The following is a 135,858-nucleotide window of genomic DNA, read 5'->3' as shown; positions in this document are numbered from 1 at the left end:
CCAGACCCCTGGGGCTGGGTGGGACGGAGAGATGCTCCCCACCCCCTTGCACACCATAGAGGGGGCTCACGCTGGCTCTGATGCAGTGAGGAAAGCAGAGAGCTCGCTGCCTACCCCCACTGTGTGCTGGGACCAGGGGAATGATCCCGAGCTGGGTGTCTGGGAAAGGAGAAAGTGTGTCCGGCTCTTCTTTGTCTATGGAGCAGACAGAAGGGGCCTTTCAGCCTGGGATGGTGGAGGATAGTGCAGTTGTCTCAGAGTTGGTTCTGGATTCAGCTAAATCCCAGCAAGGGAATGGTCCTAAATTTGTGTCTGCTCGGGAGACTGGCCCTGTAACTAGGTCGCATCCAGTTAGTGTCTATGTAAAATCCCAGAGACCAGACAATTCTGGTGCTTGTATTTTGCCTGTTGCTAGTGTGTGGCTGGGAAAGGGTGTAGCAGCTCTGATTAATCAGGGTGTCTAGCCAGGGCACAAAGAGAGCATGAAGGTGATTTGATTTTGTTATCGACTGAGGGTGTGGAAACCTGTAGTAAGAAGGAAAAGATTCCTGAACTTGTGTGTGGCAAAGGGAAGGAGAAGGCTTCTAGCCTTTTCTCTAGGAAGTCTTCAGAGTAGCAGCCGTGGTTAGTCTGTATTCGCAAAAAGAAAAGGAGGACTTGTGGCACCTTAGAGACTAACAAATTTATTAGAGCATAAACTTTCGTGAGCTACAGCTCACTTCATCGGATGCAGTGAGCTGTAGCTCACGAAAGTTTATGCTCTAATAAATTTGTTAGTCTCTAAGGTGCCACAAGTACTCCTTTTCTCAGGAAAGTGTTTCTCTAGAGCAAGCCCTAGGTGAAGAGGGAAAGGGCAGAATTTCTGTGAAGGGTGAATTGTTGCATAGAAAAGCCCCTAGGGAAAGGAATCCTCCTGGAGTCTTTGCAAGCAGTTTACTGCCACTGCAGGGTGTGAAAGTGATTTAATTAAGAAAGTTTCAGTTCCTAACAGCCAGAAATTTTCGGTTGTGAATGAAGCCACTGACTTTCCTGTTGAAGGATCCAGTGTGGATAGCTTTGAGAAGGTCTCAGATGGAGTGAAAACTGTTACAGTTAAACAGTCCTAAACCAAGTGGCTGTGTTTGGCCAGCTTGTTGGGGAGACAAGGTTGTTGAGAAAGGGATGTCTCCATGCTAGTTCTGTAAGTGAACAGTATGTGGCCCAGGCCAAGATGGGGGCTCTTAACCAAGAGAGCCCGAATTGCAGGCCTCCAGACTGGAGCGCTGGGGGAAGACCCAATCCCAGTTTGACCCCCGGGGGTTTTGGGGGCGGCAAAAGGGCACAGGCCGCATAAACCTTCCCACATGCGGCATGCGAGTGCTATCGACCACCTCCGACCTAAGGGAGGGCATGAAACTGGAAGGGCCTGGTGTAAGTCCCACCAAGGAACAGGAGAGATGCTGGTGCATCCATGGGAACGTTGGTGGCTTCGAACTTCCCCAGGTCACCGGCTAAAGTGACCCCGCTCAGTTCAGTCTCGAAGCGGGGAGAGATGTGACGAAGCGGGACTGTTCTTAATGTTTCCTCTCAGTAGTGTGGGGATGCCTCAGTTTCCCTGATGCAGTTCTTAAGTATCTAGGGGGTGGGATAAGGGTTTACGATCGTTGCAGAGCCCTAGAGGGCAGGTGGGTGCTGGGGTCTGGACACAGAGAATGGCCGACACCCTGTTTCCTGGGGACTGATGGCCTGGGACCTTCCCCCCCCTGCAAGGTGAGAGCTAAAGGGTTGGAGAACAAAGGAATCTGGTGACCTCCTGGCCCGGGAAAGAGACAAAGTGGGGGGGGCTGGAGAGAGTTTCAGTTTGGGGCTGGCTGGGGACAAGGAGTGAAGTGCAGATGGGGTTGTCTGGCTCACTGCCCCCCAAAATGGACCCGGCTGAGGGGTCCTGTTCTCTGCACCTACGGGCTCTGTTTCAGACCATGTTCCTGTCGTCTAATAAACCTTCTGTGTTACTGGCTGGCTGAGAGTCACGTCTGACTGTGGACTTGGGGGGCAGGACCCTCTGGCTTCCCCAGGACCCTGCCTAGGCGGACTTGCTGTGGGAAGCTGTGATGCAGCAGGGAGGGGGGAGTGTTGGCCTGGGGATGTGGCAGGGGAGTTTCACCCCCTGCGGATGGGGTACCCGAGAGCCTGTCACCTGAGCCGGGAGCGGGAGGGGGAGGTGACACCTCTGCCCTGGGAAGGTGGACAAAGGCTGCAGGAGGGAGCCTGCTAGGGGGGGTTTTAGTTTCAGTTTGGGGCTGGGTGGTGGAACGCAGGGAACCCAGGGCTGGGGTCTAAGCTCCCTGCTCCCCCAGAAGGACTTGACTGAGGGGTCCTGGTTGTACCCCCAAGCTCTGTTTTGGACTGTGTTCCTATTGTCCAATAAACCTTCCCTTTTACTGGCTGGCTGAGAGTCACGGTGAATCCCAGGAAGAGGGGTGCAGGCCCCAGACTCCCCCACCCTCCGTGACAGAAGCGCAGGGAGGGGCAGAGGATGCTGGATGCTCCGAGGTCAGACCCAGGAAGGGGGGAGCTGGGGGAGCTGTGTGTCCTGCAGACAGGCTGCACCCAGAGAGGAGACTCCCCCAGAGTCCTGCCTGCCTTCGTAGGGAGCAGTTCCAGAGCATCGCCCGGGGACTCCGTGACAGGGGGGCACTGAGGGGTTGTACCACATCACAGGGTGCTGGGGGGGCACTGGGGGTCATACCATATCATTGGACTCTGTGGGGGCGCCGGGGGGGTTGTACCACGTGACGGGGCTCCAGGGGGGGCTGTCTCCCGGCCGCAGGCCACGTGGGCGGGCAGCTCTGGGCGCCAGGTGCCCAGACAATGGGCAAGCGGCTGGGGTGAAAAACTGCAGCTGTTCCCCCCCAACCCCCCTCCCCGGGTAAACAGGTCGGAGCTCGGAGCCGCAAGTCAACACGGTCCTGCCTGGCAAGCGCGATGCCCGTGCCGCCCGCCCGCCCGCTCGGATAAGCAGGGCAAACACAGGATGCCTACGGAGCCAGGCGCTGCCGGGAGACAGCATCCACTCCCCGGGCCCCTCACCCACCGTGGGGCAGCTCCAGCCTGGCCCTGCCCCCGACGCAGCACCCCAGGCCCACCCACCACAACGCGACACCCCACAGCACCAGCCATCTGGATGCCTGGGTCCTGCTCCTGGACCCCTCTCCAGTCTCTGACCCCAGACCCCCGTTCAGCCTGTGGGTGTGTCTGGGCCCAGCCCTGGGCTGGGGGATCTGGCTACACAACCCCCAGGGACCCTGGGGGTCTGGGCCTGGATCCGCCGCAAGCTGATGCCGGCTGCCAGCCAGGGGGCGTTGGATGGACCTGGGGTTCCAGCAGCTTTTCCTGGGGGCTGGACCCCCAAGCCCCACTCCCCCCCATCCTGGGGGCTGGACCCCTGGGCCCCGCTTCCCCCGCCCTGTCCTGGGAGCCGGACGCCCCGCCACACTCCCCCCCATCGCATTAAAGAGTGTAAAATGTTCATAAATATGAATAAAAAGGGGGGTCGATGGTCCAAGATTAGGCCGTGCAGCATCGTGGTTTTAATGTATTTTGGCTGGGGCTTCAAACGCTGGAAGTGGCCCAGGCCTCTCTGGGCCCCTGCAAGGATCTGGCCAGGCCCAGCACCCATGTGGGCTCCCCCCGAACCCCTCACTTCCTGCTGGGCTCCGTGCTTACAGCCAGGCTCTGGGGTCCGGGGGAGATGCAGGGACCCCCGACAGTGCCTGGAACTGAAATTCACTAACCCTTCACCAGCCCTGGGCTCCCCCCATTCCCGCCGGTGCCCCTCACTCCCGACCCGCAGCCCCCCCTTCCCGTTGGGCCGGGCCCAGCAGGGGGCGCTGTTCGCTCGCGGATCCGCGGCCGGTGGCGGCTCGAGCTCAGTCGGTCCCGGCGCCGGAGCCGAGCGGAGGCTGCGGCGGGTCCGGACCGGGGCCCTGGGCACCGCCCGGGCGAGCCGCCGCGAGGCGCCGGGGATGGGCGCGGCCGGAGCCCTGGACCCGCGGCGCATGAACGAGACGCTGCAGCGGCTGCTGTGCGCGGGGGGGCCCGGCAACGCCTCGGGCTGGAACCGGAGCCTCTGCGACCCGCTGCGGAGCCCCGCAGGTGAGACCGGCGCCCTCCCGGCACGAGCCCCCCCCCCCGGGAGACCGCCCCGTGTGTCATACTCCCCGCACTGCCCCCAGCCCCGGGGCTCGGCCTTCGCTCAGATGCGGCCAGGGTCCCTGCTGCCGCGGTGGCGGTGAGTCCCAGGGGCTCCATCCTGCGTCCCCCACGTCTGGGGCAGGGACCCTCCGACTCTGGGAGCTGCGGGGCTGGGAATCCGGGGGGGGGAGGGGTTGTTCTGCAAGTGAGAGGCTGTTCCAGCCCCCCCCCAGCCCTGCCGGTGCCCTCACTCCCGACCCACAGCCCCCGCCCCCCAGCCCTGCCAGTGCCCCCACTCCCGACCCACAGCCCCCGCCCCCCAGCCCTGCCGGTGCCCCCCACTCCCGACCCACAGCCCCCGCCCCCCAGCCCTGCCGGTGCCCCCCACTCCCGACCCACAGTTCCCCCCAGCCCAGCTGTGATTCTCTCTTAGGCAGAGAAAAGGTGAGTTGTGCTGTCCTCCCAGTATAGGAGCAGTGTGTGCCGGGGGGGGAGTGTGGGGGACGTGGGGGTAACGCCCCCCCACGGGGGTGTGGAAGGTGCCGAGTGCTGGAATCTGGGGCCTTCCCCTCTAGGGGGCACCAGTCCGGCCCTGGCTTGGGGGTGCTGGACTAGGGCTGCTGGGTCCCCACGACCCCCCCAGGCTGGCTCTGTGGGGAGGTGTCACTGGGTGCCCGAGCTGCCCGTTACCGCAGTGCCGGGGAGGGCATTGGCTCCCCGTCTCTGTCCGGGCGAGTGTCCAGCCTGGGGCCACGAGCTGCGTCCAGGGGTCAGGGTTTGTCCCTTCTTTCCGTGTCGGGCTTCTCGCCCTGTTGGTGCCCCTCACCCCTGGCTCCCCTCCCCGCAGCCGCTGGACTGGAGCCACCCTTGCCCGGGGCTGGGCCCTGTGCTGGTACCAGAGCCGCTGCTTTCCTGCCCCCCCGGGTGTTTGGCCCAGAGGGGGTCGCTTGTCCGCTGTGACCCCAGATCCTTTGGTGTCCCACTGAGCCGGCATGTGGCACCGGCTCCTAGAGCCAGGTGCAGGGGAATCTCCAGGCCTTGCCAGTGTGACCCTGAGGAAACCAGCCATTTGCCCAGGACTCGTAGCCGGCCCGAGCATCTCGGAGCCGCGTGGCTCTGCTGGGATCCATGGCCACGTGCTGCACCCCCACTTATCAGTCCCTGTGGGGGGGCCCCCAGGTCTCTCAGACGGAGCCTCTGGGCTCCAGCTGCCTGCGGCCCCTGCCTGGGTGCCCCCGACGTCCAGCAGCCTGTTCCGGCCGTTTGCTCGGCAGCTGGCGCCAGCCACGGGCGGACACGGGACGCTGGGCTGCCGGGGTCCTTGGGTGACCTTGGTCTGCTCGGCGGGGCCGGGGCAGCTGGACGCCCCGGGTGTTGGCGCTGGGCTGGGGAGGGAGGGGCCCGGCCAGAGCGTGCAGCCCGGGGGATCCCTCCCCCACCTGGGCTCTCAAGGGTTTATTGTCTCCAGGACCCAGCTGGGGCAACTCAAGGCTCAGGGCCAGGGAGGTTAATGGAGCAGCGTCCACCAGCCCTCTACAGCAACCACCAGCCCCCTGGGACCAAGTCCTGCTCGGGCTCCCCCCCATGTCTCTGTCGCCCCAGGCGTGATGTCAGCCTGTTCCCAGAGCCCCCCCGGTCCCCTGCCCAGAGCCCCCCGAGCATCCCCTGCCGAACAAGGGACACAGCTCCCCTGATCCCCCCGCTGGACCTGGTCCCATGCCCAGAGCCCCCCCGAGCCCTCCCGCTGGACACGGGACAGAGCCCCCTCCTAAGCCCCCCCAGTCCCCTGCCCAGAGCACCCCCGCTGGACACGGGACAGAGCTCTCCCTGGAGCTCCCTGCCCACTCTGTGCTGGCTGGTCCCGCTGTGGGGGTTCAGCAGGGGGAGCGGCGTGCGAGCCATTGGGGGTGGCGGCGCTGTTAGCCCGGGGACTGGGGCAACGCCGCTTAGGCTGGAGGAGCTGCAACTGGCCTGGCGGTGCCCAGTCCCTCCAGCCCACCCCACGGCGGTGCACCCTGGTTCCAGCCTGCCATCTCTGCACCTGCCAGCAAGTGCCCCCCAAGTGAGACAGCAGAGACTCATGGCCATCTCTGGGAAGGAGCACGGCGAGCCCACGTGCTGCACCATGCACCTTTCTGGGCTGTCAGCTGTCCAGGGCAGGTCTCTGCCCAGGGCCACTCCGGTGGGGCTCCCAGCTCCCCCAGACCAGGGCCAGCCCCTCAGAGCCTGGAGCCCCTAGTGGATCAACTGTCCCCGGGATTCCTCCTTCAGGGCGAGGTGGCCGGGGCCCCACGCAGCTGGTCGGACTTTGCTGATTGCCTCTCTCTGGCCTCACTCTGGCAGCTCGATAGCCACAGCGATGCCAGGGCCCGGCCAGGGGACCTTGTGGTGGTGAGTTCCACAGGCCAACGGGGCTCGGGGCTTAGAGGAGTTTCCTCTGCCCCTGTCAGTGTCAGCAACTCCCCCTCAGTCTGGGGGATGCAGGAGGTAATGGGTCAGATTCCCGATTCTCTCCCATCACCCCTGGGCCAGCCCGGCCTGGTCGTTCTCCCCAGGCAGGAATCTCTCTGGCCACTGAGAGTTCCCAGAGCCCATCTCTGCCCCCACCTCTCTTCCAGACTGGGGGGCGGACCCAGTGCAGTGCCCGAGGTGGGGGAGTCAGGGGGAGCAGACCCAGCGCGGCGCCCGGGGGGAGCGGACCCAGTGTGGTGCCTGGGGGGAGGGGGCAGACCCAGTGCAGTGCCGTGGGCTCTCAGTGCCCGGGGTGTTGGTTGTGCCACACTGGTCCCCACCGGGATGTTGTGCCTGGCTGTCAGCCCTGCGGCTGCCCCGGTGCCATGTTGTACTTAAAGTTCTGCACAGGATCTTTTCAGGGGAGACAAGGTGACGTGCCACCTTTATTGGTAATCCATGTATCAATCACCACCACAGCATATGATGGATATTACACTCCTACACACACACACACAAGCACACTCTGTCTCGTCGTTACCAACTAGTTGCTCCCCTTAACTTCACTGGCCAGGTGAGTTAGACGGGGGAGAGGTGGAGCCGGGCATCTGCCGATCCGATCGATGCTCCCATGTTGACAAGACGAGACCCGGGGTCCTCTGCAAGACACCTCACATTTATAGCCACTTCCCTCTCGTGCAAATCTAGCCCAGCGTCAAAATCTGTGTCTGTGTCTGTTGGTCACCGGCGTCGCTTCCTTCTGGGCGTTGTCTTAATGCTGCTACATGTACTTTCAAAGAGGGTTTCAGAGTAGCAGCCGTGTTAGTCTGTATTCGCAAAAAGAAAAGGAGTACTTGTGGCACCTTAGAGACTAACAAATTTATTAGAGCATAAGCTTTCGTGAGCTACAGCTCACTTCATCGGATGCATTTGGTGGAAAAAATCTCTCCTCTGTTTTTTCCACCAAATGCATCCGATGAAGTGAGCTGTAGCTCACGAAAGCTTATGCTCTAATAAATTTGTTAGTCTCTAAGGTGCCACAAGTACTCCTTTTCTTTTTTCAAAGAGGGTGTTTTCAAAAGAAGGTGTCGCTTCTAACCCCCAAGACCATCAATACGTCTGATCTTCTTTAGTGAGCCCACTTGACCCGTTTTATTGTTCTTGGGTCTGGCCAAGGGTTGCAGCTGTCTGGAGGTGCCGGCCTACCGCCCGTCCTCATTCACACCTCGTCCTCATTCACACCTCGTTCATCCAACAGGGCAATTGATTAAAAGGGGGGAGCCCTTGTTCTACACCTCGCAAAAAGACATTTTTTAACATTATACCAAGGCTCAATACAACGTTTTCTATATAAGTATCGGATACAAAGTTGTATGAAAATAGAGGCATAACATAAAGTCATATGAAAGTTTTGTGAAGATGCTTGATGCAGAGATTTGTCTACAGCCAGGAGAGGCTGTGCCCAGATGGGAGGGGGAGCAGTGGGCACAGGGTGGGAGCTGGCAGACAGAGGCCAGCATGGCCCAGTCACAGAGCCAGGGGGGAGCCATCCTGAGGCAGAGTCAGTGGGGGCCCCCCCAGGCACCATCATGGGCATCCTGGCTCCCAGCCCCCCTGCTCTAACCCACCATACCCCTCTCCCCTCCCCAAGCCAGGCAGGACCCAGGCGTCCTGGCCACCAGACCCCTCCCCCCCCCCCCAAGCCAGGCGTCCTGGCCTCATGCTGCCTCTCCATCTCCGCAGACCTGGACTTCACGGTGCGAGTCCTGCTCTACTCGCTGATCTTCCTGCTCAGCGTCTTCGGGAACTCGCTCATTGTCGTGGTGCTGGCCCTGAACCGGCGGCTCCGCACTGTCACCAACTGCTTCCTGCTCTCGCTGGCGCTGAGCGACCTGCTGCTGGCCGTGTGCTGTATGCCCTTCACCCTGCTGCCCAACCTCATGGGCACCTTCGTCTTCGGCACCGCTGTCTGCAAGCTCATGGCCTATCTCATGAGTGAGTGCGGCCGGGCTGGGCGGGGATCTGGGGGGCCAGGAGCTGGGCAGGGCCAGGCATCTGTGTGTGCCAGGACCAGGGACCTGGAGGTGCCGGGGGCTGGGCAGAGCTGGGGATCTCTGGGCACCAGAGTCCAGCTCGGGGTGGGGAGTGGGTAGCCAGGGAGCTCCTGGGCAGAGCTGCCAGCCCTGGCTGGTGCTGGGGGTCAGGCCTGGGTCTGTCTCCCTGCCTCTGGGAGCGGCGCTGGGTACCTGGTTCACCTGCTGACCCAGGAGGTGTGCAGGCAGTGCCAGGTGCAGGCCTGGGGGGCAGTTCTCACGCAGCGCTCACCCCCCCCAGGCATGTCCGTCAGCGTCTCCACCTTCAGCCTGGTGGCGATCGCCATTGAGCGGTACAGCGCCATCTGCAACCCGCTGCAGTCCCGCGTGTGGCAGACCCGCTCCCATGCCTACCGGGTCATCGCCAGCACCTGGCTGCTCTCCCTGCTGCTCATGCTGCCCTACGCCATCTATAGCACCACAGTGCCCGTGCCCGCCCGGCCCGGCCTTGCCCAGTGCCAGCACCGCTGGCCCAACCAGCACTTCACACAGGCCTGGTAAGTCACCCGCACCGAGCCATGGGCCCCCTGTGCCTCCCTGCGCGCTGCCCCCTGTCACGGGGTCCCCGGGCCATGCTCTGGAGCTGCTCCCTACGGAGCCGGGCAGGACTCTGGGGGAGTCTCCTCTCTGGGAGCAGCCTGTCTGCAGGACACGCAGCTCCCCCGGCTCCCCCCTTCCTGGGTCTGACCTCGGAGCATCCAGCATCCTCTGCCCCTCCGTGCGCTTCCCACAGCAAGTCCGCCCAGACAGGGTCCTGGGGCAGCCAGAGGGTCCTGCCCCCCAACTCCGCAGTCAGACGTGACTCTCAGCCAGCCAGTAACACAGAAGGTTTATTAGACGAAAGGAACATGGTCTAAACCAGAGCTTGTAGGTGCAGAGAACATGACCCCTCAGTCGGGTCCAGCTTGGGGGCAGGGAGCCCAGATCCCCATGTGGGCCCCCCTCCATTTCCCCAGCCAGCTCCAAACTGAAACTCTCCTGCCCCTCTTCTGCCTTTGTCTCTTTCCCGGGCCAGGAGGCCACCTGATCTCTTTGTTCTCCAACCCCTTCAGTTGCCACCTCTGCAGAGGAGGGGCCCAGGCCATCAGTGGCCAGGAGACGGCATCAGCCTTTCTCTGTGCAGACACCATCCCACTGGCCCTCTAGGGCTCTGCCACAACCACCCCCCTGATCCCACCACCTAGAGACTTAAGAACTGCCTAGGGGAAACTGAGGCACCCACCCAGTATTCAGGGAGAACATTAAGAATAGTCCCACTTCGTCACATCCCCCCTGTGCCCCCTGCCCCACTGTGCCCTCAGCACCCTCCCCCCCACTACAGTGGTCCTGGCCTGGGCAAGCAGCAGGTGCTGGGCTCTGGCCCAGAGGACACGCTGCCCAGGGCGGTGCCGGGAGCCAGGCCCCTGTTGGGATGGGGTAGCCAGAGTGGGAGGCACGGCACGGCATGGCTGACTGCGGGGGTGTCCAGGCCACGGGGGTCCTGCCAGCACCCCGGGGAGCCCCAGGTCCAGCCTGGTGGTGGGCTTGGACGGAGCAGGGCCCGGGAGGGGGGTGGCACACGGGCAGCCAGGCTGAGGGGCAAGTGACAGGCTGTGCCCGCCCCAGGTACATCCTGCTGCTCCTCATCCTCTTCTTCATCCCTGGCGTGGTGATGGCCGTGGCCTATGGACTCATCTCCCGCGAGCTGTACCGCGGCATCCGCTTCGAGATGGACGTCAAGAGAGGAGCCACGGGTGAGTGACAGGCTGAGAGCCCCCGTCCACACCCAACGGCATGTGCACGCCCCCGGCCCCCCCATCCCCACACACCTCCCTTGGGGCCCCCATTCACACGCCCGACCCCCCCGTCCACACACACCTCCCTTGGGGCCCCCATTCACACGCCCGGTCCCCCCGTCCACGCGCACGCCCCCGGCCCCCCCATCCCCACACACCTCCCTTGGGGCCCCCATTCATACGCCCGGTCCCCCCGTCCACGCACACGCCTCAGCCCCCCCATCCCCGCATGCCCCCGGCCCCCCCCATCCCCACACACCTGCCTTGGGGCCCCCATTCACACGCCCGGTCCCCCCGTCCACGCGCACGCCCCCGGCCCCCCCATCCCCACACACCTCCCTTGGGGCCCCCATTCACACGCCCGACCCCCCCGTCCACACACACCTCCCTTGGGGCCCCCATTCACACGCCCGGTCCCCCCGTCCACGCACACGCCCCCGGCCCCCCCATCCCCACACACCTCCCTTGGGGCCCCCATTCACACGCCTGACCCCCCCGTCCACACACACCTCCCTCGGGGCCCCCATTCACATGCCCAGTCCCCCCGTCCACACATGCCCCCGTCTACGCCCCCCCATCCAAGCACATGCCCCAGACCCATCCCGTCCACACGCATGCCCCCGGCCCCCCCATCCACACACCTCCCTTGGGGCCCCCCTTCGCACACCCCGGGGCCCCCTCCATCCACGCACACCCCCAGACCCGCCATGCGCACACACCCCCGTCCACTCATGCCCCGAGCCCCCCCATCCACACACCTGTCCCCAGCCCCCCCATCCACACACACCACCGTTGGGGCCCCCCTTCACATCCCCAGGCCCCCCATCCACACACTCCCGTCCACGCATCTGCTCCTGGCCCCCCCCATCCTCACACCCCCCCATCCACGCACACCCCCTGCCCCTCCCATCCACACACCCCCGTCCACGCTCCCCCCCATTCACACCCGCCCCTGGCCCCCCCATCCACGCGCATGCCCCCATCCCACACCATCCATGCTCCCGGCCCCGCTGTCTACCCACACCACACTTGAGGGCCCCCCATTCACACCCCTGGCCCCCCCATCCACACACCCCCATCCACGCATCTGCCCCCGGCCCCCCCATCCCCACACACCCCCCATCCATGCATGCCCCCAGCCCCTCCATCCACACGCACCACTCTTGGGGCCCCCATTCACACCCCTGGCCCCCCCATCCCTGTCCACACACGCCCCCAGCCCCCCCATCCATACACACCACACCATCCACACAACTGCCCCCGGCCCAGGTTACACAGGTGCAAACAGCTGGGCAGCCTCACCTGCCCTGAGGGCCTCAGCAACATCACACCCCCAGTTCCCACCCCTGAAGTATTGGTGTAGCACACAGGGAAACTGAGGCACACCCAGTATTGGTATAGGACAGTAAGACTCACATGCAACATAACAAGATGAATAAAACCCCACTTTGTCACACCGTCCATCCCTGGGATCCCTCAGTCACACCCGCGGACCCCCCCATCCACCCCATCCGCTTCCCAGAGCCCCACCCCTTGGACTCCTTGGGCCTGTTGGCTGACGGGCGGGAGCAGGCCGACCCCTGGCTCTGATGCGGGGCGGCCGGTGGCTCTGCTCCCTCCCCAGGTCTCCAGCATGGTGCCACGGAGCCCCTGGCACCGGGGCTAGAGGACGACGGGTGCTACGTGCAGCTGGCCAGGCCGGGGGGGGTGCTGGAGCTGAGCTCGCTGGGCCGGGTCGGCGCGGGGGGGGTGCAGCAGGACGGCGCCCGCGTCAATAGCTCGCAGGCCAAGCTGCTGGCCAAGAAGCGGGTGATCCGCATGCTGATCGTCATCGTGGTCATGTTCTTCCTCTGCTGGCTGCCCATCTTCTCCGCCAATGCCTGGCGCGGCTTCGCCCCGGCCTCGGCCCAGCGGGCGCTCTCGGGCGCCCCCATCTCCTTCATCCACCTGCTGTCCTACACCTCGGCCTGCACCAACCCCCTCATCTACTGCTTCATGAACCGGCGCTTCCGCACCGCCTTCACCGCCACCTTCGCCCGCTGCCGGCCCCGGCGCCCGCCCCGCCCCGCGCCCGACGACGACGTGCCTGCCACTGGCACCTCCCTCTCCAAGATCAGCTACACCACCGTCAGCAGCCTGGGGCCCCCCTAGCCCCCCCCCAGCAACCTGGGGCCCCCCCGGCAGCCGGGGACCCCTGCCAGCAGCCTGGGCCCCCCCTCAGCAGCCTGGGAGCCCCCCTCAGCCCCCCTCAGCAGCCTGGGCCCTCCCTAGCATCCCCTCAGAAGCCTGGGCCCCCCCTCAGCATCCTCCTGTCAGCAGCCTGGGGCCACCTTGAGTCCCCTCTGCCCAACCCTCAGCCCTTGTCTCTTACCCACCCCCACCCCAGGGCTGTGCTGCCCCATGGACTCCTAAAGGCCGGGGCCTGGGCTCCCTGGTGCTGGCAGTGGGGCCCAGGAAGGCCGTGCCCCATTGGGGGGCTGGGCTCTGGATGGGGGGTTGGTGTCCCAAGGGCTGGGCTAGGGGCCACGCTGGGCTTAGGGTCACCAACATGAATCGGGCTCGATCTCCTGGAGGCTGCTGCAGCCGCCCCAGGGGATTTTAGTCAGGCGGCACAGTGGGGCTAAGGCAGGCTCTCTGCTGCCCTGGCCCTGCGCTGCCCCTAGAACTGGCTGGCATGTCCAGCCCCCAGGCCTAGGGGGGCCAAGGGGTCTCCATTTGCTGCCCCCACATCCAGCACCGGCTCTGCAGCTCCCATTCGCCAGGAACTGCGGCCAATGGGAGCTGCGGGGGCGGTGCCTGCAGGCAGGGGCAGGGACATGCCAACTGCTTTCGGGACTGGCGCAGGACGAGGGCAGGCAGGGAACCTGCCTTAGCCCCACTGTGCCGCTGACCGGGAGCCACCCGCACCACCTGCCGGAGCCTGCACCCCTCACCTCCTCCCACACCACTGCCCCAGCCCTGAGCCCCCTTCCAGAGCCTGCACCCCAAACCCCCTCCTGCACCCCAAACCCCCTCTCACACTCTGCACCTCCTCCCGCACCCCAACCCCCTGCCCGAGCCTTGAGTCCCCTTCCACAGCCTGCACCCCAAAGCCCCTCCCACACCCTGCACCTCCCGCACCCCAGCCCTGAGCCCCCTCCCAGAGCCTGCACCCCAAACCCCCTCCCACACTCTGCACCTCCTGTACCCCTGCCCCAGCTGTGAGCCCTGTCCCAGAGCCTGCACCCCAAGCCCCCTCCTACATCCTGCACCTCTTCCCGCACCCCACCTCCCTGCCCCAGGCACAGTGAGGGTTGGCGATACTGTCAGGTGTGCTGGTTGCCCCGGCTGGGAGGCTCTGCACATCCGTCCCTGCGGGCATCGGGGCAGGGAAAGGTGTCTGTGGCGCGTCTCCCCGGTGACCCCCAGCCCTGCTAGCAGGGGCCTGGGTCTCTGGCCCAATGCAGGGTGATCTCAGCATGTCCCCCCCCATGGCTGGCTGGGCCTGGGGCCTCCAGCGAGCATCCCCCATGTGCCCAGGCCCCAGCACAGCCTGTCCCCTTGTGCCCAGTTGCTCCTGTCCTGGGGTGCGGGCTGGGTGGGGCCCTGGGTGAGCGAACCCCCCCCCGCCAGCTGTTAACCTGGCCCCCATGGGGCTGGCCTGGGCTCCAGTGGGGAAAGGCCTTGGATGTGCGGAGAGCTGCCCGCTGGCACAAGACACCCTGGGGCAGACACAGAGCCCAGCGTGGGTGGCACCGTGCCCCCAGCCAGGCCAGCCCCTGGCTCAGGGAGAGGGCAGGAGCATTTCCAGGGGTCCTGAGCTGGGAGCCTGGTCGGGGGGGCAGGAGTATGGGGAGCAGGTGCAGAAAGGGGGCTGCTGTAGGCTGGTCAGGGTGCGCAGGGAGCCCCGAGGGACAGTGGGTGAGCAGCGCGAGGGGCTGCTGGGAGTATGGGGTCCCCTGGGGAGGGGGAGCCAGCCCCACAGGGGAGTGGGAAGCCAGCAGGGCCCTGGCCAGTCTCTGAGCCCTGTTCTGGGGGCCCCGTGAGAGCTGTGCCCTGGCAGGGTCTCTGGGGGTAACGGGGGAGCAGGTGGCTGACCCGGGGGGCGAGGACCGCAGACCAGCAAGGCTGGATATTGCTTGGGGTGGTGTGTGTGAGCCCGCGTAGGCTGGGCTCTGGACCTCCAGCCCCCCAGTGGCCCTGCCCCCCATGCCTCGCAGCAGGCACCACCTTGCATTGGTCACCCAGGAGATGCCCCATGGAGCCGGGCACAGGGCCTGGACCGATGGCTGGACACAGCCCCCCTGCGGACAGAGGTGGGGGACTGGATCGGGGCTGGCACCTCTTGAGGGGAAAGGCCCCTTCCCCCTCCCCCAGTCTGTGCCCCCATCGCTGCATCTGTGACCTGCCCCCATGCTGAGTCCAGCCCGAGCCCCCGCGTGCGCCAGGCTCACGGCGGCAGAGCCCAGCCTGTGCCCTCCTGTCTTTGTGCTGCTGCTTGGCCCCACACGGGGCCCGCGGATAATAAACATCTTGGAACGGCCCCGCTCCGGCTCTGCTTCCGCCGCAGGATCCGATCTCTAGCCCGGAGCGACTCTGGGCTGGCCTGACACAGGAGGATCAGTGAGCCTCGAACCCAGCCCAGGAAACTCCCCGGCCTCAGGCCTGGCCTCCCCCAGCCCAGCCCAGCCCATCTAGGGCTGTCCCGTATCCGGGGGGGCTCTGCCTGCTCCCTCCCCAGCCGAGCCCCCAGATCACCTCCCCCAAGCCCCGCCTCTGTCCTTTGTCCTCCCTCCCAGGTAAACAGGTGGCTGGGGCCTCTCTCCTCCGTCCTTTGTTCCCCGCCGGCCGGGACCGGCTGGTCCGGTCACCGGGGTCCTCTCCCCACAGCCCATTGTCCCCCCACCCCTCCCGCCAGACCCAGCTGGGGCTCCCGGTCCCCAGGTCCCGGCCGCTGGGGTCTCCGTTCTCCAGGCCATTGGCGGGGTCCCACATTCCCTCACCGGCCCTGTGTCCCCCCAACCCCCTCTCCCCTCCCCTCTTTGTGATGCAGCAGGGTGTGGGGTGCATTGACCTGGGGATGTTGGTGGGAGTTTGCCGGGGACTGGCTGCGTTGGTGCAGGATGGTGGGGGGGCATCGGGGGTGACATCACTGGAGGGACGATACCTGAGCAGGTGCCCTGAGCCCAGGAGGGGGTTGGGGCCGGGTGACACCTGCCTGGGAACCTGGACAAAGGCTGGAGGAGGGGCGGGGGGGGCTGGGTGCGAGGGCTGCAGGGGGCTTCAGTTTGGAACTGGCTGGGGAAATGGAGGGACACCCAGGGCCAGGCTCCAAGCTCCCTGTCCCCCTGACTGAGGGGTCCTGGTCTCTGTACCTACAAGCTCTGGTTTGGACCGTGTTCCTGTCGGCTAATAAACCTTCTGTGTTACTGGCTGGCTGAGAGTCCTGGGGAATCGCAGGAAAGGGGGGGTGCAGGGCCCGACTCCCCCGCACTCTGTGACACTTGTTAAACAAGCAACACCCAGGGAAACTGAGTCCCACCCCCTTTGCATGCAACCCATTGGAAAAAAAAAAGAAAAAAAACAAGAAACAGCCCCACTTAGTCACTTCTCCCTTTCCAGCCTGAGTGGAGCAGGGCCACTGAGCCAGCGACTTGGGGAAGCTCAGGCCCCCGCCCCCATCGGCTCTAACCTCAGCACTCCCGCCCCATGGCCCACCTCCATGTCATACCCCTGGGGGCAGGCCCTGGCAGCCTTGCCAGGGCGGGGCCTCGGGCCAATGTGCTAGTCCTCATGTGGCCCTCGAGGTGCTTTCAGGGTGAGATCCCTGGTGCACACCGTGAAACGCCGCCCCAGTAGATCCAGCTGCAGCTTCTCAAGGGCCTGCCCCATGGCCAGGCATTTCTTCTCGATGGTTGCATAGTTCTGCTCCCGGGGAAGCAGCTTCTTGCTCAGGTATCCGATGGGGTATCTCCCCCACTTAGCATAGGCTTGTATCAGCACCGTGCCCAGCCCTGCGTCTGAAGCGTCAGTGACGCTGTAAAGGGCTTCGCAAAAAGAAAAGGAGTACTTGTGGCACCTTAGAGACTAACAAATTTATTAGAGCATAAGCTTTCGTGAGCTACAGCTCACTTCATCGGGGCTTGGCAACATCCAGATTTACCGGGTCCTGGATTAGAGCCTCCCTCAGTGCACAGAGAGCCCTCTGGCACTGCTCGGTCCCCACCACCTCGTCTGGTTTACCCTTCTTACATAGCTCAGTGATGGGGGCAGCTGGGGAGCTCAAGTGGGGTAAAAACCCCCGGTATTACTCCACCATCCCAATAAAGGCCTGGACCTGTTTCTTAGTCTGGGGAGGGGGCCAGTCCTTGATTGCCTCCACTTTGGCTGGCTCCGGCTTCAGGTGGCTGGTCCCACCTAAAGACCCGTGCCAGGGGGGCGGGGTGCTTGGGGCAGGGCTGGATTGGGGTGCAGGGGCAGGGCTATTACTGGGGCTCCCTGGCCCAAGCCAGCTCCTGGCCCGGACCCTTCGGCTGGTCAGTTCCTGGCTCCCCCAACTTGAAGGTGCTGCCGGTGTCCTGGCTGTGCAGCCCAAACCCTGGGCACCCACCCCTCCTCCATCCCTGTCAGTGCCCCTCACTCCCAACCCACAGCCCCCGTAAGCCCGGCCCAGGTTCCCTCCAGCCCCACCAGTGCCCCTCACTCCTGAACCGCAGTCTCTCGCCAGCCCAGCCCTGCTAGGAGCCTGTTGCACACACATTCTTGCACAACCATAGATTTGCACAAGGATTCACGAGAGGTGATTTCCACAAACGGGTCCCCTGCCCCCAGCGGAGGCCAGGCCCAGCCCTGTGATTGGGATTGTCCCAAAGCCATGGGGAAGCCCCCTCAACCCCAGCTCTGCCCCCCAGTGCAGGGGCAGCATTGTATGGTCCAGGCTGGCTCTGCTCTGCGACAGTGTCTGGCTGCGTCCGGCCGTTTGGGACAGGAAGTGCCTGCAGGCTCTGCAGATAAGTGCGGGGGAGGGCAGATCCAATTAGCCGGCCCAGGCACCGGGCTCTGAGCCAGGAACCGTCCAGCTCGGTCACAGCCTGCGAGTCACAGACACATCTAGAGATGCAGGCGCGGGTGGCTCCGACCCCAGCCCCTCACTCCACCCCCACCCGGGGAGCGGGGAACAGCCAGTTCCAGGCAGGGCTGAGAATAGAACCCAGGCATCCTGGAGCCCCTGGCCTGCGGTGACGGGCGAGTGCTGGGGTGGGAGGAGTATCCATGGCACCATCCGTCTCTGGCTGGGGTGGGCTCAGGACGAGACCAGATTCCAGCCCAGCTGGGAGACCCCCTGGCCAGCACTGCCTCGGGCTGGGGGCCCCTCCGGGAGTGGGCAGCGGGTGCTGTGGGCCCCGACTGGAGCCACCTGGGCTCTGCACCTGGGCACCAGGGGATGGGAGACCGGGGGCAGGCTGGAGCCCAGAGGCTCTGTCTTGGAGGCCCTGAGGTCGCGTGACCGGCCCTGGAGCGGAGCGGGACACCCGGGGAGCTGGCTGGCCAAGGGGCCCCTCACTGGGGCCCGGTGCTGGTCCCAGCCTGGCCAGGGCTTCCCTGCCCCAAGCAGGGTCAGATTATGCTGTAGGGTGCAAGCCGCCCTCTGTTCTGGCCAGGCCCCGCCACCTGCCCCTCGCCGGCTGGCACCGCGCTGGTGCCTCTGGTGCCCCGTCTCCCCCAGAGCCTGGCCATTAGCACAGAGCCCCCAGCCAGGCGCCCCGTGTCCCGTGGGGGTTTGGCCTCGCCCGTCGGCGCCAGCCGTGAGCTAGAGCTGCCCAGAGCCACCAAGCGCCTGGTCTCTGGAGTCCCCCCCCAGCGCTCAATTTCCTGCCTGTGGCTCTGGCTGATTGAATTAATGGGGCAGCGCCAGGGGGGCTGGAGTTGCTCAGCAGCCAGCCCCCAAATGAAGAGCCTGGTGCACAGCCAGGGAGCAGGCATTGGAGGGACAGAGACACCGAGATGGGGAGGGTGGAGGTGGGAGTGTCCTGGAGTCCCTGGGCGATGCTCTGGAGCTGCTCCCTACGAAGCCAGGCAGGACTCTGGGGGAGTCTCCTCTGGGAGCAGCCTGTCTGCAGGACACACAGCTCACCCGGCTCCCCCCTTCCTGGGTCTGACCTCGGAGCATCCAGCATCCTCCGCCCCTCCGTGCGCTTCCCACAGCCAGTCCGCCCAGGCGGGGTCCTGGGGAATCCAGAGGATCCTGCCCCCCAACTCCGCAGTCAGACGTGACTCTCAGCCAGCCAGTAAAACAGAAGGTTTATTAGACGACAGGAACACAGCGTAGGGCAGAACTTGTTAGCACAGAAATCAGTGACTTTCAGCCAAGTCCATCTTGGGAGTCCTGAGCCAGACCGTCTGGATTCCCCACTCCAGTCCCCCCATGCAGACCCCCAGCCTCCAGCCACCCAGTCTCCAACACCCCCACATGCCTCTCCTCCATCTCTTTGTCGAAATGGGAATGTTCTTAATGTTTTCTCTGAATACTGGGTGGGTGCCTCAGTTTCCCCTAGGCATTTCTTAAGTCTCTAGGTGGTGGGATCAGGGGGGTGATTGTGGCAGAGCCCTAGAGGGCCAGTGGGATGGTGTCTGCACAGAGAATGGCCGGCGCCCTGTCTCCTGGCCACCGAAGGCCTGGGCCCCTCCTCTGCAGAGGTGGCAACTGAAGGGGTTGGAGAACAAAGAGATCAGGTGGCCTCCTGGCCTGGGAAAGAGAGAGAGGCCAGAGGAGGGGCTGGAGAGTTTCAGTTTGGAGCTGGCTGGGGAAATGGACGGAGGCCCAGAACTGGGGTCTGGCCTCCCTGCCCCCCAAGACGGACCTGAGGGGTCCTGTTCTCTGCACCTACAAGCTCTGTTTTAGACCATGTTCCTGTCGTCTAATAAACCTTCTGTGTTACTGGCTGACTGAGAGTCGCATCTGACTGAAGTTGGGGTGCAGGACCCTCTGGCTTCCCCAGGACCCCGCCTGGGCGGACTGTCTGTGGGAAGCGCACGGAGGGGCAGAGGATGCTGGATGCTCCGAGGTCAGACCCAGGAAGGGGGGAGCCGGGTGAGCTGTGTGTCCTGCAGACAGGCTGCTCCCAGAGAAGAGACTCCCCCAGAGTCCTGCCTGGCTTCGTAGGGAGCAGTTCCACAGCATCGCCCGGAGACCCCATGACAGTCTCACTTCCCCGGTCAAAGGTGTCACCTGGTCACACCCCCCTACTGGTTGGGCAGCCTCACCTGCCCTGAGGGCCTCAGCAAAATCACACCCCCAATTCCCACCCCCGCAAGGTTGGTGCAGCACACAGGGAAACTGAGGCACGGCCAGTATTGGTATAGGAGAGTAAGACTCACATGCAACATAACAAGATGAATAAAATCTCACTTCATCACAGTGGGTGTCTGGGTTTGTGGGGGATAGATGGGTGGTGGGTGGGATTGCTGGGGGGGGGCTGGGAGGAGGGGGGTCTGCCAGACACATCGCCTGCCCCTGTGCAGCCAGCCCCAGATTCTGGCTATGATGGGTTTGCAGAGGGTGACCCCCCTCCCCCGGCTGATGATCCCATGCTCCTCCCAGCCGCTGGTGGGTCTGGCTGCCCTCAGCCAGCAGGGCCGGTCTGGGGGTGGGGCTGGGTGTCTGGGGCAGAGGGGCTGGCAGAAACCATGCTGGCCTTATTAAGCTCTGGGGTGATAGCCTGAGGGGTGCAGAATGGCCTGGGTCCGCCATAGGGGATGGGGCATTTCACAGCTGTGTCCAGCAGGGGCTGTAGCAGGGCTGTACTGATGCGAGCTCCTGCAGCAGCAAGTTCCACAGGGCCTGGCTGTTACAAAGTGCGGGGGAGTCAGGGTCCTGTACCCTTGTTTTCTGCAATTCACATTCACCGTGACTCTCAGCCAGCCAGTAGAACAGCAGGTTTATTAGAGACGACAGGAACACAGTCCAGACCAGAGCTTGTAGGCATGAACAGGACCCTTAGTCAGGTTCTTCTGGGGCGTAGAGAGCTTAGACTCCCGCTCTGGGGCTCTCCCCTCTTCCCCAGCCAACCCCAAACTGAAACAAAGACCCTCCAGCATCCCAACCAGCCTCCTCCCAGCTCCTCCTCCAGGCTTTGTCCAGTTTCCCTGGCAAAGGAGTCACCTGGCCCCAGACCCCTCCTGGCTCAGGTTACAGGCTCTCAGGTCTCCCATCCCCAATGAAACTCCCCTGCCACATTCCCAGGTCAACACTCCCCCTTCCTTGCTGCGTCACATCTCTCCCCCCTCCGAGACTGAACTGAGCGGGGTCACTCTGACCTGTGACCTGGGGAAATTCAGGGCCCCCTCTCCAGGACAACGCGTCCGCTATCATGTTGGCACTTCCCTTCACGTGGACCATGTCCATTCATAGTCCTGCAGGAGCAGGCTCCACCTCAGGAGTTTAGCGTTGGCTCTTGGTGCAGCCAGGTCAGGGGAGAGTGGTCGGTGTACACGGTAAAGTGTCGCCCGAAGAGATCTGGCTCTAGTTTCTTGAGGGCCCACACCATGGCCAAGCACTCCTTCTCGATGGCCACGTAGTGTTGCTCCCGGGGTAGCAACTTCTTGCTCAGATACACGATGGGGTGTCTCTCCCCCTTTTCATCCTCCTGCATTAACACCGTCCCCAGTCCTGTGTCTGAGGCGTCGGTGAACACCATAAAGGGCTTGTCAAAGTCTGGGTTTGCCAGAACTGGGCCACTGGCCAGTGCCTCCTTCAGCGCCCAGAAAGCCTCCTGACCCAGAAAGCCTCCTCGGTCCAGACCACCTTGTCTGGCTTCCCCTTCTTGCATAGCTTGGTGATGGGGGTGGCGATGGCGCTAAAGTGGGGCACAAACCTTCGGTAGTATCCTGCCAACCTAATAAAGGCTTGGACCTGCTTTTTGGTGTGGGGAGCGGGCCAGTCTCTGTTCACCTCCACCTTCGCTGGTTCTGGCTTTAGGCAGCCGCTCCCCACCCAATGGCCCAGGTAAGATACTTCCGCCATCCCCACCTTGCACTTCTCCGCTTTTATGGACAGCCCAGCCTCCTGGAGTCGGTCCAGCACTTGTCTAACCTGGGACACATGGTCCTCCCAGGTCTGGCTAAAGACACAGATGTCATCAATATACGCCACGGCAAAACTCTCCATCCCCCTCAGTAGCTGATCCACCAGGCGCTGGAAGGTGGCCGGCGCTCCCTTGAGGCCGAAAGGCAGGATGAGGAACTCATAGCGCCCCAGAGGGGTGATAAAGGCCGATTTCAGCCAGGCATCTGCATCCAGCGGCACTTGCCAGTAGCCCTTTGTAAGGTCCATGGTGGTAAGTTATCGAGCTCCTCCCAATTTGTCTAGGAGCTCGTCAGGCCTGGGCATGGGGTAGGCGTCAGATACAGTGATGGCCTTGAGCTTCCGATAGTCCACACAGAACCGCATCAACCCGTCCTTTTTGGGGCCCAGCACCACCAGCGAGGCCCAAGGGCTGGCCGATGGCTGGATCACCCCCAAAGCCAGCATATCACTGACCTATCTTTCCAGGTCCCGAGCCATTTTCTCTATGACTCGGAAGGGGAAGCATCTTATCGGCGGGTGCGATCCTGTCTGCACCCGGCAGACAGTCAGATTAGCGCGTCCAGGCTGGTTGGAAAACAGCTGTCGGTACGGTTGCAGCATCCCCCTGATCTCAGCTTGCTGGGCAGGGGTTAGCTGATCTGAGAGGGGAATTGTTTCCAGGGGGGAACCAGCTCTGGTTCCAGGGAATAGATCTACTAAAGGGTCATTCCCTGCTCCTCCCAATGTCCACACACGGCCAACACCACATTCCCCCGGCATAATATGGCTTCATCATATTCACATGGTACACCCGGCGGTGGTGTGCCCGGTTCGACAGCTCCCCCACATAGTTTACCTCATTTAGCTGCTTGACAACCTTGAAAGGGCCCTCCCAGGCGGCCTGTAGTTTGTTCTTTCTCACGGGATGAGAACCATCACCGGATCCCCGGTGGCGTAGGCGCGGGCCCGCACCGTGTGGTCATACCAGACCTTCTGCTTCTTCTGGGCTCTGGCCAGATTCTCCTTGGCCAGGCCCAGGAGTTCAGCAAGTCTCTCTCGGAAGATCAGGACATACTCCACCACTGACTCTCCATTGGGAGTGGCCTTCCTCTCCCATTTGTCTCTCATCAGGTCCAGGGGGCCCCTCACCCTCCTTCCATATAACAGTTCAAAAGGCGAAAATCCAGTAGACTCCTGGGGTACCTCCCTGTACACGAATAGCAGGTGAGGTAGGTACTTGTCACAATCCTGCGGGTGCTGGTTCATAAAGGTTTTCAGCATCATCTTTAGCGTCCCATTGAACCTCTCCACCAGCCCATTGGACTGGGGGTGATACGCTGAGGCCCAGTTGGGCCGGACCCCACATTTCTCCCACAAGCTCCGGAGCAGGGCCGACATGAAGTTGGACCCTTGGTCTGTCAAGACTTCCTTGGGGAACCCCACTCGGCTGAAAATGGTCAGCAGCGCATCTGCCACGGTGTCTGCTTCAATGGAAGCTCAGGGCATTGCCTCAGGGTAGCAGATGGCAAAATCTACCACCACCAGAATGTATTTCTTCCCTGACCGGGTCGTCTTGCTGAGAGGCCCCACTATGTCCATGGCCGCCTTCTGGAAAGGTTCCTCTATGATGGGCAAAGGTCTCAAAGCCGCTTCCTCCTTGTCCCGGGCCTTCCCCACCCTCTGACAGGGGTCACAGGATCGGCAATACTGCCGGACAGTGGTAAAGACCCCAGGCCAGTAAAAGTTCTGCAGCAGCCTCTGCCGGGTGCGCCGGATTCCCTGGTGCCCTGAGAGGGGGATGTCATGGGCCAGGTACAGGAGCTTGCGGCGATACTTCTGGGGTACCACCAGCTGCCTCCTGACCCCACAGGACTCCACTTCCCCTGGGGGAGCCCATTCTGGGTACAGGAACCCCTCGTCCCACAGGAACCTCTCCTGGCAACCTCTCCTCATGGTCCGTACCACACTGAGGTCGGCCAGGTCCCTGAGCTTCTGCAAGGAGGGATCTTTCTGCAACTCGGCCTGGAACTCAGCGGCTGGGGAGGGGACGGGGCCCGGTTCCCTCTCACTGGCCAGGTCTGAGGCCACAGCCTCTCTGAGCCGTGCCCCTCGGCGCTCCCTCCCCACCAGGGTAGGGCCCTGCGCCTCCGGTGTGGTACCCTCCCCAAGGTCGGGGCGCAGTGCCCCTCGCTGGCTCTGGCTACGGGTCACCACCAGGGCGTTCTGGGGGTTGCTTGGCCAGTCCTCTAGGTCCCCCCGCAATCAAAACCTCAGTGGGCAAATGGTGGTGCATCCCCACATCCTTGGGCCCCTTCTTGGGCCCCCATTTCAGGTGTACCCTTGCCTTGGGCACCTTGAATGGGGTCCCACCCCCGTCAGGGTCAGGTAGGTGTTGGGCACCACCCAATCTAGGGCCATCACCTCAGGCTGGGCCAGCGTCACCTCCGCGCCCGTTTCCCAGTATCCATTGACCTTTCTCCCATCCACCTCCAGGGGAACAAGGCACTCTCTCCGGAGGGTCAGCCCCGCGCCCACCCTGTAAACCGAGAACCCTGAGTCCAGAGCCTCCAGCCCTCTGGCATTGCTGGCCTGCGGTACTCTTCCCTCCTGAGCAGGTGTTAAGCTGGCAGCCCCCCTTGCCTGGGTCATCTGCCCCTCGTCCAGCTGGGTCCCTACCCAGTTAACCCTGCATAGGTTGGGTCTGCTCAGTATGTCCCTAAGACTGGGGCACTGGGTGCGTACATGGCCTCTCTGGCCACACTGATAGCAGCTCAGGTCACGTTGGTCCCCTCTAGCGGGTCGAAGGGTCCCGACGCCAGGCGTTTCCCTTGGGAGGGGGTTCTCCATATTTCCCCACCGTAAGGTCCCATGGTGACTCTCTCTCTGCATCGTGGGGGGCCTGTTCTTTTGGGACTCCTCCCTGCTACCCCCGGACCGACTGTTCACTTGTCGGCCAGCTACCCTGCATGCTGTGGGTTCTCCAGCTTTTTGTCCACCAACCATAGCCTCAGGTCGGATGGGCACTGTTCATACAGTACGATTAGGTCAAGCAGGTCCTCTTTAGCTTGGGCCCCAGCTGTCCACTTGCGGGCATATCCCTGCATTCGGTTGACCAGTTGTAGGTATATGACCTCAGGTGTTTTATGCTGACTCCAGAACCTTCTCTGGTACATCTCGGGAGTCAGCCCAAACTCACAGAGCAGGGCCTTTTTGAATAGTTCATAATCCCCCGTCTCCACCGCTGTCATTCGGCTGTACACCTCCACGGTTTTGGGGTCCAGTAAGGGGGTGAGAAACTGGAGCCTGTCTGCAGGGTCAACCCTGTGCATCTCGCAGGCATTCTCAAAGGCTGTCAGGAAGCTATCTATGTCCTCCCCCTCCTTACGCCGGGCCAGGACGCACTTATCAAAGCTCCTAGCAGTCTTGGGTCCCCCCTCACACACTGCAGCAGGGGCCCCACTGCTCCTCAGCCTGGCCAGCTCCAGCTCATGCTGACGCTGCTTTTCCTCATGCTGACGCTGCCTTTCATGGTCCTGTCGCTCCTTCTCTCGATCTTTCAATTCTCTCAGTTTCATCTCCCTCTCCCATTCCAGCCACCTCTGCTCCAGGGATGGGGAGCTCTGCCAGCAGGATCCTCTGCTGGCTGCCGGGATCAGGGTGCCCTCGGTATTTGCTGCGCTCCTCCCATCTCCTCCCCTAGGCATAGGTAGGAGGAGTCCCGGGATGCCCTCAGCAGCCATCCGACCACTCCCAGCTGGGACAGACACTGTGGCCCACACTGCCTCTCCTGGGCTGCTTCCCTTGGAGACTGGGATCGGTGCATGCAAGCGATCCTCCTCCTCCAGCTGGGCAATCGGCTGTTCTTTGGTGAGCCTCCCAGTGCGCAGCCCCCTCTGCTTGCACAGCTCCACCAGGTCGCTCTTAAGGCGCTTCGCATACATCTTCCTGCTGGCCACTCGCAGGCCTGTGTGCTCTCAGCTCCCCACGGCTTCCAGGAGGACCCCCTAGTGTGCCAGCCCTTCTCCAGGTCACCACCTCTCTCCCGGGGTCAAGCCACACACTCCTCCGCCCCGAGACTGCTCACCACAGTCCTTGGGGGACCCCGTTATTGCAACAGTCCTTCTCACTGGTCACACACTCCCAGGGGTTAAGCGTAGCTCCTCCACCCCCCGAAACTGCTTCTCTCTCACTCTTCAGCACGCCTGGTCCTCGTTAACCCCCCTTCGTTTTACTGCTCCCCAGTCACTTACGGCAGGAAGCACCATCCATGGGTTGCAGCAGATCCCACCTCTGCCACCAGTTGTTACGAAGCATCGGGGAGTCAGGGTCCTGTACCCTTGTTTCCTGTGATTCACCATGACTCTCAGCCAGCCAGTAGAACAGAAGGTTTATTAAAGACAACAGGAACACAGTCCCGACCAGAGCTTGCAGGCATAAACAGGACCCCTTAGTCAGGCTCTTCTGGGGGGCAGGGAGATTAGTCCTCCACTCCGGGCTCTCCCATCTTCCCTAGCCCACTCCAAACAGAAAGAAAAACCCTCCAGCCAACTCACCCAGCCTCCCCCCGGCTCCTCATCCAGCCTTTGTCCAGTTTCCCAGGCAAAGGTGTCACCTGGCCCCAACCCCCCTCCTGGCTCAGGTGACAGGCTCCCATCTCCAGTGAAACTCCCCTGCCACATTCCCAGGTCAACACTCCCCCATCCCTGGTCACTCTGGCATAGCCCAGTGCTGCTTATGGGACGTGCCCACCCCCGCACGTGCCCACCCCCTCTGCTGGGGGCAGAGGAAGTGACCGGACAGGGATTGTGAGGGATGAGGTGCTGGGTGGGGGCACAGGGAAAGCTAATGGAAGGAGGCTCATGGCAGGATTGGGACTACACCCCCAGCTTTGAAGCCCCGCCAGCAAGCCACACCCCCAAGATCACGCAGCTTCACTGTCTCTGGGCTCCAGCCGCCCATGTCCCGTCCTGAGCTCTGCCCAGCACGTCCAGCTGTGATGGGCCCTGGGGAGCCGTGTCCACATTGCAGGGCCCCTCCCCACTGGGAGCCATAGCCCCTGTCACGGGGTCCCCAGGCAATGCTCTGGAACGGTTCCCTACGAAGCCAGGAAGGACTCTGGGGGAGTCTCCTCTCTGGGAGCAGCCTGTCTCCAGGACACAGCTCACCCGGCTCCCCCCTTCCTGGGTCTGACCTCGGAGCATCCAGCATCCTCTGCCCCTCCCTGCGCTTCCCACAGCGAGTCCGCCCAGGCGGGGTCCTGGGGAAACCAGAGGGTCCTGCCCCCCAACTCCACAGTCAGACGTGACTCTCAGCCAGCCAGTAAAACAGAAGGTTTATTAGATGAAAGGAACATGGCCTAAAACAGAGCTTGTAGGTACAGAGAACAGGACCCCTCAGTCGGGTCCAGCTTGGGGTGGGTAGGGAGGCCAGAGCCCCATCTGGGCCTCCCTCCATTTCCCCAGCCAGCTCCAAACTGAAACGCTCCAGCCCCTCCTCTGCCTTTGACTCTTTCCTGGGCCAGGAGGTCACCTGATCCCTTTGTTCTCCAACCCCTTCAGTTGCCACCTTTGCAGGGGAGGGCCCAGGCCATCAGTGGCCAGGAGACAGGGTGTCGGCCATCCTCTGTGCAGACACCATCCCACTGGCCCTCCAGGACTCTGCAACAATCACACCCCCTGATCCCACCACCTAGAGACTTAAGAACTGCCTAGGGGAAACTGAGGCACCCACCCAGTATTCAGATAAAACATTAAGAACAGTCTCACTTCCTCACAGCCCCTCCCTTTCCCCCTGCTGGGAGCCATAGGCCCCCATCCAGCCATGAGCCACAGGGCCCCCCCAAGGCAGGAGCTGCCAAGCCCCTTCTGTGCCCAGCCAGTGTTTCCAGGCCACGTGCAGTGTTGTCGAAGCAGATGCGGGGGTTAGTGGCCTGGCCCTAGCATTGATCGGTCTCAGCCTAGCCCAGGCACCTGATGCTATCGCAGAGCCCAGAGCCGTTCCCCAGCCAGGCTGCAGTGACTCCGGTCCCAGGCTCTGGCTCTGCCTTCTTCCCTTCCCCCATGTAACGAGGCTGGTTCTGGCAGGACCCAACTGAGAGTATCAGCCCAGGACAAACTGCTTCAAGCAGGGCAGTTACAGCCCAAGGCTGGGGTTTTTCCATCTCTAAGGCAAACCAAACCAGCCAGACAGAGAAGACTTTGATCTCACCCCCACTGGCTAAACACAAATCACACAAGCAATTGCCTTAGACACTCCAGTTTCCCAGTATCACCACCAGTGCCACTCGTTATGGGTACGAATGGTTATGAAAACCAGTACCCCAGTAAAAGAAAAAAGGTTTTCTCAATCCCAAAGGACCAAGCCCCAGACCCCGGTCAATATACAAATCAGATCTTTCCCACAAATCACACTGTTGCCAATCCTTTCGAATCTAAAATCTAAAGGTTTATTCATAAAAGGGAAAAAATATAGATGAGCTAGAATTGCTTCAATGGAATCAATGACATCCAGTCATGGCAAAGTTCTTGGTTCAGGCTTGTAGCAGTGATAGAATAAACTGCAGGTTCAAATCAAGTCTCTGGAGAACATCCCCAGCTGGGATGGGTCACTCAGTCCTTTGTGTAGAGCTTCCATTTGTAGCAAAGTCCCTCCAGAGTATGAAGCAGGATTGAAGACAAGATGGAGGAGCTGCAGCTGCCTTTTATAGTCTCTTGCCATGTGGTCTCTGCTGTCTTTGTCCCAAGGAGAAGCTGTCCATCACCTGGCCTGGAAAACCCTCAGAGTACTGTCCATATGTAAGCGGGGAATAGTCCCGCTCTTGTGGGGAGCTTTCCTGGCTTCTGCACGACCCTGGTGAAGTGGGCTAGTGAAAGGATCTGAGTCCTCGCTCCCACTTCCTTTACCCAGTGGCCTCCCTGCCCTTGAGGGCTCCCCTTCCACTCTCCTGTCTGGCAGAGTCCTCGTAACCCTGACAAGGCTGGGCCCAGCATTCCTGGGGGGCTCGACCCCCAACCCTGCTGGGGTCACCTAGGACAGGGGCTAGGGTGTCCCCACTCCAGGGTACTCTCTCTGCACTGGGCACTTCTCTGACCCACTAACCATTACATACAATTTAAAGCAAATGCAAGTTATTTAATCAACAATTAATTTTTAAAAGAATAAGGGGAAAATGGGAAAGGTTAAAGGAAACACATCACCCCGCTCTGTGGCAGGGAACATCACAAACGGTGTCTCTGGAATGTCAGGGCAGTTCACAGTCTGTTCCTTGTATGTCCCCGGCCTCCTTCTCCGGCCCTGGCTGTGCTGCAGGGATGCTGTGGGTTGGACACTCGCTCTGGTGGTGGCCACACGCTCTCAGGCTCTCAGTGGCAGGACCCTTCTTCCCAGTGTCGCCCCCACCCTGTCGGGGTTACGATCCAAGCCTGGCCTGCAGAGCCCCTTGGCTGAGGCATCTCCCTGTGCTGGGCCCACTGCCCAGGGTCCCCCTTGGTCCCCCCAGCTGCTCACTGCACCCAGCTCCGGACTGCTCCAGCCCCAGCTGCACCACTCGGTCTCAGCGCTGCTGCTGCTGCTGCCTCCAGCTCCCTGGGCTGCTTCTCTGGCCCCTCTGGCTCTGGTTGCTGCAGCTCTGCTCCCAGGACAGGTCTGCTCTGCAGGCTGCTTCTGTGACTCTGCTCCCAGCACTGACCTGCTCCCTGGGCTGCTTTTCTGGCCGCTCTGAATCTGGCCCAGCTCTGCTCCACAGCTCAGCTCGGGCCCCTGCTTTCCCCTTAGCTCGGCCACCTCTGTCTGACCCAGGCAAATCCAGCTCACATGGAGGACGAGACCCCCCTGGCCTCCCGACTCCCTGATCAGCCTGCCCGCCCTGTCAATCAGGCTGACCTGGAGCATTGGCCTCTCCCCATTGTTCCTGGGGGCTGTCAGTCTCAGGGTGCTGGTTTCCCATCGACCTTTCCCCTTTGAGTACTGGGAGCTAGCAACCAAAACACCCCCCTGAATGTTAGTAAGGGGGCAACAGTCCCCTTACACATAGGCATGTCCCTGCACACCTTGCTGAGTCCCCAGGCGAGTCTGCCTTGTCTCAGTGGGTCAGTTGTGTAGCTGATTGTCCTTAATGGGCTATCCAGTAGGTTTGGCAGAGCTGACATCAACTTGTCTGGGGTGTCACCCAGAAGCATAGCACAAGTTTGAAATACAGACAGTATAGAGCCAAAACTTATATCTTTAAATACAAAAATGATACATGCAAACAGATAGCACAATCCTAACCAGCAAACCATCACCTTGTCTTAGACACCTCATATGACCCCCTTTATACAAGATTTGATGCCACTACAGGACCTCGGTGTCCCAGAGTCCCTGGGCGATGCTCTGGAACTGCTCCCTACGAAGCCAGGAAGGACTCTGGGGAAGTCTCCTCTCTGGGAGCAGCCTGTCTCCAGGACACACAGATCCCCCGGCTTCCCCCTTCCTGGGTCTGACCTCGGAGCATCCAGCATCCTCTGCCCCTCCGTGCGCTTCCCACAGCCAGTCCGCCCAGGAGGGGTCCTGGGGAAGCCAGAGGGTCCTGCCCCCCAACTCCGCAGTCCGACGTGACTCTCAGCCAGCCAGGAAAACAGAAGGTTTATTAGACGACAGGAACATGGTCTAACACAGACCTTGTATGTACAGAGAACAGGACCCCTCATCCGGGTCCATTATGGGGGGCAGTGAGCCAGACAACCACATTTGCACTTCACTCCAGGTCCTCAGCCAGCCCCAAACTGCCTCCCACTCCAGCCCCTCCTCCTCTGGGCTTTGTCCCTTTCCCGGGCCAGGAAGTCACCGGATTCCTTTGTTCTCCAACCCTTTAGCTCTCACCTTGCAGGGGGGAAGGGCCCAGGCCATCAGTGGCCAGGAGACTGAGTGTCGGCCATTTATGTATTCTGGCCCTTTGCTCTGCAACCATTACACCCCCTTATCCTACCACCCAGAGACTTAAGAAATGCCTAGGGGAAACTGAGGCACCCCACAGTTTTCAGAGGAAACATTAAGAACAGTCCCACTTCATCATACTTGGTTGCAACCATGTTCTGTATGGTCCCAGAGTAGCAGCCGTGTTAGTCTGTATCCACAAAAGAACAGGAGGACTTTTGGCACCTTAGAGATTAACAAATTTATTTGAGCATAAGCTTTCGTGAGCTACAAATAAATTTGTTAGTCTCTAAGATGCCACAAGTACTCCTTTTTCTATATGGTCCCAGTTCAAGTCAATAACATGACACCCCGGGAGCTGCCAGCGCCTGGTCCCCACTCCCGCCCGTGGGGCTCTCGGCTCAGCTTCCCTGCAGAGAGGGGGAGCCAGGGTCAGCGCCCAGGCGAGTGGCTTTGATTCCCTAAGGACATGGGCCGGCCTCGGCCAGTGGTTTGTACGGGCCCCTTCCAACTCAGCCAAGCCACAGCCCCACTGGGTCTCTCAGGCCACAGCTATGCTCGGACCGCGGGCAACACCATGACATCAGCCTACAGCCGCTGCGGTTCGTACGGCGCTGGGGCACATGATGCTCGGGTCTTTATATTGGTGCTGCATGTCCTATCCAGGCACCCACGGCCCTGCACAGGGCGAAGCGCCATGAGCGGCTCCCCCAACGAGGTACCCGCCATCACCCAGCTCAGGGGCTGGTGGGATGTGGGACGGGTCCCCCCAGGGCGCCACCTGGAACTGGGGTACCACTGAGCCCCCTGACCCACCCCAACTCCCCAGCCCAGAACTCCAGAGCGGCATCATCTGGCCCTGGTCAAAACCTGACCAGCGTGAATTTATTACCCAGAAAGGAAAGTGGATGTGCCCCACTTCTTATTACTGAGCTGAGATTTATCCCCTTGGCACTTCAAACAGCACAGTGTGTCCTAGGTAAAATCTAAAATAGATTTATTTATTGGAAGGACAGAACAGGTCGTGCTGGTGGGGGCGGGGAACTATATGTGAAAGAAAGCATAGAAGTAAAAATCTTAAATGAACCAAACTGTACTCGAGAATCTCTGTGGCTAGTAATTCTATGTGTGAATAATAAGACTATATCAGCAGGGATATATTACCGACCACCTGACCAGGATGGTGATAGTGACCATGTAATGCTCAGGGTGATTAGAGAGGCTATAAAAATAAAAAAATCAATAATAATAATGAGGGATTTCAACTATCCCCATATTGATTGGGTCCATGTCACCTCAGGACGGGATGGAGGGGAGACACAATTCTTGATTTAGTCCTAAGTGGAGCACAGGATCTGGTCCAAGAGGTGAATATGGCTGAACCGCTTGGTAATAGTGACCATCCCTGGGGACAGGGGTCAGAAGCCCACCACAGTTCAGAAAGGGGAACTACACGACAGTGAGGAAGTTCGTGAAATGGAAATTAAAAGGTACAGCGCCCTGGGTCAGACAGTTCCCATTGGGTAGTGCTATCTCTGAGAGGTTTCTATTGTGCACAGTTCCTGGGGTAGCCCTGGTGCTTGTGTGCATTTCCTCAAAGAGCCATTAACATGGTTTGGCCTGTTTACTGCCATACCTGAAAGGCGGCTTGCGCGTGTTCTCAGCCTCACCACACGTGTCAGTAACATACACACATAGCCAAACGTCATAACGTCACACACGACAGTAGCAGGTATAATCCAGCGAGATATGACTGTCCAGCAGATCAACACATTTACAATGACACCTCACAAGGTGCACTTTGTACCCAACGTACCATCATGATCTGCCAGCAGTGACTATGGGGATGTGGGCACTGCATGATGGGGCACAAATGAGTCACGCACAGGTACCTGTGTTTTGCAGAGCCCGACCCCACAGCTGGGAAGCGCTGGCTGCGCTGGCCCCGGCTCCGCTCAATGAGCAGAGAGGGACGTGGGTGGAATAAGGCAGCTGGAGGCGCCTACATGGGGCATGACACCCCCCCAGCCTCCCAGCCCAGGCAGTGGTCGGGGCCAAAGGAGGGGATGTCAGCTGGGCCCCTCACCCTGGTGTGAGTGCCAAGGAGCTCGGGGAGGGGTCGTGCCCCATGCGGGTGCCTCCAGTTGCTTTATTCCGCCCACGTCCCTCTCTGCTCATTGAGTGGAGCCGGGGCCAGCACAACCAGTGCTTCCCAGCTGTGGGGTCGGGCTCTGCAAAGCCCAGGCACCAGTGCGCGACTTATTTGTGCTAGCCACACCGGGGGGCCCATCCCACCACCCAGACGCTCAAACCAGGAGGCCCGTCCCAGTGCCCAGACGCTCCCACCGTATAGATCATTGTCCAAGGTCCTATAGTTGCACCAAATCTTATACAAAGGAGGTCCAGTAAGGTGTCTATGGATAGGTTATGATTTGCTGGGTATGATGATGCTGTCTGTATGGGTGTATCATTTCTGTAGTTGAAATTATGAATATTGGCTATGTACTTGTATCTCAAATGTATTTGATTTTAAGTAGCACCAGTGAAGCATTTGCTCAGCTTCTTAAGTATGGCTATTCTCAGTAAGTGCCCAGTCGAGAAACACTTAACTGATAATGGACCTTGGGAGACGCCAATCCACATCTGAGGAACCTTCCTGGGAACGTTCAAGGTAGCATGTGAGCAATGGCTCCCGTCGGCAAACTGAGTCCTGCATGGAGATGTGACTTGCCCATGTGACTCCAAACTCCATCTTGCTGCTGTGATTTTCCACAGTAAGGACAAAGGGGTCCTTTCACATATATAGGATATATATATCCTGGAAACCCTTCCATCTTGTCTTCAATCCTGCTTCTTGCCTCTGGAGGGACTTTGCTACAACCCGAAGCATTGAACAAAGGACTGAATGACCCATCCCAGCTGGGGATGTTCTCCAGAGACTTGATTTGAACCTGCCGTTTAATCTGTCACTGCTACAAGCCTGAACCAAGAACTTTGCCATGACTGGATGTCATTGATTCCCTTTCACCAATTCTAGCTCATCTCTGTCTTTTTCCTTTTATGAATAAACCTTTAGAGTTTAGATTTGAAAGGATTGGCAACAGCGTGATTTGTGGGTAAGATCTAACTTGTATATTGACATGGCTCTGGGGCTTGGTCCTTTGGATTGGGAGAACCATTTTTCTTTTACTGGGGTATTGGTTTTCATAACCATTCGTCCCCATAACGAGTGGCACTGGTGGTGATACTGGGAAACTGGAGTGTCTAAGGGAATTGCTAGTGTGACTTGTGGTTAGCCAGTGGGGTAAAACCAAAGTCTTCTCTGGCTGGCTGGTTTGGTTTGCCTTGGTGTGCACAGAAACCCCAAACTGATACTCTCAGTTGTGTCCCGCCAGAGGCCACGTTGTTACAGGGGATCCCATCCCAGCGCCCAGACGCCCACACTGGGGGTCCCATCCCCGTGCCACAAGGGACAGAGTGGGGTGGAGGATTAAGGCGTGTGCAAGGGGATGGATTTGAAATGTGAAGAATTGAACAAGACTTCGGTCCCCTCCCGTTAGCCACAGCGGGTTCCGGATGGCCACTGGGACAGGGCCCCCTGTGTGAGCATCTGGATGCTGGGCCAGGTCTTTCCATGGCGCTGAGCCTGGTCTTTCCATGGTGCTGGGCCCATCCCTCATGATGCTGGGCCGGGTCTCTCCATGGCGCTGAGCTGGGTCTCTCTGTGGCGCTGGGCCCATCCCTCGTGGCGCTGGGCCGGGTCTCTCCATGGCACTGGGCCCGGTCTCTCCGTGGCGCTGGGCCCATCCCGTGTGGTGCTGGGCTGGGTCTCTCTGTGGCACTGGGCCCATTCCTCGTGGCGCTGGGCCAGGTCTCTCCGTGGCGCTGAGCTGGGTCTCTCTGTGGCGCTGGGCCCGGTCTCTCTGTGGCGCTGGGCCCATCCCACGTGGTGCTAGGCTGGGTCTCTCTGTGGCACTGGGCCCATCCCTCGTGATGCTGGGCCTGGTCTCTCCGTAGTGCTGGGCCCGTCCCTCGTGGTGCTGGGCTGGGTCTCTCTGTGGCACTGGGCCCATCCCTCGTGGCGCTGGGCCCGGGTCTCTCCGTGGCGCTGGGCCAGGTCTCTCCATGGTGCTGGGCCCATCCCGTGTGGCACTGGGCCAGGTCTCTGTGGCGCTGGACCTGTCCGAAGAAGAGCAGGTTTTCGGGCCCTGCACACAGCAGGGGCCAAGAGCTTCGTTCGTGGCACGAGAGGTTAATGAGTCTGGGTGTACAGCCCTGTCCCCAGTGGCCTGTTGTCACAGACTCACAGGTTGTGCACACTCTTGGCCCCATGCGGTCTGTGGGGGGGGGGGGGCCCTTTCAGTGTGACAGCCCTTCTTGGGAGGTCACTTTCTCTCGGGGTTCAGCCCCTCCGCTTCCTGGAATTGCACCTCTCTGACCTTCACCTGCCTGTCTCTGCTGTGAGCCCCCTTAGGGATTCCCTTCACTCTGGCCCCCTGGGACCCCCACCACCAGAGGGAATAATGCCCCCCCCGATCTCTAGACCGACTCTCCGCCAACGTAACACAGGAGGGTTTAGTGAGTGTCTGAACCCAGCCCAGGAAACTCCCCGGCCTCAGGCCTGGCCTCCCCCAGCCCAGCCCATCTAGGGCTGTCCTGCATCCAGGGGGGCTCTGCCTGCTCCCTCCCCCCAGCCCTGAGCCCCCGTGCTTCCCAGCTGGGCATCTGAGATCCCCAGCCCCAAGCCCCCCGTTTGTCCATTGTCTTCTCTCCAGGTAAACAGGGTGGTAAACAGGGTCTCTTGGGCCCCCGTCCCCTCCCCGCAGCCCACTGTCCTCCCGCTGGCCAGACCCGGCTGGGACTCCCGAGCTGGGCCTCTCGGTCACCAGGTCCCCAGTCGCTGGGGTCTCCGTTCTCCAGGCCATTGGTTGGGGTCCCAAGTTCCCTTGCCGGTCCTGTGTCCCCACAAACTCCCTCTCCCCTCCCCTCGTTAAACCTGTAGCACCCAGGGAAACTGAATCCCACCCCCTTGGTATGCAAACCATAGGAAAACCAAGAAAGTCCCTGTGACGTTATTGACTTCAACTGGGACCATATAGATTATTGTTGCAACCAAGGTCCTGTAGTGGCACAAAATCTTATATAAAGGCGGTCAAATGAGGTGTCTAAGACAAGGTGATGGTTTGCTGGTTAGGATTATGCTGTCCGTGTGTGTGTATCATTTTTGTAGTTGAAGTTATGAACATTGGCTCTAAACTGCCTGTAGTTCAAACTTGTGCTATGCTTCTGGGTGACAGCCCAGACAAGCTGGTGTCAGCTCTGCCTAGCCTGCTTGATGGTCCATTAAGGACCATCAGCTACACAACTGACCCACTGAGAGAAGGCAGACACACCTGGGGACTCAGCCAGGTGTGCAGGGACCTGCCTATGGACAGAACTCTGAGGGTTTTCCAGGCCAGGTGATGGACAGCTTCTCCTTGGGACAAAGACAGCAGAGACCACATGGCAAGAGACTATAAAAGGCAGCTGCAGCTCCTCCATCTTGTCTTCAATCCTGCTTCATACTCTGGAGGGACTTTGCTACAAATGGAAGCTCTACACAAAGGACTGAATGACCCATCCCAGCTGGGGATGTTCTCCAGAGACTTGATTTGAACCTGCAGTTTATTCTATCACTGCTACAAGCCTGAACCAAGAACTTTGCCATGACTGGATGTCATTGATTCCCTTTCACCAATTCTAGCTCTCATCTCTATCTTTTTCCTTTTATGAATAAACCTTTCGATTTTAGATTCGAAAGGATTGGCCACAGCATGATTTGTGGGTAAGATCTGATTTGTATATTGACCTGGGTCTTGGGCTTGGTCCTTTGGGATTGAGAAAACCTTTTTTCTTTTACTGGGGTATTGGTTTTCATAACCATCTGTCCCCATAACGAGTGGCACTGGTGGTGATACTGGGAAACTGGAGTGTCTAAGGGAATTGCTAGTGTGACTTGTGGTTAGCCAGTGGGGTAAAACCAAAGTCTTCTCTGTTTGGCTGGTTTGGTTTGCTGTGGTGGGCATAGAAACCCCAGCCTTGGGCTTCAGAGTAGCAGCCGTGTTGTAACTGCCCTGCTCTAAGCAATTTGTCCTGAATTGGCACTCTCAGTTGGGTCAGAACCAGCCTCGTTACAGTCCCCCATACGAAACAAGGAAAAACAAGAAACTCCCCCACTGCGTCACACCCGTCCCCTGGGCAGCCCCCAGACTGGCACCTCCAGGCCGAGCGCCCGGGCAGGGGCTGGTCTCTGCTGCGGCAGGCGGGAGCCAGGCGCACGGGGCCTGGTGAAGGCCTGGACCGCAGTCAGCAGGAGTCCGGCTCCCGGCCGACGCCGGCTCACGTCCCCTGGCTGGTCCGTGCACTTGGCAGGCCCCCAGCTGGCGCTGCCCAAACTCAGCCGCTCCCAGGACGTGCCGGGCTCGGGTGCTCGTGTAAACACTTTCCAGCCGCGAGTCCAGCGATGGGATAAACCCCAGCCTGGAGCCGGCCCAGGGACGCACCGATCCCGGGCAGAGACACAGATGAGCAGGACGAGGGTCGGGCTGCGGGGGGAACCTGCAGGGCTGCAGTGGAGGGTTGGTGATGTGCCAGGCACCAGGCTGGCAACTTTCTAAATGCACAAAACTGAACACCCTTGCCCCGCTCCCCCAATCCTTCCCGGAGGCCCCGCCTCTGCCCCGCCCCTTCCCGGAAGTCCCATCCCTCTCCTGCCCTTTCTCCGAGGCCCCGCCTCCACTCACTCCACCCCCGCCTCTGTCAATCGCTCTACCCCACCCTCCCTCACTTTCACCAGGTTGGCGCAGGGGGCTGGAGTGCAGAAGGGGTGAGGGCTCCAGCTGGGGGTGCGGGCTCTGGGGTGGGGCAAGAAATGAGGAGTTCAGGGTGCAGGAGGCAGTTCCGACCTGGGGTGGGGGATTTGGGGTGTGGGTGTCGGTGGGGTTCTGGGAGGAAGTTTGGGGTGTGGGTGGGGGTTCTGGCCCAGGATGCGGGGGTTGGGGTGCTGGTGAGGGTGGGGGCTCTGGTAGGGAGTTCAGGGTGCGGGTGGGGGTGCGGGGTCTGGGAGGGAGTTTGGGTGTGGGAGGGGGTTCTGACTAGGGGCAGGGGGGTTGGGGTGCAGGTTGGGGTGCGGAGTCTGAGAGGGAGTTTGGGTGCAGGCTCCAGCCGGGCAGTGCTTACCTTGAACGGCTCCTGGTCAGCAGCACAGCGGGGCTAAGGCAGGTTCCCTGCCTGCCCCAGCCCTGCGCAACTCCCAGAAGCTGCCGGCATGTCCGGCTCCTAGGCGCAGGTGCAGCCAGGCAGCTCTCCGTGGGACATGCTGCTTGTGCCCACAGGCGCCAACCCCGCAGCTCCCATTGGTGTAGTTCCCAGCCAATGGGAGCTGCAAAGACGGCACTGGGGGTGGGGGTAGCACGTGGAGCTTCCCTGATTGCCCCTGCTCCATGGGGCCAGACGTGCCGGCTGCTTCCAGGAGCTGCACAGAGCCGTGCAGGGAGCTGCCTCTGCCCCACTGCGCCACTGACCAGTCTTGTCACGGCCTGGCCTGTGATGCCGACCAGGCCGGCAAGACCCTTTCGACCAGGCGCCTGGCAGCCCCATCGGGCTCTCTTCGGAGGGGAGCAGGGCACTTGGTTGTGTAGGGCAGAGAAGAGACATCACAGGCCTTGGTCTGGCCAAGGGGCGGCAGGAAGGCGCCTGCTGCTCAAGCTGGTCCCACTGTGACGGGCACACGTGTCTTCGTGCCCCTGTAACCATGGAGCCGGGGCACGAGGGCCTGGCTTGTCACCCACCGAACCCAGCTGCTGAGCCAGCTCCACTCCAAGCTCCCCTCCTGACCTGTTGTCATGAAGTGGGAATGTTCTTAATGTTTTCTCTGAATACTGGGTGAGTGCCTCAGTTTCCCCTAGGCAGTTCTTAAGTCTCTAGGTGGTGGGATCAGGGGGGTGATTGTGGCAGAGCCCTAGAGGGCCAGTGTGATGGTGTCTGCACAGAGAAAGGCCAATGCCCTGTCTCCTGGCCACTGATGGCCTGGGCCCCTCCTCTGCAGAGGTGGCAGAAGGGGTAGGAGAACAAAGAGATCAGGTGGCCTCCTGGCCCGGGAAAGAGACAAAGGCAGAAGAGGGACAGGAGAGTTTCAGTTTGGAGCTGGCTGGGGAAATGGAGGGGGGCCCACATGGGGATCTGGGCTCCCTGCCCCCCAAAATGGACCCAGCTGAGGGGTCCTGTTCTCTGCACCTACGGGCTCTGTTTCAGACCATGTTCCTGTCGTCTAATAAACCTTCTGTTTTACTGGCTGGCTGAGAGTCACGTCTGACTGCGGAGTTGGGGGGCAGGGACCCTCTGGCTTCCCCAGGACCCCGCCTGGGCGGACTCGCTGTGGGAAGTGCACGGAGGGGCAGAGGATGCTGGATGCTCCGAGGTCAGACCCAGGAAGGGGGAAGCCGGGTGAGCTGAGTGTCCTGCAGACAGGCTGCTCCCAGAGAGGAGGGCTCAGTGGAGCATTGTGGGAGTGGGATGGGGGCTCAGTGGGGAGATGGGGTGGGATGGGGGCTCAGTGTGGGGGCGGTCAGGGGCTCAGTGGGGGGCTGTGAGGGTGGGATGGGGGCTCAGTGGGAGGCTGGGGGGGTGGAGGGGGCTCAGTGGGGCATTGTGGGGGTGCAATGGGGGCCCAGTGTGGGGGTGGTCGGGGGCTCAGTGTGGGGGAAGTCGGGGGCTCACTGGGGCATTGTGGGGGTGGGATGGGGGCTCAGTGGGGGGCACTGAACCCCCCAACCCCTCTCCCTGCAGCCACCTGCACTTGTGGGCTGCTGCAGGCGGCTGGGAGGCCAGGGCTGGGCATGGGGCTGAGCCCCATGCTGGAGCGGAGGCAGGGGTGGGGCAGTCCCCGATAGGGGGGGCGAATGTGCCCCCCTTAGAGGGATGCTCATGAGTGGCCCCAGTTGCCATGGCGATGGGCTGGTATCCATGGCACCAGGCTCTGACCTTGGTGGCTGCATGAGCAGCTCCCCTCCCCCTCCCAGCGCACGCATGCGACAGGGCAGGGCTGGGGGCAGGGCTGGGGGGCAGGGCTGGGGGCCTGGGGTCTCTGCCAGGTGCCTCCAAGCCGCAGGGGTCCCGCCCCCCAGCCTTGCGCAGCAACAGGCTCTGAGCCTGGACACCTGGGTTCGTTCCCGGCGTGGGGGGGGGCTCTGCTGCTCTAACCATGGCAGCCCATTTCCCTCCTGGCCCCCCCGTAACCCCCTTGGCACTCTGCTCCCGAGCTGTACCCCAATGCAGGGGGGCCCAGGCAGGGCCAGCAGGGGGCTGCGGCTCGGGAGTGAGGGGCACCGGCGGGGCTGGGGAGGCAGGGCTGGGGGAGCAGAGGGCTGCGGGTCGGAGCTGGGGGGGCTAGGGGAGGGGGTTGCAGGTGTCCATGTTCTCCGTCTCCCATCTGCACCTGGAGCTTTCGCTGCCCAGATGGTGCTGAGCTCCCCCCCCGCCTTCATTCACAGCCAGGCCAGGCTCCCCCTCCCCCCCCGCCCCGGGTTCCACACAAGCTCAAAGAAAGACTAGGAATGGAGGGGGGAGGGGAGAGACGCCCCCCCGGCGCTGCCCCCACCTTCCGCCAGCTGGCATCAGGGCTGCAGCACCAGGCAGGACAATCCCAGCCCTGACGGTGCCCCCCACTCCAAACCCACAGCCCCCTGTCCCCCCAGCCCTGCCGGTGCCCCTCACTCCTGACCCACAGCCCATGTTAGCCCAGCCCTGGGCTCCCCCAGCCCTGCCTCCCCGGTGCTCCCTTTGCCCCACAGCCCCTTTGGGAGCCCTGTGGAGGGCGGCCCCAGGGCACAGGGGGAGCACAGGCAGATGCGGGGGGGCATGTACGTGAGAAGGGGGCCCAGCACGGCCTCCCCGAATGGCTCAGGAGCAGGGTGGGGATGGGGAAGGCAGAGAAAAACCTCAGGCCCAGGAGTGAGGCAGAGTGGGTCAGTCCCAGCCCCTCTGCAGGGCCCTGGCCCCCCATTCCCAATCAGCTCCCCCATGCACCCCCAGGGTCCTGCTACCATGTCCCCCATCAGCCCACCCCCATGGATCCTGCCCCTATCCCCTGACAGCTCCCCTATCCCCCCCATGGTCCTGCCCCCATGTCTCCCGTCAGCCCCCCCCCCACGGATCCTGCCCCTATCCCCCGACAGCTCTCCTATCCCCACCATGGTCCTGCCCCCATGTCCCCGCCCTGGAGTCAGCTCCCCTCCCCCAGGGTCCTGCCCCTTCCATCAGCTCCCTGCAGAGGATGGATCTGGCAGGGGCAGGAGAGGCAGGTAAATGTTGCAGTGGGGCCTGTGCCCTCCCCGTCCCATCCCGTCCCTCTGGGGGGCTCTGTGACCCCCCCCATGCAACCAGGCCCCGCCCAGCTGCTGCCCCATCCCCTGCGGTGCAGCCCCGGTAATGCTGGGGCCGGGGCTCCCTCTGCTGGGGCCAGGCGATACTGCAGGGCACAGGCCAGCAGTGGGGATGGGCCCTGCCTGTGCCAGGCCTTGGGGGTGACCCGTCCTGGGCCGGGCCCCAGACCCCGCAGCTCACAGGGGAGGCCCGCAGCCTCCGAGGCTGGGCCATTGTCCGAGGCTCCCTGCCATGAATCTGGCCCCAGCAAGGAGCTGGTGTGTCCCCATCAGGGCGTGATGCTCCCCGGGACCCCGGCAGGTCCCCCTCGACCTGTCACCTGGCTACTGGCTGCCAGGCCATGGATGGCTGGGGGCGGGGGGGGGGCTAAGCCGGAGCAGCATGGCCGGCACCAGGCCACAGGAGCCGTTGTCTCTCCAAAGGCCAGATCGCCCAGCTCCTGTCGCCTTGTCCGGCAGAGCCATGCTGACGCCCCTGCCCGCCTGCCGCAGGGCCCTGGCTTGGTGTCAGTCGTTCAGTCTTGGGGGTTCCCCTGTCCCGATCCTCCCTAAGTTGGGTGGGTTTCAGCCGCTCTGAGCGCCCATCACCCCTCCCCGGGGGGATCCCCCCTCTACGCAGGGCCGCTGAGCAGAGAGCCCAGCTCCGGAGCCCCAGCTGGGAGGGGTGAGGTGGGGATCAGAGCTGGGGTGGAAGGAGTCGGGGCTCTTGTTGTAGGAGCAGCAGTGATGTGTATGCTCGGTATAACCTGCATGCTCAAGAGGTCTCTTCCCCCTTCCCCCTTTGTCTCCTCTCCCTCTCTGAATCCCTGTGACATGGCTTTCCCCGCCTCGCCCTCCGGGACTGCTTGGGGGATGGATGGATGGATGGATGGATGGGCTGCTTGAGCAGCTGGAAGATCAGAGGAGGGAGACAAGGCGTCTGGGTGCCTGATTAGGCTGTGATCACAGCCCCAGTGCAGGGACACTGCCCAGGTGGACCCCACCGGCCAAGTCATCTCCAGTCGCAGGCCATGCGGAGCAGGTTCTTACAAGGGGAAGGGGCCATGTGCTCGGCAGGGCACTCACAAGCTTGTACCTCCCGCGAAGGCCCTTCACCCGGATCGCCTGGCCAGGGCTCAGCCGCCTTGCATTGCAGCGAGCCTCGGGAAGACCTACCTTCATCGCACCCCCCTTCTTTTGAGCTTAGCTAGCAGTACAGTAAGAGCGCTGCTTTCTGCCAAACTCTGGTGGGTCATTAGTCCTCCCTAAGTTTACTAGCTGGCCCAATTTCAGGTAACAGGGTTGACCAAGGAGACTGACGGAGCCTGAGCCCAGGGGTTCCGCACAGCCTGGCTGGCCCAGCACGGCCTGGGATTTCCCCGTCCATTCTCTGCCCTGCCCCAAGGCTCCCTGGTGACCGACAAACCGTCTGTTTGGGTGTCGCTGCAGCTCCTGGCTGGGTGTGTCGGTCCCTGCGGCGGGGGCACGGCTCCCCCAGGGCATCTCTGGGACTCACTGGGCAGAGCTCACGGGGGGGGGGGGCAGCAGGCCCCGGGTGGGGCCGCGTGGCTCATCCTGGAGGAAGTGCAGGACCCTGGGGGTCTGGCTCACAGAAGGGGTCTCCCAGAGACTGTTCCAGAGCTGGGGATGCAGCCCTAATCCCATGGGTCTGTGACACTCATCTACCCTTTTCCCCACTGTGATGCAGCAGGGAGTGGGGCGCATTGACCTGGGGATGTTGGGGGGAGTTTGACAGGGACTGGCTGCGTTGGTGTGGGATGGGGGGGTATCGGGGGTGATGTCACTTGAGGGACGATACCTGAGCAGGTAACCTGAGCCGGGGGGGGAGCTGGGGCCAGGTGACACCTGGGAAACTGGACAAAGGCTGGAGGAGGGGCCAGGGGATATGGCTGGAGGAGATGGCTGGAGGGGGTTTCAATTTGGAGCTGGCTGGGGAGATAGGAGGAGGCCCAGACCTGGGGTCTGGACTCCCCACAACCCGAGACGCACCTGACTGAGGGGTCCTGGTCTCTGTACCTACAAGCTCTGTTTTGGGCTGTGTTCCTGTCGGCTAATAAACCTCTGTGTTACTGGCTGGCTGAGAGTCCCAGGGAATCGCAGGAAGTGGGGTGTGCAGGGCCTGACTCCCCTGCACTCCGTGAAACCCATGCACCCTCCAGCGGTCAGGAGCTGCCAGTCGGGTCATTCGATCAGCCAGCCCCTGGCTCTCTCTCCTGCTCTGGGACCCAGGATCTGTCTTGTTCCTGTACCAGACGCGGGCTGGCTACAGCGCTTGCTCCCCAGCAAGGCGCACACCAGCTGAGTTCATCACGGGATCCCGTAACGCTCTGCCGGGTCTGGCGGAGGGAAGCTTCAATAAGGTGTGTGACTCCCAGCGCCTCCGAGTGGCCGAACAGAGTATCAGAGTTGAGCGTTCCAGTACATGGCCCCTGTAAGTTCTCCGTTCCTGCCCTTTCCAACACTGACACAACCTCGCTGGCTGGGAAGCTCAGGGCGGATCGGCCCGTTTAGTGTCTGAACCAAAGACGTAAGACCCGGGGCCTCCGGCTGTGGAGTAGTTACACCTGGCTGTGCTCAGTTACGAATTCTGGACGTCGTCTTCTTCCACATCCATCACTTGTCGTTTGCTCTGGGGATTGGCCTTTCTGAGGAACCAGCTGTCGATGTGGACGGTTTCTCCCTCCCCACTGACGGGCTGGCCCATGGGTGGCACTTGGTCCATCCATGGCGTCCTCTGGGGATGAGCTTTAGGATTTCTCCTCCCATTTCATTTGGAATTATGATGCAATCGCTTTCAATCATGAGTCCATTTGACTCGCTTCCTTGTCCATTCGCTGCACAGTTGTCTCTTGGTGCTTCCTTCCTCTCCTCCAGCTACTGAGGCCGGCTGCCCCAGCGGAATGTAGACCCTCCTGACGTCGCGGGTCTGTCCGGCTTGGCTTTGTAGCTGGCCTGGCCTCTTTTCCAGCACTGGTCGGTCTGGCCGCAGCCCCCACGTCCGCTCACAGCGCTGGGCTCTGGGACACTTTCTGCTACTCCCAGATTTTTCCCAGGAACATATTTAGCAATTGGGTTAAATCGTGCTGACGTGAGCAATAGACACGGGCATCTCAGCTGTGCTTCCGCCACAGCCATTGCGGAGCAGGACACTGGGACAGACAAAGACATTCTCAGGTGCCCACACGTTTGCCAGGCACCTCTTTGCAATCTGCGCAGGGCGTTTTTCTGCTTCTGTGAGTGCATGAGAGTAAAAGGCACCTGGCTCCCACCCAGAGACACGAGGCTGCAACAACACCTTGCCCATGCCCAGAGCCAGGGCCTCGGCAGCCCGGAGCAGGGAGGAGTTCATGTTTTCTAACAGGACATCAATAAAAATGCAAAAATAGCGCAGGGCCCAGATCCAGTTCCCACAGGACCCCACTGGCGCACACCCGCTTAGTGAGATCTATCATTTAGCCAGTTTTAATATGGGCCACGTTCATTTTAGATCTTTCTAGGGTTTTTTAATCAATTTGGCATGTGGCACCAAGTCAAATGCCTGACAGTAATCTAAGTGCATTACATCCACTTGAATACTTTACGTCAACCAGAACTGTGATCATACCAAAACAAGATCTCAAGTTGGCTTGCCAGGAGCTATTTTCCATGAACCCAGGTTGATCTGCATTAGTGCAATAAAAGAAATTTCCTGGATGTTTCAGCCCTGGGAGCCAAGACCTCCAGCATGACACTCAGCTGGCAGGCCCCATGACCACAGACTTTTCCTGCACGTTGTGAGTAGGTGCACAAGGAGGGTGCATCCTCGTCCCAGTGGGATCTGAGAGTCTGTGGCAGGGGCTTACAAAGCAGTTGACAAGGTAGGAACTGTTGACTGTCTGCTCTGAGAACCAGGAAGGAACAACAGATTTATCAGGTCAATTTGCTGAAGTCTGGAAAGGCCTTTTCACACACACACCCCTTGCCCCAAGGGCCTGGAGCTTGGACCCCATATAGGACCCATAAGGTAAGTTGCAGAGAGTCACATTCTCGCCAAAACCATGTCCTATGGGACAAAACCATGTCCTGAGAGCAGCCCCCCCCGATAAAGAAACACAACATCGTAGGACATTGACAGAAAACTTTGTCTGTAAGCGTCTGTGTGGCTAGAAACTGCGTCTCAGCAGCGTGAGCGCAAAATCTCGGCTTCTCCATTGTTCTGTCTGTAGGCGCTGCACTTCCCCAGTGCTTTTCTGTACGGTCCTGTCGGAGTCTCTCCTTCTTTCTGCCTGGCACAGGATTCATTTCACAAGATCTGAATCCAAGAAGGCAGAGGGGTCTGACTGGTTCCGTAATGGGCTGGGAATACTCTGGGACTGGTTCACATACAAGTAGCAGGACTCAAGTTTCGCTAGAAAAACGGGGCTCCGGGGAGAAATGCGAGCAGAGCTCACTCACCTCTGGGACACTGCTCAGCTGAAGAGCGAAGCCGCCAGAATTCCCTGCGCGACGGTGCCAAGCAGCAACCCGTGTGCCGGGTGCCCTGGCCCTGGCTCGGCCATAGGGGGAAGGTTGCAGTTGCCTACATACACGGGAGCAGAGCAGTGTGTGCTCTGTGTGTGGAGCTGGTTTGGTTCCGGTCAGTAAATCGAGGCGAAGGAAATCACTGTGTAAGGCTTTCTCTGGAAAAAGGCCCCACAGCCTTCTAGAGCCTGGGGCCCACCGAGGAGGGTGTGACAGTGCTGGCCGTGGGAGGTCACTCAATCAGGGTGAACTGCAAACAGACCGGGGCAGACAAACCGCAAACACTGGTGGATATTCCAATACTGAGATTTACCCAGCCAGCCCAAAACAGCTTCTGTATTACCCCCCTGGTTACTCAGACGTCCAAATAATGCAGTTCCCTTAAAGTGCCCAGCCTCTGGCCTCCATCCAGACACACCTGTCAAACATATGATGATAAATTCTGAAAATCTTATTTAGTTATATAAAAGAAAAGATTCTCCTGACCCCAAAGGATCAGCCACACACCCAGGCCAAACGATAACTTAAATCCTACCCAAAATAGACGCTTACAGTCAATTCTTATTAACTAAACTAAAATTTGTTAAAAAAGAAAAGAGAGAGAGATGGTTGAAAGATCAATATACATCAAGACTTGAGTTCAATTCTTGAGGTCCAGATATCTAGCAGAGATGGTGAGTTTGTAGTTGCCAAAAGTCCTTTTAGAAATAGCCCACAGGTTATAGCCCAATGTCCATATTCAGGGTGACTCCAGTCAGTGACTGGGGATCTCCATCCTTGTGGTTTAAGGTTCCCCCTCTTGAAATCTAAAGCAGATCTGAGATGAAAAAGGATCCTGTCCCATGGTTTTTATACCTTTCCTGCAGCCTTTTGGCCTGAGAAAACAATAGGTTTAACTTTCCTTCTCCCAAACATCATGGCAATTAGCATGGGATAATTTATCCATTGAACAGTTCAGACATAGGTTACCACAATCTTCAAAGAGACATGTAGAGACATATAGTGTGACTGTTTGATCGTGTGGGTGTTTGACTGAAAAGCGTGAATTGGGAGTGCTTTGTTCCAGGTGGGCCTTGAGTGGTTGATTGGAGGGAAGCCTCTGAGCTGAGCCACCTGCTTCGAGCCAGCAGCCTTATAAAAAGGCAGCCAGTTGCGAAGTGAGTGAGCAGCGAACCGAGGACAGGCAAACAGAGGGAGTTTGCCCAGAGTGTTTCTGCCTTTCAGGCTCCGGTGAGCAGTACATACAAAATCCGAAGCGCCTCTTAGAAGGAAGACGTGGCTAGTGAGCAATCAGCTGTTGTGACCTGCTCCGAATGTTTGTCTTTCTCCGAGAGGACAGAGGCGACTTCGTCTGTACGAAGTGCAAGCTGGTCTGCATATTGGAAGAGAAGGTTAAAGGACTAGAGACCCAAGTATCAGCCCTGCATCAGAGAACATGAAGATTTTCTGGATAGAAGTCAGTGTTTGGTGCTGGAAGCAAAACATGCTGAAGAATGAGAGAGGGCAGTGCAGAGCGGGGAAGAATATTGGTAGCATGTGACCTCCAGAAGAAGAAAGAGGAGAACCCATGTACCCCCAACGCAGACAGAGGTGTGAAAGGCTCTCTGCACAGGTACTACGGCGGAGAAGGATTTGGAAGAATTATCTGAGGGAAGGGATCAGAAGGAGACCCCATCGGCCGGAAGGCATGGGATGCATTGCCCTAGGGATGGGGGTTCCACAACCACCACTCCCAAGAGGAGGAGACGGGTGGTGTTGGTCGGGGACTCCCTCCTAAGGAGGACAGAGTCATCCATCTGCCGACCAGACAGGGAAACTCGAGAAGTGTGCTGCTTGCCTGGAGCTAGAATTCAGATGTAACGGAGAGACTACCAAGACTGATCAAGCCCTCGGATCGCTACCCCTTCCTGCTTCTCCACGTGGGCACCAATGATACTGCCAAGAATAACCTTGAGTGGATCGCTGCAGACTACGTGGCTCTGGGAAGAAGGATAAAGGACTTTGAGGCGCAAGTCGTGTTCTTGTCCATCCTCCCTGTTGAAGGAAAAGAGTCCAGATAGGGACCGTCAAATTGTGGAGGTGAATGTGTGGTTGCATAGGTGGTGTCGGAGAGAGGGCTTTGGATTCTTTGACCATGGGATGTTGTTCCAGGAAGAAGGAGTGCTAGGAACAGATGGGATCCACCTAATGAAGAGAGGGAAGAGCATCTTCACAGTCAGGCTAGTAAACTTAGTAAGGAGGGCTTTAAATAGGTTCGCCGGAGGATGGTGACCTAAGCCCAGAGGTAAGTGGGGGAGTGGGATACTGGGAGGAAACACAGGAGGAGGGTACAAGACGGGAAGCTTCCTGATTTATATTGAGAAAGTAGGGCAATCAGCTAATTTTCGTAGGTGCCTGTACACGAATGCAAGAAGCCTGGGAAACAAGCAGGGAGAACTGGAAGTCCTGGCACAGTCAAGGAACTATGACATGATTGGAATAACAGAGACTTGGTGGGTCAGTTCACATGACTGGAGCACTGTCATGGATGGGTATAAACTGTTCAGGAAGGACAGGCAGGGGAGAAAAGGTAGGGGAGTTGCATTGTATGTAAGGGAGCAGTATGACTGCTCAGAGCTCCAGTTTGAAACTGGAGAACAGCCTGTTGAGAATCTTTGGGTTAAGTTTAGAGGCGAGAGCAACAAGGGTGATGTCATGGTGGGAGTCTGCTATCGAACCAGGGGGATGAGGTGGACGAGGCTTTCTTCCGGCAACTCAAGGAAGTTACTAGATCGCAGGCCCTTGTTCTCATGGGAGACTTCAATCACCCTGATATCTGCTGGGAGAACAATACAGCGGGGCACAGACAATTCAGGAAGTTTTTGGATAGTGTAGGGGACAACTTCCTGGTGCAAGTGCAGGAGGAACCAACTAGGGGCCTTTCTCCTCTTGACCTGCTGCTCACAAACAGGGAAGAATTGGTAGGGGAAGTAGAAGTGGGTGGCAACCTGGGCAGTAGTGACCATGAGATGGTCGAGTTCAGGATCCTGAAGAAAGAAGAGCAGCAGAATACGGACCCCGGATTCAGAAAAGCAGACTTTGACTCCCACAGAAAACTGATGGGCAGGATCCCCTGGGAGGCTAATATGATGGGGAAAGGACACCAGGAGAGCCGGCTGTATTTTAAAGAAGCCTTATTGAGGGAGCAGGAACAAACCATCCTGATGTGCAGAAAGAATAGCAAATATGGCAGGTGATCAGCTTGGTTTAACAGTGAAATATTTGGTGAGTTTAAACACAAAAAGGAAGCTTACAAGAAGTGGAAACTTGGACAGATGACTAGGGAGGAGTATAAAGATATTGCTAGAACATGCAGGGGTGTAATCAGGAAGGCCAAGGCACAACTGGAGTTGCAACTAGCAAGGGATGCGAAGGGTAACAAGAAGGGTTTCTTCAGGTATGTTAGCAATAAGAAGGTGGTCAGGGAAAGTGTGGGGCCCTCCCTGAATGAGGGAGGCGACCTAGTGACAGATGACGTGGAAAAAGCTGAAGTACTCAATGCTTTATTTGCCTCGGTCTTCACAGACAAGGTCAGCTCCCAGACTGCTGCACTGGGCAGCACAGACCGTGGAGGAGGTGACCAGCCCTCTGTGGTGAAAGAAGAGAACCTGGGGAACTACAGACCGGTCAGCCTCACTTCAGTCCCCGGCAAAATCATGGAGCAGGTCCTCAAGGAATCCATTTTGAAGATAAGATAACTGGCTCTGCGGGTATGGGGGAAGCAGTGGATGTGATATATCTTGACTTTAGCAAAGCTTTAGATAGGGTCTCCCCAGCAAGTTAAAGAAGTATGGGCTAGATGAATGGACTATAAAGTGGATAGAAAGCTGGGGTTAGACTGTTGGGCTCAATAGGTAGTGATCAATGGCTCCATATCTAGTTGGCAGCCGATATCAAGCGGAGTGGTATCAAGCGGAATTTTGTTCATCTTTATTAATGATCTGGATGATGGGATGGATTGCACCCTCAGCAAGTTCATGGATGACACTAAGTTGGGAGGAGAGATAGATACACTGGAGGGTAGGGATAGGATACAGAGAGACCTAGACAAATTGGAGGATTGGGCCAAAAGAAATCTGATGAGGTTCAATAAAGACAAGTGCAGAGTCCTGTACTTAGCACGAAAGAATCTCATGCACTGCTACAGACTAGGGACCGAGTGACTCGGCAGCAGTTCTGCAGAAAAGGACCTAGGGGTTACGGTGGACGAGAAGCTGGAGATGAGTCAGCAGTGTGCCCTTGTTGCCAAGAAGGCCAACGGCATATTGGGCTTTATTAGTAGGAGCATGGCCAGCAGATCGAGGGAAGTGATTATTCCCCTCTATTCGGCACTGGTGAGGCCACATCTGGAGTACTGCATCCAGTTTTGGGTCCCCCACTACAGAGAGGATGTGGACAAATTGGAGAGTCCAGTGGAGGGCAACAAAAATAATTAGGGGTCTGGGGCACATGACTTACGAGGAGAGGCTGAGGGAACTGGGATTATTTAGTCTGCAGAAGAGAAGAATGAGGGGGGATTTGATAGCAGCCTTCAACTACCTGAAGCGGGGTTCCAAAGAGGATGGAGCTCGGCTGTTCTCAGTGGTGGCAGATGACAGAACAAGGAGTAATGGTCTCAAGTTGTGGTGTGGGAAGTCTAGGTTGGATATTAGGAATCACTATTTCACTGGGAGGGTGGTGAAGCACTGGAATGGGTTCCCGAGCAAGGTGGTGGTATCTCCGTCCTTAGAGGTTTTTAAGGCCCTGCTTGACAAAGCCCTGGCTGGGATGATTTAGTTGGGGATTGGTCCTGCTTTGAGCAGGGGGTTGGACTAGATGACCTCCTGAGGTCCCTTCCAACCCTGATATTCTATGATTCTATATAGGCAATAACACTATTTCACTCAAGTGTCTTCCTAAATGTTAATACTCCTTTTTTTTTATCTTTGAATCAAAGCCATAGCAATAGACAAGACTTGTTTGCTTACATCACAAGTCCTGAGCAAACCTCTACCCTTCTATCTCTAACAATGCCGGCTGCATTTCAAAGCTCTATTGATTTACAGATCTTCCTGAGTCTTTACAGTTTGGCCATGGGTCAGGTCAGTCTCTGACTTAATTAACTCTTTCTGGCCTGGTCATCTTTCAATGAGATATTATATTACACTTATAATGTCACAGAGGGGTGTTGGCCCGGGGCCCACTGAGAAGGGGTATGTCATGGAGTCCCCGGCAATGCTCTGGAATTACTCCATATGAAGTCAGTCAGGACTCTGGGGGAGCCTCCTCTCTGTGAGCAGCCTGTCTCCAGGGCTCACATGGCTTCCCCCTTCCTGGGTCTGACCTTGGAACATTCAACATCCCCTTCCACACCGTGTGCTTCCCACAGCGAGTCCGCCTGGGTGGGGCTCCTGGGGAAGCCAGAGCATCCTGCCCCCCAACTCTGCAGTCAGACTTGACTCTCAGCCAGCCAGGAAAACAGAAGGTTTCTCAGACAATAGAAACATGGTCTAAAACAGAGCTTGTAGAAACAGAGACCAGGACTCCTTCAGTTAGGTCCCTCTTCAGGGGTGGGGAGCCCAGTTCCCCATCTGGGCCACCCTCTATTTCCCCAGCCTGCTCTAAACTGAAGTCCCCTCCAGCCCCTCCTCTGGCCTTTGCCTGTCCTGGGCCAGGAGGCCACCTGATCTCTTTGTTCTCCTCAGCTTTGTGACATTATTGACATAATCTGTAACTGAATAGATCACTGTTGCAACCACTGTTATATATTTGCAGCAAATATTGTATAAAGGTTGTCGTGTAAGGGATCTATGGAGAGGTTATGGTTTGCTGGTTATGATTATGTACCCCAGACAAGTTGGTGTCAGCTCTGCCTAGCCTGCTGGATGGCCCATTAAGGACCATCACCTACACAACTGACCCACTGAGAGAAGGCAGACACGCCTGGGGACTCAGCCAGGTGTGCAGGGACCTGCCTATGGACAGAACTAAGGTGTTTCTGGAGAGCGTGTCCTTGGGACGAAGAAAGCGAAGACCACATGGCAAGAGGCTATAAAAGGGTGATGTCTCATCTCCATCTTGTCTTCAATCCTCCTTCTTGCCTCTGGTGGGACTTTGCTACAAACTGAAGCTCTGAACCAAGGACTGAATGATCCATCCCAGCTGGGGATGTTCTCCAGAGACTTGATTTGAACCTGCCATTTAATCCATCACTGCTGCAAGCCTGAACCAAGAACTTTGCCATGACTGGATGTCATTGATTCCCTTTCACCAATTCTAGCTCATCTCTATCTTTTTCCTTTTATGAATAAACCTTTCGATTTTAGATTCGAAAGGATTGGCAACAGCATGATTTGTGGGTAAGATCTGATTTGTATATTGACTTGGGTCTGGGGCTTGGTCCTTTGGGATCGAATCTTTTTTCTTTCACTGGGGTATTGGTTTTCATAACCATTCATCCCCATAACGAGTGGCACTGGTGGTGATACTGGGAAACTGGAGTGTCTAAGGCAATTGCTTGTGTGACTTGTGGTTAGCCAGTGGGGTAAAACCAAAGTCTTCTCTGTTTGGCTGGTTTGGTTTGCCTTAGAGGTGGAAAATCCCCAGCCTTGGGCTGTAACTGCCCTGCTTGAAGCAGTTTGTCCTGAATCGACACTCTCAGTTGGGTCCCACCAACCAGAACCAGCATCATTACAACCTTCAACTTGAACCTTGCAGGGGAGGGGCCAGGCCATCAGGTGCCAGAAGACAGGGCATCGGCCATTCTCTGTGCAGACACCATCCCACTGGCCCTCTAGGGCTCTGTAACAATCACACCCCCTGATCCCCCCACCTAGAGACTTAAGAAAGGCACAGGGGAAACTGAGGCATCCCCACAATATTTAGAGAAAACATTAAGAACATTCCTAGCTCCTCACAGGCTGTTACCCCGGAGTCCACCATGGAGGTGAACTTGGGTCCCTTACGCCAAGAGTGCCCACGAGAAGGGGGAACCCAAACTCTTACAGGTAACAGAGCACCAAGCAGAAGCACATCCCAACCCGGGATTCAACAAGACACTACAGCCCCAAAATGTCCTGGGGTACCCCCCCAGTGACATTACAGCCCCCACAATGCCCTGCAGTACCCCCCCCGTGACACCACAACCCCCACAATACCCTGTTGTGCCCCCCCAGTAACCACACAGCCCCCACAATGCCCTGCAGTACCCTCCAATGATACTACAGCCCCCACAATGCCCTGTGATGCCCCCCCAGTGGCCCCACAGCCCCCACAATACCCTGCGGTGCCCCCCCTGTGGCCCCACAAATCCCTACAGTGCTCCCCCAGTGACACTACAGCCCCCAGAGAGCCCTGCAGTGCCCCCCCAGTAACCCCACAGCCCCCAGAAAGCCCTGTGGTGCCCCCCCCAGTTAGCCCCCAGCCCCCACAATGCCCTGCGGTGCCCCCCCCCAGTTGCCCCCCAGCCCCCAGAAAGCCCTGCGGTGCCCCCCCAGTAACCCCACAACCCCCAGAAAGCCCTGCAGTGCCCCCCAGTAACCCCACAGCCCCCACAATGCCCTGCGGTGCCCCCCCAGTGACCCCACAGCCCCCACAATGCCCTGCAGTGCCCCCCCGGGACACCACAGACCCCACAATACCCTGTGGTGCCCCCCGTGACCCCACAGCCTCCACAATACCCTGAGATACCCCCCCATGACACTTCAGCCCCCAAAATCTCCTGCGGTGCCCCCCAGTGACACTTCAGCCCCCACAATACCCTGCGGTGCCTCCCCAGTTTTGCTACAAACCCCACAATGCCCTGCGGTGCCCTCCCATTGACCCCACAGCCCCCACAATGCCCTACAATACCCCCCCATGACACAACAGCCCCCAGAAACTCCTGCGGTACCCCCCAGTGACACTACAGCCCCCACAATACCCTATGGTACCCCCCAGGTGACACCATAGCCCCCACAATGCCCTGCGGTGCCCCCCCATGACACTTCAACCCCCATAATCTCCTGCAGTGCCCTGTGGTGCACCCCAGTTACACTACAGCCCACACAATTCCCTGCGATGACCCCCCAGTGACACCACAGCCCCCACAATGCCCTGCAGTAACCCACAAGTAATACTACAAGCCCCAACAAAGCTCTGTGGTTCCCCACCCCAGTGACCCCACAGCCCCACAATGCCCTGCGGTGCCCCCTCATGACACTTAAACCCCCACAATCCCCTGTGGTGCCCCCAGTAACCCCATAGCCCCCACAATGCCTTGCGGTACCCCCAAGTGACCCCGCAGCCCCCACAATGCCCTGCATTGCCCCCCCAGTCATACTACAAGCCCCACAATGCCCTGCAGTGCCACCCCATTGACCCCACAGCCCCCACAATGACCTACAACACCCTCCCGTGACACAACAACCCCCAGAAACCCCTGTGGTACCCCCAGTGACACTACAGCCCCCACAATGCCCTGTGGTGCCCCCCACTGACACCACAACCCCCACAATGCCCTGCGGTGCCCCCCCAGTGACACCACAGACCCCACAATATCCTGTGGTGCCCCCCAGTGACCCCACAGCCTCCACAATGCCCTGAGTTGCTCCCCCATGACACTTCAACCCCCAAAACCCCCTGCGGTGCCCCCCAGTGACACTACAGGCCCCATAATGCTCTATGGTACCTCCCCAGGTGACACCACAGCCCCCCAATGTCCTGCAGTGCCCCTCAAGTGACCCCACAGCCCCCACAATGCCCTGCAGTGGGATCTCTCGAACAGAGAAGGGCACCAAGTTTTAAAGTCATGATAAATAGTTGCAGGCAGGGTCTTGTTGGAGAGATCCCCCCCCCGGCCCTTTATTTCCCCCTCCCCTCCCAGACTGGAGAGAACCCAGGAGTCCTGGTGCCCAGCCCCTCATCTTCCCTCCCAGAGCCCGTGAGAGAACCCAGGAGTCCTGGTCCCCCCCTCCCCGCGAGAGAACCCACCCCTCCCACAGCTGAGGGGGAGGCCGGAGTCCCGCGCCCCCCCCCCGCCCAGCTGCAGCCAGGTGGGGTGGTGAGAGTAGGGGGGCCGGGGCCGGGCTGGCAGGGGAGCTCCTCGGAGCGGGGATCGGGCCGGGGGGAAGGTGCTGCGGGCGGGCCTGGGGTGGGAACTCCTGGAGGATAGTTCCGGGGGGGTGGGCCGGGCCGGCAGCTCCTGGGGGGGCGGGCGCTGCGGGGGGGAGTTCCCGGGCGGGGCCGGCAGCTCCTCGGGGGGGGGCGGGCGCTGCGGGGGGGAGTTCCCGGGCGGGGCCGGCAGCTCCTCGGGGGGGGCGGGCGCTGCGGGGGGGGAGTTCCCGGGCGGGGCCGGCAGCTCCTGGGGGGGCGGGCGCTGCGGGGGGGGAGTTCCCGGGCGGGGCCGGCAGCTCCGGGGGGGGCGGGCGCTGCGGGGGGGGAGTTCCCGGGCGGGGCCGGCAGCTCCGCGGGGGGGGGCGGGCGCTGCGGGGGGGGAGTTCCCGGGCGGGGCCGGCAGCTCCTCGGGGGGGGGCGGGCGCTGCGGGGGGGGAGTTCCCGGGCGGGGCCGGCAGCTCCTCGGGGGGGGGCGGGCGCTGCGGGGGGGGAGTTCCCGGGCGGGGCCGGCAGCTCCTCGGGGGGGGGCGGGCGCTGCGGGGGGGGAGTTCCCGGGCGGGGCCGGCAGCTCCTCGGGGGGGGGCGGGCGCTGCGGGGGGGGAGTTCCCGGGCGGGGCCGGCAGCTCCTCGGGGGGGGGCGGGCGCTGCGGGGGGGGAGTTCCCGGGCGGGGCCGGCAGCTCCTCGGGGGGGGGCGGGCGCTGCGGGGGGGGAGTTCCCGGGCGGGGCCGGCAGCTCCTCGGGGGGGGCGGGGCGCTGCGGGGGGGGAGTTCCCGGGCGGGGCCGGCAGCTCCTCGGGGGGGGGGCGGGCGCTGCGGGGGGGGAGTTCCCGGGCGGGGCCGGCAGCTCCTGGGGGGGGGCGGGCGCTGCGGGGGGGAGTTCCCGGGCGGGGCCGGCAGCTCCTCGGGGGGGGGCGGCGCTGCGGGGGGGAGTTCCCGGGCGGGGCCGGCAGCTCCTCGGGGGGGGCGGGCGCTGCGGGGGGGGAGTTCCCGGGCGGGGCCGGCAGCTCCTGGGGGGGCGGGCGCTGCGGGGGGGGAGTTCCCGGGCGGGGCCGGCAGCTCCTGGGGGGGCGGGCGCTGCGGGGGGGGAGTTCCCGGGCGGGGCCGGCAGCTCCTGGGGGGGGGCGGGCGCTGCCGGGGGGGAGTTCCCGGGCGGGGCCGGCAGCTCCTCGGGGGGCGCTGCGGGGGGGGAGTTCCCGGGCGGGGCCGGCAGCTCCTGGGGGGGCGGGCGCTGCGGGGGGGGAGTTCCCGGGCGGGGCTCGGCCTGGCGCTTCCTGGGCGGCTCCTGCGCTGAGGCCGGACTCGCCATGGCCGGGGCCGCCCGGCTGCTGCTGGCGCTGGCCTGGCTGGGGCCGCTGGCCCGGCTCGGCTCGGCCCGGCCCGGCGCGTGGGGCCCGGCCCCGCTGGGGGAGCAGCTGGAGGCCGCGGGGGCGCAGTTCGGCTGGGGGAACCTGAGCTGCTCGGCCTGCCGCGTCCTCTTCTCCGCCATCGACCTGGGCGTGCAGGTAGCGCCCGCCGCCCCTCACCGCCGCCTCTGGCCGGACCCCCGGGCTGGGACCTGCCTCTGCTCCGCTCCGAGGGGGAACCGCCGGTTCCTGAGAGCGTCATTCCTCCTCCCCCTCCCCCACCGGACGCCTGGGTTCCCTCCCGGCTCTGGGTGGGGAGCGAGGTCTGATGGGGTAGAGTGGGGGGCTGGGTTCTCTCCCCGGCTCTGGTGCTGGCGTCTGACAGCGGTGCGAGGTGCCCGTCCCAGCTTTGGCACGAGATACTCACAATCATCCGTGGGGCTGGGCAGCCTGCTCCATGGGGGCCCCGGGATTGGGCCCCCTGCCTGCCTCGCTGACCCCCGCCACCCCCCAGCGCCTGCCAGGAACAGATTCTCCTCCCAGTCCCTGGAGTCTGTGCTCGCTTCCCCTGTGTTTCAGAGGGAAACTGAGGCTGGTGGATGGGACAGGGCTGGGTACCCTGTGGGTCTGTGGCAGAAGCCAGGATCTGAACCCAGCCCCCCCCCCCCCCCCCGCCGTTCCCGGAGCGTGACGTGTTTGCTGTCACCCATGGCACAGCCATGTCTCCCCTTGTGTAGAGGCCGGCAGGCTGGTAGGAGAGCGGGGCAGAGTTAAGGCTGTCTGCCCGCCCGGTACCCCTCTCTCTGAGCCCCACAGCAGGGTCCTATCCCAGTGATCCAGCCCTCAGGCCAGGTGTCCTGGGTCCTGGCCCAGCAGCAGAGAAATTCTGGGCCCCAGCTGCCAGGACAGTTGCCCAGAGCCCCTTGTGCCCTGAGCATATGGACCCCCAGCAGTGCCACAGTGACCCCCCCCGCCCGAGCCCCTCGGCAGGTGCCCTGCCCCCCTGCTGGTCCAGCCCCAGTGCGGTGCCTGCAGTGTCGGGCATGGCCAGCTCTGCCTGGCTGCGTGAGGCAGGACCCTTGGCTCAGCCTCCACATGCGGCCCTCCTTCCCTCCCCGCATCTGCCGGTGGCTGGCCCCTGTGGGGCTGCGCCGATGGGGGACTGCCTGGCCCTGTGGTCCTTGTCGAGGGCAGAGCCTGACCCGCTTCCCCCCCCCGTCTTCCCAGGGCCTTGACCCGCTCCTGCACCCCCCGCACTCGGCATGGCCCCGGCGAGGCCTGGGAACCCTTGAGCAGAGATGCCAGGGCTGCGGGCGAGTCTGGCGGGGAACCAGCCGCCCCCACGGGGAACCAGCCCCTGCCCTGGGCCGAGAAGCCTTGAGACAACAGGAGTCCCCACCCTGCCCCGGGGTCAGCGTGTGGGGCTGTGGCAGGGCGTCCCGTGAGTGTGGGGGCTGGATCACAGCGCCAGGCCCTGGGCTGCGGGGCAGAGTCTAAAGTGCAGAGGGAGCCTTGTGAGGGATAAAGGAGGCTCGGCACCTGCCCCCCCACCCCCGGCTCGGCTCGGCGCCTGCCCCCCCCCGGCTCGGCGTGTCCCCCCCCCCGGCTCAGCACCTGCCCTGAGCCCATGGTGTGTTGCAGATGCAGACGAGCGAGGCCCGCCTCGGGCGCCTGGCGGTGAGCGTGTGCACGGAGCTGCGGCTGGCACGGCGGGAGGTCTGCCAGGACGCCATCCGGCTCTTCGAGAAGGACGTGGTGTCGGCCTGGGTGCGCTCGGTGCTGCGGCCGGCCGAGATCTGCGGGCTGCTGGTGGGCTCCCGCTGCGGGCACTGGGACATCCTCTCCGACTGGAACGTGACGCTGCCCGGCACGCCCAAGCCGCCGGTGGTGCCGCCCGTGCCCCCCCCGCCCGGCGCCCCCACCGCCCGCCTGCTCTTTCTCACCGACCTGCACTGGGACCGGGCCTACACGCCGGGCAGCGACCCGGCCTGCAAGGACCCGCTGTGCTGCCGGGGGGGCCGGGTGCAGGGGCCCCCCCACGCGGGCGCCGGCTACTGGGGCGAGTACAGCAAGTGCGACCTGCCGCTGCACACCATCGAGAGCCTGCTGCAGCACCTGGCGCGCGGCCCCCCCCTGCAGCTGGCCTACTGGACAGGCGACCTGCCCGCCCACAACGTCTGGCAGCAGAGCCGCGCCGACCAGCTCCTGGCACTGCGCACCCTCAGCGCCCTGCTGCGCAAGTACCTGGCGCCCCTGCCCGTCTACCCCGCCGTGGGCAACCATGAGGCCGCGCCAGTCAACGGCTTCCCCCCGCCCTACGTCCACGGCAACCAGTCCTCTGCCTGGCTCTACAGCGCCATGGCCAAGGCCTGGGAGGACTGGCTGCCCCCCGAGGCGCTGGAGACTCTCAGGTGGGGCAGGGGCTGGGGGGCATGGAGAGATGGGGAACTGGCTGGTGAGGAAAGGGGGCTGGGGGCAGGGCCCTGAGGGCTGGGAGAGGTGGGCGGAGCTGGTGCCCAGGGGGGCAGGGCCCCGAGGACTGGGGGGGAGGGGCTGGTGCTCGGGACGGAGGGCCCCGAGGACTGGGGGGGGCTGGCGCTCGGGGCGGAGGGCCCCGAGGACTGGGGGAGGCGGGGGGGCTAGGCTCGGGCTCAGGAGGGCAGGGCCCCGAGGACTGGGGGGGAGGGGCTGGTGCTCGGGGCGGAGGGCCCCGAGGACTGGGGGGGGCTGGCGCTCGGGGCGGAGGGCCCCGAGGACTGGGGGAGGCGGGGGGGCTAGGCTCGGGCTCAGGAGGGCAGGGCCCCGAGGACTGGGGGGGCGGGGAGGACTGGCGCTGGGGGCGGAGGGCCCCGAGGACCGGGAGGGGCTGGCGCTCGGGGGGCAGGGCCCCGAGGACCGGGGGGGCTGGCGCTCAGGGGGGCAGGGCCCCCCAGCTGGGATCTCACCCCCCCGCCCCCCGCAGACTCGGCGGCTTCTACACCCTGCGGCTCCGGCCCGGCCTGCGGCTCGTCTCCCTCAACATGAATTTCTGCTCCGAGGCCAATTTCTGGCTCCTGATCAACGCCACCGACCCGGCCGGGCAGCTGCAGTGGCTGGTGGGCGTCCTGCAGGCGGCCGAGGGGCAGCAGGAGAAGGTGAGGGGGGCTGCGGGGGTTGGGAATGGGGCACGGTGATTGGGGGCCACTGCCCCTCCCCCGACCTTGCTGGCTGGCTCCAGGGTTGCACCTTCAACCCCCTGCAATGGGAACCCCTCCCCCACTGACCCCCAGGCTCACCCCCAGCCTGCCCCTCCACAACGGGAACCCCTCCCCCTGTGACCCCCGCACTCCCTTCCCCCAGCCTGCCCCCCCACAGTAGGAACCCCTCCCCCCGTGACCTCCAGGCTCCCCTTTCCCAGCCTCCCCCCCAGCAATGGGAACCCCTCCCCCACCAGTGACCCCCAGGTTCCCCTCCCTCAGCCTGGGCCCCCGCCCCTCCTGGAGGGGCCAGCCTGGGACCGGGGCTGGGGTCAGGCAGGGCCCTTTACTGTTTGGCTCCAGCTGCCCCCTGTGTCACTGTTCCCCAGAAGGGGGATGGTCACTGTCGGGGGGGCCCTGTCTGTGCAGTTCCCCCTCAGACCCACTGTCCCCCCAGGTGCACATCATCGGGCACATCCCCCCCGCCCACTGCATGAGGAGCTGGAGCTGGAACTATTACCGCATCATCAACAGGTGAGCCCCACCCGCGCCCGGACGCCTGGGTTCTCGCCCAGCCCCCGTGAGTCCCGCCCCGGACGCCTGGGTTCTCGCCCTGCCCCCGTGAGTCCCGCCCCGGACGCCTGGGTTCTCACTCTGTCCCCAGGGCTCGGAGCCTTCTGAGCAGCCCCTCCCAGAGCCCCTTGGCTGACCCGTCATGGAGCCACTGGACCAGCCCCAGGCTCTCCAACCAGCATGGACCAAGTTGGGGTGTCCTCGGGGAGCCCTGGCCCTTAAGGCTCCATCTCTGCCTGCTCATAACCCTCCCGCTGGGGCCTTTGCTCAGCTGTCTGGGGGCTGGAGGTGTGGGGGTGTCTGCAGCCCCTCCCCCGCCCGGGAGCCTGGCCGCCCCCACAGGGACTGTGGCTCCAGTGCCTGCCGAGGCCCGTGAAACGGGTGCTGGGCTTGGGCCGTGCAGGGGGGCCCTTGGGAATGGCCCAGCAGCCAGCTGGCAATGGAGGGCACCCACCCCGCCCCCTTCCCTGGGGGCTCACAGGAAGGAGCCAGTGGCCTGCGGCCGCTGTACACTCCCTGCGTGGGCACGGCCTGGCTGGTCGTGCGGGACGGGGCGGCTGGCAGGGCCAGCTGGGGGAAGCAGGCGGGGGCCCGGCCCCACGGGGTGAGCCGTTCCCAGTCATGGGCCAGGCACTCCCCTCCTGCCTGGCGCTGAGAGCCGCTGGCCCCCGCCGGAGCGCAGCAGCGCTGGGCTCAGCCCCCCACGGGCAGCCCCCGGCCCAGGAGCACGGCAGCGCCGGCTCCAGCCCGGGCCCCGCGGTGAGCAGCCCGGCCCCCCTACGCCCGTCTCCGCCCACGGCAGGTTCGAGGGCACCATCACGGCTCAGTTCTTCGGGCACACGCACGTGGACGAGTTTGAGATGTTCTACGACGAGGAGACGCTCTCGCGCCCCGTCTCCGTGGCCTTCGTGGCCCCCAGCGTCACCACCTACATCAACCTCAACCCCGGTGAGTCCAGCCCCCGAGCCGCGGCCTCCCCGCCCAGGGCCCCGCCGTCCCGCAGAGGGTGACTCTCTGCTCTCCCCAGGCTACCGCGTCTACCAGCTGGACGGCGACTACCCCGGCAGCTCCCACATGGTCCTGGATCACGAGACCTTCATCCTGAACCTGACGGAGGCCAACGCGCCGGGGGCCGAGCCACGCTGGCAGCGGCTGTACCGGGCCCGCCAGGCCTACGGGCTGCCCAGCGTCTTCCCGGCCGACTGGGACGGGCTCCTGCGGCGCTTCCAGGCCGACGAGCGGCTCTTCCAGCGCTTCTGGTTCCTCTTCCACAAGGGCCACCCGCCCCACGAGCCCTGCCACGAGGCCTGCAAGGCAGCCCTGCTCTGCGCCCTGCGCACCGGCCGCTCCGCGGACCCCAGCCTCTGCCACGCCCTGAGCCCCCGCCTGCCCTTCCACCGCGTCCAGGCCCTGTGGCGGCAACGCCGGCTCTGCTGAGCCGGGGCGGGGGCGGAGCTGAGCCGGGGCGGGGGTGGGGGCGGAGCTGAGCCGGGCCGGGGGGCCTGAGCTGGGCTGGCGGGGGGTGCGTGCTGAGCTGGCACTCAGTGGGGGGGACTGCGGCCCCTCAATAAAAGCGAAGAGAAACACAAATGTGCTGCTGGTGCCGGGGAGCTGAGACAGGCCTGGGGTGGGGGGCTGACGGGCATGGGGCCGGGGGGAGGGCTGAGCCACGGCTGTGGCTGCTCCAACTTCCTGGAGTTCTTGGCTGCATGTCCCAGCCCCAAGGCAGCTCGTAGCCACCTGGGATCCCCTGAAGGATTGGGGCCTAGCCTCCCCCTCCCACTTCCAGAGCCCCCTCCCCCTGCTGAGCCAGTGATGGGGGTGGGGCAGGCCCCCAGGCACAAGGTACCCACAGGCCAGAGCAGGGGGCAGCGGGGCCAGGTTTGGGCCAGGGTGGCTGCCCCCCCGACTGAGCCGTGGGTGCCAGATTCAGAACGGGGATGGCCCCTCCCCTCAGTCCCTGCTCCCCTCTGCCCCGATTCTGCGCTGCATTGGCAAACTACCCCCCCCCCAGCGTGGGCGAGGCTGGCGAGTTCACGCACCCACGCACCCCGGTGGCGCACAGAGCGAGCCGAGCCGATCAGACAGGACGGGTTTATTAACGATTTAGTACAACACCGACCTCGTGACAGCCTAGACGCAACTCCTGCCCCTGCCCCCCCAGCATTAACCAGGGGGTCACATGCGGGGGGGCAGGGCCCCATGGGCCAGGGGGAGGGGCGGAGCTAGGATCCCCATCTCAGGGCCCAGAACAGAGCTGGAGCGGGAGGGGTCGGGGCCTGCAGATGGGGTGAGGACGGGCAGCCCAGGCACCATGGGGCAGCTGCCGTGGGGCCAGCCGTGGTCTGTTCCTTGCGCTGTGCCCGTAGTCCTGGCAGGCTGCCCGCAGGCGCTGCCCCTGGTGGGATCACCCCAGCTCACGGCGTCTGCGCCCCGAGGCGTGCGGGCTTCAGGCTGCCCAGCAAGCTCCGGACGCCCCTGCGGACGCTGGACCCCACGCGCCGGGCCACGGAGTCAGCGGGTGGCGTCGGCAAGCAGGAGCTGGGGGCCTGGGGCCGAGCGTCCAGACACTTCTGATAGCGCAGCTGGCGGGAGATAGGGGGTTACTAGCGGGGGAGAGAAACCCAGAAACACCCCACCCACAGCCCGCCCCCCACCACCCAGAGGGAGGGGCACATGCCCCCTGTAGGCCCTGGGTCCCCGGGCAGGGATGGGGCAGGCCCTGGGTGCACAGTCCCGGGGGACAGGGCTCGGGGCAAAGATGGGAGGCAGGGAGCAGGGCTCTGGAGTGCAGGGCCCCATGGGGCAGGGAAGGGGGGGCGGGGCAGGGGGCAGGGCCCCGGGGGGGCGGGGTTGGGGGGCAGCCCCCCGCCGGCGGCTGCCCGGGGAGGCGCTCACCATGCAGGCGGCCTGCAGGGCCTCGCTGAGCCCGGCGGCGTTGGGCCGGCACCAGAGCATGTGGCAGCGGAAGGTGCCCGGGGCGCTGGCCGTGATGAAGGCGAAGGAGCGAACGTCCCGGCCCACGCCCATGAAGGAGAGAAACCGCACCCGGCACTCGCACAGCACCGCCTCTGTCTGGGGGGAGAGCAGGGGTCAGGGGCTGGACCCCCCATGGCACAGCTCCTGGGGGGAGAGCAGGGGTCAGGGGCCGGACCCTCCACGGCATAGCTCCTGGGGGGGAGAGCAGGGGTCAGGGCCCGGACCCCCCATGGCATGGCTCCCAGGGATGGAGCAGGGGCCAGAACCCCCATGGCTCAGCTCCTGGGGATGGGGGGGGCTGCCAGCAATGGCACAGCACCAGAGGTGAGTGGGGCAGGCCTGGCCTGGGAGAAGGACCCTGCCCCAAGCAGTGGGGGGCAGAGCAGGGAGTGGGACGCACTGACCTGGGGATGTTACTGGGACTGGCTGCCTTGGTGCAGGATGGTGGGGGGGTATCGGGGGTCACGTCACTGGCGGGACGATACCTGCGCAGCTGACCTGAGCCGGGGGGGGCTGGGTGAGACGGCTGTTGGGGGGATTTCAGTTTGGAACTGCTGGGGAAATGGAGGGAGGCCCAGATGGGGCTCTGGGCTCACTGCCCCCCAAGATGGACCCGGCTGAGGGGTCCTGGTCTCTGCACCTACAAGCTCTGGTTTAGACTATGTTCGTCTAATAAACCTTCTGTGTTACTGGCTGGCTGAGAGTCCTGGGGAATTGCAGAAAGTGGGGGTGCAGGGACCTGACTCCCCCACACTCTGTGACTGGGGCCCCTGACCCCAGATTGGGGAGGGCAGGAGTGGCTGAGCCAGAACTCAGGCCTGAGGGAGCGAACGGGTCTGTCATTTGCAAGGGGAGATAAAGGCTGCAGGTGCCATGGTGCCTGCCCCATGGTGGGGGGCCTGGGTAGATGGGCCCTGGTGGGAACACTGTGTGTGCCTCAGTTTCCACATGTGTCACTCAAGTAGCGAGGTGGTGGGACAGGGTGTGTTATCATTGCAGAGATCCCCAGAGGGCAGGTGTGGCTGCTGACGGGCTGCAGAGAACGGCCAACACTCGGCAGCAAGGAGCAGCCAGGGTGGTGGAGACCAAGCGAGAGGTAGGGGCCAGGGGCCCGGTTTGGTGACGCTGAGTGTGCGGTAGGGGCGTGGGGGGGTCTCACCTGCGCGTGGGTGACGCTGAGCGTGCGGCGGGGGCGGGGGGGGTCTCACCTGCACATGGGTGATGCGGAGTGTGCGACGGGGGCGGGGGGGTCTCACCTGCGCGTGGGTGACGCGGAGCGTGCGACGGGCGGGGGGGTCTCACCTGCGCGTGGGTGATGCTGAGCGTGGCGGGGGCCACGTGGACGTGGCTGGGGGTCCAGTGGTCCCAGCTGGGGGCCGCCAGCGCCGAGTCCAGGGCCGCGTTGATCACGTCCATGCCTGGGAACGAGCCAAGCACAGCCACGGTCAGGCCCTGCCCCGAGCCCCATGGAGCCGCTGGGGGAGCCCGCCCAGGGGGCCCTGGTATGGGGTGACCCCGGGCTCTGCCCCGCCCCGGGCTAGCGGGAGGCAGAGGCTGGAGCCCCAGCCGCCAGCCATTAACCCCTTGTGGACAGGAGCCTGCTGGGCTCAGTCCAAGGGGGCAGTGTGCGCTATAAGCCCCCCAGCTCCCCCACATGGGCCGTACCCACAGGCCTGGCGACGGGCGCGCTGCCCAGGTAGGAGACCTGGAACTTCTGCACCAGCTCGGTCTTGGGGGCCGGGAACTCTACTGCCGAGAGAGAGACGGGGGTCAGTCAGGGGCACCTGGAGTCTGGCTGGCAAAGCCACAGGGCCCCCCCCAGTACCCCCCCAGCCCAGCCTGGCCCCACCCTACCCCCAATTGCCCAGCCCCCCTGTACCCCACCCCTCCAGCTCCTCTATGTCCCCAGCCCCTCCCTTTAACCCCCCATGACCCTGCCCCTACCCCCACTCTATGGCTCCCCCACCCCCCCATATGCCCCACCCCCAGTGCCCATGCCCCTGCCCCGCTACTGACTCCGCCTGGCCCTAGCCATGCCACCCCCCAGCACTTGTGTCCCTCCCCAGCCATGAGGCCCCCAGTCTCCCCCCCCCCCCCGCGCTACCTTGGAAGGGAATCTCCACCATTTTGGCGTGCTCCAGTGCGAGGCTGCTCACCAGGGCCCAGCTGCTCTGCCGCTGCACCATCATCTAGGGGAGTGGGGTCACAGCGGGTCCAGCTGCAAGCGACCCCCCGAGGCACCATGCCCAGCCCCCCGCTAGGCACCACATCCAGTCCCCCGGTCACCGACACACACGCTGGGGTGGATCCCTGCCCCCCCCAGCCCAGCCAGCCCTGTGTGGGGCGCCCAAGGCCAGCTGGAGCCGTTCCCGCAAGCCTGGTGCAATGGGGCCTGGGGGCGAAACACCCAGACACACCACACGCTGTCTGACCAGCTGGGACTGGTGCCGGGCAAGCCTCTGCCCCGGGTCCACAGCCCAGCCCAGGGGCTGGCAGAGACTCCAGGAAACCTCTGCCCAGGGCCCTCGGGGCCGACCCGCCCGGCTGGCAGCAAGGGACAAACCGGGGGCTGCATGAAAGGAGGGGTCTCATCTGGGAGCAGACCCCCTGCAGGCTGGTGGCGACAGAGGGGAGGTTTGGGGGGGGTTCAGGGGGGCCCGGGGAGGTCGGGGGGGTCTCACCTGGGAGCAGACCCCCTGCAGGCTGGTGGCGATGCGCTTGGCTGGCGTCTCGCACCGGAACACGTGGCATTTCAGCATCTGTGTCAGTGGGTCCCGGGCCACGTAGGCAAAGTCCCTGTGGGGGAGACCCGGAGGGTCAGAGCCCCCTGCTGAGCCCTCACCCTGAGCAGAGGGGTCAAGGCTGAGTTCTGGAGGTCACAATCTCTGACCCTGCCTGCCAAACTGAGCCCTGCAGCATCTTCCCACCAACCCGGCCGGGGGGAGGGATCCATGGCCCCCCCAGCCCTGGGCTCCGCGCTGGCCTTGTTGGCTGGACTGGACCCAGATTGACCTGAGGCCAGAGCCCCGTCCACCCAGGGGCCAGGCGAGACGTGTTGGCTGAGATGTGCAATGAGTCTGGAGCCAGTTTCCCCTGATCAAGGGGGCCCCCCCATGGGGATGGCAGCAGGGTGCAGAGCCCAGTGCCCCCCAGCAGTGGGGTTGATGTAGTGGGGATTTTCCCTTGTTTTGTTGTGAGTGTGATGCTCTGTATCTCGGGGGGAAACCCTACACCCCCATGTTCATCTTTATAAAATGATTGTGGGGTACCCAATGCAAAGTTTGTCATGCTCGGGGTCTTCGGAAGGCTCATGATGCCCTGAGCATTGTTGTTATCATGACGTTATAGGTGTAATTTCATGTATATAGTTATGTGGCTGAAAATGTGTCTTCATCGCTTAAAAGAAGCCCAGGCAAAACTCTCCAAGAGCAGAGGGGCAGTTCACACCTCATCAGGGCAGGTATCGGACAAACCCAGCCCAGCCTCATGGGAACAAAGGACACTGGCCTAGGCAGCAACACAGGATCCAACACAGGATCTTGGTCAGTGTGGAACTACGATAAGGTAATGCTCACCTGACTCTGAAGGGGAGGGGGGCAAATCCAAGAGGGAAGAAAGAACAAGATAAAAGGGAATGATGTTTGCCAGGCTCTTCCTCTCTCTTCCACCTCCATCTGCAGACACCACCACCAAGCAACTGAAGCACTGATCAAAGGGGAGAGCCTGGCTGAAGGACACCAGCCATCCTGTGGTGAGAAGCATCTAAGTTTGTAAGGGGCACAGAAAGTGCTGAGATCAGCTTAGAATGAGTTTTGTTTTTATTTCATTTGACCAAATCTGACTTGTTTTGCTTTGACTTATAATCACTTAAAATCCATCTTGTAGTTAATGTTTGTTTGTTCTACCTGAATCAGTGCATTTGGTCTGAAGCATGTCAGAGACTCCCCTTAGCATAACAAGCCTGGTGCATATCATTAATTTGTTAAACTGACGAACTCATATAAGCTTGCAGGCGTCCAGAAGGCATAACTGGACACTGCAAGATGGAGATTCCTAGGGTTGTGTCTGAGACTGGAGATATTGACTAGTGTCATTTGGTTACACAATCCAAGGAACAGCTTCCATGCCAGAGGCTGAGCGTAACCAGCCCGGGAGTGGGGGTTCTCAGAGCAGATCAGGGTAAGGCTGGCTCCCAGAGTCAAGGCTTGGAGTGACCGAGTGTGACAAATTGGAGATTTTCCCTTGTTATGGTGTATGTGAGTGTGACATTATGAAAGGTGACACAGGGCCAGAAAGAGTTAACTCACTCAGATTGACCTGACCCAGGGCCGAACTTTAAAGACTGGTTGGGAAGAGATCTAAATGAACAGAGCTTTGAAATGTAGCCGGCATGGTTAGAGATAGAAGGGTAGGTGTTTGCTCAGGTCTTGTGATGTAAGCAAACAAGTGGGGAAGGTCTAGGCTTGACAAAGCCCTGGCTGGGATGATTTAGTTGGGGATTGGTTCAGCTTTGAGCAGGGGGTGGGACTAGATGATCTCCTGAGGTCTCTTCCAACCCTCATACATTCTGTGATTCTAAGCCTTGTCCATGGCTATACCTTTGATTCAAAGATCAAAAAAGGAGTATTAATATTTCGGAAGATATTTGAGTAAAATAGTATTATTATCTACATGTCTCTTTGAAGGTTGTGATAACCTGTATCTGAACTGTTTAATGGATAAATTACCCTGTGCTAATTGCGCCATGATGTTTGGGAGAAGGGAAGTTGAGCCTATTGTTTTCTCAGGCAAAAAGGCTGCTGGAAATGTATAAAAACCCTGGGACCCGATCCTTCTTCATCTCAAATCTGCTTTGGGTTTCAAGAAGGGGAAACCCTGAGTCATAAGGATTGAGATCCCCAGTCACTGACTGGAGTCACCCTGAATATGGACATTGGACTATATAACCTCTGGACTATTTCTAAAAGGGCTTTTGGCAACTACAAGCTCAGCTCTGCTGTGTATCTGAACCTCAAGAATTGAATTCAAGTCTGTCTGTATATTGATCTTTTCTTTTTTAATAAATTTTAGCTTAGTTAACAAGAATTGGCTAGAAGTGTGTATTTTGGGTAAGATCTCAGTTCTAATTGGACCTGGGTGTGTGGCTGATCCTTTGGGGTCAGGAAAACCTTTTCTTTTCTATGATGCGATCAGATTTTCAGTAATCATCATCATACCTGACAGGTGTGTCTGGACGGAGGACGGAGGCCAGGCACGTTGAGGGATCTGCGTTGTTTGGGCGTCTGAGTAACCAGGGAGGTACTACATGTAGATAAATCTCTGCATTAAGCATCTTCACATAACTTTCATATGACTTTGTGTTATGGCTCTTCATATTACCTTGTCTTGGGTCTATACATGCGTGGCCTCTGTTTTCATGCAACTTTGTGTCAAGTCCTTTGATATGGGAATTTTGTATCAAATCCTGATATAGAAACTTTGTATTGAGCTTTGGTATAATGTCATAGCCCCTAAGGACAGTTAAGATAGAAGAAAAATGTCTTTTTGCAAGGAGTAGAATAAGATCCCCGCTCCCCGTTTTAATCAATTGCCCTCTTGGATGAACGAGGTGTGAATGAGGACGGGCGGTAGGTCGGCACCTCCAGACAGCTGCAACCCTTGGAGAGGGGATGGAAGCCAGACCCAAGAACAATAAAACGGGTCAAGTGGGCTCACTAAAGAAGATCAGACGTATTGATGGTCTTGGGGGTTAGAAGCGACACCTTCTTTTGAAAACACCCTCTTTGAAAGTACATGTGGCAGCATTAAGACAATGCCCAGAAGGAAGCGACGCCGGTGACCAACAGACACAGACACAGATTTTGACGCTGGGCTAGATTTGCACGAGAGGGAAGTGGCTATAAATGTGAGGTGTCTTGCAGAGGACCCCGGGTCTCATCTTGTCAACATGGGAGCATCGATCGGATCGGCAGATGCCCGGCTCCACCTCTCCCCCGTCTAACTCACCTGGCCAGTGAAGTTAAGGGGAGCAACTAGTTGGTAACGACGAGACAGAGTGTGCTTGTGTGTGTGTGAGTGTAGGAGTGTAATATCCATCATATGCCAATCACAGTGGTGACTGATACATGGATTACCAATTAAGGTGGCGTGTCGCTTTGTCCCCCCTGAAAAGATCCTGTGCAGAACTTTAAGTACAACACACAGAGGCTGTTTTGGGCTGGCTGGGTAAATCTCAGTATTGGACTATCCACCAGCGTGTGGGGTTTGTCTGCCCCAGTCTGTTTGCAGTTCACGCTGATTGAGTGACCTTAGCTGGCTCCCGTGGGCAGCACCATCACAGTGAGTCTTACTGTTTTCCATGAATGCTGGGTGTGCCTCAGTTTCCCTGTGTATTGCACCAATGCCTAAGTGGTGGGAATAAGCATGTGTGACCTTTGTGGGGGTTGCTACAGCTGCCTGCATGGATGCTATGGCCACCCCTTCATCACCTGAGACCCAGAAGGGGGATGCGACCAGGTGACTCTGGCCTAAGAAGCGAGAGAAAGGCCAGAGGAGGAGCAAAGGGCAGGTCAGGAGCCAGGCAGCTGGAAGCAAGTCAGTCTCCACTGGCTTGGGGCGCAGCGGGGGGTGGGGTGGGCTCTGGGCTCCACTCGTCCCGGCTCTGGGCTCCACTTGCCCCAAGATGGACTTGGCTGAAAGTCACTGATTTCTGTGCTAACAAGTTCTGCCCTAACTGTGTTCCTGTCACCTAATAAACCTTCTGTGTTACTGGCTGGCTGAGAGTCACGTCTGACTGCGGAGTTGGGGGGCAGGATCCTCTGGCCCCTCAAGACCCCGCCTGGGCGGACTCGCTGTGGGAAGTGCACGAAGGGGCAGAGGATGCTGGATGCTCCGAGGTCAGACCCAGGAAGGGGGCAGCCGGGGGAGCTGTGTGTCCTGCAGACAGGTTGCTCCCAGAGAGGAGACTTCCCCAGAGTCCTGCCTGGCTTCATAGGGAGCAGATCCAGACATCGCCCGGGGATGCCATGACAGGGGTGCAGAGTCCAGTGCCCCCCCCAAGCAGCGGCTGTTCCTCTGAAGGCCTTTTCAGATTCCAAGCCGTTTTCTCCCCCCACATCCCAAACCTCAAGGGACAGCGCCTCCTCCTCCCCAGACTGCTGGAGGCCCCTTGGAGAGCAGGGGGGCCCAGTGGCAGTGAGGAACGGGACTGAGGTACAGGGGGGCACAAGGGGAGCAGATGGCATGTGGTGGGGGGGTGACAAAGTGTGCATGTTCTTAATGTTTTGCCTGAACACTGTGTGTGCCTCAGTTTCCCCATGTGTTACTCAAGTACCGAGGTGGTGGGCAAGGGTGTGTTATCATTGCAGAAATCCCTAGAGGGCAGGTGTGGCTGCTGACAGGCTGCAGAGAATGGCCAACACTCGGTAGCCTGGTGTCACAGAGTGTGGGGGAGTCAGGGCCCCGCACCCCCCACTTCCTGCAATTCACCAGGACTCTTAGCCAGCCAGTAACACAGAAAGTTTATTAGACGACAGGAACATGGTCTAACACAGAGCTTGTAGGTACAGAGAACAGGACCCCTCAGTCAGGTCCGTCTCGGGGGACAGGTAGCCTAGACCCCGGCCCTGGGTCTCCCTCCGTTTCCCCAGGCACCTCCAAACTGAAACCCCTTCCAAATGTCTCAAACAGCCTCCCTCTGGCTCCTCCTCCAGCCTTTGTCCAATTTCCCCTGCTGAAGGTGTCACCTGGCCCCAGCCCCCTCCTGGGCTCAGGTTACAGGCTCAGGTATCCTCCCTCAAGTGACGCCACCCCCTGTTACCCCCCGCACCATCCAGCACCAATGCAGCCAGTCCCAGTAACATCCGCAGGTCAATGCTCCCCACTCCCTGCTCCATCACACCTGGCAGCTGCTGGCCGGGCCCCCTCCTCTGCAAGGAGCAGCCGGGGGGGTTGGTGCAGCTGGGGTGACCTGCTGGACCAGGAAAAGGGACAAAGGATGGAGGACGGCAATGGGCGTGATGGAGGCCGCGCAACTGGAAGCGAGTTAGTCTCCTGGTTGGGGACTCAGGGGTGAGGGCCCAGGGCTCTGCCCCCCACCAGATGGACTTTGCTGAGGGTCCCTGATCCCGGTGCTACCAAGCTGTGTTCTACGCTGGGTGCCCGACGATAATAACCCATCTGTGTTACACACGGGCTGGGAGTCACGGCTGGCTGTGGTGTGGGGGGCAGGGCCCTTTGGGGGTGAGGCTCCCTAGGGCTCCCGCCCAGGGGGACTCGCTGCGGGGAGCTCATGAGGTGACCAGGGGGCTGAACGCTCTGAGGCCAGACCCAGGAGACCCCGAAGCGGAGCAGGGTCCTTGCCCTGGGACAGGTGTCCTGGGGGCAGATGCTGCGCCAGAGTCCTGCCTGGTGTCACTCAGAGCGGGGCCAGAGCCCCCAGCCTGGGTGCCCGGGACAGCCTGGCCTGTCTCACTTTGTCCCTTGTATAAAGGGAGTAAAATAAGGGGTCTAAGACAAGGTGATGGATTGCTCGTTAGGATTATGGTGTCTGTTTGCGTTTATCATGTTGTATTTAAAGTCATAAATATTGGCTCTGTACTGTCTGTATTCCAAACTTGTGCTATGCTTCTGGGTGACACCCCAGACAAGTTGGTGTCAGCTCTGCCTAGCCTGCTGGATGGCCCATTAAGGACCATCAGCGATAAAATTGCAGGGACTTGCCCATGTGACTCCAAACTCCATTTTGCTGTAATTTCCCACAGTCAGAACAAAGAGGGGTTCGTACACTTGGAAAAGACTATAAAAGCTGATGCCTCATCTCCATCTTGTCTTCAATCCTCCTTCTTGCCTCTGGTGGGACTTTGCTACAAACTGAAGCTCTGAACCAAGGACTGAATGACCCATCCCAGCTGGGGATGTTCTCCAGAGACTTGATTTGAACCTGCAGTTTAATCCGTCACTGCTACAAACCTGAACCAAGAACTTTGCCATGACTGGATGTCATTGATTCCCTTTCACCAATTCTAGCTCATCTCTATCTTTTTCCTTTTATGAATAAACCTTTCGATTTTAGATTCGAAAGGATTGGCCACAGCATGATTTGTGGGTAAGATCTGATTTGTATATTGACCTGGGTCTTGGGCTTGGTCCTTTGGGATTGAGAAAACCTTTTTTCTTTTACTGGGGTATTGGTTTTCATAACCATCTGTCCCCATAACGAGTGGCACTGGTGGTGATACTGGGAAACTGGAGTGTCTAAGGGAATTGCTAGTGTGACTTGTGGTTAGCCAGTGGGGTAAAACCAAAGTCTTCTCTGTTTGGCTGGTTTGGTTTGCCTTAGTGTGCATAGAAACCCCAGCCTTGGGCTGTAACTGCCCTGCTCTAAGCAATTTGTCCTGAATTGGCACTCTCAGTTGGGTCCCGCCAGAACCAGCCTCGTTACAGGGGGCCAGATGGGGAAAGCACACAGAGTCCATGGCACATGGCAGGCAGATGAGGGCAGTCGGTGGCCATGGCACACTGGGGGCAGATGGAGTGCAGATGGAGGAGCACATGGGGGGGCACGGGGGGCAGATAGGGGCCATGGCACATGAGGGCCAGACGGAGGGCACACAAGAGGGCACACCGGGGCCATAGCACATGGGGGGCAGACGGAGGTCATGGCACATGGGGGGGGACATGGGAGGGAAGACCAGGAGCAGACGGGGGCCATAGAACACGGGGGACACATGGGGTCGGTACTGTACCGCTCCGTGTCCCGAAGCATTAGGGTGGTTGGGCGAGGGGGCCCCCAAGCTGTGCCTTGCAGGGGCATGGCCAGTTGCCCAGGGCCACCTACCTGCCATCGTCCCGGCCAATGCCCCACACGCGGATGGTGGCCACGGGCTGGGTGTGCAGCAGTGTCCGCTCCACCGGCTCCACCAGCTGCAGCGTCTCGTGGTCCAGGAACATCAGCATGGCCCGGCCCTAGGGGGAGAGCGGGGTCAGCGGGGGTCAGGGCAGGGCAGGGGCTCAGAGCATGGGGTCAGCGGAGGGGCAAGGCAGGGAGGGACTCAGAGCGTGGGGTCAGCATAGGGTCAGAGGTCAGACCTTCGGCAGGGCAGCAGTGGGGGGGATGCCTGGTTGGGGATTAGCCCCATGGGGACCCCATTCCCTGCAGCTCACAGCCCAGGCCAGCCCAGCACGTGCCCCCAGGGACTGGCCCCGCCCCCCTCCCCCGGCTGCCCCGCTCACCTGGTCCCAGCCCCCCGGCGGGGGGGGCCCGCGGGGGGCCAGCTGGCGGATGCAGGAGTTCACAGCCGCGCTGCTCTTGCCTGGCACCAGCTCCTCCTCGCTCATCTCCACCCAGCCCAGCGACCGCACCGGGAAGCTCTGGGGAAGAGGACATGCCATGGGGCCGCTGCCAGCCCCCCAAACAGCCCCCCCAAGGCACAACCCCCAGCCAGTCCCCCAATAGCCGTCCCACCAGGCACAGCATTGCTGCCAGCCTCCCCCGAACAGCCCCACTTCCTGGCAGAGCTCCACCGCCAGCCCCCCCAACCTGGCACAGCCACCCAGCAACCCCCCCAGCAACTCTCCCCCTCCTGGCAGAGTCACCACCGCCAGCCACTGGAGGGCCCAGGCTCTGACCCGGGGGAGGCGATGGGAGGGGGGGATGGGAGACATGGGCTGGCTGGGCCCAGGGTCTGACCCAGGAGTGAATGATACCAGGCTAAATGGATTCACTTGCTGTACTTAGCTGGCAGCTCCTCCCAGCGCCATGACGACAGTAAGCCGGCAGCCCCTGCTGCCCCGGCGCCATGACAACCGTAACCCGGCAGCCCCTGCTGCCCTGGCGCCATGACGACAGTAACCCGGCAGCCCCTGCTGCCCCGGCACCATGACAACCGTAACCCGGCAGCCCCTGCTGCCCAGGCGCCATGACAACAGTAACCCGGCAGCTCCTGCTGCCCCGGCACCATGACAGCCATAACCCAGCAGCCCCTGCTGCCCCGGTACCATGACAACCGTAACCCGGCAGCCCCTGCTGCCCTGGCGCCATGACAACAGTAACCCGGCAGCCCCTGCTGCCCCGGCACCATGACAACCGTAACCCGGCAGCCCCTGCTGCCCTGGCGCCATGACAACAGTAACCCGGCAGCTCCTGCTGCCCCGGCACCATGACAGCCATAACCCAGCAGCCCCTGCTGCCCCGGCACCATGACAACCGTAACCCAGCAGCCCCTGCTGCCCCAGTACCATGACAACCGTAACCCGGCAGCCCCTGCTGCCCCGGCACCATGACAACCGTAACCCGGCAGCTCCTGCTGCCCCGGCACCATGACAACCGTAACCCAGCAGCCCCTGCTGCCCCGGCGCCATGACAGCCATAACCCAGCAGCCCCTGCTGCCCCGGCACCATGACAACCGTAACCCAGCAGCCCCTGCTGCCCCGGCACCATGACAACCGTAACCCGGCAGCCCCTGCTGCCCCGGCGCCATGACGACAGTAACCCGGCAGCCCCTGCTGCCCCGGCACCATGACAACCGTAACCCGGCAGCCCCTGCTGCCCCGGCGCCATGACGACAGTAACCCGGCAGCCCCTGCTGCCCCGGCGCCATGACGACAGTAACCCGGCAGCCCCTGCTGCCCCGGCACCATGACAACCGTAACCCGGCAGCCCCTGCTGCCCCAGCGCCATGACGACAGTAACCCGGCAGCTCCTGCTGCCCTGGCACCATGACGACAGTAACCCAGCAGCCATACCTTGGATCCCAGGGGTGAGCCCAGATGAAGTGTCTGTTCCTCGGCTTTCGGGGTGCTGAGGAAGAGCAAGAGAGGCTGGTGATGCCCTGGGCACTGCCTGGCGCCTGCCCCCAGCACCCCATGGGACAGGCCCCTGGGCTCATCTCCATCACCCCCAGCCCATGGGTCGTGCCCCACTGTCACAGGGCAAAGCCTCACAAAGGGGATCCTGTTGGGACGCCCCATGTCAAGTCCTGGCTCCCAGCCACACCGACTCCATGCCCAGCCCAGGGCAGCTCCTCAGGGCCCCGGCAGCCCTGCCCTACTCACATGAGGCTCAGCACTGCCAGGTGCAGGGTGGGCTGCTCCAAGCCCGGCTGCCCGGGCTCCGGGGTCCCCTCCTCCGACGGGACGTCCTGGGCGAGGAACAGAGAGTCACAGCACGTCAGGATGGACAGGACCTGCCCTAGGACCCCTCGCGGCCCTGCCCTGTCCTGCCCTGGGACCCCTCGTGGCCCTGCCCTGGGACCCCTCGCGGCCCTGCTCTGCCCTAGGACCCCTCGCGGCCCTGCCCTGCCCTGGGACCCCTCGTGACCCCGCCCTGCCCTGGGACCCCTTGCGAACCCGCCCTGCCCTGGGATCCCTCATGACCCCACCCTGTTCCTGGGACCCCTTGTGGCGCTGCCCTGGGCCCCCTTACAACCCACCCTGGGACCCCTCGTGGCCCCGCCCTGCCCAGGGATTTTCCCTTGTTATGTTGTATGTGAGCCTATGTGAGTCTTACTGTTTTGCATGAATGCTGTGTGTGCCTCAGTTTGTATTGCACCAGTGTCTATGTGGTGGGTGTGATGCAGCAGGGAGTGGGGCGCATTGACCTGGGGATGTTGCGGGGGAGTTTGACTGGGACTGGCTGCATCGGTGCTGGATGGTGGGGGGTATCAGGGGGTGATGTCGAGGGACGATACCTGAGCAGGTGCCCTGAGCCCAGGAGGGGGTTGGGGCCGGGTGACACCTGCCTGGGAACCTGGACAAAGGCTGGTTCAGGAGGGGCCAGGGCGTGGGGAGGTGGCAGGTGCGAGGGCTGGAGGGGGTTTCAGTTTGGAGCTGGCTGGGGAAATGGAGGGAGGCCTGGGGTCGGGGTCTAGGCTCCCCAGCCCCAAGACAGATCTGACTGAGGGGTCCTGTTCTCTGCACCTACAAGCTCTGGTTTAGACCATGTTCCTGTCGTCTAATAAACCTTCTGCATTACTGGCTGGCTGAGAGTCCCGGGGAATCGCAGGGAGTGGGGGGTGCAGGGCACAACTCCCCCACACTCTGTGACACTAGTCCCCTCCCCTCGCCCCAATGCCCGGTCCCCTCGCCCCCACTGTCTGCCACCCTCAGGCTCACAGCTCAGGCCTCCCTGCTCCTCAGAATCCAGGTTAAAATGCTTGTGGCAGGTCTGCTCTGTGCCCAGCCTTGCCAGGCCTTGGGGGGTGACCCCTGTACTGGGCCAGGCCCCAGACCCCGCAGCTCACAGGGAGGCCCGTGGCCTCCGAGGCTGATGTGATGAAGTGGGACTGTTCTTAATCTCTCCTCTAAATACTATAGGGGTGCCTCAGTTTCCCCTCAGTATTTCTTAAGTCTCTAGAGGGTCGGATAAGGGGGTGTACTAGTTGCAGAGCGAAGGGCCAGGTACATAAATGGCCGACACTCTGTCTCCTGGCAACTGTTGGCCTGGACGCTTCCTCCCTGCAAGGTGAGAGCTAAAGGGAGAACAAAGGAATCCGGTGACCTCCTGGCCCGGGAAAGGGACAAAGCCCAGAGGAGGGGGGGCTGGGGAGAGGAGGGGCTGGCTGGGGACATGGGGTGAAGTGCAGACGTGGTTGTGACCACGAAGGGGCAGAGGATGCTGAATGCTCCGAGGTCAGACCCAGGAAGGGGGGAGCCGGGTGAGCTGTGTGTCCTGCAGACAGGCTGCTCCCAGAGAGGAGACTCCCCCAGAGTCCTGCCTGGCTTCGTAGGGAGCAGTTCCAGAGCATCGCCCGGGGACGCCGTGACAGGGGGGCCTGGCACCAGAAGCCTGTCTCTGTCCGGGGCTCCCTGCTGTGAATCCAGCCCAGCCAGGCCCCGGCAAGGGGCTGGTGCATCCCCGTCAGGGCGCGATGCTCCCCGGGACCCTGGCAGGTCCCCCTTGACCAGTCACTTGGCTACTGGCTGCCAGGCCATTGCTGGCTGGGGTGGGGCTGAGGCACGGGCCAGAGGTGGGGGTGACCCCCCCACACCGCTCACTGGTGGCCGTGCAAAGAACAGAGGGAAACTGAGGCACACATGGGATTAATACAAATATTACAGAACGCCCCCGCCCCGCCCCCAAACCACAGGCCTGGTCCCTGCGGCCCCCCAACAGGATGTGGTGCCCACAGCAACTCGGCCTGTGCTTTGCTGCCGTTCTCCAGCCACTGGCCGGGTGATGAGCACCCCCATTGCTGCCTGGCCTGGGGTGCCCCCTTCTGCCTCCTCCACCTGCCCTGCCCAGCCTGGGTGCCCCCGACACCGGCCCCGCCCCGCAGAGCCGCACTCACCTTCCAGCCCTTGGCATCCGCCAAGCGCTCGGCCTCCACAAAGCCCGTCCAGGTGAGCTGAACAGCAGGACAGAAACCAGCCAGTGCGGGTCAGTGGCCTGCCCCGGGGTTAGGGGGTGTCTGTCTGCCCCCTGTCACCTCGTGGGGGGAATTCCCAGGGCCGCCCAGAGATAGGAGGACACCAGGGCAGCATCTCTTTGTCCCCTGAGGGGTCAAGGGTCCCCAGGGCACCTGAGGTATCGTCCTCTGCACCCCAGAGGTGGGGGCGTCCTGTGGGGCACCAGCAACGTCTCCCCAGGGTGGGGGGGTCCCTGGGGCACTGGCAGCATCTTCCAAGGGTGGGGGGTCTCTGGGGCCCTGGCAGTGTCTCCCCAGGGTGGGGGGTCCCTGGGGCACCGGCAGTGTCTCCCCAGGGTGGGGGGGTCCCCTGGGGCACCGGCAGCATCTTCCCAGGGGGGGGGGGTCCCTGGGGCACCGGCAGCATCTTCCCAGGGTGGGGGTCCCTGGGGCCCTGGCAGTGTCTCCCCAGGTGGGGGGGTTCCTGGGGCCCCGGCAGCGTCTTCCCAGGGTGGGGGGGTCCCTGGCAGTGTCTTCCCAGGGTGGGGGGGTCCCCTGGGGCACCGGCAGCCTCTCCCAGGGTGAGGGGTCCCTGGGGCACCGGCAGCGTCTTCCCAGGGTGGGGGGATCCCCTTGGGCACTGGCAGCGTCTTCCCAGGGTGGGGGGGGTCCCCTTGGGCACTGGCAGCCTCTTCCCAGGGTGGGGGGTCCCTGGGGCCCTGGCAGTGTCTCCCCAGGGTGGGGGATGTCCCTGGGGCACCAGCAGTGTCTCCCTGAGGGAGGGGTGGTCCCTGGGATACTGGCAGCATCTCCCCAGGGTGGGGGGCATCCATGGGGCTCTCACCCGCTGCTCCTCGGTGGGTGTGTTCCCCTGGGAGTCACAGTCGGGGCCGCGGCCCTCCTCGCCCTGCCCCAGGTCTGTGGGCGGCTCCCACTGCGTGGTGCCCGTGGGGATGTGCCAGTAGTAGGTGCCCGAAGTGTCCTGCACCCTCACCCATCCGGCCGGCAGGTCTGAGTCCGTCTCGAAGGCGTTGTGGGCCCAGGAGGCGTCTGTGGGGGGTGGAGGGTAATTGGGGCCGGGCACCCCCGGGGAGTCAGCATGGGCCAGAGCCGGGACAGGACAAGGCCCCAACATCGGCCCGGGGCCCAGCCCAGCCCAGCCCAGCCGCAACCCCAACCCCAACCCCAACCCCACCGCCCTACCCCTCGCTCTGCCCACTCGTCCCCCCAGGGCCGGCCCTCAGCTCAGCCCCTCCAGCCCCCCAGCCAGGCCCGGGGCTCCCTGGCATGACCTGGGCTTGGCCAGATCGACTCGCACGGCCCCAGTGCCAGCTCGCTCGGGGCACAGCCAGCCCCCCGTGACCCCCCATTTCCCGGCGCTGATGGGGTCGTCGCCTGCAGCCCAGGCCAGAGTGTGGCAGGCACCAGGCTGGGAACAGCCCCTGCGGGACCCCGGGAACAGCCCTGGAACCCGGGGCCCCCGTTACAACGATGGGCGGTGCCCGGCAGAGCCTCGTCTGGACGGCACCAAGTCAGACGCCTCCGAGCCTCTGCCTACGACACAGTCCCCTTGTCGTCGCCCCCAAGCTGAGCCGGGCACCGGCCAGACCCAGCCAAGCCGGGCACCAGACCCAGCCGAGCACCAGACCCAGCCGAGCTGGGCACCGACCAGACCCAGCCAAGCCGGGCACCAGACCCAGCCGAGCCAGGCACCGACCAGACCCAGCCAAGCCGGGCACCAGACCCAGCCAAGCACCAGACCCAGCCGAGCCGGGCACTGACCAGACCCAGCCGAGCCGGGCACCAGACCCAGCCAAGCCGGGCACCGACCAGACCCAGCCAAGCCGAGCACCAGACCCAGCCGAGCACCAGACCCAGCCGAGCCGGGCACCGACCAGAGCCAGCCGAGCCGGGCACCAGACCCAGCCGAGCCGGGCACCGACCAGAGCCAGCCGAGCCGGGCACCAGAGCCAGCCGAGCCGGGCACCGACCAGACCCAGCCGAGCCGGGCACCAGACCCAGCCGAGCCGGGCACCGACCAGAGCCAGCCGAGCCGGGCACCAGACCCAGCCGAGCCGGGCACCAGACCCAGCCGAGCACCAGACCCAGCCGAGCTGGGCACCAGACTCAGCCGAGCCGGGCACCGACCAGACCCAGCCAAGCCGAGCACCAGACCCAGCCGAGCTGGGCACCGACCAGACCCAGCCGAGCCGGGCACCAGACCCAGCCGAGCCGGGCACCGACCAGACCCAGCCGAGCCGGGCACCAGACCCAGCCGAGCACCGACCAGACCCAGCCAAGCCGGGCACCAGACCCAGCCGAGCACCAGACCCAGCCGAGCTGGGCACCGACCAGACCCAGCCGAGCCGGGCACCAGACCCAGCCGAGCCGGGCACCGACCAGACCCAGCTGAGCCGGGCACCAGACCCAGCCGAGCACCGACCAGACCCAGCCAAGCCGGGCACCAGACCCAGCCGAGCACCAGACCCAGCCGAGCTGGGCACCGACCAGACCCAGCCGAGCCGGGCACCAGACCCAGCTGAGCCGGGCACCGACCAGACCCAGCCGAGCCGGGCACCAGACCCAGCCGAGCTCACAGTGATAGTGATCAGTGGGCCGAATGCGTCCCAGCTCAGCCTCCCCGCCTGCTCCTCCCCCAGCACGGCCCAGCACTGACGAGCAGCTCCTGCCACGGGCTGCCCCACTCAGTCCACACACAGGGACAGACCGACAAACCCAGCCGGGGCTGCAGCCCCCCACACCCCACCAGGAGCTGCAGGGCCCCCTCCCCCACCCGGAGCTGCAGCCCCCCCCGCCAGCCTCTGTCCTCTGCACCCCCCCCCCCATGGGACGGGCACGTGTCAATTTGGGTGAGTTTCAAGCACTTTAATGACTCCTCAGTCCGCCCACAAGCAGGTGACCCCCACCTGTGTTCCTTCACCTCCCCAAGGGCAAACTCAGTCTCTTCCCCCCCAGGAAACAACAAGGCACACCGAGGAAACTGAGGCACACCTACGCTTCATGCAAATATTGCCAACAAATGCCCGTGTTGCCCCCTGCACTGAGCCCAGAGACTCGGGTTGGGCTGAGCCCTCTGCCCAGAAGGCCTCTAGCCCAGCTTGAGGGGAACCAGGGGCCAGTGGCTCCAGCAGTGCCCCGGGCAGAAGCCACGACACAGGGGACTTTGATAACATCCTCTCTGGGTGGGGCAAGGCAGTTGGTAGAGACCCAGAGATTGGCTGTGACAGCGCCTGGCTGCCTGGGGCCTAGGCCCATGGGGAGCCCCACAAGACAACGGCCCCTCCAACTGCCCGGACATTTGGCACCTAGCAACTAACACCCAGGGATGGGCCCCGCTCGGCAGGGAGCCAGCCCGTGCGACCAGCCGGAGAGCAAAGGGCGAAGGAGGAGCCAGGGAGAGGGGTTGGGAAGTGGGGGGCTGCCGGAAGCAGGAGACGCTCCTGGACGGGGATTACAGAGGGGCCGGGGGGCTCTGGGCTCTGATCCAACCCGGCTGGCCCAGGCTGTAACTCTCTGCACTGGGTCTAGACCCCCAGTCACCACCCTGCTGTTACCCGCTGGCTGAGTCACTGCAGAGTCAGGCGGGGGGGGTGCCCGGCTCCCTTGGGGTACAAGTCTCCTGCCGGGGTCCCACCCAGGGGGACTCGCCGAGGGAGCTCCCGGTGTGAGGTGGGGGATAGGGGCTCCGAGGGTCGGTCCCAGGGGGAGGGAGCTGGGGGGCTGACCCCAGAGAGTGTGAGTGAGCTCACAAAAGCTTATGCTCAAATAAATTTGTTAGTCTCTAAGGTGCCACAAGTCCTCTTTTCTTTCTGGAGGGGCCTGATGCCCTGCAGGGGACCTGCCAGGGCCTGTCCTGGAGCTGGGCAAGGGCACTGGACCGGTGGAGCCGCGGAAGGGCAGGTGGAGCTGTGACAGATGGTTCCACTGATCAGGCACATCCCTGGCTTCGGCTTCCAGCCCTTCTTGGCAACCTGTCCCCCCAGAGCACAGAGCCCCCAAGCCAACCTGTCCCCCCTGTGACGAAGTGGGAATGTTATTAATGTTTTCTCTGAATACTGTGGGAGTGCCTCAGTTTCCTCTAGGCATTTCATAAGTCTCTAGGTGATGGGATAGGGGGGTGATTGTGGCAGAGCCCTAGAGGGCCAGTGGGATGGTGTCTGCACAGAGAATGGCCGATGCCCTGTCTCCTGGCCACCGAAGGCCTGGGTCCCTCCCCTGCAAAGTGGCCAACTGAAGGGGTTGGAGAACAAAGGGATCAGTGGCCTCCTGGCCCAGGAGAGAGACAAAGGCCAGAGGAGGGGTGGGAAAGTTTCAGTTTGAAGCTGGCTGGGGAAATGGAGGGAGGCCCAGATGGGGCTCTGGCCTCCCTGCCCCACAAGATGGACCCGGCTGAGGGGTCCTGTTCTCTGTACCTACAAGCTCTGGTTTGGATCATGTTCCTGTCGTCTAATAAACCTTCTGTGTTAGTGGCTGGCTGAGAGTCCCGGTGAATTGCAGGAAGTGGGAGGTGCAGGGCCCAACTCCCCCACGCTCCATGATACCTTCAGAGCATGGAGCCCCCTTGCCAGCCTATCAGCACGGAGCCCCCCGGGACGGCCTGTCCCCCCCACAGCACGGAGCACCCAGTGCAAACCAGCCGACTCTCCTTTGTCCTTAAGGCGCTGTAGACACAGACCCCCCCACACACACTGAGCTCAGGGCCCAGACATGCCAAGCACCCCACAGAGCCCCCCAGCTGACACCCCGGGCGCTGCACAGTCTCTGTGGACAGTCCCTGCACACCCAGACAGATGTGGGGGGCAGAGGGCCTCAGGATCATGCCGGGCCCCCAGCAGAGCCCAGCTCTGCACCCAGCCCATGTCCCGGGTCCAAGCCCTGGGCCTTGGCCCCAAAGCAGCCTGCAAACCAGCCCAGGCCTCATGACGCAGCCCCCTAGAGCTCACCCTGCCCGGGCCTCCTCTGGTGCTGGGGGCAGGCGGGCAGCGTCCGTGGTCGCTCCAATAGCCTGGCTGTGCCCCGCTCCTGGATCCCTTGCTGGGCGAGCAGCCAGCGAGCAATGGCCTGGCAGGGATCCGAGCTGTACGCGGTGCTGGCAGCCGGTGCCACCCGCCTCCGTGGGCACAGCTGGCCGGGAGCAGCGTAAACAGCCTCCTGCTTGGCTCTGCGCAGCTCCGTGCCCTCCCTGGCACCTCCGGCTGCCTCCCCCGGGGCGGGGGCCCTGCGGGCTGCATGGAGCTCACTGCAGCTGGCTTCCACACACCGCCCCTGCCCCCCTCGAATGGAGCTCAGAGGGGGGTCTGTGTTGCCTTCGGGGCAATGGAGCGTCAGCTGGTTTGCACTGGGGGCTCTCTGCTCTGGGGGGACAGGCTGGCCCTGGGGGCTCCATGCTGTGGTGGGACAGGCCAGCCCGGGGGCTCCATGCTGTGGTGGGTCAGGCCAGTCTGGGGGCTCCGAGCTGTGGGGGACAGGCCAGGCCAGGGGCTCCATGCTCTGGGGGGACAGGCCAGCCTGGGGGCTCTGTGCTGTGGGGGGGACAGGCCGGCCCTGGGGGCTCCATGCTGTGGTGGGACAGGCCAGCCCGGGGACTCCATGCTGTGGTGGGTCAGGCCAGTCCGGGGGGCTCCGAGCTGTGGGGGACAGGCCAGTCCAGGGGCTCCATGCTCTGGGGGACAGGCCAGCCTGGGGGCTCTGTGCTGTGGGGGGGACAGGCCGGTCCTGGGGGCTCCATGCTGTGGTGGGACAGGCCAGCCCGGGGGCTCCATGCTGTGGTGGGTCAGGCCAGTCCGGGGGGCTCCGAGCTGTGGGGGGACAGGCCAGTCCAGGGGCTCCATGCTCTGGGGGGACAGGCCAGCCTGGGGGCTCTGTGCTGTGGGGGGGACAGGCCAGCCCGGGGGCTCCATGCTCTGGGGGACAGGCCAGCCCAGGCCCAGGGTGTCCCTAGCCTCTGTTTGCCAGAAGCTGGGAATGGGGTGTCACAGAGTGTGGAGGAGTCACAGCCCTGCACCCCTCTTCCTGCAATTCCCTGGGACTCTCAGCCAGCCAGTAAAACAGAAGGTTTATTGGACAACAGGAACACAGTCTAAAACAGAGCTTCAGGGTACAACCAGGACCCCTCAGTCAAGTCTTTCTGGGGGGCAGGGAGCGTAGACCCCAGCCCCGGGTTTCCCTCCATTTCCATAGTCCCCTCCCAACTCAAAACCCCCTCCAGCCAACTTCCCCAGCCTCCCCCCGGCTCCTCCTCCAGCCTTTGTCCAGCTTCCTGGTGTCACCTGGCCCCAGCTCGCTCCTGGACAGAGTGTGGGGGAGTCAGGGCCCTGCACCCCCCTCCCGGCTCAGGTGACAGGCTCAGGTATCGTCCCTCCAGTGACGCCCCCCCCCCCCGCTATCCCATCCCCAGTGCAGACAGTCCCAGCAAAACACCCCTGCGACACCCCCAGGTCAATCCGCCCCCCTCAGTCCCTGCTGCGTCTCAGGGGGACAGGAGATGGGTCACTGGGTGACTCCCTGATCTCTTCATTCCCTTGGGGCCCCTGGTCCTGGCCACGGTCAGAGGACAGAACACTGGGCTGGATGGACCGTGGGGCTGACCCATTCTGGCCGCTCTGATGTAACTACTCCTGTGCCCCACATAGTATCTGCCAACCCAGCCCCGCCGGTGCCCCTCCCTCCCGACCCGCAGCCCCCTGCTCCCCCAGCCCCGCCGGTGCCCCTCCCTCCCGACCCGCAGCCCCCTGCTCCCCCCAGCCCCGCCGGTGCCCCTCCCTCCCGACCCGCAGCCCCCTGCTCCCCCAGCCCCGCCGGTGCCCCTCACTCTCCACCCGCATCCCCCTGCTCCCCCAGCCCCGCCGGTGCCCCTCCCTCCCGACCCGCAGCCCCCTGCTCCCCCCAGCCCCGCCGGTGCCCCTCCCGCCCGACCCGCAGCCCCTGCTCCCCCCACCCCCGCCGGTGCCCCTCCCTCCCGACCCGCAGCCCCCTGCTCCCCCCAGTCCCACCGGTGCCCCTCACTCTCCACCCGCATCCCCCTGCTCCCCCAGCCCCGCCGGTGCCCCTCCCTCCCGACCCGCAGCCCCCTGCTCCCCCTAGCCCCGCCGGTGCCCCTCCCGCCCGCCCCGCAGCCCCCTGCTCCCCCCAGCCCCGCCCTCCCGACCCGCAGCCCCCTGCTCCCCCCAGCCCCGCCGGTGCCCCTCACTCCCGACCCACAGCCCCCTGCTCCCCCCAGCCCCTCCAGTGCCCCTCACTCCCCACCCGGAGCCCCCTGCTCCCCCCAGCCCCCCAGTGCCCCTCACTCCCAACCCGCAGCCCCTGCTCCCCCAGCCCCACCCCACCCCCCTGCCCCCCAGCCCTGCCGGTGCCCCTCCCTCCCGACCCGCAGCCCCCTGCTCCCCCCAGCCCCGCCGGTGCCCCTCCCGCCCGACCTGCAGCCCCCTGCTCCCCCCAGCCCCGCCGGTGCCCCTCCCGCCCGACCCGCAGCCCCCTGCTCCCCCACCCCGCCGGTGCCCCTCCCTCCCGACCCGCAGCCCCCTGCTCCCCCCAGTCCCACCGGTGCCCCTCCCCTCCCGACCCGCAGCCCCCTGCTCCCCCCCCACCCCGCCGGTGCCCCTCACTCTCCACCTGCATCCCCCTGCTCCCCCCAGCCCCGCCGGTGCCCCTCCCTCCCGACCCGCAGCCCCCTGCTCCCCCCAGCCCCCCGGTGCCCCTCCCGCCTGACCCGCAGCCCCCTGCTCCCCCTAGCCCCGCCGGTGCCCCTCCCGCCCGCCCCGCAGCCCCCTGCTCCCCCCAGCCCCGCCCTCCCGACCCGCAGCCCCCTGCTCCCCCCAGCCCCGCTGGTGCCCCTCACTCCCGACCCACAGCCCCCTGCTCCCCCCAGCCCCTCCAGTGCCCCTCACTCTCCACCCGGAGCCCCCTGCTCCCCCCAGCCCGGCCAGTGCCCCTCCCTCCGACCCGCACCCCCCCCCCCCACCCCCCCGCCCCTGCTCCCCCAGCCCCCACCCCCTGCCTGCCCCCCAGCCCCGCCGGTGCCCCTCACTCCCGACCCACAACCCCCTGCTCCCCCCATGCCTGCCGGTGTCCCTGACTCCCGACCCACAGCCCCCTGCTCCCCCCAGCCCCGCCGGTGCCCCTACCTCCGAATCCGCAGCCCCCTGCTCCCCCCATGCCCGCCGGTGCCCCTCACTCTCCACCCGGAGCCCCCTGCTCCCCCCAGCACCGCCGGTGCCCCTCCCTCCCGACCCGCAGTCCCCTGCTCCCCCCAGGCTCCCCGGTGCCCCTCACTCTCCACCCGCAGCCTCCTGCTCCCCCCCAGCCAGGCCGGTGCCCCTCACTCCCAACCCACAGCCCCCTGCTCCCACCAGTGCCCCTCTAGGAGCCCCCATCCCTGATCCAGGCCCAGGGCGGACACTGGCTGGCTGTGGGGCAAGAAATGGGACATGAGGCCTGTCCCCTCTGGGGGGCACCAGTCCTGTGGGGGTGTGGGGCAAGGTCCATGGCTCCTGTCTGATCTGGAAGGGACCCAGGAGTCCTGACACAGCTCCCCCACCCACCTACTCAGCGAGGCGACTCCTCTTCCTACAGTGGGTGCTGCGGCCCTGGGCCCCCCTGCTCCATGTGGGTGGCCAGGTCACAGCACCCCCCTGCCACTGACTGGGCAGTGGGAGGTATGGGGTGTGGGGGTCCATATGGAGGGGCAGCAGGATGTGGGGGGAAGGGGTCCCTGAAGGAGAGGCAGGTGTCCTTGCCCTGGGACAGGTGCCCTGAGGGCAGACGCTGCCCCAGAGTCCTACCTGGCGTCACTCAGGGTGGGGCCGGCGCCCCCAGCCTGGGACTCCCTGTGGGGCCCCCGGCAGAGTCACGCATGCTGGAGGCTCCGATGTTCGGTCCCAGAGAGAGCTCCCCTCGCTGTCACGGTGCCCTGGCAGCCAGTAGCCAGGTGACTGGTCAAGGGGGACCTGCCAGGGTCCCGGGGAGCATCGCGCCCTAACGGGGACGCAGCAGCCCCTTGCCGGGGCCTGGCCGGGCTGGATTCGCAGCAGGGAGCCCTGGACAAAGACGAGTTGCTGGTGCCAATGGCCCAGCCTCGGAGGCCACGGACCTCCCCTGTGAGTTACGGGGGCCTGGGACCCGGCCCAGTACTGGGGTCACCCCCAAGGGCCTGGCTGGGACACCCCCATTGATCCGTCCATCCGTCCGTGCAGAGCTCCGCCCTCCAACCATCCATCCATGCAGAGCTCCTCCCCCTCCATCCATGCGTCCGTGCAGAGCTCCGCCCCCTCCATCCATCCGTCTGTCCCTGCAGAGCTCCGCCCCCTCCATCCATCCATCCCTGCAGAGCTCCGCCCCCTCCATCCGTCCGTCCCTGCAGAGCTCCGCCCCCTCCATGCGTCCGTCTGTCCCTGCAGAGCTCCGCCCCCTCCATGCGTCCGTGCAGAGCTCCGCCCCCTCCATCCATCCGTCCGTGCAGAGCTCCACCCCCTCCATCCATGCGTCCCTGCAGAGCTCCGCCCCCCCATCCATCCGTCCCTGCAGAGCTCCGCCCCCTCCATCCATCCGTCCCTGCAGAGCTCCGCCCCCATCCATGCGTCCCTGCAGAGCTCCGCCCCCTCCATCCATGCATCCCTGCAGAGCTCCGCCCCCCATCCATGCATCCCTGCAGAGCTCCGCCCCCCATCCATCCGTCCCTGCAGAGCTCCGCCCCCTCCATCCATCCGTCCCTGCAGAGCTCCGCCCCCATCCATCCGTCCCTGCAGAGCTCCGCCCCCTCCATCCATCCGTCCCTGCAGAGCTCCGCCCCCATCCATGCGTCCCTGCAGAGCTCCGCTTCCTCCCCTTCCCCGCAGCATCTGGCGGTTCTGCCCCCAGTGCCGGGCCAGCAGAGGAGCTGAGCGAGCCCATGGGCCCCGGCCTGCCCCTACCTGTGTCGTCGGGGGAGCTGCAGGCCGGGCTGCCCTGGCTCAGCGTGGCCCAGCTGGAGTCCTCGTCGCTGGTGGCGCTGGCCCGCGGGCCGAAGAGCAGGCTGGCGCTCTTGCCGGGCTCGCGCTCCGAGCTCTGCTCTGACTCAGCCGTGACGGGGTTGCTCTGTACCGGGGTGGAGTCGGCGTCCTCGTCCGGGCCCCCCAGGGGCAGGTCACCAAGCAGAGCCGTGGCCAGGGGGCCAAGCTCATTGCGGTTCTGGTCCTGCTTGGCCGCTTGGCGCAGTTGGTTCTGCCCGTCCTTCACCCACTTGGCGTTGGCGGGGTCCTCTGTAGGCGGGGGGCCCAGCCCCAGGGCACTGTGTAGGGCGGGGCAGACGCAGTGCCCCAGGGGCAAGGCCTGGCACGGCAGCGTGCCATTCATCAGCTCGCTGTGGGGCGCCCGCAGCGCCAAGCTCAGCCCCGGGCAGCTGTTGTCATTGGCCAGGTCACTCCTCTGGCTCAGCGGCCGCGACATGGCCCCAGGCACCCTGGGAAGGGAGAGATGATGGCGTGAAAGCCGGCCCGGCACAGAGCACACGGCTGGGCCTGGGCCTGGGTGCAGCCAGCCAGAGGAACATCCATAACAACACAAGAACAGCCTTACTGGGTCAGAGCAAAGGTCCATCTAGCTCAGTGTCCTGCCTGCCGACAGTGGCCACTGCCAGGTGCCCCAGAGGGAGTGAACAGAACAGGGAATCATCAAGTGAACCATCCCCTGTCGCCCATTCCCAGCTCTGGCAAACAGAGGCTAGAGACACCATCCCTATCCATCCTAGCTAATAGCCATTGATGGACCTATCCGCCATGAATGTATCTCATTCTTTTTTTGAACCCTGTTATGGTCACAACATCCTCTGGCAAGGAGTTCCACAGGTTGACTGTGTGTTGTGTGAAGAAATACTTCCTTTGTTTGTTTTAAACCTGCTGCCTGTTAATTTCATTTGGTGACCGCTAGTGGTTTTTTACCTATGAAAGCTTATGCCCAAATAAATCTGTTGGTCTTTAAGGTGTCACCAGACTCCTTGTTGTTTTTGTGGATACAGACAAACACAGCTACCCCCTGATACTTGACACCTAGTTCTTGTGGTATGAGGAGTAAAAAACACTTCCTTATTTACTTTCTCTGCACCAGCCACGATTTCATAGACCTCAATCATATCTCCCCTTAGCCGTCTCTTTTCCAAGCTGAAATGGGTAGTAATCAATGGCTCCATGTCTAGTTGGCAGCTGGTATCAAGTGGAGTGCCCCAAGGGTCGGTCCTCGGGTCAGTTTTGTTCAATATTTTCATTAATGATCTGGAGGATGGTGTGGATTGCACCCTCAGCAAGTTTGCAGACGACGCTAAACTGGGAAGAGAGGTAGATACGCTGGAGGGTAGGGATAGGATACAGAGGGCCCTAGATAAATTAGAGGATTGGGCCAAAAGAAATCTGATGAGATTCAACAAGGACAAGTGCAGACCCTGCACTAGGGACGGAAGAATCCCAGGCACCACTACAGACTAGGGACCGAATGGCTGGGCAGCAGTTCTGCAGAAAAGGACCTAGGGGTTACAGTGGATGAGAAGCTGGATATGAGTCAACAGTGTGTCCTTGTTGCCAAGGCCAATGACATTTTGGGATGTATAAATAGGGGCATTGCCAGCAGATCGAGGGACGTGATTGTTCCCCTCTATTCAACATTTGTGAGGCCTCATCTGGAGTCCTGTGTCCAGTTTTGGGCCCCCACTACAAGAAGATGTGGAAAAATTGGAAAGCGTCCAGCAGAGGGCAACAAAAATGATGAGGGGACTGGAACACGTGACTTATGAGGAGAGGCTGAGGGAACTGGGATTATTTAGTCTGCAGAAGGGAAGAATGAGGGGGGATTTGATAGCTGCTTTCAACTACCTGAAAGGGGGTTCCAAAGAAGATGGATCTAGACTGTTCTCAGGGGTAACAGATGACAGAACGAGGAGTAATGGTCTCATGTTGCAGTGGGGGAGGTTTAGGTTGGATATTAGGAAAAACTTTTTCATTAGTGGGACTGTTCTTAATGTTTCCTCTGAATAGTGTGGGGGTGCCTCAGTTTCCCCAATGCAGTTTTTAAGTATCTAGGGGGTGGGATAAGGGCGTGTGATCCTTGCAGAGCCGTAGAGGGCAGGTGTGTGCAGAGGTCTGGACACAGAGAAGGGCCGACACCCTGTTTCCTGGCAATTGATGGCCTGGGCCCTTCCCCCCCCCCCGCAAGGTGAGAGCTAAAGGGTTGGAGAACAAAGGAATCCGGTGACCTCCTGGCTCAGGAAAGGTACAAGGCCCAGAGGAGGGGGGGGCTGGGGAGAGTTTCAGTTTGGGGCTGGCTGGGAACATGGAGTGAAGTGCAGATGGGGTTGTCTGGCTCACTGCCCCCCAAAATGGACCCAGCTGAGGGGTCCTGTTCTCTGTACCTACAAGCTCTGTGTTAGACCATGTTCCTGTCGTCTAATAAGCCTTCTGTTTTACTGGCTGGCTGAGAGTCACGTCTGACTGTGAAGTTAGGGTATAGGACTCTCTGGCTTCCCCAGGACCCCGCCTGGGCAGACTCGCTAGGGGAAGCGCATGGAGGGGCAGAGGATGCTGGATGCTCCGAGGTCAGACTCAGGAAGGTGGAAGTTGGGGAAGCTTCTTGCCCTGGAGACAGTTTGCTCAGAGAGAGGAGACTTCTCCAGAGTCCTGCCTGGCTTCGTAGGGAGCAGTTCCAGAGCATCGCCCAGGGACTCCATGATACATCTCCTCAAAGAATTCTAGTCGATTGATGAGGCATGATTTCCCTTTACAAAAAACATGTTGACTCTTCCCCAATAAATTATGTTCATCTGTGTCTGACAATTTTGTTCTTTACTATAGTTTCAACCAGTTGCCCAGTACTGAAGTGAGGCTTACTGGCCTGTAATTGCTGGGGTCACCTCCAGAGCCCTTTTGAAAAATTGACATCACATTAGCTGTCCTCCAGTCATTTGGTACAGAAGCTGATTTAAATGATCGGTTACAGACGAGAGTCAGTAGTCCTGCAATTTCACATATGAGTTCCTTCAGAACTCTTGGGTGAATCCCATCTCGTCCTGGTGACTTATTACTGTTTAGTTTATCAATTTGCTCCAAAACCTCCTCTAACACCACCTCACTCTGGGACAGTTCCTCAGATTTGTCACCTAAAAAGAATTTGGCTAGCTGTTCTTCAACTTTTTTTTTGGCCTTTCTAATTATGTTCTTACACTTCACTTGCCGATGTTTATGCTCTTTTCTGTTTTCCTTACTAGGATTTAACTTCCACTTCTTCAAGGATGCCTTTTTGCCTCTATCTGCTTCTTTTACTTTGTTGTTAGCCACGGGGACACTTTTTTGGTTCTCTTACTATGTTTTTTAATTTGGGGTAAACATTTAAGTTAAGCCTCTATTACAGTGTCTTTAAAAAGTTTCCATGCAACTTGCAGAGATTTCACTTTTGGCGCTGTACCTTTTAATTTCTGTTTAACTAACCTCCTCTTTTTCGTGTAGTTCTCCTTTCTGAAATTAAATGCTACAGGGTTGGGCCACTGGGGTGTTTTTCCCACACAGGGATGTTAAATTTAATTATATTATGGTCACTATTACCAAGCGGTCCAGCCATATTCACCTCTTGGACCAGATCCTGTGCTCCACTTAGGACTAAATCAAGAATTGCCTCTCCTCTTGTGGGTTGAAGGACTAGCTGCTCCAAGAAGCAGTCATTTAAGATATCAAGAAAATTTCTCTCTGCATCCCGTCCTGAGGTGACATGTAGCCAGTCAATATGGGGATAATTGAAATCCCCCATTATTATTATTATTCAGTTTTTTATTTTATAGCCTCTCTAATCTCCCTGAGCACTACACAGTCACTATCACCATCCTGGTCAGGTTTTCGGTAATATATCCCTGCTGCTACAGTCTTATTATTAGAGCATGGAATTACTATCCATAATTGGCACAGTTTGGTTCATTTAAGATTTGTACTTCATTTGATTCTACACTTTCTTTCACATACAGTGCCAGTTCCCAACCAGCATGACCTGTTCTGTCCTTCCGATATGTTTTGTACCTTGGTATTACTGTGTCCCATTGATTATCCTCATTCCACCAAGTTTCTATGATGCCTATTATATCAATATCCTCATTTAATACTAACAAATTTATTTGAGCATAAGCTTTCGTGAGCTACAGCTCACTTCATACATCCAATGAAGTGAGCTGTAGCTCACGAAAGCTTATGCTCAAATAAATTTGTTACTCTCTAAGGTGCCACAAGTACTCCTGTTCTTTTTGCAAATACAGACTAACATGGCTGCTACTCTGAAACCTCTCATTTAATACGAGGCACTCTAGTTCACCCATCTTATTATTTAAACTTCTAGCACTGGTTATAAGCACTTTAAAAACTTGTCTCCTTTTAGTTGTCTGCCATTATACAATGTAATTGAATGGGCCTTTTTTTTTTATTTGACCATTTCTGATCAGACCCTGCCTGTATTTTGTCATCTTCCATCCTCTCGTCTTCACTAGGACATAGAGATTCTCCATTAGTATATCCTCCCTTAAGGGATGTCTCTGTCTGAACCACGTGCTCCTCTGCACCTGTCGGCTTTCCCCAGCCCTTAGTTTAAAAACTGCTCTACGACCTTCTTAATGTTAAATGCCAGCAATCTGGCTCCATTTTGGTTTAGGTGGAGCCCCTCCTTTCTGTATAGGCTCCTCCTTTCCCCAAAGGTTCCCCAGTTCCTAATAAATCTAAACCCCTCCTCCCTACACCATTGTCTCACCCATGCATTGAGACCCTGCAATTCTGCCTGTCTACCTGGTCCTAAGCGTGGAACTGGGAGCACCTCAGAGAATGCTACCATGGAGATCCTGGACTTCAATCTCTTACCTAGCAGCCTGAATCTGGCCTCCAGGACCTCTCTCCTACCCTTCCCCACGTCATTGGTACCTCCATGTACCACGACCACCGGCTCCTCCTCAGCACTCACAGAAGTCTATCTGGATGTCTCAAGAGATCCGCAACCTTCGTACCAGGCAAGCAAGTCACCATGCGGTTCTCCCAGTCATCACAAACCCAGCTATCTATGTTTCTAATGATCGAATCCCCCAGTGCAAGAGGATCCATAACATCATCTGGAAGGAGGGTCCCAACTATGGGCCCGTTTCCCTCTGCTCCAGTTGGATGTTCTCCTTCCCTGGGACTTTCATCCTCCTCAACAGCAGAGAGGCTGTCAGACCGGAGGTGGGACCATTCTACTGCATCCCGGAAAGTCTCATCTATGTACCTCTCTCTCTCCCTTAGCTCCTCTAGCTCAGCCGCTCTGGTCTCCAAAGCCCGTACACAGTCTCTTGAGGGCCAGGAGCTCCTCGCACCAAGTGCACACATACACCTACAGGGCAGGTAATCAGACATGCTGCATTGGCTGCAATGTGCTGGGATATATACATGGTATATCCAGAACAACATACCCTGACAGCCCAGCTCCTGGCCTCAGGCCCAGCCAGGCTCCCTCAGCAAGGGTAGGGGCACCGCGACCGAACTGGCAGAGCCCAGGGCCAGGTGACGCTCAGCCACGGGGAGACGAGGGAAGCTGCTGAATGCAACCACACCCTGGCCAGGCATCCCAATGCGGGCACCCCAGCTTCTGTTCACACTGGGGGCCCCTGTGCACAATGGCACCTCTGCGATCCGAGCCTGCCAGAGGTGGCCAGGGACCCTGGACGTGCTGTAGCAGCTTGGGCAACAGGCCCATCTACCCGGGCATCCTGTCCTAGAACCACCGACCCACAGGTCTAGAAGGTACCGCAGGGGTCAGCTAGTCTGGCCCTGCTGAGATGCAGGATTGGTTGGTTCTGACTGATCCCAGACAGACCCAAGTTCCTCTGGAAAACCTCCAGTGAAGGAGCTTCCCTGACCTCCCGAGGCATCTGGTCCATTGTCCTCCTGTTGTTACCATTAGAAAGTTCTTCCTGAGATTTCATCTAAATCTGCTCTGCTGGAGTTTGATCCCATCGCCTCTTCTCCTGCCCTCTGTGGCCAGAGAGAACAACTTTTCTCTATGTTTTTATGGCGGCCTTTCAAGGATCTGAAGACCACAGTCATGTCCCCCCTCAGTCTCCTCTCTTCCAGATTAAACATACCCAGTTCCTTCAGCCTTTGCTCGTATGGTTTGTATTCCACCCCTTGGATCCTCTTTGTCACTCGCCTCTGGATCCTTTCTGGTTTCTCTACATCCTTCCTAGACACTGGTGACCCAACTGGACACCGTGCTCCAGCTGAGGCCTGACCAGAAGCAGAGTGGTGCTCTCACCTCCCGTGACTCGTACGCTCTGCCTCTGTTACTGCAACCTGACATTGCATTTTCTTTTAACAGCATCGCATTGCTGACTCGTGTGGAGGTTGTGACCCACCACTGCTCCCAGATCCTTCTCAACAGCGCTGCTGCCAGGCCAGTTATCCCCCATTCTGTATTTGTGCGTTCGGTTTTCCTTCCCTAAGTAGAGCACCTGACATTTGTCTTTCTTGGATTTCGTTTCGTTGTCTATAAAATTTTAGTTTTATCCTCCAAAGTCGGTGCTGCCCCCCCACCAACTTTGTGTCATCTGCATATTTGATCAGTATGCTCTCTCATCCAGCTCATTAATATAGACCAGCCCCAGAACAGATCCCTGTGGAATCCCACTCAAGACCTCCTGCCAACCCGACCTCAGTCCATTCATAGTCCATCTTTCCCGGATCAGACCCACAGCCTGTCCAGCCCGGGATCCCATCCGCCCCTCCTAGCTCACTGGGCACCACTCTGCAGGCCCAACAGCGCCCCCGGATGGCGCCCTTACCCTCTGGCTGCAGGCCGAGGGTACCCCTGAGGACCGGGACATCCGTGCCCATGCGGGGGTGCTGCGGGGGACCAACTCCCAGTACCTGGAGACAGAGGAACAGGAGAGGAGGTCACTCAGGGTGGGCAGCAGGGTCAGACCAGATCCCAAGGGCAGGCGAGATGGACGGGATCAGCTGATCTGACTCCCTGCCGAGCAGAGGCCACAGGACCCCCCCGAATTCCCCCCATCAAACTAGAGCCATTCTGGGCAAACGTCCCAGTGGGACTCAAAGCCAGTTGGGGGGGGGAGAATCCAGGCCGACCCTGGGAAATGCCCCGGCAGCTAATTCATCCCACCCCAGGGAAAGTGGGCCCAGCCTCAGCTTCCAGCCACTGGCTCGGGTAAGACCTTCGTCCGCCAGGCTCAGAAGCGCAGCCGGGACTGTGATCCCCAGAGGGCTCAGGATTCGGGGCTCCTGGGCCTGCCCCTGCTTTGGAGGGGGTTTCTGGGCACTCAGCAGCACATGGGCTCGGCTCAGGCTCCATCCCAACCTCCCGTGTCTGGGTATCAACGGCCAACGAGTCCAGCGACCGCTCAGCCCAGCCCCACCCTGGGGGGTGACTAGCCGCAGAGCTAAGCTACACCCATCAGTGCTCACCCGCATGTGAGCCCCATGCCTGGCATGGCCTGACCCACAGCCCCACAGACACGTAACTCCACACCCTGGGCTCCCCCGGTGTCCCTCACTCGCAACCCGCAGCCCCTGCCCCCCCGCGATGCCCCTCGCTCCCGACCCGCAGCCCCTGCCACCCCCAGGGCCCCTCGCTCCCGACCCGCTGCCCCCCCGGCCTTCCCAGCCCCCCACGCTCCCGACCCGCTGCCCCCCCAGCCTTCCCAGCCCCCCACGCTCCAGACCCGCTGCACCCCCGGCCCCCCCGGAGCCCCTCGCTCCCGACCCGCAGCCCCCCCTGCCCCCCCCGGGGCCCCTCGCTCCCGACCCGCAGCCCCCCCTGGCCTTCCCGGCCCCCCACGCTCCCGACCCGCAGCCCCCCCTGCCCCCCCCGGGGCCCCTCGCTCCCGACCCGCAGCCCCCCCTGGCCTTCCCGGCCCCCCACGCTCCCGACCCGCTGCCCCCCCGGCCCACCCAGGGGCCCCTCGCTCCCGACCCGCTGCCCCCCCGGACCCCCGCTCCCGACCCGCTGCCCCCCCCGGCCTTCCCAGCCCCCCACGCTCCAGACCCGCTGCACCCCCGGACCCCCGCTCCCGACCCGCTGCCCCCCCCGGCCTTCCCGGCCCCCCACGCTCCCGACCCGCGGCCCCCCCCCTGCCCCTCGCTCCCGGCCCCGCCGTTACCTGCTGCGGCTCCGCTCGGCGCTGGGGGAGGAGCCGCCGCTTCCGCTTCCGCGAGACTCCGCCCGCCCGGGGCGGCTGGGGGCAGGTTGGGGGCCGCTGGCGCGGGGGGGCTGCCGGGGCCGGTGGCGGCCGGTCCGGGCCCCCGCGTCGGCAGCTGGGGTGGCCGCGGGAGGAGCCGGACGGGCCGCTCCCCTGGGTCCCGGGCGCCGGGGCGGGGCTGGTCGTGGGGCAGCCGGGGAGCTCCCGGGGGGGGCCACCCTCCCAACGCACATTTCTGGCTGAGGCAATTCGCCACTGGAAGGACTGGGGGGTCCCCCCGCTGGGGGTGACGAAGGGGGGTTCTGGGTTTTGTCAGTGGTTTGCATGCGGGGGGGTGGGACTCAGTTTCCCTGGCTGTTGCTGCTTTAACGAGGGGGGGGTTGGGGGGACCCAGGGCCGGCGAGGGAACGTGGGACCCCGCCAATGGCCTGGAGAACGGAGACCCCAGCGGCCGGGACCTGGGGACCGGGAGCCCCAGCTGGGTCTGGCGGGGGGGTGGGGGGACAATGGGCTGTGGGGACAGGACCCCGGTGACCGGACCAGCCGGTCCCGGCCGGCGGGGAACAAAGGACGGAGGAGAGAGGCCCCAGCCACCTGTTTACCTGGGAGGGAGGACAAAGGACAGAGGCGGGGCTTGGGGGAGGTGATCTGGGGGCTCGGCTGGGGAGGGAGCAGGCAGAGCCCCCCCGGATACGGGACAGCCCTAGATGGGCTGGGCTGGGCTGGGCTGGGGGAGGCCAGTCCTGAGGATGGGGAGTTTCCTGGGCTGGGTTCAGACGCTCACTAAACTCTCCTGTGTTAGGTTGGCGGAGTGTCGGTCTAGAGATTGGGGGGCATTATTTCCTCTGGGAGTGGGGGCCCCAGAGAGCCAGAGCAAGGGGCCCATGGCAGAGACAGGTGGGCTAAGGCTCAGAGAAGTGCGGCTCCAGGAGGCGGAGGGGCTGGACCCCCAAGAGAGAGTGGCCCCCCAAGAAGGGCTGTCACACTGAAGGGGGCTTCCCCCAGGGACTGCACGGGTCCAAGAGTGGGCACGACCTGTGAGTCTGTGACAGGGGGTCAGTAGATCCCCAGGGAGGTGGGAGGTTCCCCTCACTGGGGGTCGGTGGATCACCAGGGAAGTGGGGGGCTCCCCTCGCTGGGGGTTGGTGAATCACCAGGGAAGTGGGGGGCTCCCCTCGCTGGGGGTCGGTGGATCTCCGGGGGTCTGCTCTGGCTCTGCCAAGGGGGCTGATGCCGGCGTCACTGGGGGGTCAGTAAATCCCGGGGTAGATGGATGTGGAGCTCAGCGGGGATCACAATGGCTACAGAAGGGAGCGAACCCTCGAAGGAGCCAGGACTGGGGGTGCCAAGACGCTGGGCCAGGAGCCACAACACCAAGCTCTGCCCTTGGCAGCCCGGCCCCCGCCCACCACGTGTGCTCGGCGCGCAGATAAGGCCGGGATATCAGCGGGGAAGGTGCCCGCTGCTCAGTCCTCGAGCCCAAGCTGGAGGCAGCATCACCCCTGGACACCGGATCAGGTAGGGGCCACGGACTCGCCGCCTGGGGACCCTGGCTCTGCCCAGTCCAGCCCCTTGCTCCTGGGGCTGCGGGGAGGTGGGTCCAGGCTGCTCTAGCCTGAGGTGCCCCCCAGGCATCCCCAGAGGCAGAGACTCCTCCTGGCAAGGGGGTGTTGGCTGGGGGTCCTGCGGGTGCAGGTCTCTCTGGTCCCGGCAGGGCCTTTTCTGCCCAGGGTGGGCTGGGGGCCTTGGCAGAACGGGGGAGAAGGGGAGCCCAGCGAGAGGCCCTCTGCCCACTGCAGCCCCTCCTGTCCCAGCTGGGCCAGTCCCTGAGGCTGTTTGCACCCCTGCCCTTGGAGCGACCCGCCTGGGCTGGAACGTGTGTTTGGTGGGGTCACCTTCAGCAGCTGGCTCCCACCTGGCTCCCTGGGCCTGCTCCCCCGGAGCCAGCCCAGCTCCCTGTGCCCATCCTTCGTACCCCCCCCCCGCATTTTCCCTCGCACCCACTTTTCTGACAAAAGAGAGTTTGTCCCGTTCGCTCTTGGTCGGCAGCAAGTGGGACAAATACCCACTTCTGCCAGGGGCTGTTCTGGCCAAAGCGGGAGGTGTGGTCACTCTACCCTGGGGGGGCTGGCAGAGAGCAGGGCTCAGAGTCCTGGCTGGAGCAGGGGCCCCGTAGCACTGGGGCTGGCACATCCCCAAGTGAGATAGGGGGCCCAGGCACTGCACAGACCCTGAATGACACCTCCCACACCCAGCCCCCCGTGCGCCAATCCCCACCGTGCTCACCCCCAGCTCCCACCGTGCAAACACAGCCCCCACCATGCACCCAGCCCCCCTGTGCACCCATCCCCACTGTGCTCACCTACAGCTCCCCACATGCACCCAGCCGCCCTCTGCACCCAGCCCCACCGTGCAAACACAGCCCCCCCATGCACGTCCAAACCTCCGCATGCGCACCCAGCCCCCCTGTGCGCCCAGCTCCCTCCCAGCTTGCTCCCAGCCCCCTCAGCATGCGCCCCCCCCATCATGCACATACCCAGACCCCGCAGCTGGCAGAGGGATGCGCTGTCCCTGGTGGACGTGAACATGGGGTTGGCACGAGGTCGTGGTGGTGACAAGTGGGGCAGCCTGGGTCCCCTCCAGTTGCTCACACTCGGCCAGCAGGCCCCAGACTCTGTGAGATCTGTCCTGCCCTCCCACCCTTGGGGGCCCTGCACCCCTCTCCTCCCACCCCACGGCCGCACCCCCGGGGCGAGAGGGAAGAGGGGCTCCCGGGGCTGAGTGTGACCCCCCCCTCTCCCGCAGGCCCCGGCATGGCGCTCTTCGGGCAGCTCCTGGAGCCCCACGGCTACCTGCAGTCTCTGCGCTCGCTGGTGCTGGGCGTGGTGGCGCAGCTGCAGGGCACAGCCACGCCCGAGGAGCTGGAGTTCGTGCAGCGGGAGCTGGAGCTGCTGGACCGGGAGCTGGCGGGGGGCCCGGGGCTGCTGGACGACGCGGAGGTGGGGCGCTGCGAGGACAGCGTGGCTGCCGTGTACGGGCAGCTGGGGGCGGCGGTGCGGGCGGGCGCTGCCCACGCCCCGCGCGAGAAGGAGCTCTTCCTGCAGAGCTGTGCCCAGCATGAGCTGGAGCGGCAGCTGCTGGGGCTGTGCCGGCGGGTGCAGGGCGTCTCCGTGCTGGCGGGGCGGCCGGCGCTGCTGGAGCAGGCCGTCCAGGCCCACCGGCCCCGCCGCTGGCAGATGGCTCGGTTCTGCCAGCAGCTCGGCCTGGTGGTGGGCGCGGGGCTGCTGTGCCTGCTGACCCAGGCCGGGCTGACAGGGCGGGACGGGGCTCTGCTGCTGGGCCGCTGGGCTGGCCGCATGGGGGCTCTGCACCAGCGCATGAAGGAGGCCATGGCCCAGTGCAGGGCCTACTTCCCGGGGCAGGCGCAGGACGACCTGGCCGGTGTCTTGGCCCAGGCCCCGCTGCCTGGCCCCGCCGAGGTGGCCGCCAGGGTCCTCAAGAAGCTGGAGAAGAACTACGACTGGCTGCGCTGGGCGGTGATGGCGTGGGGTGGGGAGCCGCAGCCCGGCCCGGACGGGGACCAGGTGCTAGCCCAGGGCAACTACATCACGAGCCAGGCGGCCTGCGGGCTCCAGGTGGTAGCCTGCTACAGCGAGAGCCCCTCCTCGCTGGACAAGGGCCGCACCCACCAGCTGATCGGGGAGCTGGAGTGGAAATTGCCCAACCCGCCACCCGAGGTCTATGCCAGCCTGGAGGCCGAGCCAGCCCAGGCCCGTGGCTACTTAGCCCAGCGCATGCTGCAGAAGCTGGGTGAGGGGCTGGGGCCTGGCGTCACCATCCACGTGGTGCCTGGCAAGCTGGAAATGAGGAGCAACTTCCCGCCGGCCACCTGCCTGCTGCACGAATACCGGCACCGCCTGGCCTCCGGTACCGTCTGCATCTTCGGCTGAGCTGGCGCGGCCGGCGGGGGTGGGGCTGTTCTGGGGGCCCCGCTTGCCCAGCTGGGCTAAGCCAATAAAGCTTCAGTCTCCAAAATGCTGCATCAGTCGGTCGTGCATCCGCCCAGATCTCCCTTGGGCACGTCCCCACGTGGGCACCTCTCCGAGCCGCATCCTCACCCCGTCTAGGCTTCTGCTTTAGCCCGACACATTTCCAGAGCCCCAGCACAGAGCCACAGGGTCGGTGCTACTCCCAACTTTCAAACAGGCCCTTGGGGGGAGGCCGCATAGGTGCACCAGAGCCCAAGGGGTCCCGCTCTCCCTTCAGGATAAACATACATGAGGAAGGACTTCACCTGCCACACTGCCAGCCTGGGCAACTCGCTGCCAGGGACTGCTGGGAAGGGCAAAAGTGTAACAGGGTTCCCAGAACAACTAGCTAAGTGCATGGAGGACAGGTCCATCAATGGCTATTAGCCGGGGTGGGCAGGGATGGTGCCCCTAGCCTCTGTTTGCCAGACAGGGGATGGGTCACTGGATGATTCCCTGTTCATTGGGCTAGAGGGACCTTTGGTCTGACCCATTAGGGCGGTTTGTATGTTCAGGGCCAGCCACAGGACCGTGGAGACAGCTGTAAGCGGGGGAACAGTTCTGGCTTATACGCCACCCCGGTGAAATGGGCTAGTGAAAGGATCTGAGTCCTTGCTCCCGCTCCCTTGCCCAGAGGCCTGCCTGACTGGAGGGGTCTCCTTCCACTCTTCTGGGTGGCAGAGTCCTTGTAGCCCTGACCAAGGTGGGCCCAGGATTCCTGGGGCTTGACCCTCAATCTGGCTGTTGTACTTAGGACAGGGCTCAGGTGTCCCCACTCCGGGGTGCTCTGTCCATGCCAGGCGCTTTCCTGACCCACTGGTCATCACAGACAGTTCAAAGCAAACATGATTTATTACACAGCAAGTCATTAAAAATGAGGAGAAACTGGGAAAGATGGAAGGAAAAGCTGTCACCCCACTCCGCACGGGGGAATCCCAAACAGCCATGGCTGGATGTCAGGGCAGTTCACAGTCCATTCCTCACACGGCCCAGGCCCTGGCTGTGCTGCAGGGATGCCGCAGGTCAGACACTTGCTCTGGCGGTGGCCCATGCCCTCAGGCTCTAGGTGGCAGGGCCCTGCCCCCCAGCATTGCCTCCCCCCCCATGGGGGTTACGATCCCCCTCCCAGTCTGGGCTGCAAGGTCTCTTGGCCGGGGGGCGTCTCCCTCACTGGGCCCGCTGCCCAGGGTCTCTCTCACTCTGCCCACCTGGCTGCTCACGCACTCGGCTCCGGACTGCTCCAGCCCCAGCCCCAGCCCCAGCCCCACCTCTAGCTCCCACCCCCAATTCTAGCTCCAGCCCCCAGCCCAGCTCCTGCCCCTGCTCCAGCCCCCAGCCCAGCTCCTGCCCCCAGCCCCACATCTAGCCCCCAGCTCCTGCCCTCTGCCCCAGCTCCTGCCCTCAGCTCCCACCCCCAATTCTAGCTCCAGCCCCCAGCCCAGCTCCTGCCCCCAGCCCCACATCTAGCCCCCACCCCAGCTCCTGCCGTCTGCCCCTGCTCCAGCTCCACTGCTGCTCTCCCTCCAGCTCCCTGGGCTGCCCCCTCTGGCTCTGGCTGCTGCTCTGCCCCCCCCTTAGCTCGCCCCGCTCTGGCCCAGCAGCCCCAGCTCACACCGAGGATGGGACGCCCGGACTCATCGCTCCCTCATTGGCCCGCGCGCCCTGTCAGTCAGGCTGACTGGGAGCATGGGCCTCTCCCCATTGCCCTGAGGCCTGTCAGTCTCAGGGGCCTGGTTTCCCATTGATCTTCCCCCTTCCTTTTGGTACTGGGAGAGGGTCAATCAAACCCCCCCTTGGTGTCAGTGCGGGGCCACCAGCCCCCCAACACGGAGCCTCTGCCCCAGCCACCTGCACCCCCCCAGCTCCTGCATCTGCCCCCCCACCCAGTAGGGAGCCACAGCAACCTGTGCCCCCCACACCCAGTTGGGAGCCAGAGGCCCCCCCACAGCCCCCTGTGCCTCCCCAGCTCCTGCATCACCCCCCCGCACCCAGTTGGGAGCCATAGCCCCTGCCAGCTGCCTGTGCCCCCCAATGCCCAGCCACCTGCGCCTCCCCCAGCTCCTGCACGCACCCCCCATTGCGTAGACACACACAAACACACACACACATCCTGTCACAGAGACTGGGGGAGTCAGGACCCTGCACCCCCACTTCCTGCGATTCACCGTGACTCTCAGCCAGCCAGTAGAACAGAAGGTTTATTAGAGACGACAGGAACATAGTCCCGACCAGAGCTTGCAGGCATAAACGGGACCCCTTAGTCAGGCCCTTCTAGGGGATAGGGAGATTAGACCCCAGCTCTGGGGCCTTCCTCCTCTTTCCCAGCCCACTCCAAAAATGAAACCCCCCCCAGCTCCTCCTCCAACCTTTGTCCAGCTTCCCAGGCAAAAGGTGTCACCTGGACCCAACGCCCTTCCCAGCTCAGCTGACAGGCTCAGGTATCGTCCCTCCAGTGACGCCCACCCTGCTATCCCAGCCCCATTACAGACAGTCCCAGTAAAACTCTCCTGCGATACTCCAGGTCAATCCACCCCACTCAGTCCCTGCTGCATCACACATGCAAACTCACACACATGCAGACACTCACATACACGCATATGCAAGTGCACGCACATGCAAACACACACACAAACACGAACACGTGAAAATGCACACACACAAACAAACGTAAACTTGTACACATGCAAACATGCAGATACACAAATGCACACACATGAAAACACACACACACACACATGTAAGAAGCGTCTGAATGAACTCTCCCCTGACAGCTAGCTGGGCGGGGGAGAGACTTCAGGAGCAAACTGTATTTCCGTGAACACACCTACTCTGCGTAGGTATCTAGCAGACAGAGCAGCATTGCTTTAGCTGGTGTTAGGTCACAAGATCGCTTTAGTAGTGAATACACGAGCATGAAATGCTGTTATCAATGTTGTTGATTTATTGTATGAGTAAAGGGGAGCAGAACTGTGCTTAACCTGTCGCAAATGAGGGGGGTCACCCTCAGCTGAAAGGACCTCGTTAAGCCAGGGACTCGAATGCCAGAGCCCGGTGACAGTAAGAGGAGTGGGGACAGGGGTTCCAGCTATGAGGTGCACCCAGTCCATGGTCTGGTTTAACCTGTTTCTCCCCACGGTTCAAAGACGCAGCTAAATAAGCTTTATTAGGAGTCTTTTTGTTATTGTAAAGGCTCAATGGGAGCTGAAGCCAGCTGTGGTGGGGCATGTGTCTGCTCAGTCTGCTAAGCACTAAAAATCACTAAGAGACTGACCGCCAGAGGTCACAGCAGAGAGGCAACTGGCAGGTAGCCAGTGGAACAAGTGGCTGGTGAGGCAGCCAGCCAGAGCAAGTGCTCAGATAGCAGAGCAAGCCAGGTACCATCTTCCCCGGGTGGGAGGGGAACTCTGAGCCCCGGGGCCGCACTGACCCAGGGCACCCCCTGTGTGTGGGGTGGGTGGAGGGAGACAGGAGGGGCACAGTAAAAGATCCGGGGAGTGGCTGGAAGGTCCCACTCACCCCCGGGGATCGGCAGCATTGCCCCGTTAGTGGGGGCACCCAAAGAGGACGGCCGTCACATTCTGCGGTGGGGAGGGCTTGGGGCTGGCCGTGAGCTCGGCCACGCTGGCATAGCGGTGGAAGGTGGCGCCGTGGAAGAGGTGCACCCCGTCCGCATTGCACATGGCACTGTCCACCTGGGCGTGGGGGATGGGCCCCTCCAGCCTCATGCTCCGCGGGCTCAGGTTCAGATCCACCCGCCCCAGGGAGTTTCCTGCAGGGCAGAGAGGAACCGTCAGAGCCCCCGGCCCAGCCCCGCATGCCCTTCCCCCCGTCCAGCCAGTGCACCCCTCCCCCGGCCATGTGAAAAGAGCCCCCCAGCCCGGCCTCAGGTGCCCCTCCCCACCGGCCCAGCTCCAGGCACCCCTCCGCCAGCCCAACCCCGCGCGTCCCTCCCCCGGCTCAGCCCCGCAAGCCCCTCCCCTGTCCCAGCCCCACATGCGCCTATCCCTGGCCATGTGAACAGAGTCCCCCAGCACAGCCCCACACGCTCCTCCCCTGTTGATGTGAACAGAGCCCCCCGGCCCAGCACTGTGCACCCCCACCCCCCGTTCTGACCCACTAGAGCCTCCTCTTCACTCCAAGAGCCAGGAGAGAACCCAGGAGTCCTGGCTCCCCCACCCCCCCCACACTCCGACCACTAGACCTTGCTGCCCTTCTCGCCAGGCCGTGCCCGGCCCACACCTTTGATGACGAAGAGCTCAGCGGAGTGGGGGCAGATGAAGGTGGCATCTGCCCCCGTGATGCCCAGCTCCTCCTCCAAGCCCCGGGGGTAGCCCTGCACCAGCGTGTAGCCTTGGCCCACCCGGTAGATGTAGACTTGAGAGCCCTGCAAGGCACACACAGACAGGTGGAGTGGGGATGGGGGCCAGATACCCAACCCCCCCCTGCCCTGGGGGGAAACAGACACCCCAGCCCCTGCCCTGCCCTGGGGGGGACACAGACACCCAGCCCCACCCTGCCCTGGAGGGACAGACACCCCAGGGGAGCTGGACACCCTGTTGTGAGTTGTCCACACAACTAGGCTAGGCCAGAACACGTGTCCCGCCCTACCCCGCCCTCCGAGTACCTGGATCAGGTAGAGCTTCTTGTCCCAGCTGAAGGCGCTGTCCACCAGCCCAGCAAGCTCCCGCCACGTGTGGTTGAGAGGCCACGAGTGCCAGCCGTCCCGCTTGGAGTCCAGACGGAAGTACTGCCCCCCTAGGCCGGGCGAGAACACTCCGCTCTGCATCACTGCTCTGGGGAGGGGGGCTGCTGGGTGCGCTCCCCAGACCATGGCTGGGATGTCCCGGTCACACCTGGAACCAGCAGCCGAGGGGAAGGGGTTTGCCCGCCAGACAAGGGGGCCTATGGGGAGCAGTGCGGCTCCAGAGTCTCTGGGGAGTGTCCAGACAAGGGGGGTCAATGGGAAGCGGTGGGGCTCATCGGTGTGTCCAGACAAAGGGGGGTCGATGGAGAGTGGTGGGGCTCTGGGGGCCCTGGGGAGTGTCCAGACAAGAGGGGTCGATAGGTAGCGATGAGGCTCTGGGGAGTGTCTGGACAAGGGGGGTTGATGGGGAGCAGTGAGGCTCTGGGGAGTGTCCGGACAAGAGGGGTCGATGGGGAGCAGTGAGGCTCTGGGGAGTGTCTGGACAAGGGGGGGGTCGATGGGGAGCGGTGGGGCTCTGGGGAGTGTCCGGACAAGAGGGGTCGATGGGGAGCGGTGGGGCTCTGGGGAGTGTCTGGACAAGGGGGGATCCACTGGGAGCAGTGGGGCTCTGGGGAGTGTCCAGACAAGGGGGGGCTGATGGGGAGCAGTGAGGCTCTGGGGAGTGTCCGGACAAGAGGGGTCGATGGGGAGCAGTGGGGCTCTGGGGAGTGTCTGGACAAAGGGGGGTCGATGGGGAGCAGTGAGGCTCTGGGGAGTGTCTGGACAAGGGGGGGTCGATGGGGAGCAGTGAGGCTCTGGGGAGTGTCTGGACAAGGGGGGGTCGATGGGGAGCGGTGGGGCTCTGGGGAGTGTCTGGACAAGGGGGGGTCGATGGGGAGTGGTGGGGCTCTGGGGAGTGTCTGGACAAGAGGGGTCGATGGGGAGCAGTGGGGCTCTGCGGAGTGTCTGGACAAGGGGGGGACGATGGGGAGCAGTGGGGCTCTGGGGAGTGTCCTGACAAGTGGGGTCAATGGGGAGCGGTGGGGCTCTGGGGATTGTCCGAACAAGAGGTGTCGATGGGGAGTGGTGGGGCTCTGGGGGCTCTGGGGAGTGTCCGGACAAGGGAGGGTCAATGGGGAGCGATGGGGCTCTGGGGATTGTCCGAACAAGAGGGGTCGATGGGGAGTGGTGGGGCTCTGGGGAGTGTCTGGACAAAGGGGGGTCGATGGGGAGCAGTGAGGCTCTGGGGAGTGTCTGGACAAGGGGGGGTCGATGGGGAGCAGTGAGGCTCTGGGGAGTGTCTGGACAAAGGGGGGTCGATGGGGAGCAGTGAGGCTCTGGGGAGTGTCTGGACAAGGGGGGGTCGATGGGGAGCAGTGAGGCTCTGGGGAGTGTCTGGACAAGGGGGGGTCGATGGGGAGCGGTGGGGCTCTGGGGAGTGTCTGGACAAGGGGGGGTCGATGGGGAGTGGTGGGGCTCTGGGGAGTGTCTGGACAAGAGGGGTCGATGGGGAGCGGTGGGGCTCTGCGGAGTGTCTGGACAAGGGGGGGTCGATGGGGAGCAGTGGGGCTCTGGGGAGTGTCCTGACAAGTGGGGTCGATGGGGAGCGGTGGGGCTCTGGGGATTGTCCGAACAAGAGGTGTCGATGGGGAGTGGTGGGGCTCTGGGGGCTCAGGGGAGTGTCCGGACAAGAGGGGGTCGATGGGGAGCGATGGGGCTCTGGGGAGTGTCCGGACAAGGGAGGGTCAATGGGGAGCGATGGGGCTCTGGGGATTGTCCGAACAAGAGGGGTCGATGGGGAGTGGTGGGGCTCTGGGGGCTCAGGGGAGTGTCCGGACAAGAGGGGGTCGATGGGGAGCGATGGGGCTCTGGGGAGTGTCCGGACAAGGGAGGGTCAATGGGGAGCGATGGGGCTCTGGGGGCTCTGGAAGTGTACAAGGGAGGTCGATGGGGAGCGATGGGGCTCTGGGGAGTGTCCAGACAAGGGGGGGTCAATGGGGAGCAGTGGGGCTCCAGGAAGTGTCCGGAGAGGAGGGGTCGATGGGGAGCGGTGGGGCTCCAGGGAGTGTCTGGACAAGAGGGGTCGATGGGGAGCAGTGGGGCTCTGGGGAGTGTCTGGACAAAGGGGGGTCGATGGGGAGCAGTGGGGCTCTGGGGAGTGTCTGGACAAGGGGGGGTCGATGGGGAGCAGTGGGGCTCGGGATTGTCCGGACAAGAGCTGTCGATGGGGAGCGGTGGGGCTCCGGGGAGTATCCGGACAAGGGAGGGTCAATGGGGAGCGGTGGGGCTCCGGGGAGTGTCTGGACAAGAGGGGTCAATGGGGAGCGGTGGGGCTCCGGGGAGTGTCTGGACAAGAGGGGTCGATGGGGAGCGGTGGGGCTCTGGGGGCTCTGGGAGTGTACAAGGGGGATTGATGGGGAGCAGTGGGGATCTGGGGAGTGTCCAGACAGGAGGGGTTGATGGGGAGCGGTGGGACTCTGGGGAGTGTCCAGACAAGGGGGGGTCAATGGGGAGCAGTGGGGCTCCGGGGAGTGTCCGGAGAGGAGGGGTCGATGGGGAGCAATGGGGCTCTGGGGAGTGTCCGGATAAGTGGGGTTCGATGGGAAGCGGTGGGGCTCTGGGGAGTGTCAAGACAAGGGGGGGTCGATGGGGAGCGTTGGGACTCTGGGGAGTGTCCGGACAAGAGGGGTCAATGGGGAGCGGTGGGGCTCTGGGGAGTGTCAAGACAAGGGGGGGTCGATGGGGAGCGGTGGGGCTCTGGGGAGTGTCCAGACAGGAGGGGTCGATGGGGAGCAGTGAGGCTCTGGGGAGTGTCCAGACAAGGGGGGGGTCGATGGGGAGCGGTGGGGCTCTGGGTAGTGTCCGTACAAGAGGGGTCGATGGGGAGCAGAGAGGGTCTGGGGAGTGTCCGGACAAGAGGGGTCAATGGGGAGCGGTGGGGCTCGGGATTGTCCGGACAAGAGCTGTCGATGGGGAGCGGTGGGGCTCCGGGGAGTGTCTGGACAAGAGGGGTCGATGGGGAGTGGTGGGGCTCTTGGGGAGTGTCCAGACAGGAGGGGTTGATGGGGAGCGATGGGGCTCTGGGGAGTGTCCGGATAAGTGGGGTACGATGGGGAGCGATGGGGCTCTGGAGCTCTGGGAGTGTCCAGACAAGGGGGGGGTCGATGGGGAGCAATGTGGCTCTGGGGAGTGTCCGGATAAGTGGGGTTCAATGGGAAGCGGTGGGGCTCTGCGGAGTGTCCGGACAAGGGACGGTCAATGGGGAGCGATGGGGCTCTGGGGGCTCTGGGAGTGTACAAGGGGGGTTGATGGGGAGCAGTGGGGATCTGGGGAGTGTCCAGACAGGAGGGGTCGATGGGGAGCGTTGGGACTCTGGGGAGTGTCCGGACAAGGGGGGGTCGATGGGGAGCAGTGGTGCTCTGGGGAGTGTCAAGACAAGGGGGGGTCAATGGGGAGCGTTGGGACTCTGGGGAGTGTCAAGACAAGGGGGGGTCGATGGGGAGCGGTGGGGCTCTGGGGAGTGTCCAGACAGGAGGGGTTGATGGGGAGCAGTGAGGCTCTGGGGAGTGTCCGGACAAGGGGGGGTCGATGGGGAGCGGTGGGGCTCTGGGGAGTGTCCGGACAAGAGGGGTCAATGGGGTGCGGTGGGACTCTGGGGAGTGTCCGGACAAGAGGGGTCAATGGGGTGCGGTGGGGCTCGGGATTGTCCGGACAAGAGCTGTCGATGGGGTTCTTGGGGGCTCCGGGGAGTGTCTGGACAAGAGGGGTCGATGGGGAGCAGTGAGGCTCTGGGGAGTGTCCAGACAAGGGGGGTCAATGGGGAGCGGTAGGGCTCTGGGGAGTTTCCAGACAAGAGGGGTCAATGGGGAGCGGTGGGGCTCGGGATTGTCCGGACAAGAGCTGTCGATGGGGAGCAGTGGGGCTCCGTGGAGTGTCTGGACAAGAGGGGTCGATGGGGAGTGGTGGGGGTCTTGGGGAGTGTCCAGACAGGAGGGGTTGATGGGGAGCGATGGGGCTCTGGGGAGTGTCCGGATAAGTGGGGTACGATGGGGGCGATAGGGCTCTGGAGCTCTGGGGGTGCCCAGACAAGGGGGGTTTAATGGGGAGCAGTGGGGATCTTGGAAATGTCCAGACAGGAGGGGTTGATGGGGAGCGGTGGGACTCTGGGGAGTGTCCGGATAAGTGGAGTACGATGGGGAGCGGTGGGGCTCCGGGGAGTGTCCGGACAAGAGGGGTCGATGGGGAGCAGTGGAGCTCTTGGGGGCTCTGGGGAGTGTCCAGACAAGAGGGGTCGATGGGGAGCGATGGGGCTCTGGGGAGTGTCTGGACAAGGGAGGGTCAATGGGGAGCGATGGGGCTCTGGGGGCTCTGGGAGTGTACAAGGGGGGTTGATGGGGAGCGGTGGGACTCTGGGGAGTGTCCGGACAAGGGAGGGTCAATGGCGAGCAGTGGGGCTCCGGGGAGTGTCCGGAGAGGAGGGGTCGATGGGGAGTGATGGGGCTCTGGGGAGTGTCTGGACAAGGGAGGGTCAATGGGGAGCGATGGGGCTCTGCGGGCTCTGGGAGTGTACAAGGGGGGTTGATGGGGAGCGGTGGGACTCTGGGGAGTGTTCGGACAAGGGAGGGTCAATGGGGAGCAGTGGGGCTCCGGGGAGTGTCCGGAGAGGAGGGGTCGATGGGGAGCGATGGGGCTCCAGAAGCTCCAGCCAGGGGGACTTCAGTGCACCAGACAAGTTCCCCCTCCGCAGGCACAAGGCCCGTCGAGGCCCGAGCAGGCTGGAGCTGTCCCCAGGGTTGGGGCCGGGCCCTGGGGATCCCGGATGGGGGCCAAGGCAGAATGTTGGGGACCCCTCTGCCTACTGGCGCAGCTGCTCCCCACTCACCCCTGAAGGCGTAGGTGCGGTTGGCGTCATCCGTGGTGAAGGCCTGGAAGGCAAGGCCACTGCAGGGGTCCCGGATGGCCATGGCAGTGGCGTTTCTGCGGGCCCCGTGCCCGTGACCTGCACCCGCCGGCAGGGGAGAGAGGGGTCAGGTACACGGCAGGGGGGTGAGATGTCACAGGTGGATCGGGGCCTGTTGGGGGTCCCTAGTTGGCTGGGGGGAACAGGGGATATCAAGGTCACAGGGTGGCCTGTGGGTCTGGGGTGTTTTGGTGACGAGGTCACAGGGCCAGGCTGTGTCAGGGGAACCCGGGACACATTGTGGTGACGGGGCAGCTGGCAGGGGTGCAAGCAAGTTGGGGTCTATGATCAAGTGGGAATGTTCTTAATGTTTTCTCTGAATACTGGGTGGGTGCCTCAGTTTCCCCTAGGCAGTTCTTAAGTCTCTAGGTGGTGGGATCAGGGGGGTGATTGTGGCAGAGCCCTAGAGGGCCAGTGGGATGGTGTCTGCACAGAGAATGGCCGGCGCCCTGTCTCCTGGCCACCGAAGGCCTGGGCCCCCCCTCTGCAAAGGGGCCAACTGAAGGGGTTGGAGAACAAAGGGATCAGTGGCCTCCTGGCCCGGGAGAGAGAGAGAGGCCAGCGAAGGGGCTGGAGAGTTTCAGTTTGGAGCTAGCTGGGAAAATGGAGGGAGGCCCAGTTGGGGCTCTGGGCTCACTGCTCCCCAAGACGGACCTGACTGAAGGGTCCTGTTCCCTGCACCTACAAGCTCTGTTTTGGACTGTGTTCCTGTCGTCTAATAAATCCTCTGTGTTACTGGCCCTCTGAGAGTCCCGGGGAATCACAGGAACTGGGGGGTGCAGGGCCCCAACTCCCACTCACTCGGTGATAGGTTGTCCAGGGGGTATTGCAAGGGGTGTTGGGGGATGGGGGTATCATAGGGGGACAGGGGGTCAGAGTCACAGGGTGGTCAGGGGAGTTGGCGGTTATGCTCCTGGTCAGGCCAGGGATATTGAGGGACACCCACAATATCATGGGGGGGGGCTATCGGGGGTATCGCGGGGGGTGCTGCTGGGAGGATCATGGTGGGATACGGCAGGGGGGCTGTAGCCAGGGGCACCACTGGGAGCGTAGCCAGGGGTAATCACGGGGAGCTGTGGCAGGGGGTATCGCGGGGGGGCAGCCGGGGGGAATCACGGGGAGCAGTGGCGGGGGTATCGCGCGGGGAAGCCGGGGGGAATCATGGGGAGCAGTGGCGGGGGTTATTGTGGAGGGGCAGCCGGGGGGAATCATGGGGAGCAGTGGGGGCGATCGCAGGGGGCAGCTGGGGGATCACGGGGAGCAGTGGCGGGGGTATCGCGGGGGGCAGCCGGGGCTCTCGCGATGTCACCTCTCCCGGGGCAGCGCATGAAGTAGTCGCGGGCGTCGCGGGGGTAGCCGGGGGGCACCTCGCCCGTGGCCGGCTGGAAGCGCAGGAAGTGGGCGCGCTGGAAGCAGTAGTAACGCTCCAGCCAGCGCACGGCCGCCGAGCAGTTGGTGACCAAGGGCCAGGAGCGACGCTTCAGCACCCCCAGACCCAGGTCGTAGGAGAAGATGTCACCCCCTGCAGGGAGAGAGACACGGCCAGGGTCAGCGCCAGCCCCCCAGCCCCCTGACCCCCCACATTGCCCGGGTTAGCACCCCCCAGCCCCCTGGCCCCCAGCCCCCAACACAGCTCGGGTCAGCATCCCCCCGGCCCCCCAGCCCCTCACACGGCCCAGGTCAGCGCCCGCCTATCTCCCGGCCCCCCACACAGCCCAGGTCAGAGCCCTCCAGCCCTTCGGCCTCCTGCACGGCCTGGCTCAACGTCCCCCAGGCCTGCCCGCCAGCCCCCCACACGGCCCATGTCAGCGCCCGCCCAGCCCCCCGGCTCCCCACATGGCCTGGGTCAGAGCCCCCGCAGCCCCCTGGCCCGCCGCATGGTCTTGGTCAGCGCCCACCCATCCCCCCAGCTCCCTGGCTCCCCGGCTCCCCGCACAGCCCAGGTCAGCCCCCCCCCCGTCCCCTGGCCCCCTGCACGGCCCGGCTCAGCGCCCGCCCATCCCCCCCGACCTCCCCTCCATGGCCCGGGTCAGTGCCCGCCCAGCCCCTCGGCCCCCCACACAGCCCAGGTCAGCGGCCCCCTGGCCCCTCGGCCCCCCAGTCGGCTCGGGTCAGAGCCCATCTAGACCCCCAGCTCCCCGCACGGCCTGGGTCAGCGCCCGCCCAGCCCCTCAGTCCTCCGGCCCCCCACATGCCCCAGCCCCCCGGCCCCCTGGCTCCCCGCACGGCCCGGGTCAGTGCCCGTCCAGCCCCCCCAGCTCCCCGCACAGCCCGGGTCAGCGCCCGCCCCGTCCCCCAGCCCCACCTGCCCTCCCCCAGCCTGGCCCCGTACCCTTGAAGAAGAGAAGGCTCTCGGCCGTGCAGTCCTCCGGATGACACTCCACGGCGCTGTCCAGGTCCCCAGGCACCCCCTTGAACTCCTCCCCGATGAGCCGGGGGTAGCCGGGACGCAGCCGGCCCCCCGCATATGCCCAGACCCGCACGCCCTGTGGGGACACACAGCTCAGCTGGGACCACGGGGCTGTATGGAGACGGGCCCAGCCTGGCACCTGAGCCGGCAGAACCTCGGGATCCCGGGTACCGGCCTTTCCCAACAGCTACTCTGCCCCTGGCCCGCTTGGACCTCAGCCCCACTGAGCCCCCACCCGGTCCCTGCAGCCCAGACCCCCCCGAGGCCCCCTGCAGCCCAGCCCCCCACGGAGCCCCTGACCAGCACCCCCCAGCACCTGGAAGAGGTAGACGCTGTCGTGCACGTCGGGGGCCTCCTTGTGGTGGATGCGCAGTGCAGCGTCCACGGGGCCCTGGATCTCAGGCCAGGTAGCGTTGATGAGCTGGGCCGGGCCATGGAAGCCCTTCCAGACATGGTCACCTGCCAGGCAAGGCCAAGGGAGCCTGAGCAGGGCAGGGCTGGGCCCCGGAGCGCGATGGGAATTGGGGAAGGTGACGAAGTGGAACATTCTTAATGTCTTCTCTGAACACAGTGTGTGCCTCAGTTTCCCCATGTGTCACTCAAGTAGCGAGGTGGTGGGACAGGGTGTGTTATCATTGCAGAGATCCCCAGAGGGCAGGTGTGGCTGCTGACGGGCTGCAGAGAATGGCCAACACTCGGCAGCCGGCAACTGCTGGCCGGGCCCCCTCCTCTGCAAGGAGCAGCCGGGGGGGTTGGTGCAGCTGGGGTGACCTGCTGGACCAGGAAAAGGGACAAAGGATGGAGGACGGCAATGGGCGTGATGGAGGCCGCGCAACTGGAAGCGAGTTAGTCTCCTGGTTGGGGACTCAGGGGTGAGGGCCCAGGGCTCTGCCCCCCACCAGATGGACTTTGCTGAGGGTCCCTGATCCCGGTGCTACCAAGCTGTGTTCTACGCTAGGTGCCCGACGATAATAACCCATCTGTGTTACACACGGGCTGGGAGTCACGGCTGGCTGTGGTGTGGGGGGCAGGGCCCTTTGGGGGTGAGGCTCCCTAGGGCTCCCGCCCAGGGGGACTCGCTGCGGGGAGCTCATGAGGTGACCAGGGGGCTGAACGCTCTGAGGCCAGACCCAGGAGACCCCGAAGCGGAGCAGGGTCCTTGCCCTGGGACAGGTGTCCTGAGGGGAGACGCTGCCCCAGAGTCCTGCCTGGCGTCACTCAGAGCGGGGCCAGTGCCCCCAGCCTGGGCGCCCGGGACAGCCTGTGAGGGACGCCCCTTTCCTCCCCCTGCCCCAGCGAGCCAGAGACCCCCGTACCTCTGAAGAAGAGCATCACGCCGTGCTCGTCCAGTGTGACGGCGTCAAAGCCCCCCTCGTCCGCACACCGGCTCGCCACCTCTGGGGAGCAGAGTACAGTGCAGTCCAGCACAGGGAGCTAGGGGGAAGCCCCCCATCCCGTCCCCCAGGAACTACCCAACCTCCCCCCACCACATTCACTGACCAGACCTGCCTCCGCCCCGCCCTCTGCTGCCACATCCCCAGGAACCAACCCTCCCGCTCCCCCATGAGAATGTGAGAATTTTCCGAGTGTTTTGTACAACAACCGTGTGTGCTTCAGTTTCCCTGTGTGCTGCACGGTTACTTGGGGGTTTGGGAGGGGAAGGTGGCTTGCTCTTTGCAGAGACCCAGAGATCCAGGTGGGATGGGCACCTGAGCCCAGACACTGGCCCAGCCCTTGGGTACCTAGCAACTGACAACGCCCTGCCCCCTTGCGGACCAGCTGGAGGACAAGGGCCAGGTGACCAGGTTTGCCCAGGAACTGGAACAAAGCTCGGAGGAGGGGCTGGGGGTAGTGACACGGGGGCGGCTGGATACACGCTCCTGGACGGGGGTTACAGAGGGGCCGGGCGGCTCTGGGCTCTGATCCGACCCGGCTGGCCCAGGCTGTAACTTTCCGTTCCTGGTGCTAACCCAGGACTCTCTGCGCTGGGTCCAGACCCCCAGGCACCCCCCTGCTGTTACCCGCTGGCTGAGTCACTGCAGAGTCAGGCAGGGGGGTGCCTGGCTCCCTTGGGGTACAAGTCTCCCACTGGCTTCCCACCCAGGGGGACTTGCCGAGGGAGCTCTTGGTGTGAGGCAGGGGCTGTGGGCTCTGAGGGTTGGTCCCAGGAAGGGGGGAGCCGAGGGGCTGATCCGAACGAGTGTGACCCGGAGGGGGCTGACGCCCGCAGGGGGCCTGCCAGGGGCTGTCCCGGAGCTGGGCGAGGGATCTGGACTGGGGGATCCCTGACACACACACCCCACTGCATTCCGACCCCCCGGCCACAGGCTGCCCCCCGGCTGTGTCTCACCTGTGTCGTTGAGGTGGGTCTCAGCCCCATGGTGGAACCGCAGTCCGGCCTCCCCTGGTTTGCCAGGGCTGTTGTGGAGAGAAGGCAGTTTGGGTCCCAGTTCACTGAGGTCTCCTCCCCAGCTGGATCCTCTCTTTGCTGGGGCAGTGTGGGGGGCGGAGGGACCTGGGTACTGGGTCTGGGCAGGTGTGCTCAGGGTGGGGCTGGTGTGGGGTGAAACACACCCACCTCTCCCTGCCTGCAGGAGCCACACCCAGGGTCTGGGCAGCTGCGCGCACGAATGTCTGCACCCTCCTGTTGCGTACCAGCACCTGTCCCTCTTGCACCAGCCCCTCTCATACCAGCACCCACACCTTCCTGCCATGCACCACCACCCGTCCCTCTCGCACCAGCACCCACACCTTCCTGCCATGCACCAGCACCCATCCCTCTTGCACCAGCACTTGTCCCTCTCCTATGTCTGTCCCGCTTGCACCAACATCTGTCCCTCTCACACCAGCACCCATTCCTGCCCTTCCTCACACAAACCCTTCTGCCAGTGCCATCCCCACCTGCACACATGGCCATGCCCTGCCCCTCGTACATGGGCCCCCCCACACCATCCCCCCTCGCACGGGCCCTCTGGCAGTATATGCCCTTGGCACCCTCTGCACATGCGGCAGGAGCTGTGCCCGTGCCCAATGCCCCAGGGCCACTCACAGGGAGTGGGCGAGCCCCAGGGCCAGCGCCCAGGCCAGGGACAGGGTGGCCACGGCACCACGCATGCTGTCTGGCTCAAGGCTCTGGGCTGTCACCCGCCCCTATATAGAGTGGGAGGCAGGGCCCAGAGCCCAGGGAACAGCCCCCACCCCCCAGCCCAGAGCAGCTCCGATTAACCCTGCACACGCCAGGCTCCCTGCTGCCCCGGGGACCAGCCACACAGCCCGGAGCCGAGAGCCCCGGAGACCCCCAGAACCCAGCAGCAGCAGCCAGGTGGGATGGGGAGACTCTGCCCCCCTGGAGCCGAGCAGGGTAGGGGGTCATTCACTGTCTGCTCCAGGACTCAGCCCCCATGGCCTTGCTGGGATGGGGCGCAGGGCTGAGCACAGGGCCACGCCGCGCGGGTCTCCAGGGCTCCTCACACCCGAGCCACTGCCCCCCACCCAGGGCTGCCCCTGGGTCCCCCCTGGGTAAATCCCCTGAGTGCTGGCCAGGGACCTGGGGACAGCTGGGGGCGGGGAGGGGGAGCTGTATGGGGCAGAGGGACAGGGCGAGGGGGGCCTGCATGGGGCACAGGGACGGGGCGAGGGGGGGTGCTGCATGGGGCAGAGGGGACCAGGCCAGGGGGGCTGTATGGGGCAGACGGTCGGGCCAGGGGGGTTGCATGGGACAGAGGGACAGAGCGAGGCAGGGGGGTTGCATGGGACAGAGGGACCGGGCCGGGGGGGCTGCATGGGGCAGAGGGACGGGACATGGGGGCTGCATGAGGCAGAGGGACTGGACGTGGGGGCTGCATGGGGCAGAGGGACGGGATGGGGGGGCTGCAGGGGGAAGACAGCTAGGCCAGGGAGTACATTTCTGGCACTGTCCTGCCTGTTTCCCAGCAGCTCCCCAGGGACGCCCCGCAGGGGAGTGACCCTGGCCCCAGCTCTGTTTGCTCAGCTCAGGGCAGCGACCAAAGTGCAGATCAGTGAGCACAGCACCCGGGGGTCAGTGCCCTGCCCCCCTCCCCCACTCTGGGCCTGGGCCATACCCCCCCCCTTATCTGGGCACGGGGCCCTGCCTCCCTCTCCTGCTCTGGGCATGGGACCCTGCCCCTCTCTCCCCCGCTGGGCACAGGGTCCACCCCATTCCATCAAACTAGCTAGAGACATAAAGGGTAACAAAAAGAAAAGGAGTACTTGTGGCATCGGATGCATCCGATGAAGTGAGCTGTAGCTCACGAAAGCTTATGCTCTAATAAATTTGTTAGTCTCTAAGGTGCCACCGGTACTCCTTTTCTTTTTGCGAATACAGACTAACACGGCTGCTACTCTGAAACCTGTCATTATGAAAGGGTAACAAGAAAACCTTCTACAAATACATTAGAAGCAAGAGGAAGACCAAGAACAGGATAGGCCCGTTACTCAAAGAGGGGGGGGAACAATAACAGAAAATGGAAAAGGAGGACTTGTGGCAGCTTAGAGACTAACACATTTATTTGAGCATAAGCTTTTGTGAGCTACAGCTCACTTCATCGGATGCATTTTGAGCTGTAGCTCACGAAAGCTTATGCTCTAATAAATGTGTTAGTCTCTAAGGTGCCACAAGTACTCCTTTTCTTTTTGCGAATACAGACTAACACGGCTGCTACTCTGAATAACAGAAAATGTGGAAATGGCAGAGGTGCTAAATGACTTCTTTGTTTCGGTTTTCACCAAGAAGGTTGGTGGTGATTTGTTTAACAAAGTGAATGCTGGTGGGTTTGTTTAACACAGTGAATGCTAGTGAAAATGAGGTAGGTTTCAGAGTAGCAGCCGTGTTAGTCTGTATTCGCAAAAAGAAAAGGAGTACTTGTGGCACCTTAGAGACTAACAAATTTATTAGAGCATAAGCTTTCGTGAGCTACAGCTCACTTCATCGGATGCTGTAGCTCACGAAAGCTTATGCTCTAATAAATTTGTTAGTCTCTAAGGTGCCACAAGTACTGCTTTTCTTTTTGAAAATGAGGTAGGGTCAGAAAAGGCTAAAATAGGAATAGAACGAGTTAAAAATTACTTAGACAAGTTAGATGTCTTCAAGTCACTGGGCCCGTTGAAATGCATCCTAGAATACTCAAGGAGCTGACTGAAGAGATATCTGAGTCATTTGCAATTATCTTTGAGAAGTCATGGAAGATGGGAGAGATTCCAGAGGACTGGAAAAGGGCAAATCTAGTGCCCATCTAAAAAAAGGAAATAAGGACAACCCAGGGAATTACAGACTAGTCAGCTTAACTTCTGTGCCCAGAAAAGATAATGGAGCAAATAATTAAGCAATCAATTTGCAAACATCTAGAAGATAAAAGTTGATAAGTAACAGTCAGCATGGATTTGTCAAGAACAAATCGTTTCAAACCAACCTGATAGCTTTCTTTGACAGGGTAACAAGCCTTGTGGATAGGAGGGAAGCAGGAAACGTGGTATATCTTGACTTTAGTAAGGCTTTTGATACTGTCTCGCATGAGTTTCTCATAAAGAAACTAGGGAAATACAACTTAGATGGAGCTACTATAAGGTGGGTACAAAACTGGTTGAAAAACCATTCCCAGAGAGTAGTTATCAGTGGTTCACAGTCATGCTGGAAGGACATAACGAGTGGGGTCCGCAGGGATCAGTTCTGGGTCTGGTTCTGTTCAATATCTTCACTGATTTAGATAATGGCAGAGAGAGCACACTGATAAAGTTTGTGGACGATACCAAGCTGGGAGGGGTTGAAAATGCTTTGGAGGACAGGATTAAAATTCAAAATGATCTGGACAAACTAGAGAAATGGTCTGAAGTAAACAGAATGAAATTCAATGAGGACAAATGCAAAGTACCCCACTTAGGAAGGAATAATCAGTTGCACACATACAAAATGGGCAATGGCTGCCTAGGAAGGAGAACTGCGGAAAGGGATCTGGGGGTCAGAGTGGACCACAAGCTAAATACGAGTCAATGGTGTAATGCTGTTGCAAAAAAAGCAAACATTATTCTAGAATGTATTAGCAGGAGTGTTGTAAGCAAGACACGAGAAGTAATTCTTCCACTTTACTCCGCGCTGATTAGGCCTCAAGTGGAATATTGTGTCCCGTTCTGGGTGACACATTTCAGGAAAGATGTGGACGAATTGGAGAAAGTCCAGAGAAGAGCAACAAAAATGATTAAAGGTCTAAAAAACTTGACCTGTGAGGGAAGATTGAAAAAATTGGGTTTGTTTAGTCTGGAGAAGAGAAGACTGAGAGGGGACAAGATCACAGTTTTCAAGTACTCCACCGGAGTGAGAGGTGCAGGCGGAGTCGACAGGGTAGCGTCAGCCGTGGACTCAGCGCAGTGAAGACATTGCGGTGAGTAGATCGAAGTACGTCAACTTCAGCAACACTGATTTCGTAGCTGAAGTTGCATATCTTAGATCGAAACACACACCCCCAGTGTAGACCAGCCCTCAGAGAGGTGCAGTTCCAGGAGGCGGGGGGGGCTGGACCCCGAGGAGAGAGTGGCCCCCCCAAGAAGGGCTGTCGCACTGAAGGGGGCTCCCCACAGGGAGCGCACGGGGCCGAGAGTGGGCGTAACCTGGGGGTCCGTGGCACTGGACGAGCTGACCTCTCGAAGTCCCTTCCAGTCCTATGATTCTCTGGTCAACGCCAGGGGCTTGGAGGACGATCTTTGCAGCAGCAGGCTGAGTGGATCTGGGCAGGCAGGATGACATTGGATCAGGTGTCCCAGAGCCCCACGATCGGTGCTACACCCCCAGCTTCGGAAAAGTCTTTTTGAGGGACCCTTCAATGTGCCAGAGGTGAGGCTGGCGAGCAGGCGGGGCAGGGATGGAGACACAAGAGGCCAGGAGGAGAGTTTGAGCTCTGTGGGTGGCTCTGCCTCGGGCTGGAGAGGTGATGCAGGATGTATCCGCGAGGCTTCGCCAGAGCCAGGCTGGCAGGAGCTGGAGCCCAGAGCTGAGGGATAGGCAGGCTGGGCTGGTGGCCACAGGGACTGAGAAAGGAGGGAACAGGGAGGGTTTGTGGAGGAACATTTAAGGCTCCGGTTTTGCCACGTGGCGCTCGAGCTGCCCCCACAGAGACAGGCCAAGGCCGCCCTCTGCACGGGAGAGGCCGGGCAGGAGCCGGGAGGCCGGGCTGGAGCAGAGGCTGGGCTGGAGCCGAGGCTGGGCAGGAGCCGGGATGCTGGGCTGGAGCAGGGAGCCCGGGCTGGAGCCGAGGCTGGGCTGGATCAGGGAGGCCGGATAGGAGCCGGGAGGCCGGGCTGGAGCAGGGAGTCTGGGTTGTAGCCGAGGCTGAGCAGGAGCGGGGAGGCCAGGCTGGATCAGGGAGGCCGGGCAGGAGCCAGGAGGCCGGGCTGGAGCCGAGGCTGGGCAGGAGCCGGGAGGCCGAGCTGGATCAGAGAGGCCAGGCTGGAGCAGAGGCCGGGCTGGAACTGAGGCTGGGCAGGATCAGGGAGGCTGGGCTGGAGCCAAAGCTGGGCAGGAGCCGGGAGGCCGGGCTGGATCAGGGAGGCCGGGCAGGAGCCAGGAGGCCGGGCTGGAGCAGGGAGGCCAGGCTGGAGCCGAGGCTGGGCTGGATCAGGGAGGCTGGGTTGGAGCCGAGGCTGGGCAGGAGCCGGGAGGCCAGGCTGGAGCAGGGAGGCCAGGCTGGAGCAGAGGCCGGGCTGGAGCCGAGGCTGGGCTGGATCAGGGAGGCTGGGCTGGAGCCGAAGCTGGGCAGGAGCCGGGAGGCCGGGCTGGAGCAGGGAGGCCAGGCTGGAGCCGAGGCTGGGCTGGATCAGGGAGGCTGGGTTGGAGCCGAGGCTGGGCAGGAGCCGGGAGGCCGGGCTGGATCAGGGCGGCCAGGCTGGAGCCGAGGCTGGGCAGGAGCCGGGAGGCCGGGCTGGAGCAGAGGCCGGGCTGGATCAGGGAGGCCGGGCTGGAGCCGAAGCTGGGCAGGAGCCGGGAGGCCGGGCTGGATCAGGGAGGCTGGGCTGGAGTCGAGGCTGGGTAGGAGCCGGGAGGCCGGGCTGGAGCAGGGAGGCCAGGCTGGAGCTGAGGCCGGGCTGGAGCCGAGGCTGGGCTGGATCAGGGAGGCCGGGCTGGAGCCAAAGCTGGGCAGGAGCCGGGAGGCCGGGCTGGATCAGGGAGGCCGGGCAGGAGCCAGGAGGCCGGGCTGGAGCAGGGAGGCCAGGCTGGAGCCGAGGCTGGGCTGGATCAGGGAGGCTGGGTTGGAGCCGAGGCTGGGCAGGAGCCGGGAGGCCAGGCTGGAGCAGGGAGGCCAGGCTGGAGCAGAGGCCGGGCTGGAGCCGAGGCTGGGCTGGATCAGGGAGGCCGGGCTGGAGCCGAAGCTGGGCAGGAGCCGGGAGGCCGGGCTGGAGCAGGGAGGCCAGGCTGGAGCCGAGGCTGGGCTGGATCAGGGAGGCTGGGTTGGAGCCGAGGCTGGGCAGGAGCCGGGAGGCCGGGCTGGAGCAGGGAGGCCAGGCTGGAGCAGAGGCCGGGCTGGAGCCGAGGCTGGGCTGGATCAGGGCGGCCAGGCTGGAGCCGAGGCTGGGCAGGAGCCGGGAGGCCGGGCTGGAGCAGAGGCCGGGCTGGATCAGGGAGGCCGGGCTGGAGCCGAAGCTGGGCAGGAGCCGGGAGGCCGGGCTGGATCAGGGAGGCTGGGCTGGAGTCGAGGCTGGGTAGGAGCCGGGAGGCCGGGCTGGAGCAGGGAGGCCAGGCTGGAGCAGAGGCCGGGCTGGAGCCGAGGCTGGTTTTGCAGACAAGGTGACCCAGAGACAAGGGCAGAGCATTCCCAGGGGTCTGGTTTGCAATTTTTTCCATTCCCCGCTGGGCTCCTCCCCTGGTCCTTCGTTCTGAGCAGGGTCTCGAGCCCCAGGGGCGAACAGGGGCTCTGAATCCCAGCGCAGAGTGGCTGGATGGAGTGGCTGCACCCAGTGTCAGTGCGTATAACTACATGGCACAGGGTCCTGGACCCGCGGGCCGGGAGGGGCCCTGGGGGGGCGTCAGCTGGTCCCGTCCCTGCACTCGGGACAGGACCAGGCATGACTCGGCTTGTCGGGTTCTGAGCCTGCACCCTGGGTGATGAATTTCCAGGGCTACAAAGTGGAGCTCAGACGTTGGGCTGCAGCACAGTGGCAGGGGGCAGGGCGGCGAGGTCTCCCCCGGCTCCCCCGAGCCTCGGCTCTCCCTGCCGGTGACCTCCAAGCACCCGGCATCAGCCGACCGGGAAGAGACGCACGACAGGCGCGGTCATGAGAAATCCCGCCCAGAATGTCCCGCATCCTGTGGGCAGAGAGGAAACAGGGAGGGGATTGACCCGGCAGCCAAGGCCCATGGTGGGTGCTGTGGGGGGCTCCCTGCCTGCAGGGGCCTGCTGGGAGCGTCTCTCTGCCAAGGGACTGTCTGGCTGTGTCACGTGTCTGTGTTTGACTCCCCAGGCTGGCCTCTGGGGTGCAAGCGGGGGGGGGGGCGTAAAACCAGCTAGGGGGGGTTCACCCCTTCAGGAGAACAAGCCAGAGGGGAACGGGCCTAGTGTCTGGCAGCTAGGAGCTTGGGGAGGGGATTTGGGGAGACTCAGGGTCAAACCGCAGGGACTGACAGTGCTGGGGAGAGGCAGGGGATCAGGGCTCTGAGTTCAGGCTGTGCAGAGTGAAGCCCTCAAGGTTGCTGACCAGCAGTGACAGGACTCCTCACTGCGCTGGGGGGCCCCCAAAACATCAGACACCTTCACCAGGATCCTGCCCATGTCTGAGAGCTCCCCCGTTCCTGTGTCACCAGGGTGGGGACTAGTGAGCACAGTGTGGTGGGGCCAATCACCATCGCTGAGACCAGGCCAGCTGGGGTATCAGATTGGCTCGCACGGCGTCTGGCGTTTGGACTCTGCTCTGCTGCACGTGTGGCCAATGCTCCGGGGGCACGTCTGCACCCCGGCTCCCCATGTTCGCACGGGATTTAGTCATCACACATTTGTAACAAAAAAGTAATCTCCCTTTTTGGTGGCTTCTCGGATCCCCAGGACAGGGCTGTGCCCGCAGCTTTGGGACAGGCCTGGGGAGGAACCCCCCGATGGCCCAGACCCCCGAGGGTTCTTGTTCTCCCTCCAGGGCCGGCCATGCAGCCTCACCACCTCCTCTGAGCTCCAGCCTCCTGCAACTCCGGTCAGAGACCTTTACACTCTGCAGGGAATCTTGTGCCTGAGTCTTGGTCGTCCTCCCTGGGGAGACCCCCATGCTCCGCTGGCCAGAGCTTCCCGGTTCGGGGGGCTTGAGTGGTTCAGTCCTTGGAGTCCCCATTGTCCTTCAGGTCCTGTGCTGATATGGGCTGGTCCTACCCAGTCCAGATGCCCCGTCCTATTGTCCCAGACGGCTACAGGATGCAAATGCCTCAGCTGTCCTGCTCTGCCCCATGAGGAGCCCGAGCCCTTCTGCACCCTGGGGCAGCAATCCCTGGCCAGTCAGCCATTGTTGTGCCATAAAGCTATTGCAGATGAGTCCCACATCTTCACTAGGCGTTTGCTGGCCCTATGGCAATGTCCGGGAGCAGTTCACGGTCAGTTGCACGCAACATCAGACATGCAGAAATAAGGACATGAAATTTTTTACACCCTTGGATTATGTCCAAAGTCTCCTTCTATATCTGAGCACCATGAGAGGGAAGCCAGGAGTCTGATTCCTGTGACAGCTCCGGCTTGCTCCACACAAAACAGGTGTGCACACGTCTCCCCAGGGAGAAGCACCCCGTTCCAGCCAGGCAGGAACACCCCCTTCCGAGAGCGTTGTGCCATGGTCCATGTATTCAGAGTAGCAGCCGTGTTAGTCTGTATCTATAAAAAGAAAAGGAGGACTTGTGGCACCTTAGAGACAAACAAATTTATTTGAGCATAAGCTTTCGTGAGCTACAGCTCACTTCATCGGATGCATTCAGTGGAAAATACAGAGGGGAGATTGATCTACGCACATAGAGAACATGAAACAATGGGTTTTATCATACACACTGTAAGGAGAGTGATCACTTAAGATGAGCTATTACCAGCAAGGGGGGGGGGAGGAGGAAAACCTTTTATGCTGATAATCAAGGTGGGCCATTTCCAGCAGTTAACAAGAAGTCTGAGGAACAGTGGGGGGTGGGGTGGGGGGGAGAAATAACGGGGAAATAGTTTTACTTTGTGTAATGACCCATCCACAGTCTCTATTCAAGCCTAAGTTAATTGTATCCAGTTTGCAAATTAATTCCAATTCAGCAGTCTCTCGTTGGAGTCTGTTTTTGAAGCTTTTTTGTTGAAATAGCCACTCTTAGGTCTGTAATCGAGTGACCAGAGAGATTGAAGTGTTCTGCGACTGGTTTTTGAATGTTATAATTCTTGACGTCTGATTTGTGTCCATTTATTCTTTTACGTAGAGACTGTCCAGTTTGACCAATGTACATGGCAGAGGGGCATTGCTGGCACATGATGGCATATATCACATTGGTAGAGCCTCTGATAGTGTGGCTGATGTGATTAGGCCCTATGATAATATCCCCTGAATAGATATGTGGCAGAGTTGGCAACGGGTTTTGTTGCAAGGATGGGTTCCTGGGTTAGTGGTTCTGTTATACTCATAATGTCACAGCATGTTCCTGTTGCCTGGTGTTTTAACAGTTTGTTAAAACTTTACATTGTTGAGATTTTAAAAACACCTTAGGAATGTAGAAGAGTGTGGGGGAAAAGTCCCGTCTTCTCTCTGGGATGAAGTGTTTGCTGCATCACATAAGCCAGTATTTCCCTGAACTTTGCCTGGGTGTGTTTTGTCTAAAGCTTTCTTTGTGCTTTACGAGTGATACGCTTTTAAGAAGCAGATAGGCAACACTTTAAAAAAACCAGCTAACGCTTTATTTCTTTGAAGGCTGCTGTATTTCTACCAAAACTTTGCATTACAGGCATCATCTGTCTTTCCATTCCTTTGTGTAAGGAGCTGTATTTTTTAAATGGACCAAGGCTCGATTGCCACGCCTCCATGGTCATGTGGCACATTCTGATTGGTTCAAGACAATGCATTCTATGATGGATTCATAGAACAGCTTCTGACTGGCTCAGCCAAGAGGCCTGGTTTGCCCCAGGCTGGCTGAGCCCGAAATTGTTGGCAGTTGCCGAGACGTGGTTTTCTCCTCTCCCTGCCACCTGCTCAGCGACAGGCCCTTTGTTTTGTCTCTTTCTATAGCAGGCTAAGAGGCGTTTGCTTTTCTCAGCTGTTCTGCAAGCCTCTCACACTTTGTGTCATGTTTATTTCCACTAAAAATACCGGGTCTGTTCTTTATTTTCAAAAAGCTTACAGTTATTTTTCAGACTTTAGCTTATTTTGAAATAAAGTCTGAAAAATATTTGCATATTTTTTTAAATAAAGGCATCTGTTTTTAGAGAAAAATTAAGTTTTGCATTTATTTCAAAATGACTTAAATGCATAGCAATTATTTTCCTAAAAAACTAATATTTAATACCTTTATTTCAAAATTGCATAAAATTATATTTTCTCTAAAAAAACCTGTTAACATATTTCGTCTTAACACTTTATTCCTTATTTGCTGTTTTAAAACTCTTTTCTCTTTATGCCTGTGTGATAATCTGCTTTATTTTGTAAATTATATTAAACTGCCTGTAAAATTATTTTTCTCTAAAAGTCTGTAAAAAACCTATTCTAACCTTAACATGTAAAACAACCCCCCCACGCAAACAGCCCCAGGTTCCCCATAAAAAAAGGGAAAGTAAAACCATTTTCAAAATGACTGACTGCACCAAAAGCGTCTGTGTCCAAATAAGTGTGCAGAGGGCGGGACATAAACCAAATGGGGGTGTGGAAACCTGTCAGAGTACAGAGTTGTTAACAACTTATTTCCCATTAAAACAGAGGTTTTCAAACTGTGGGTTGGGATCCGAAAGTGGGTCGCAACTCCATTTGAATGGGGTCATCAGGGCCAACATTAGACTTGCTGGGACCCAGGGCTGAAGCTGAAGCCTGAGCTCCATGCCCACCTGGGGCAGTGGGACTCGGGCCCCCCGTCCCCAGGTCATGTAGTAATTTTGCTATCAGAGGGGGGTTGTGGTGCAATGAAGTTCAAGACCCCCTGCGTTAGAATGATGTGCTGACGGCCCCACCCCGCAGAACGCCTGAGCGGGCAAGGGGGCCATGACATGTCCAGTGAGATCCTGCAGCCAGCGCTGCATGGACGGGAGCACAGCGGGGCCCGGAGAGCAAACGCTGCAGGTGGCCTGGGGAAGGGAAATGCAGAGAAGAAAATGGGCGAGGTGTCCCAGCAGGAAAAGCAGAGGGGAGGCACCAGGACGTACCAGGGCTTCTCCGGCAGCAAACACGGTGGCTGCAGACTCTGGTGGACCTGCAGTTTCAACAGTCCTGGGCTGGCCTCCCTCCGCAGTCCATGGAGAACTGCACTGCAGCACCTGCCTTTGGCCCCCTCACCATTCCACATGGCACCAGGGGCCACCTCCTTTCCCCTTCCCCTCCTCCTCCCCCTGTGGGGACCTTGGGGATGCCCACCACCCGGTGACAGCCACAGTTGCTGTATGTCCAGGTAAAATGGACGGGGCTGTTCTTTCCCCTTGTTAATATATTCATGGAGCAGAACCTGAACGCTTCATGTATTTGTTTTAAATTGCTCAGGGGGGTTGCACTGGTTTAATACTGAATACAATTCTAAGAGTTGGAAAACAATTCATGGTTCTGAGTTCCCAGCATATGCTGCAGAGAGACCCCCACGTGTTACTGCACAACTCCCAGGCTCAGTGACACACCCAGTGTGATAATCACACGTGTACAGCAAGCACCACACAGTCCCTAGCAGGCAGGGCCAGGGAGCGCACAGGGCACCACAGCACCCGGGATTCTTCAGAAAGGCATGAAAATCACAGGATACAGATAACATTATGGGATGGAGACAGCTGCATGCTGGGAAGTTGAGCCCTGGCTCCCAGTCACCCCGAGTGACGGGTTTCTGCTCCACCGTGCATTGCCAGAACTTCCCAGCAGCCCCTGCACTGGATGGTGGCAATTGAACACGGGGGCACCCACCCCCGGTGCACAGCCCTGCACATGGACACAGGCACCCTGGTGAGCAGGCGCCACGCTGACATGATGAGGACCCAGGTATGCACAAGCACGGGTGCCGTATGAGCCATGGGGGCCGAGTGCCGACGTAACTTGCATCAGCAAAAGCTTGTAGCATAGCCATGGCCACAGGTTTGCTCCTACTGTTCTAGTACCACAGCGGGGGAGGGGAGGCTGTTTAATTGAAAAACATCCGCAGTTTCTCAAACTCTTTATTAAGCTTTGCATCTCATCGCCGTTGGACACCTTTGCATGCTGTGCTCTGCCGGGGCACCAATTTCCTTCCCCAGGTCCCTGTTCGAAGGAAACTCTGCTCTCCTCTCGGCTGCTGGGGCAGGTGTGGGGGCCTTTTCTTTCAGCATCACTAACTGGGGTCCTGGCAACCCCTTGGCAAATTAACAAATGGCCCATTAGCTTCCAAGCGGGCAGCCCGTGTGTCTGGTGCTGCAGCTGTGTCCATTGCTCTGGGGAAGAATCCACTGGGGCTGACACCCTCTGAATCCACGCGGTGCACGCGGTGTGTGCCAGCTCCTGCAGGAACTGAAATGGGTCCCACCACTTTGCATCTGTTCCCAAAGACTGGTCGTTGGCCTGGCTTGTGCTGCTTGTCACAGTGTGTGCAGCTCCATGCGCGGCTCTGGCTAGAGACTTTGAGAGCTATGTGGCTTTCTGCTTCAGGCCTCTGTTGGAGCCTATCACGTCCAGTGTCAGAGCACAGGCCACCCTGCACAAGTGTCACTCTGGGCTGGGCAACTTCTGGGGTTTGGCAAATCCTAATGGCCTTGTAGTCACCCAATAATCTGAGCTTTTCATTCCCACCGTGCTTTGGGCTCTGATCCGGGACTCAGTTAACTCCCTAAATTTGGCTGTTCAGCCTCAGGTCAGCTGCAAACTCCCCATCATTTATGCTGCCTGAGTGGACTGAAACCATTAAACCCACCTGTGACACCCGGCACCCCCATAGTCCCAACTATCATGGAACGAGGCTAGGTTTTGTACAAAGGGTCATTTTAAACGTGCTGGCCAGTCGTATCTCGCTGGATTGTACCTGCTACCTCTGGTAAGATGAGGCCCTGAACCATAAGCCCTTGGTATCAGAGGCCCGGGATGATACCTGAGGCCCGAAGTAAAGGAACGGTCAAGACTTTGCTTCCATAAAGCAAAGCTGGGAGCCAGAGGCAGGCCCAGCTCACAGACACTGGCAAGAAGAAGGCTGCTAGTTGCATGTATACACATATCTGAAGGGGATCAAGCACTAATAGGATAAACATGGACCAGGATGGCACCAGAACGGTCCGGTACGAACAATTCCCACAGAGATAACGAGGAACGGGTTGATCATCCTAAAGACAGGGTCAAAAGGACAATACGATGGATAAACGATGGATAAACATGTTTCTTGGAACCAACATGTACCAGGAGAGAAGCAGCACCCCAACACAGAGGGGCTGTACCTCGATGCGTCAGGAGTGCTGTGTAACCTGTTTGTACCTGTGTATAAGAATGCACCTCTGAGTGGTTGTCTTTGTCTGGCCTAGGGAGCAGTGGAGAGTCCTGCCACTGACTGAGCTGGTCCATTGTCGGGGGGCACATATTCGTAGTATGTCCGATAGAGTCTGCAGGAAACTAATCCTGTGCTTCGTTTGGCAATAAACTGGCCGGGTGCCTTCGTACCTTACTGGAGTCTGTGGTCATTGGGGGTCCTCTTGGGGCCTGCTGTGTCAGCGATCTGCAGAGCCGGGGCAGCAGACATGGAGAACACACATGCAGCCGACTGTTATCATCACTGGACAGAGCAGAGCACCACACCGGTGATGTCTGACTGTCTGCAGGTGACTGCAGCTGGGTGTGTCCCTACCTGTGTGAATGCTGGTGAAAGTCCAGCTGGGGGGCTTTGCAGCTTGTCACAGCAGCACAGTGTAAGCGGGACTCCAGGCTGGTAGGTCAGGGGGCTCAGTGGTACCCCAGTTCCAGGTGGCACCCCGGGGGGACGCATCACACTGCCGAGTGCAGCAGAACCAGCGAATATTGGAAACCGGCACCCCTCTGAGCAGCACCTTCTCACGGGCAGAGTGAACTCCCTCCATCGTCTCCACACTTCCAGAAAGCTTGAGCATTTAGCTGCTCCATTCTCCCCCTCAGGGCTTGGCCTTGGTTTCTGTTTGCTCCAGGAGACACACGGTGGGTCAGTAACATCCCTCCAGGCCCAAGGGCTTCAAACAGATCCTCCACTCAGGACCATTCCCCGCTCCTTCTGCACCACAGAGCAGGAGCCTCAGCAGCCCCTGCCCGACCTCCTGCCTGCAGGACTAGCCCACGGAAGGGTCCCCTTCCCGCTGCCAGACCCCACTGCTGCCCCCCACCAGCTACGTCCCTCTGCTCCTTGGGGAGGACGGAGCCCTGTCTCGAGGGGGGGTCCCGCTGCTGCCAGAACACAACCAAAGAGCAACGAGCTGCATGAGACTCCCTCCCCTCCGGGTGCCAGCAACCGGCCTTAGCCCAGTGCCCACGCCCGCAGAGCTGTGCAGCTCACGTCACCGTGCGCCAGCCCCGCCATCAGCAGGGACAGAGGCCTGCTCCTCGCAGGCCCCGGGAGGGTGAAGTCACGGCAGGGGCTTGACAGAGCCCCTGGAGGAAAGGCGCCATCCCCCAGGGATGGCAGCCGGGGCACAGCCCGAGCGCCAGGCGCATCTCCTGCGGTCTCCTCAGGCTCTGTCCAGCGAGTGACGGCGCCTCTCCCAGCTCTGGGTCTGTGGGGAGAGTGGATCAGGGTGAACCTGGGCATGGTGGGGAACCTCTCCGGGAGCAGGGCAGGAGGGAGCAGGGCTGGGAGAGGTGCCCCCCTCGCCACCTAGCCCAGAGGAGCCAGGTCCAGCCCCCAGAGCGGCCCCCTAAGTTCCTTCTCAGCTGCGCGGCCGCACAGGTGCTCAGGGCTGCGGCGGGGAGAAGTGTCTCTCCCCCAGCCCCAACTGGTCAGGCCTTCGTCTGCAGCCAGATTAAGAGAGCAGCAGCCGTGAGCTGAGACGCAGAAAGTCACATCCCCACAACCCCTCTAAATGACATTGAAACAATGGACTATCTGGCGGCTAAGAAGGAGACCCCGTCCTAATGGTCCCAGCTAGCACCAGGTACAGAAACGGATCTTAAACTGGTTAAAGAAAATTTGGTTTGATAGTGTCTGTCTGGCAAGAAATCACTTCTCAAGAGTTGGGGTTGTGAAATCCTCATTTCTTTATTGTTTTGTCATTGTGGTCCCCGCTTCCCTATGGTTTGTCTGTCTGGTCTCTGCCTGGTGCTTGGATTGTTTCTGTCTGTTACATAATTGATGTTGCTGGGTGTAAATGAATTCAGGGGTGGGGTAGGAGAGGTTTGAGAACGTTGTTCCCAACCGTTGCTCCCAACCATTCCCTTGGTTGGAATTGGTTTGTAAAATGTTAGGGTAACGATTGGTTAAGGTCTCACTAAGCAGGGCTCAGACTGAAGGCTGTAGGGCAGGTGGTGTCAGGGAGCTGGCAGCCAGCTACCACAGGACACACTCCTTCCCGCAGGAGGCAGGGGATAACAGGGTGACCCCCTGGGCACCCCGAGAACCGTCACAACAGGTGAGGAGGTGACTGGGTGCTGGTGAGTTTTTCTTGGACCCAGTTGTATTTAGCTGCTACTCGGGCTGTTTGAACGTTGTGGGTGGAGCTGTCCCCTTAAGGACAAGGTGGGAAATGGTCAAAAATTACCTGGGTAAGTTCCCCATGCGTCCCGCTGATCGCCCGCGGTTTGCAGCCTCCCTTCAGGACCCCCAGACGCTCACTGGCAAAGCACACTGGAGCTGGCTGGTGCAGGGCTCATCGGGGGGGGGAGGGGTCAGGAGCCCTCTGGGCTCTTTGCTTTTCCTACCCCCAGCCCCCAAGGCCCCTGCGAGTGGGAGCACGACCTGGGATCAAATCAACGCTCTCCACAGGCCCGAGTAAGGTCCAGTCCCCCCATTTGCCCAGGGAATCCAGGCATCATCTAGCGTCTTCACTCCCAGCCCCCCAGGTAATTTTCACTGTGTGACGGAGCAGGGAGTGGGGCGCATTGACCTGGGGATGTTGCAGGGGAGTTTGACGGGGACTGGCTGCATCGGTGCTGGATGGTGGGAGGTATGAGGGGGTCACGTCTTTTGGGGGACGATATCTGAGCCTGTAACCTGAGCCCGGGGGGGAGGGCTGGGCTGGGGCCAGGTGACACCTTTGCCTGGGAAACTGGACAAAGGCTGGAGGAGCAGCTGGGGGCAGGGGGGTGGCAGGGTGAGGCAGCATGAAGGGGTTTCAGTTTGGGGCTTGCTGGGGAAATGGAGGGAGGCCCAGATGAGGCTCTGGGCTCCCCACCCATCAAGATGGACCTGACTGAGGGATCCTGGTCTCTGCACCTATAAGCTTTGGTTTAGACCATGTTCCTGTCGGCTAATAAACCTTCTGGGGTGGACTCAGAGTCCCGGAGAACCACAGGAAGTGAGGTGCAGGCCCCGACTCCCCCACACTCCGTGACACCCTGTAACGCCGCTGCTTGCTGGGGACATGGGGGTGACAGAGTCCACACATCAGTGCCACGTGAAGGCAACCAGGACTAGCACAACTGGCGGGCAAGGGACCCAACGTGAGTGGCGCGTTTGCTGACAGCCGGATTCCTTAGCTCAGTCATGAAACGCTGCTTGAAGCGGGAACACGAGACCTGGCCGGGGGCTTTGGCGTTCCCCATTGGCTGAAGTGAGTGACGCATGTGTCAGACAGGCACAGCAGCAGAGCCCAGCCCTGACCAAACCCAAACCTTGGTGGCCAGAGGAAATCCAGGAGCCCACGGCCACAAGGCCAGCAGGGGCCAGTCGTGCTGCAGCCGCTGAGCTTGTGGCTGACGGCCATGAAGCTGCCAGACCTGCCAGTACCACTCACGGCGGCACTGCTGGACAGCCTGACCACGGTTAACAGTAGAACAAGGCCCCATTATACAAACTGGAGGCTGTACGCACCAGCCAGCACAAAAGTGCAACGCCTGGACAATACAACAACTGGTTCCATGCAGCCGTTCTCCAGCCTGCATGACACAGGGGCCCAGACCAAGTGATCCTAATGCTGCTTTCCAACCTTGAGCTCTCTGAATCGCGGGCTAAGCGGCGCCGCTGTTAAGGAAAAGTTAGCATATGTGACTCCACTTTGGTTTGGGGCCCACCATTGTCTAAAAGCAAGCACACCATGCACCAGGAGTGTTCCTTAGATACTGCATTCCTGTGAAAACTCTCCCCACCCCTTGTTTCCAGCCTGTCTCGACTCCTGGTTTCTGTTCGTCTCTTCCTAACTCCCTGCCTCCTGGCCTTGATGCGAGCCTCCCATCCTGATAAGAAAGGCTACTGGTGCATTGCTTTAGGGCCATGTTGTGTAGTTGAAGTAATAGTATAGCATGGGGAATGTACCTAGCAGGGATAGGTGGTAGATAAGGAGAGGGTTTGTCTATTGGCTAAGGTTTCTGATGCACGAGGGCAAAATGCTTTGCTAAAAGGTATATAATCTTTGTATAACCTGCATTCGGAGTCCCTTTCTGACTAGCAGGGGGGCACTAAGCTCGAGCGTAATAAACTTAATATCTTTGGGAACTCTGCAGTTGTGGACTTTGTTCGTGTGCCTCAGCCTAGATTTGAACTGCACGTGACCTATCAGGTATAATTCACAACACCGCTAACCAAGTGTGCGTCAGGAACAAGCTGGAGCCATGTCCAGGTGGGAGCCACGTGCATTCATAGAATCACAGAATATCAGGGTTGGATGGGACCTCAGGAGGTCATCTAGTCCCACCCCTTGCTCAAAGCAGGACCAATCCCCAACTAAATCATCCCAGCCAGGGCTTTGTCAAGCCTGACCTTAAAAACTTCTAAGGAAGGAGATTCCACCACTTCCCTAGGGAGCCCGTTCCAGTGCTTCACCACCCCCCTAGTGAAAAAGTTTTTCCTAATATCCAACCTAAACCTCCCCCACTGCAACTTGAGACCATTACTCCTCGTTCTGTCATCTGTTACCCCTGAGAACAGTCTAGATCCATCCTCTTTGGAACCCCCTTTCAGGTAGTTGAAAGCAGCTATCAAATCCCCCCTCATTCTTCTCTTCTGCAGACTAAACAATCCCAGTTCCCTCAGCCTCTCCTCGTAAGTCGTGTTCCAGCCCCCTAATCATTTTTGTTGCCCTCCGCTGGACGTTTTCCAATTTTTCCACATCCTTCCTGTAGTGTGGGGCCCAAAACTGGACACAGTACTCCAGATGAGGCCTCACCAATGTTGAATAGAGGGGAAAGATCAAGTCCCTCGATCTGCTGGCAATGCCCCTACTTATACATCCCAAAATGCCATTGGCCTTCTTGGCAACAAGGGCACACTGCTGACTCATATCCAGCTTCTCGTCCATTGTAACCCCTAGGTCCTTTTCTACAGAACTTCTGCTGAGCCATTCGGTCCCTAGTCTGTAGCAGTGCATGGGATTCTTCCGTCCTAAGTGCAGGACTCTGCATTTGTCCTTGTTGAACCTCATCAGATTTCTTTTGACCCAATCCTCTAATTTGTCTAGGGCCCTCTGTATCCTATCCCTACCCTTCAGCGTATCTACCTCTCCCCCCAGTTTAGTGTCATCTGCAAACTTGCTGAGGGTGCAATCCACACCATCCTACAGATCATTAATGAAGATATTGAACAAAACTGACCCGAGGACTGACCCTTGGGGCACTCCACTTGATACCGACTGCCAACTAGACATGGAGCCATTGATCACTACCCATTGAGCCCAACAATCTAGCCAGCTTTCTATCCACCTTATAGTCCATCTATCCAGCCCATACTTCTTTAACTTGCTGGCAAGAATACTGTGGGAGACCATGTCAAAAGCTTTGCTAAAGTCAAGAAACAACACGTCCATTGCTTTCCCCTCATCCACAGAGCCAGTTATCTCATCGTAGAAGGCAATTAGATTAGTCAGGTATGACTTGCCCTTGGTGAATCCATGCTGACTGTTCCTGATCACTTTCCTCTCCTCTAAGTGCTTCAGAATTGATTCCTTGAGGACCTGCTCCATGATTTTTCCAGGATTGAGGTGAGGCTGACTGGCCTGTAGTTCCCTGGATCCTCCTTCTTCCCTTTTTAAAAGATGGGCCCTACATTAGCCTTTTTCCAGTTGTCTGGGACTTCCCCCAATCGCCATGAGTTTTCAAAGATAATGGCCAATGGCTCTGCAATCACATCCACCAACTCCTTTAGCACTCTCGGATGCAGCGCAGCCGGCCCCATGGACTTGTGCTCGTCCAGCTTTTGTAAATAGTCACGAACCACTTCTTTCTCCACAGCGGGCTGATCACCTCCTCCCTGTGCTGTGCTGCCCAGTGCAGGAGTCTGGGAGCTGACCTTGTTCGTGAAGACAGAGGCAGAAAAAGCATTGAGTACTTTAGCTTTTTCCACATCCTCTGTCACAGGTTGCCTCCCTCATTCAGTAAGGGGACCACACTTTCCTTGTCTTTCTTCTTGTTGCTAACAAACCTGAAGAAACCCTTCTTGTTACTCTTAACATCTCTTGCTAGCTGCAACCCCAGGTGTGATTTGGCCTTCCTGATTTCATGCCTGCATGCCCGAGCAATATTTTTATACTCCTCTGTGGTCATTTGTCTAATCTTCCACTTCTTGTAAGCTGCTTTTTTGTGTTTAAGATCACCCTCCTAGTGAAATAGTGTTTCCTAATATCCACCCTAGACTCCCCTACTGCAACTTGAGACCATTACTCCTTGTTCTGTCATCTGCCAGCAGCAGTGAGAACAGCCGAGCTCCATCCTCTTTGGAACCCCCCTTCAGGTAGTTGAAGGCTGCTAACAAATCCCCCCCTCACGCTTCTCTTCTGCAGACTAAACCCCAGTTCCCTCAGCCTCTTCTCATACGTCATGTGCCCCAGCCCCCTGATCATTTTCGTTGCCCTCCAATGGACTCTCTCCAATTTGTCCACATCCCTTCTGTAGTGTGGGGCCCAAAACTGGACACAATACTCCAGGTGTGGCCTCACCAGCATTGAATAGAGGGGAACAATCACTTCCCTTGATCTGCTGGCAATGCTCCTATTAATACAGCCCAATATGCCATTAGCCTTCTTGGCAGCAAGGGCACACTGCTGACTCATACCCACCTTCTCATCCACTGTAATCCCCAGGTCCTGTTCTGCAGAACTGCTGCTTAGCCAGTTGGTCCCCAGCCTGTAGCAATGCCTGGGATTCTTCCTTCCTAAGTGCACTTGTCGTTGTTGAACTGGAGGGCAGAGATAGGGTCCAGAGTGACCTAGACAAATTGGCAGATTGGGCCAAAAGAACTCGTATCTCGCTCTCTCCCAAGCATAGTGTCATCCGCAAGCTTGCTGAGGGTGCACTTCATCCCATCATCCAGATCATTAAATGGGAGAAAGAACTAAACAGAATACTGTGACAAGTAACTGGGGCCTTTAACAGCACTTCCTTAGCTGCTCCAAAAGCCACCATCCCACCCTGGAGAAAGAAGGCTGTAGTGGTTAAAACTAACCTGGCTTAGAGGAGAAGTCAGCTACAAACCCCACATCTAAGAAACGGAGGAAAGGCAGAGTTGATAGCAAAAACTGTAATCCAGGAATCAGGAATTGTAGAAAATCGATAAGGGACAAAAGGAGAAACTTGTGGTCAGCAGATTTAAGGACATGAAGTTTTAAAAAGAGTATTAAGAAAAAGAATCGTACCACTGTATTATGAGACAGAACTGATAGATTTGATCAATCATAATGCAGAAAAGGAAAAAGTACTCAATAAATATTTGTATCCTGTATTTTGGGGAAAAAACATCCTGTCATCCTATCAAACAATGAGGCTGGCATTTGTTCCATTCTACTAGTATCACTGGAGGATGTTAAACAGCAGCTACTAAAATTAGACATTTATAAATCAGAAGATCCAGATAACTTGTGTCCAAGGGTTTTAAAAGAGCTGGCTGAGGAGCTCACTGGACTGTTAATGTTGGTTTCAGTAAGTCTGGGGATGTTCCAGCAGAATGGAAGACAGCTAATGTTGTGCCAATATTTAAAAGGGCAAACGGGATGGTCTGAAGTAGGCTGTCAGTCTGACATCAATCCTGGGCAGATGGGGGAGACCGTTTTGCAGGTTATGCCACTCTGCCCCCGTACACCACAGCCATGCCAACGCCGCACTGGCTACCCCGTGCCTGGAGGTCCAGGCATGGCAGGGTTTCCCTCCACACGGGAGAGGTGCCTTCCTCCTAGCTGGGTGCCGTCGGGCGACCCCCTGCACCCTGCGGTGTTACAGAAGAACACGGAACAATGGCCACGCGAAGGCCACCAAGGGAGGAACCACCCACGGGTAGCGCCAGCGACGTTTCACAGCAGCATGGAGCTAGCTGCCGGGGCTGTGCACTGCTGAAGGTCCACTGCTGGCTGGACAAGCCCCGGGCAGTTCTGGGCATCGCATTTTCAGGCTCCCATGAGAGGCCAAACAATCCTCCACGACCCCATGTCGTGGGTCAGCCCCAGTCCAGGTGGCCCTGGCCCTCCAGGTCCACCCCTGCTCCAGGCGCCAGCCCAGGCCTTGGGGATCAGCAGCAAGGGCCTGTTTGTTCTGTGCCAATTCCCTGGGCTGCTTCCTGCCTTTGCCCAGCTGCAGACATCAGTCGCAGAGCCGTGCTCACCTGTCTCCTCCTACCCGAGCTGCCAGCTCAGCATCTGCTCAGTTAGCTGCGGTGGGTGGGCGTTCTCTGGGGGCTCTGACCCATGCTCGAGAGGAAACCGAGCCCTCCACCCTTCCTGGCTGCCATCACAGCTGTACAGGCCAAGGCCAAGCCACGAGCCAGAGCCCAGCTGGTGGCCCGGGACGGATTTCTCGCCCCCTGGAGCAAAGTAGGTACAGACTTGGCTGCACTGGCTGGGAAAACACTCCCATCCGTCTCGACTGCGTGTCCCTGAGTCATCCTGGGCCGGGGCTGCTCCAGACAAGGGGGGTTGCACCAGCACATCTATCAGGTTGCACATAGACCACATGCCTGGACTGCAGCTGTTGTGTCCGGCGCGGATGTCGGGGACAACGCCATGTTGCAGACACATGGCGACGGCTAACTGAATCCAGCGGGTGGCTCTGGGGTCCAGGGTGGCCCCATATCCCACACACAGGCCATGCACGTTGCTGGGGGAACCTGGGGTGCAACCAGCAGGGGGGTCACATGGGGTCACACGTGGGATCGTAGGAGGGCATCACCCCAGAGGAACAGGCGATATGGTGGCCAGAGCCCAGAAGACGGGCAAGAGGGGCCCCCGAGTTGGTCTCAGGCAGGCACCAGCCCCGGGCACTGGGGCACAGCAGGGCCACAGGAACTGGCCTGGTTCTCCTGGCATCCGAGGTGCTGCTCGGGTGAGAGACCCGCACGTCCAAGCGCCCGTGCAGGGCACCAACCGCTCGGTCTCCACTGCTCGCTCTAGCTCCGCTCGGGCCCAAGCACTGCGCCCTCCTGCACCTGGCTCCCCCGCAGCTGCTCCCCCAGCCG

The 135,858-nt window shown here is 61.3% G+C and overlaps 6 protein-coding genes across 11 annotated transcripts; 4 read left to right on the top strand and 2 right to left on the bottom strand.

The window, feature by feature from the left end:
• Nucleotides 1–3,902: 3,902 nt before the first annotated feature.
• On the top strand, nucleotides 3,903–13,019 carry CCKBR (cholecystokinin B receptor). Its single transcript, XM_038418009.2, has 5 exons — nucleotides 3,903–4,134; nucleotides 8,368–8,619; nucleotides 8,959–9,214; nucleotides 10,323–10,450; nucleotides 12,117–13,019. The coding sequence occupies exons 1-5, from the start codon at nucleotides 4,005–4,007 to the stop codon at nucleotides 12,641–12,643; spliced, it is 1,293 nt and encodes a 430-aa protein (XP_038273937.2). The 5' UTR covers nucleotides 3,903–4,004; the 3' UTR covers nucleotides 12,644–13,019.
• A 42,751-nt stretch (nucleotides 13,020–55,770) lies between these two features.
• SMPD1 (sphingomyelin phosphodiesterase 1) lies at nucleotides 55,771–61,061 on the top strand. Its single transcript, XM_038410618.2, has 6 exons — nucleotides 55,771–55,983; nucleotides 57,466–58,235; nucleotides 58,787–58,958; nucleotides 59,458–59,534; nucleotides 60,376–60,521; nucleotides 60,601–61,061. Exons 1-6 carry the CDS (start codon nucleotides 55,786–55,788, stop codon nucleotides 61,008–61,010), a joined length of 1,773 nt encoding a protein of 590 aa, XP_038266546.1. The 5' UTR covers nucleotides 55,771–55,785; the 3' UTR covers nucleotides 61,011–61,061.
• A 571-nt stretch (nucleotides 61,062–61,632) lies between these two features.
• On the bottom strand, nucleotides 61,633–95,339 carry APBB1 (amyloid beta precursor protein binding family B member 1). Of its 6 annotated transcripts, none has more exons than XM_038370455.2 (14): nucleotides 95,053–95,339; nucleotides 86,828–87,354; nucleotides 77,743–77,948; nucleotides 76,842–76,898; nucleotides 74,608–74,693; nucleotides 74,299–74,353; nucleotides 72,786–72,923; nucleotides 72,391–72,518; nucleotides 65,234–65,348; nucleotides 64,657–64,741; nucleotides 64,218–64,301; nucleotides 63,855–63,970; nucleotides 62,472–62,648; nucleotides 61,633–62,158 (listed from the first exon to the last, which is right to left on the bottom strand). In XM_038370455.2, the coding sequence occupies exons 1-14, from the start codon at nucleotides 95,322–95,324 to the stop codon at nucleotides 61,991–61,993; spliced, it is 2,214 nt and encodes a 737-aa protein (XP_038226383.1). In that variant the 5' UTR covers nucleotides 95,325–95,339; the 3' UTR covers nucleotides 61,633–61,990. The 6 variants fall into 6 exon arrangements, with proteins under 6 accessions (XP_038226383.1, XP_043359893.1, XP_043359892.1 ...); XM_043503958.1 differs by lacking the exon at nucleotides 95,053–95,339 and adding an exon at nucleotides 90,501–90,548; XM_043503957.1 differs by lacking the exon at nucleotides 62,472–62,648.
• Nucleotides 95,340–95,584: 245 nt separating this feature from the next.
• Nucleotides 95,585–100,049, top strand: LOC119841454. Its single transcript, XM_038368918.2, has 2 exons — nucleotides 95,585–96,609; nucleotides 97,897–100,049. Exon 2 carries the CDS (start codon nucleotides 97,905–97,907, stop codon nucleotides 99,039–99,041), a length of 1,137 nt encoding a protein of 378 aa, XP_038224846.1. The 5' UTR covers nucleotides 95,585–96,609; nucleotides 97,897–97,904; the 3' UTR covers nucleotides 99,042–100,049.
• Nucleotides 100,050–101,903: 1,854 nt separating this feature from the next.
• On the bottom strand, nucleotides 101,904–114,293 carry HPX (hemopexin). Its single transcript, XM_038370363.2, has 10 exons — nucleotides 114,223–114,293; nucleotides 113,524–113,591; nucleotides 112,490–112,570; nucleotides 111,490–111,632; nucleotides 111,096–111,249; nucleotides 110,073–110,285; nucleotides 108,686–108,802; nucleotides 103,744–103,874; nucleotides 103,359–103,503; nucleotides 101,904–102,888 (listed from the first exon to the last, which is right to left on the bottom strand). The coding sequence occupies exons 1-10, from the start codon at nucleotides 114,285–114,287 to the stop codon at nucleotides 102,662–102,664; spliced, it is 1,344 nt and encodes a 447-aa protein (XP_038226291.1). The 5' UTR covers nucleotides 114,288–114,293; the 3' UTR covers nucleotides 101,904–102,661.
• A 3,630-nt stretch (nucleotides 114,294–117,923) lies between these two features.
• On the top strand, nucleotides 117,924–130,394 carry LOC119861766 (fibroin heavy chain-like). The gene is made up of 6 exons (XM_038417285.1): nucleotides 117,924–117,960; nucleotides 118,297–119,950; nucleotides 120,295–120,536; nucleotides 124,338–124,518; nucleotides 125,207–125,336; nucleotides 130,113–130,394. Exons 1-6 carry the CDS (start codon nucleotides 117,924–117,926, stop codon nucleotides 130,392–130,394), a joined length of 2,526 nt encoding a protein of 841 aa, XP_038273213.1.
• The last annotated feature ends 5,464 nt before the right edge of the window (nucleotides 130,395–135,858 follow it).

Source organism: Dermochelys coriacea, chromosome 1 (genome assembly GCF_009764565.3).
Source record: "Dermochelys coriacea isolate rDerCor1 chromosome 1, rDerCor1.pri.v4, whole genome shotgun sequence".
NCBI lineage: Eukaryota > Metazoa > Chordata > Testudines > Dermochelyidae > Dermochelys > Dermochelys coriacea.
The sequence above is the reverse complement of the archived record's forward strand: the minus strand, read 5'-3'. Positions and strand labels throughout refer to the sequence as shown.

Coding starts and splice junctions, on each gene's coding strand:
- HPX (XM_038370363.2), bottom strand. CDS start 114,287: ATGCGTGGTGCCGTGGCCACCCTGTCCCTGGCCTGGGCGCTGGCCCTG. Junction 111,633..112,489: donor CGTGATGCTCTTCTTCAGAG/GTACGGGGGTCT, acceptor CTTGCCTGGCAG/GTGACCATGTCTGGAAGGGC. Junction 108,803..110,072: donor CATGCGCTGCCCCGGGAGAG/GTGACATCGCGA, acceptor CGGCGGGTGCAG/GTCACGGGCACGGGGCCCGC.
- LOC119841454 (XM_038368918.2), top strand. CDS start 97,905: ATGGCGCTCTTCGGGCAGCTCCTGGAGCCCCACGGCTACCTGCAGTCT.
- SMPD1 (XM_038410618.2), top strand. CDS start 55,786: ATGGCCGGGGCCGCCCGGCTGCTGCTGGCGCTGGCCTGGCTGGGGCCG. Junction 58,959..59,457: donor CCGAGGGGCAGCAGGAGAAG/GTGAGGGGGGCT, acceptor CTGTCCCCCCAG/GTGCACATCATCGGGCACAT. Junction 60,522..60,600: donor CTACATCAACCTCAACCCCG/GTGAGTCCAGCC, acceptor TGCTCTCCCCAG/GCTACCGCGTCTACCAGCTG.
- APBB1 (XM_038370455.2), bottom strand. CDS start 95,324: ATGTGCGTTGGGAGGGTGGCCCCCCCCGGGAGCTCCCCGGCTGCCCCA. Junction 76,899..77,742: donor CACCCACCGAGGAGCAGCGG/GTGAGAGCCCCA, acceptor CCTGCTGTTCAG/CTCACCTGGACGGGCTTTGT. Junction 62,649..63,854: donor TCAGCATCACCCACGCGCAG/GTGAGACCCCCC, acceptor CTCTCCCCCCAG/ACAGAGGCGGTGCTGTGCGA.
- CCKBR (XM_038418009.2), top strand. CDS start 4,005: ATGGGCGCGGCCGGAGCCCTGGACCCGCGGCGCATGAACGAGACGCTG. Junction 8,620..8,958: donor GCTCATGGCCTATCTCATGA/GTGAGTGCGGCC, acceptor CACCCCCCCCAG/GCATGTCCGTCAGCGTCTCC. Junction 10,451..12,116: donor CGTCAAGAGAGGAGCCACGG/GTGAGTGACAGG, acceptor CTCCCTCCCCAG/GTCTCCAGCATGGTGCCACG.
- LOC119861766 (XM_038417285.1), top strand. CDS start 117,924: ATGACATTGGATCAGGTGTCCCAGAGCCCCACGATCG. Junction 117,961..118,296: donor GTCCCAGAGCCCCACGATCG/GTGCTACACCCC, acceptor CTGCCCCCACAG/AGACAGGCCAAGGCCGCCCT. Junction 125,337..130,112: donor CTGACATGATGAGGACCCAG/GTATGCACAAGC, acceptor CTTGGTGGCCAG/AGGAAATCCAGGAGCCCACG.